This window comes from Triticum urartu, chromosome 3A (genome assembly GCF_056163025.1).
Source record: "Triticum urartu cultivar PI428250 chromosome 3A, HENAU_Tu73, whole genome shotgun sequence".
NCBI lineage: Eukaryota > Viridiplantae > Streptophyta > Magnoliopsida > Poales > Poaceae > Triticum > Triticum urartu.
The window spans coordinates 408,980,727-409,124,905 of NC_141875.1; positions in this window are offsets into that span (position 1 = coordinate 408,980,727).

Here is a 144,179-nt window from a genome sequence, read left to right on the forward strand (position 1 = left end):
AGTCTAATCACCCCCCCTCTAGACATACTTCCGATCCTACAAGTGGTATCAAAGCTTTGGTCTCCATTTGCTTTGATCTCCATAGCTTTTGGTGGTCATAGCCTTGGTTCACAACCTAGGAGAGTATGGCGTCTAGCAAGGGAAATTATCACCGTAGAGGTTCACAACAAATCAAGTGGTGCCTATAAAGCCTCATGTGAAGCCCCTACATCATCAAGTGAGAAACAAGACTTCAATGAAGAATTGAGCTTAATGGTGAAGAACTTCAACAAGTTCTACAAGAGTAGAAGCAAAGATAGAAGATTCAAGTCAAGGTCCTACAATGACAAAAGATCTTCTAGTCGAGAGCGAAACTGCTACACTTGTGGAAGACCCGGACACTATTCCAATGAGTGTACGGCTCCCTACAAGAGAAGAGAAGATTCTCCAAGAAGAAGAAGCAAAGAATCACCACCAAGAGAGAGAAGGAGTAGAGATGATCGTTATGAACGAAGATACTCACGGAGAAGCAAGGATTCGGAAAGGAAGGAAAAATCATCAAGGAGCTACACAAGAAGAAGACATCAAGCTCATGTTGGTGAATGGGTATCCGGCTCCGACTCCGACAGCCACTCCAAGAGAAGTTATCACTCCGACTCCGAAGATACTCAAGATGAAGGTGTTGCCGGTCTAGCACTTGTGTCAACCAACTCCTATGACATATTTGACTCACCAAATGAAGGAATTGGAAGATGCTTCATGGCCAAAGGTCCTAAGTAACACACCCCGAGTATGTTGATTTCAATAGTGATGAAGATGACTTGTTAGGTGATGATTTGCTTGTTGACAACTCTAGTGATGAATACTGTGATGAAACGTCAATTAATCATGCTAATCAAGATAAAACGAATGACAATGATAAGGAGAAGATTGAGGCTCTAACTAAAGAACTAAACACTCTTAAGTTAGCTCATGAAACTATCTTCGGAGATCATCGAGGACTTTTAAGAGCTCATGAGAAATTACGCTTTGAAAATCTCAATCTTGAGCAAGAGCATGAGTTCTTAAAAGCAATCAATGATGATCTCCGCAAGAAAGGTTCTTCTTACATTGCCAAGCGCTTACTCTTATCCACTTACATGCCTCAAGTCAAGTCTAGTAACAAGAACAAGAAAGATTCTTCCTCTAGCAGTAACAATGATCATGCTAAATCCAATATTGTTGCTTCTAGTAGTTCTCTTGATTCCACTAATGATTCTCTTAGCCAAGTTACAATTGAGCAAGAAAATAGCTTATTGAAGGGAATTATAGAGAAAGGAGTGTACAAAAGCCTTGCCGGGAGTAAGCAATTCGAGGAAATTGTGCGCAAGCAAGGAATGCACCGGAAGAATCAAGGTGTTGGTTTTGAACGAAAGTTCAATGCCAATGGAGTTGAGTGGGAAGAAGATCAATACCCCAAGACAAAGTTTGTTCCTCAACAAGAGAAGTATGATACTTCTTTCAAGGGAACACAAACTCAAGATGATCTTCCACCACAAGACTACAAGCAAAAAGGCAAGGACAAGCTTCAAGAGGAAATTGATGCATTTGAAGAAGCTCCTAAGACCTTAGTCAAGTGGATTCCCAAGACTACTTCAAGTTCCACTTCATCAAGTACGACTACAACTCCAAGGATTCCCATCAAGATGATGTGGATCCAAAAGAAGAAGAACTAGAGAGTTCTTGAGGGTGACTCCGCCAACATACTTCACTCTTATCATTTTGGCAAGAACAAGTGCAATCAACTTCCACATCTTGCACTAGTTCAAGGAGTCACAAACCCTCTTGTTGGTAAGACAAGGGACAAGGTAACCTAAAAGTTTTCATGGACATCATATTTTGTGTGCATCACTCTATGTCTATGGATATCCTTGTTTGTTCCTTGTGGGACTAACCCATGTAGGTATTGAAAGTGCAATTCACTCAAATGGATAGCTCCAAGTGATCTACATCAACATTGAGCATCCACATCTTCAACATCTACATGAAGTCATCATCGACAAAACCCGAGGTTAGTTCATCCCTCTAAGGGGGGATATCACATCTAGGGGGAGCTTTACTCTAAGACTTGAGCTAAAGCAACTCTAAAGATGTGAACACAACAATGCTTTATGTAAAAGTGGTAACCCCACTTGAGCTTAAACGATGAGTATGACCTATGATCAAGTGTTCTCACTTGACTCCTAAGTCAATATACTCATATATAGATGACCTTGTCATCGCAAATTGCTTGATAGATGCTAGAATTGGTTGTGCATGCCTTGCCACATATTTCATTTGCCATCTTATTGTGTGAGCATGCTGGTTGCATATTTTACTCATTCGAGGACATCCACTTGTTGTTTTGATTGTTCGGTTTTATTTCCTTTTGCCAAGTGAATGGACAAGAATGCCTAAGTACCTCCTCTAGCTATCTATGCTTTTCTCGTCTCAAACTCTATTCATGCTACATCACAAAATTTGATCAAGTCAGATTCGAACCACTCTGTGTGAGGAGCGTTTGGAGTCCCCGATTTGTCATAGACTTAAACTTCCAAAACCTCTTTATGATTCTCGGTCTAACCGATACCCCACTTTCGGTCCTACCGAGATCATTAAGTTGATCTAGGTTTTCGATCTCGGTGCAACCGATTTGAACCTTTCGGTCACACCGAGTTTCAGTAACTGCATGTAGTTATGAATCTCGGTGCCACTGAGTTGTTCCACTCGGTCACACCGACAGGGTCGGGCTATATATAGTCACGGGCAAAAATTTGGAAATTTCTCCGAACCCCTTCGCCCACGCAATAGCCTGCTCTACCAACGTGGTCTCCGGATCGTCTCCTCGCCGCCAGCCGCCTCCAGTTGCTGGTCTCCATCGCCGTCAACGGAATTCTACCCCGCCGTTGCCGCCGTAGCGAGTCTCCGCCGAACTAGGGTATGGACTCGATCTTTGTGCTATTCTTCAACCCGATTCTTAGCACATTGTGATCATCATGATTCTTGCCACGATTGAAACACTCCTATCCAGTCAATGCGCTCGTAGATTAGGTTTGATTCGAAAATTTTAGGGTTAGTTTTCCGCCAAAACCATCTCGGACCCACCGAGTTGAAAAACTCGGTCCCACCGATTTGGCTTATGCCATTGCACAAGTGAACTTGGTCTGACCGAGAATTACTTATTGGTGTGACCGATTTTGGAACTTTGTGAAACCCTAGCAGTCTCGGTGCCACCGAACTGTGACTCGGTCCAACCGAGTTCACTAGTTTAGGTTCCAAAACTGCTTCGGTATCACCGAGTTTAAAAATCGGTAGATCCGAGATGATTTCAGTGGGAAACTAAAACTAAGTTTTTGGATCATTCTTTTGCAAAAATCTCTGCATTTTGTGATGGTCATCTATTCTACCTCATCTATAAACTATTCACAGGGTCAGCAGACAGCTTGTTCATCATGTCAGATCAGAGTGACAGCCAGAATATGTCAGAACAGCAAGTGCAGATGAGTGAGGGCACTAGTCCCTCCAGTTCTTCTGATGAAGGCAGCAGGAGCACCCGAAGCAATTTGCCTAAAGCTGCCACCAGACAAAGAAAGAAGAGAACTTCAGATTCTGAGGATGAAGATTATGTGGCAGAGGAAGAGGAAGCCACATCAAAGAGAGTTGAGCCAGCACAGGGCACAAAGCCAGGGTTAAAGATCAAAAGGCCAGCAGGTAGGTAGCCTATGCCAAAGGCCAGAGCTTCAACTCAGATTCCTGAAAAGCCTGCACCCAAAGAGCCAGTTGCTGCTGAAGGCAAGAAGAGGAAGGAAAGGGTGAAGAAAACCGTAGCCAGAGTGCTTGGAAAGGCTTCCATCATGGAAGAAGAGGAAGAAGAAGAGGTTGCTGCACCAGCATCTAAGGCACCTAAGCTTATGGGTGATGCTATCAGGACAGGGGCTGCTGCATCCAAGCCCAAAGAAGCACCCAAAGCTGCCTCCAAGCCCAAGTCTGCACCAAAGAGAAATACAAGGAGCATACCTGCAACTGAGAAGAACAAGGCCCCTGTGCCTGAGACTGTTGTTGAAGAAGATGATGAAGAGCAAGTTCTCAGAAAACTCAAGCCCAAGATCCCAGACCACAACGATGCTCATCCTGTGGCTGAGGATATGAAGCTCAGGAGAGACTCAGGGCTGAGGAAGTGGAGAGAAGCAGACCCGTATGCTTCAAGGAGGAGGACTGCTGTTGACTACAGATTTCACACCAAGGAACAGCAGGACTTCTATGAGACTGTGCTGCTTGATAATAAGCCAATAGTCTGTGATATGAGATGGGTCGATTGGCAATACATCAAGGACAACAAAGAGTACTACCCTGGAGTGCAGGACAGCTTCAAGGCATGTGGAGTAGAGGACTTTGTTGGGCAGAAGCTCACAAAGTGGAACGAGGAGCTTATCATGCAGTTCTACTCCACAACACATTTTTATCCAGATGGTAGGATAACATGGATGTCTGAAGGTACGAGGTACCAATCTACTGTTGAAGAATGGGCTAAGTTGATCAATGCCCCAGAGGAAAATGAAGATGACTTGGATATCTATGCCAAGAAGAAGATGGACCACAACTCTATGTCCAATATGTACAAGGAAATTCCAAACGAGGCACTTGATACTTTCAAGTTTGGGTCTGTGCATTATCTTCTGTCAGGACTGCCAACTATTAATTGGATACTGAGGCACACCTTATTGCCCAAGTCAGGTGATCACAAGATGATCAGAGGCCATGCAATCAACTTGCTACATATCTTTGATGTGCCACAGAAGTTCAAGGTGATGAGCCTCATGGTAGAGACAATCAAGAGGACAACAGCAGACCAGAAGAGGAGTTGTGGGTATGCCCCACAAATTCAGGAGCTCATTAACTCCAAGATGGGCACGGGCATATACTTGTTGGACAAGGAACACTTGCCCATCCGTCCAGATTTTGAGGACAATCAAGTGGTCATGACTGAGAATGAACCATCATCTGCCCAAGCACAAGCAAAGAAGGAGAAGGCAAGGAAGGAGAAAGCTGCCAAGATGCCAACTCAAGAGGAGGCATCTGAGTATTTCTTGAAAACCAAACAAGAGCAGCTTGGTTACCTGATTGCATTCACCCTGCGGATTAAGCAAGGACTAGCCACCCTAACTCAAAACCAGGCAAGCTTAGAGAGGATCATGGAACAAAAGTTCTATGACTTGGATGTCAAGGTGATAGAAATTCAGATTGCAGTGGAGCAGCTCCAAGATGATATGCAGGAGAGGAAAGGGAAAACAACCACTGATGCCTTTGCCAGAGTGCCATGAGGTCCGAGGTCGTCTGCAGTGCCAGATAGACAAGAGCAACTGCCTCAGCTCCAGCCGTAGCACCAGCCCAACCAGCTCCAGCATCTACTTCAGCTCCAACTCCAGCGTCTACTTCAGCGTCTACAGAAGCCTTCGTCCTTGGAGTGCTCCGGACTCCACCACCACCAGAAGATCAAGCCTGAGCGTCGATCTAGCACTATGCATTTTCTAGGAACTTTTTGGTAACTTGTTTCCAAAGGGGGAGAAAAATGTATAGATCATAGGCTTCGAGAGAGAGAGTGTTGTTTTTTTTCTCTCTTGCTTTATTTGGTGGTTTTTCGAACTTTGTTTGCTTTTGAGTGCTTGAGATACTATGTCACTGCTCGTGAGACATTGATGATCATGTGTTTGATCATAAGCTACACTTAATGTTTGCTTAATGCTATTATCTTATCTATCTTATGTGATCATTCACTATTCTTGGTGATGAGTGCATGTATTTCATTATCATTTTAAGCGCTCCACCAAGATGTATGTGACATGGAAGAGTAACCCATGACTCTAACTCTTTGTGCATTTGCATTCCAAAGCAAATTTTAAATATGCACAAATTTAGGGGGAGCTCTTACTTATCACATACTTCTCAAAGCGACGATATATTTCATGCTTATTATCATTTGTCGAAGCTTTGATCTATATGTTGTCATCAATTACCAAAAAGGGGGAGATTGAAAGTGCAACTATCCCTAGGTGGTTTTGGTAATTCATAACAACATATAGCTCATTGAGCTAATGCTATTCCAAGATGATTATTTCAGGAAAGCTCAATGATTGGCATGGCATGGATGTGAAAGTGGAACCCTCAAAATGCTAAGGACAAAGGATTGGCTCAAGCTCAAAAGCTCAAGACTCTTCATTTTATATTTTAGTGATCCAAGATCACATTGAGTCTTTAGGAAAAGCCAATACTATCAAGGAGGGATGAGGTGTTGCTTAATGAGCCTCTTGCTTCATGTGCTTAGTGATATGCTCCAAAACCCTCAACTACTTTCCCATATCCACATATGACCTAAACCCTAAGCCAAACTCGGTCCTACCGATTCTTTCTATCCGGCGCCACCGAGTTTCACTTGCCATAAGCCACTGCCAAACCCTAGCAATTTGATTCTACCGATAGGGATCTCGGTCTCACCGAGATGGGATTGCAAACTCTCTGTTTCCCTTTGGTAACTTTTCGGTCTCACCGAAAGAGCGAATCGGTCCCACCGAGATTGCAATGTAAATTCAGTGTTTCCCTTTTGTAACTTTTCGGTCTCACCGAAAGAGCAAATCGGTCCCACCGAGTTTGCCTGACCAACTCTCTGGTTAGCTAATTACCAAATTCGGTCTCACCGAGTTTGTGTAATCGGTCTCACCGAGATTACGTTATGCCCAAACCCTAACCATATCGGTCCTACCGAGTTGCATGTCAGTCCCACCGAAAATCTCTAACGGTCACTAGGTTTACATTTTCGGTCCGGCCGAGTTTGTTGATTCGGTCCCACCGAGATTGGAAAACTGTGTGTAACGGTTGGATTTTGTGTGGAGGCTATATATACCCCTCCACCTCCTCTTCATTCGTAGAGAGAGCCATCAGAACACACACACACAATTCCAACTCATATGTTCTGAGAGAGAACCACCTACTCATGTGTTGAGACCAAGATATTCCATTCCTACCATATGAATCTTGATCTCTAGCCTTCCCCAAGTTGCTTTCCACTCAAATCTTCTTTCCACAAAATCCAAATCCTATGAGAGAGAGTTGAGTGTTGGGGAGACTATCATTTGAAGCACAAGAGCAAGGAGTTCATTACCTACACACCATTTGTTACTTCTTGGAGAGTGGTGTCTCCTAGATTGGCTAGGTGTCACTTGGGAGCCTCCGACAAGATTGTGGAGTTGAACCAAGGAGTTTGTAAGGGCAAGGAGATCGCCTACTTCGTGAAGATCTACCGCTAGTGAGGCATGTTCTGTGTGGGCGATGGCCATGGTGCGATAGACAAGGTTGCTTCTTCGTGGACCCTTTGTGGGTGGTTGCTTCTTCGTGGACCCTTTGTGGGTGGAGCCCTTTGTGGACTCGCGCAACCGTTACCCTTTGTGGGTGGAGCCCTTTGTGGACTCGCGCAACCGTTACCCTTTGTGGGTTGAAGTCTCCATCAACGTGGATGTAGGATAGCACCACCTATCCGAACCACGGGAAAAACATCCGTGTCTCCAATTGCGTTTGAATTCTCCAAACCCTTCCCTTTACATTCTTGCAAGTTGCATGCTTTACTTTCCGCTGCCAATATACTCTTTGCATGCTTGCTTGAATTGCGTGATGATTGCTTGACTTGTCCTACAATAGCTAAAATCTGCCAAGAACTAAAATTGGGAAAAGGTTAAGTTTTTATTTGGTCAAGTAGTCTAATCACCCCCCCTCTAGACATACTTCCGATCCTACAAGATATCACCTGGTTTGTGTGCCAAAGGAGTGTTGGGGCAGTTGAGGACATGTAGCGAAGAAGTTGCTCCTCACGAGCTGCCGAGACCCCGAGCCTCGGGAGGCTCTGGTGGCTCAGGTGGCCTCCGGAGGACCGTCTCCATCTCCGCCAGGACTGCGTGGTGCCTGGCCTCCTGACCTGTCAGGATGCTCCGCAGACTACGCTGGAAGGCGGCGGCCATGCTCAGCAGGCCGAACGGCATGCGAACGTAGCTGTGAGGCGGGCCCTTACACCGGCCAGCGCGTGAAGGCCAGAAGCGCTACTGAGATGCGACCCTGTTGAGTCCTGGGATGTCGATGCAAACGTGCAGCTCACCACCCTCGCCTGGGTGGGGAGCAACGCTAGGTGGGCGGCGGTCGCCGCATATTGCTCTTGCTTCCTGAAGCTCCTGAGATGCCTTGGTGATGAAGTCCTGAGCGTCGGGCGCTCCTCGTCCGATGTCCTCCCGAGGGAAACGTGCCGTGAAGCACGCCTCCACGTGGTGCCCGAGCGCCTCCCTCGTGATGTTGGCCAGGTCCGAGGCCCTCCAGAAGAGAGCCCCCGAGCCCTGCCCGAGGAGGGCACCGGGCGCGCCTCCCTATGCGAGGGAAGGAGGTGCCTCAGGCACTGGTGCGGATCCTGAAGTGGTGCCGCTGGAGGTACCGCTCCCCTGAGGTCCAGTGTGGAGTAGCTGCTTCTTCTTCTTCTTGGGGTTGGCCTCAGGAGGGTACTGCGCACCCACGCTGTCAGGGTCTTCAGTTGATGCAGCTTGGAAGGCGCGCTCGAGGGAGCACACCGCGTCTCTTTCTTCGCAGGGGACCGTGATGATTCCGCCACTTCCCGACATCTTGAGGACGTTGTAGCCATGGTGGGTGACTGCCATGAATTTGGCCAGTGCTGGGTACCCGAGGTTGGCGTTGTACGACAGGTGGATGTGGGCGACATCGAAGTCGGTGAGCTCGGTGTGGTAGTTGTCGCGCTGACCGAAGGTGACAAGGAGGCGAACTTGCCCTATCGGGGTGGTGGAGCCGTCTGTCACTCCTCAGAAAGGCTTGGTGGGCTGGAGTTGATCGTATGACACTTGAAGGCTGTCGAACATTTCGACGGACAGGACACTGAGTCCTGCACCGCCTTCGATGAGGGTCTTGGTGACTTGGACATTGCTGATGACGGGTGAACAAAGCATCAGGAGGACGCCAGCGGTTGCCGCGCATTTGAGCTGGTCCGTGATACGTCTCCAACGTATCTATAATTTTTGATTGCTCCATGCTATATTATCTTCTGTTTTGGACATTATTGGGCTTTATTATTCACTTTTATATTATTTTTGGGACTAACCTATTAACCGGAGGCCCAGCCCAGAATTGCTGTTTTTTTGCCTATTTCAGAGTTTCGCAGAAAAAGAATATCAAACGGAGTCCAAACGGAATGAAACCTTCAGGAACGTGATTTTCGGAACGAACATGATCCAGGAGACTTGGACCCTACGTCAAGCAACCAACAGGGAAGCCACGAGGTAGGGGGCGCGCCTACCCCCCAGATGCACCCTCCACCCTCGTGGGCACCCTGTTGCTCCACCGACGTACTCCTTCCTCCTATATATACCTACGTACCCCCAAACAATCAGAAATGGAGCCAAAACCCTAATTCCATCGCCGTAACTTTCTGTATCCACGAGATCCCATCATGGGGGCCTATTCCAGAGCTCCGCCGGAGGGGGCATCGATCACGGAGGGGTTCTACATCAACACCATAGCCTTGGAGATGTATGATTGGTTATCCCCCTCTCTCGTGGAGGGTCCATAGTTATTAGCTAGATGGCTTCTTCTCTCTTTTTTGATCTCAATACAAAGTTCTCCCCCTCTCTCATGGAGATCTATTCGATGTAATCTTCTTTTGCGGTGTGTTTGTTGAGACCGATGAATTGTGGGTTTATGATCAAGTTTATCTATGAACAATATTTGAATCTTCTCTGAATTCTTTTATGTATGATTGGTTATCTTTGCAAGTCTCTTCGAATTATCAGTTTGGTTTGGCCTACTAGATTGATCTTTCTTGCAATGGGAGAAGTGCTTAGCTTTGGGTTCAATCTTGCGGTGTCCTTTCCCAGTGATAGTAGGGGAAGCAAGGCACGTATTGTATTGTTGCCATCGAGGATAACAAGATGGTTTTTTTATCATATTGCATGAATTTATCCCTCTACATCATGTCATCTTGCTTAAAGCGTTACTCTGTTCTTATGAACTTAATACTCTAGATGCATGCTGGATAGCGGTCGATGTGTGGAGTAATAGTAGTAGATGTAGGCAGGAGTCGGTCTACTTGTGTCGGACGTGATACCTATATACATGATCATACCTAGATATTCTCATAACTATGCTCAATTCTGTGAATTGCTCAACAGTAATTTGTTCACCCACCGTAAAATACTTATGCTCTCGAGAGAAGCCACTAGTGAAACCTATGGCCCCCGGGTCTATCTTCCATCATATTAATCTTCCAACACTTAGTTATTTTCATTGCCTTTTATTTTACTTTGCATCTTTATCATAAAAATACCAAAAAAAATTATCTTATCATATCTATCAGATCTCACTCTCGTATGTGACTGTGCAGGGATTGACAACCCCTTATCGTGTTGGTTACGAGGATTTATTTGTTTTGCGTAGGTGCGAGGGACTCACGCGTAGCCTCCTACTGGATTGATACCTTGGTTCTCAAAAACTGAGGGAAATACTTACGCTACTTTGCTGCATCACCCTTTCCTCTTCAAGGGAAAACCAACGCAGTGCTCACGAGGTAGCAGTCCGCCGAGCTAAAGGTCATGTCGTACTTGGACCACCTGAGCGGGTGCGTAGCCTCGAGCTTGGGGAGGGCTGCACTCACTTCGCGGGAGAACTGCTTGAAGATGCGCCGGGAGGCTGGGGCCTGAGCGCCACCCAAGATGCAGGAGATGGCGCGCGGCTCCTGGAAGCCCCCAGCCCCTTCGTCCTGTTGATGGTCATCGTTCCTTCTTGGCGGCGGCGGAGGAGGGAGACCAGGGTTGCCTTGAGGATGATCCTCGCGAGGCTAGTCCCTCCAGGCGCTCTCGCAAGGCTGGTCCTGCCAACGATCCTCGCGAGGCTGGTCGCGCCACTCTTGGTGGGGCCAACAGTTGTCCCAACGTCCTCCACCTCATCCACCTCCTTGGCCGTAGCCCTGGTCGTTGCGCTCGGGGCATCGACCGAAGCGTCCATCTCGAATGACCCTGAGCTCTTGACAATCGTTGGTGTTGTGTGTGCGCATGTTGTGGAAGGCGCAGAAGGTACGGCTGCCCTTTGACGACTCGGGAAGATTTCTCCCGCGCTTGGTGTCCGGTTCTGCTGCGAGCACGGCCACCCCCTTGCACTTCACGTCCTTGACCTTGGCCTTCTTCTTCTCTGGATCCGCGGTGGCGAGCTCGAGGAGGAAGAGACGCCCCTCCTCAGCCCTCGCACACTTGGTTGCTATGTTGAACAACTTAAAGGTCATGCATAGCTTCTCATGGATGGCGATGAGGGAGTCCTGGATTAGGGGGTCTCTGGACAGCCGGACTATATCCTTTGGCCGGACTGTTGGACTATGAAGATACAAGATTGAAGACTTCGCCCCGTGTCCGAATGGGACTTTCCTTGACGTGGAAGGCAAGCTTGGCAATATGGATATGTAGATCTCCTCCCTTGTAACCGACTCTGTGTAACCCCTAGCCCCCTCCGGTGTCTATATAAACCGGAGGGTTTAGTCCGTAGGACAACAACAATCATACCATAGGCTAGCTTCTAGGGTTTAGCCTCTACGATCTCGTGGTAGATCAACTCTTGTAATACTCATATCATCAAGATCAATCAAGCAAGACGTAGGGTATTACCTCCATTGAGAGGGCCCAAACCTAGGTAAACATCGTGTCCCCTGCCTCCTGTTACCATCCACCTTAGACGCACAGTTCGGGACCCCCTACCCGAGATCCGCCGGTTTTGACACCGACAGGCGAGCTCCTCCTTCATCTTGATGTCACGGACGCCGTCGGAAAACACCGAGATGATGGCCTCATCCGTCACCTTGGGGATCTTGATACATGCACTGTTGAAGTGCTGGATGTACTTCTGCAGGGTTTCTCCTGGTTGTTACTTGATGCGGCGCAGGTCACCCGTGACCGTGGGGCGGTCGCGAGTGCCATGGAAGTTGGCGATGAAGTGGTTGCGCATCTCATCCCAGGAGGAAATCAAGCCTGGGGGCAGGTTCAGGAGCCATGAGCAGGCGTCGTCATTGAGAGCCATGGAAAACCAGTTCACCATGACCTTTTTGTCGTCGTTGGCCGCTTCGATGCTCAGCTCGTAGAGCTGCAGAAACTCCGTAGGGTCAGGGGTGCCGTCGTAGCGAGGAGGCAGATCCGGCTTGAACTTGCCCGGCCAGATGACGCTGCACAGCTCAGGAGTGAAGGCATGACAGCCCATCATGGCCACCGGGGCCCGTTGTGGAGGCGGGGCTTGACCTTGGCATCCCTGTGCCTCCATGGCAAGTGGCACGTGGCCCTGCCGTAGCAAGCGGTCCTGACGTGGTGGTGTCGGAAGTGGTGGAACATCTTCTTGTGGACGGGGAACCTCTTGGCAACTTCTTTCTTCGTGTGCGGGCACACAGCGCGGAGGATCACGCTGTTGGGCCGCACATCTTGGAGTGAGGACGTCGTCTTGACGCGGGGGAGGCTGAGGCGCTCCCTGAGCCGCGTGCCTCGGTGTGAGGGCGCCATCTTGGTGCTGAGGAGGTGGAGGCGCTTCGTGAGCCACATCCCCCGCAGCCGGGGGCGGGCGAGGTAGCAAGAGGGATGGTGCTGGAAGCCCCCGCGGTGCTGACGAGCTTGGCGATGGGGTCCAACTAGTCCTCATAGATGTCGTCGACCGGGCGGTAGCGCAGGAACTCACATGCCATGAGCAGCGCGGCCTGCGCATCCATGGGGGCGCAGCGAGCGTGAGAGGATGAGACGACCGGAGTCAGCGATGGGGTGGCGGTGCAACCATCTCGCCGCACAGAGGGGTGCAGTGAAGAGGCTTGCTGCTTGTTTGCCGCGCGGGCCGATGGCGGCGTTGGCGGCGGGTGACGGAGAACGACGGGGAGGTCCGCCGACAGGGGCGGTCTGAGCGACACGGGTGGCGAGAGCGGCCTGACGCTCAGCGCGGGCCCGACGAGCGTCGGCCATGAACTTGGCGAAGCGATGAAGCGCGGATCAACGAAGGGGAAAGCTTCAGCGCACCCCTACCTGGCGCGCCAAATGTCGGATTTCGGGTTCTGGCAAAACCCTTGAGGTTCGAACATTGGGGTGCGCACGAAGATCTCTCCCCCTCTCTAGCTCGCACACTCTATGATCTCATGGCCTAGCTCGACGAACCGAAAGAACATGACACACAAGATTTATACTGGTTCGGGCCACCGTTGTGGTGTAATACCCTACTCCAGTGTGGTGTGGTAGATTGCCTCTTGGGCTGAGAACGAACAATACAAGGGAAGAACAGCCTCGCGAGGAGAGGTGTTCTTGTGCTTGGTGTGCTTGTGTGGTTGAATATTGAATCCCCCTCCCATGGTGGTGGCTAGTCCTACTTATAGATGCCCTGGTCCTCTTCCCAAAAATTGAGCGAGAAGGGATCCCACAACGGACAAATTTGAAGGGGAGACAACTAGTACAAGCTATCCTGACAAAAGTGGTCTTCTCCTACCAAGGGCTCTGGTGGTGATGCCGTCCTGGGCTCCACGATGACCTCCATCTTGCCGTCCTGCTGGTCTTGGTCTTGTTGCACCGATATGGAAACCTTTGCCTGATGCCTCGGGACTCCTTGTCTGCGCTTGCCCCTTTAGCACCAAAGAGGAAACGAGGACACTGCGCGCGCTGGCGCCCGCCTGGTTCTAGTCGTCATGGCTTGCGTCACAGGAACCTCGCGAGGTGTCCCTTGCCTTGATCTCTCTGCCCCTCGTGAGCCAGCCCTAGTGAGGCCGCCCCTGAGGAGGTCTTGCGTCATCCGCCTCGCGAGGCTTGGTCCCTCGCGAGGGTATTGAATGTTTTGCTGGTGAAGATGGGCCGTACGGGGCCGCTGGTGGAGCCACGCTGCGGGCCGTAGGCAGGCAAGTCTGGGGACCCCCGTTCCCAGAACGCCGACAAGACCGGCCTTCCTCCAATCTTCAATCTCCTCTTGAATGTCATCTCTAAGCTGCAGTGGAGATCTCTGTCTCGACCTGTTGTTGAAGACACGAGCATTGCGTTGCTTCCAGAGCGCCCATGCAATGAGAATAACTATTGAGTCTATGCTTCTCTTGGTCCTCCCAGTGAATCGCCTCCTTTGATCCAGCCACCAATTTAAGAACATGATGTTTGTGTTTGGCGTGTGTATGTTGGTGTTCCATGCACTGAAACAGGAGTGGTTGACTCTTTTGATTTGAGTGCGAGTGGTCTGGTACTGTTTTGGGTTCTTTTTCTTCTTTGATGAGGGAATTTATAGGATTTCACATGACCCTGGGGCAACTTTAGCAAGGTAATCGTCATTTATATCTACAACCTCCCAAACGGTTTTGAATGATGCTTCATCTTCTATATCTAAATAGCTAGCCCCACTAATATATTTCTCTCAACGTGCAAGCATGTCACCTCATCATTCAACATGCATAGGAAAAGGCCCACCTCAACATGCAACTATGCATATTAAAAATCCACTTTAACATGCAAACATGCATGCATGTAAAATTCCACCCTATTATGCTATTTACATTTAATTCTTATATACTTTAAAAAAGTCTTATTTTGAATATTCATGTATCATATAACAAAATCCTCATTAAAATATTGCAGAACATTCCCGCAACAACGTGCGGGGCATCATCTAGTTTTTCTTAACGCTGCGGAGCCTGTGGGCAAACACGAAGTCACTATATCTCGTGATGTTTTTTCAGTTTTCTTCTATCTACCCTGCTAGTCTAATTTGGTATGGACGGAAACAACTATAAACTAGTACAAACAATTCATCCGAATACAACAAATCATCCAAATGAAACAAATTATTCAGGTAGAAAATATTGAATTAAAGAAATGTAACACACTGTCGCCCAACTAGCTGTGGTCAATGCTAAGTGAGATCTTCATGCCACTGATCACGGGAGGTTCGGTCTTCAATAGAGTACTCACTCAGTGATGCTTATCAATTACATGTCATCCTAGTATCCTTGTGGATCTTGAAGCCTCTTTCTCGTTTGAAGTTCTCTTGTGTTATCTAACCTTGTTTGCTCAAGCTTATTTCTTCAAGAACCAGCTCAAGGACCATAAGGTGAGTATATGCATCTCAATCATGTGCATAATGATATCTTGCTTTTGCACATATTGTTTGTAAGAGGGGATCATAAACATGATGGTACATTTTCATCTTTACTTTGCTCTGCTGCATATAGCCAAGATACATGTAACTCATTACTCATTCTACCATGTTGTGCATTCACATATCTTCAAATTCTATCAAATACATGACTGCGCACATGTAGGGGGAGCTTATGCTAGTTACATGCTTCCTCGAAGCTCTAACATTCTCTTCATCATATCATTACTTAAAATTTTGATGTATGTTTTCATCAATTACCAAAAAGGGGGAGATTAAAAGCACAAGTGCTCCCTTGGTGGTTTTGGTAATTAATGTCAACATATCTTTCCTTGGACTAATAGTTCTACCTAGTATATTTCAGACAAGTTCAACTCTGGCATGGCAAGGACAAGAGGATGTGGACCCTCCTTCAAAATGCCAAGGACATGGATTGGTAGAAGTTCAAGACTCTACATTTTTGGTTAAGTGATCCAAGATCACATTGAGTCCATAGGAAAGCCAATACTATTAAAAGGGGATGAGGTGGTGTTTAATGATCTATTTGCTCAAGTGCTTATTGATATTGCTCCAAAACCTTCAACCACTTTCTCTATCCAAATCTGTCCAAAACCTTACAGTCCAACTTGGCCCACCGAAACTTCCCCATCCAGACCCACCGAGTTCATCTGGACACTCCCGCAGCCAAACCCTAACAAATCAGATCCATCGATATGGTTCTCGGTCCCACCGGAATGGCTTGCCCAACTCTCTGTAACTTGTCGCAATTATTTGGTCTTACTAAGTTTTGCAATCAGTCCCGCCGAGATGGCCTGCCAAACCTTCCGTAACCAGTTGCAATTATTTCGGTCTCATCGAGTTTTGCGATCGGCCCCACCAAGATGGCTTCCCAACCTTTTGTTGCCTTATTGCTTCACTTTGGTCCTATCAAGTTGAAGCAATCGGTGCCACCGAAACAAGGGTTGCCTTTGACATTGCACATTGATCCCTCCGAGATGTTTCTGTCGGTCCCACCGAGACTCGTAACGTTCATATCTTTTACACACGTCGGTGCCACCGAGATTTCTGATCAGTGCCATCACGTTGAGTCAAAAATGTGTAATTATTGGATTTTGTGTGGAGGCTATATATACCCCTCCGTTGCCCCCCTCTTACTTAGTAAGAGAGTCATCAGAACATGCCTACACTTTCACTACTCATTTTCTGAGAGAGAACCACGTACTCATGTGTTGAGATCAAGAGATTCCATTCCTACCACTTGAACCTTGATCTCTAGCCTTTCCTAAGTTGCTTTCCACTCAAATCCTTCTTCCACCATAGGCAAATCTGTGAGGGGGAGTGGAGTGTTGGGGAGACTATCATTTGAAGCACAAGAGCAAGGAGTTCATCATCAACACACCGTCTATTCCCTTTTGGAGAGTGGTGTCTCCTAGATTGGTTAGGTGTCGCTTGGGAGCCTCCGACATGATGTGGAGTTGAACCAAGAAGTTTGTAAGGACAAGGAGATCGCCTACTTCGTGAAGATCTACCCAAGTGAGGCAAGTCCTTCGTGGGCGATGGCCATGGTGGGATAGACAAGATTGCATCTTCGTGGACCCTTCGTGGGTGGAGCCCTCCGTGGACTCGCGCAGTCGTTATCCTTCGTGGGTTGAAGTCTCCATCAACGTGGATGTACGATAGCACCACCTATTGGAACCACGCCAAAAATCTCCGCATCTTCATTGCATTTGCACTCTCCTGTGACGCTCCTCGATTCAATCATAAACTAATCATACACGCAAACATGTATGATCAAGATTAGGGACTCACGAGAAGATATCACAAAACAACTCTAAACACAAATTAAGTCATACAAGCTTCATATTACAAGCCAGGGGCCTCGAGGGCTTGAATACATAAGCTCGATACAAACGAGTCAGTGGAAGCAACAATATCTGAGTACAGACATAAGTTAAACAAGGTGCCATAAGATGGCTAGCACAAACATGCGTACAGATCAAAGAGGCGCGGGCCTCCTGCCTAGGATCCTCCTAAACTACTCCTGGTCGTTGGTGGCCTGCACGTAGTAGTAGGCTCCGTCGATGTAGTAGAAGTCGTCGTCGATGGCGTCTAGCTCCTGGGCTCCACCATATGGTTGCGGCATCCGAGAAGAATGGGAAAGGGTGAAAGGAGGGAGCAAAGCAACCGTGAGTACTCATCCAAAGTACTCGCAAGCAAGGATCGACACTACATATGCATCAGTATCAATGAAATGGGTAGTATATGTGGACTAAGCTGCAGAATCCCAGAAAAAGAGGGGGAGAATCTAGTCCTATCAAAGACTATGCTTCTGGCAGCCTCCATCTTGAAGCATATAGAAGAGAGTAGCTGGTATGTATCAAGTATCATCGTATAGCATAAATCCTACCCAGCGATCCTCTCTTCATCACCCTATGAGAGAGCGATCACCGGGTTGTGTCTAGCACTTATCTGGGTGTGTTTTAGTAAGTATCCGGTTCTAGTTGTCAGAGGTCGGAATACAACTCCAAGTCGTCCTGTTACCGTGGACACGGCTATTCGAATAGATCAATCTTCCCTGCTGGGGTGCACCATATTGCCCAACACGCTCGATCCCTTTGGTCGGGCACACTTTCCTTGGTCATACCCGCCCTCGAAAGATCAACAGGTCGTAGCCTGATACGTCTCTATCGTATCTACTTTTCCAAACACTTTTTCCCTTGTTTTGGACTCTAACTTGCATGATTTGAATGGAACTAACCCGGACTGACGCTATTTTCAGCAGAATTGCCATGGTGTTATTTATGTGCAGAAAAAAAGTTCTCAGAATGACCTGAAACTTCACGGAACATCTTTTCGGAAATAATAAAAAAATCCTTGCAAAAGATGAAGACCAGGGGGCCCACCACCTGTCCACGAGGGTGGGGGGCGCACCTGCCCCCCTAGGGCGCGCCCCTACCTCGTGGGCCCCCTGGAGCTCCTCCGACCTCAACTCCAACTCTATATATTTGCTTTCGGGTAGAAAAAAAATCAGAGAGAAGGATTCATCGCGTTTTACGATACGGAGCCACCGCCAAGCCCTAAAACCTCTCGGGAGGGCTGATCTGGAGTCCGTTCGGGGCTCCGGAGAGGGGAATCCGTCGCCATCTTCATCATCAACCTTCCTCCATCACCAATTTCATGATGCTCACCGCCGTGCATGAGTAATTCCATCGTAGGCTTGCTGGACGGTGATGGGTGGGATGAGATTTATCATGTAATCGAGTTAGTTTTGTTTGGGTTTGATCCCTAGTATCCACTATGTTCTGAGATTGATGTTGCTATGACTTTGCTATGCTTAATGCTTGTCACTAGGGCCCGAGTGCCATGATTTCAGATCTGAACCTATTATGTTTTCATCAACATATGAGAGTTCTTGATCCTATCTTGCAATTCTATAGTCACCTATTATGTGTTATGATCCGTTAACCCCGAAGTGACAATAATCGGGATACTTACCGGTGATAACCGTAGTTTGAGGAGTTCATGTATTCACTATGTGTTAATGCTTTGGTCTGGTACTCTATTAAAAGGAGGCCTTAATATCCCTTAGTTTCCACTAGGACCCCGCTGCCACGGGAGGGTAGGACAAAAGATGTCATGCAAGTTCTTTTCCATAAGCACGTATGACTATATTCGGAATACATGCCTACATTACATTGATGAATTGGAGCTAGTTCTGTGTCACCCTAGGTTATGACTGTTACATGATGAACCGCATCCGACATAATTCTCCATCACTGATCCATTGCCTACGAGCTTTCCATATATTGTTCTTCGCTTATTTATTTTTCCGTTGCTATTGATATCATCACTACAAAATACCAAAAACATTACTTTTGCTATCATTAATTACCTTTTGCTACCATTACCACTACTATCATATTACTTTGCTACTAAACACTTTGCTGGAGATATTAAGTTTCCAGGTGTGGTTGAATTGACAACTTAGTTGCTAATACTTGAGAATATTCTTTGGCTCCCCTTGTGTCGAATCAATAAATTTGGATTGAATACTCTACCCTCGAAAACTGTCGCAATCCCCTATACTTGTGGGTTATCAAGACTATTTTCTGCGCCGTTGTCGGGGAGCATAGCTCTATTCTTTGAGTCACTTGGGATTTATACCTGCTTATCATTATGAAGAACTTGAGAGATCCAAAAACCAAGATTTATTCCTCAACTACGAGGGGAGGTAAGGAACTGCCATCTAGCTCTGCACTTGATTCACCTTCTGTTTTGAGTAAGCTTGCGACACCTAAACCTGCTTCTGCAATTCGTTCTGATATGTCGCATGTTAAGAATTTACCTCCTATTGAAGAAATACACGGTCTTAATTTACCGCATGTTGAAGAAATATATGATCTTAATACTTCACCTATTGAAGAAACTCATGGTCCTCATAACCCGACACAGGTAGTGAAGGTAAATTCTCTTTATAGATATGATAAAGCTCAAATCCCATTTACTAAATTTGCTAGCCCATGCTTAGATGAGTTTGATAAATTTATGGCTAAGCAAGAAGACTTCAATGCTTATTTTGGTAGACAATTGAAATACAATTCAAATATGCTTGAACCCTTGGGTGATTATATGGCTAATGTCAAAGGTGAACTTAAACTTATTAGTAAACATGCTTCTATGGTTACCACTCAAGTAGAACAAGTACTTAAAGCTCAAAATGATTTTCTCAATGAATTGAATAGTAAGAAAAATGATAACGCTGTTAGAGTTATGACTAGAGATGGTAGAATGACTCAGGAACCTTTGTATCCTGAAGGCCACTGAGGGTGTCCTGGATTAGGGGGTGTCCGGATAGCCAGACTATACCTTCGGCCGGACTCCTAGACTATGAAGATACAAGATTGAAGACTTCATCCCGTGTCCGGAAGGACTTTCCTTGGCGTGGAAGGCAAGCTTGGCGATACGGATATGTAGATCTCCTACCATTGTAACCGACTCTGTGTAACCCTAGCCCTCTCCGGTGTCTATATAAACCGGAGGGTTTTAGTCCGTAGGAACATACAATCATACCATAGGCTAGCTTCTAGGGTTTAGCCTCTCTGATCTCATGGTAGATCTACTCTTGTAGTACCCATATCATTAATATTAATCGAGGAGGACGTAGGGTTTTACCTCCATCAAGAGGGCCCAAACCTGGGTAAAACATCGTGTCCCCTGCCTCCTGTTACCATCCGCCTAGATGCACAGTTCGGGACCCCCTACCCGAGATCCGCCGGTTTTGACACCGACATTGGTGCTTTCATTGAGAGTTCCTCTGTGTCGTCTCTTTTAGGCCCGATGGCTCCTCCGATCATCAACGATGATGCGATCCAGGGCGAGACTTTTTTCCCTGGACAGATCTTCGTATTTGGCGGCTTTGCACTGCGGGCCAATTCGCTTGGCCATTTGGAGCAGATCGAAAGCTCCCTGGCCATCAGGTCAGATTTGGAAGTTTGAGCTACACGGCCGACCTCCGCGGAGACTTGATCTTTGACGGATTCGAGCCACAGCCGAGCGCGCCGCACTGTCACGATGGGCATGATCTAGCTCTGCCGCCGAACAGTGCCCTGGAGGCCGCACCTGCATCAGCTCCGACCCTTAATTCAGAGCCAACTGCGCCAATCGAGGATGGGTGGTTGGACACCGCCTCGGGGGCTGCAATCTCTACGGCGATCGAGCCGAACACCAGCCCTATTCTCTACGAAGCCCGTGACTCCAAGGAGCCGGACTCCTCTCCGGACTCCAAGCCCTCCGCTCCCCTACCGATCGAATTCGATTGGGCGCCGATCATGGAGTTCACCGCCGCAGACATCTTTCAGCACTCGCCCTTCGGCGACATTCTGAATTCACTCAGGTCTCTCTCTTTGTCAGGAGAGTCCTGGCCAGACTATGACTGGCAGGATTGGGATGTGGACGACGAAGAAATTCGATGCCCACCCACCACCCACTTCGTAGCCACTGTCGATAATTTAAACGACGTGCTAGACTTCAACTCCGAAGACATCGACGGTATGGACGATGATGTAGGAGATGAACATGAACCAACGCCTATAAGGCACTGGACAACCACCTCATCTCATGATGTATACATGGTGGACACACCCAAAGGAAGCGACGACGAGGAACACAGGGATGCAACGAGGGATCGTTCACTCGAAAAGCAATCAAAGCGGCAACGTAAGCGCCGCTCCAAGCCCCGCCTCGACAGAGACAGCAGCCATACAGACCCAGCCATAGAGCAGGACGAGCCGGAGGACGACGAACATGCCTTCGAGAAACCGTCCGAACAGGGCAACTTGGATAAACAAACCGAACACCCCGTCCCCGGCGAAAACAACAGTCTGGACGACCTTAGCCGGATAGGCTCATGGAGCAGAAGAACCTCCACAAAAGGCTCGTTGCCACTGCGCGTAGCCTGAAAAAGCAGAAGCAGAAGCTCAAAACTGTGGAAGATGCACTCAGAATCAGATGGAGCAAAGTACTCAACACCACAGACAAATATGGCGGCAGTCGCCGCACAAAAGCTATCCAAAGCAAAAGCTACTGCCTAAATTTGACAAGGAGGCCTTAGAGCCCCCGCTGTCAAAAAATAGGAAAGCCACCCGGTCGGATAGACAACTGCATGGCCAGCATGCAGCAGCAAGCGGCGCCGCACACAAGCCGGCACACGATCCACCAAAGGATCCGCATCAAAAAGATGGCCCAGCCAGATCTATCTACGGGCCAAGAAAGCAAGCTCTAGTAAGCAATGCAACACAACAAATATCCGAACATCACGACACACCCAAATACAGGGGTGCCGCACACCCCCTATGTTTCACCGATGAGGTATTGGACCATGAATTTCCAGCGGGATTCAAGCCCGTAAACATAGAGGCGTACGACGGAACAACAGACCCTGGGGTCTGGATGGAGGATTATATCCTCCACATACACATGGCCAGAGGAGATGACCTCCATGCCATAAAATACTTACCCCTCAAGCTTAAAGGGCCAGCCCGGCATTGGCTCAAAGGCCTTCTCGAAAACACCATTGGAAGTTGGGAAGAGCTTGAGGATGCTTTCCGGGCAAATTTTCAAGGGACCTATGTCCGCCCTCCAGATGCAGACGATCTCAGTCACATAAGTCAACAGCCTGGAGAGTCAGCCCGGAAATTCTGGAATAAATTTCTTACTAAAAAGAATCAGATAGTCGACTGTCCAGACGCCGAAGCCCTAGCAGCTTTTAAGCATAACGTTCGAGACGAATGGCTCGCCAGACACCTCGGCCAAGAAAAGCCAAGAACAATGGCCGCATTAACAAGCCTCATGACCCGCTTTTGCGCAGGAGAGGACAGCTGGTTGGCAAGATGTAGCACCAGCGACCCAAGTACGTCCAAAGTTAGGGATGGAAACGGAAAACCCCGACGCAGCAAGGACCAGCGCCGGAATAAGGGAAACAGCCCAAAGAGCACGGCGGTCAACGCCGGATTCAAAAGCTCGCGGTAGAATCAGAGAAAGCCGCCCCTCAAGGATAACAGGGACGAGCTATCCAACTTAAACAAAATCTTGGACAAGATATGTCAAATACACAGTACTCCCGGGAAGCCTGTGAACCATACCCACAGAGATTGTTGGGTTTTCAAACAATCCGGCAAACTCAACGCCGAATACAAGGGGCTCGACACACCAAGTGAGGACGACGATGAACCCCACAAGCAGAGCACCAGGAAACAAAAGGATTTCCCACAAGAAGTCAAAACAGTAAACTTACTTCACGCGACGAACAGAATGGCGCCAACAGAGATACGCACCATATGACCTATCCCAAAGGAGTCTCGCCAATGGTTGTTAAAAACGATCACCTTCGACCATCAGGATTACTCTAAAAGTATCCGGAGCGCAGGCTGGACTGCCTTGGTATTAGATCCAATAATCGGCGGACTCCACTTTACAAATGTCCTGATGGACGGCGGCAGTGGTCTAAACCTGTTATACCAGGACACAATCCGCAACATGGGGATAGACCCAACAAAAATCCGCCATAGCAAAACCTCCTTTCAAGGGGTAATGCCAGGCCCGGATGCCCGTTGCATGGGTTCTCTCCGGCTAGAAGTTATGTTCGGCTCCCCCGATAACTTCCGTTGTGAATAGCTAACTTTCCACATCGCCCCATTCTCAAGTAGCTATCAAGCACTGCTGGGACGCGAAGCTTTCGCCCGCTTTAACGCAATACCGCATTATGCATCTCTTACGCTTAAGATGCCTGGTCCACGAGGCATCATCTCATTAAAGGGAAAACATTGAGTGTTCCACCCGCACGGAAGACAGTGCGGCTGCCTTGACAGCCCCACAATAAAGCGTCTCACTAGCCAAAGAACCTAAACAGGTCGTCAAGACCACGGACACGGCTAGACGAGTTCGGCATAAACATACAATTGATAAAGGCTTAATAGCCGTATACCCCTGTACTAGGGGCTCCGCGCATATAAAACAAGAGACAATAAAGCTCAATTTTACCCATTTCGATTTATACTTTGTTTATTTAGTATAACTCAGGTTCGGCACGATCTTTCCTAAACTAAGTTCCTCTCTTTTACAGATGAACACCGTGCTACGCCTGTCCAGGATACGGCACAACGGAGACACAGGCGCAGACATGTAGAAGGGACCCGTTCCAAGGATTCTTTTCTGATTAAGACCCTGCGTAAACCTTTTTTTACTGTCTCTTGTTGATACACATCCCCTGGTTTCTTGGTATAACCAAGGAGGAGGCTGGCATTTTGGCATGTGGCCATGTTAGAGTTTTGCGCGTACCTGGACACTAGGGGCTTATTACTAAGGGCGTTATCCCGCCCGCCCTCATAAAGACCGAAGACCTTAGGGAGTGTTCGACGTCGCGAGTTTGGCCTTATATGCATCAGCTCCGAATCATGTCTTTGGTCAAATGTTGGGTTTGCCCGGCTCCTGTGTTTTTCTACCTTATGTTCCGCTCTATCGGCTAAGGTGGCACCAGGAGAACTACTGCGATTGTGCCCCGATTCAGCCAGGCGAGCACCTCAGTAGAGAAAGCCGAAAACTGACTGTCATGATATAGCGTGAGACCGGTCAACCACTCGATGACTTACCGGAATCTTTCGGATTCCTACGCATTAACGAACGGCCGCTTCCCGGCCAGGCACATACGCGCCCCGAGTTCGGGCGAGCGCAGGCGCCACCAGGGGCTATATAAGTAGCCTCACTGTCAAACTCCTATGGCTAAGTGAAAGTGATAAAGCATCATAGTCCGATTGCCTAGTTCGCTACGCTATCACCTCCTTTGTAGGACCAAGACGTTGGATCAAGTGTGAAAATGCGCCTTCCGCGAACACCCCCGCATTATGTGCGTGGGGGCTGAAGCCAACGACTGCCATCTTTCAGATTATATATACATATATGTTAAACGGCCGCACATGAGGTATTATAATACTTGCATGCACAAGTATAAAAAGCTTCTACAATTTATCAAAATATTGTTTTACAATAATATATGCTATTCGAATATAGTATCCTTTGAGCATTGCATCTCTATTAAACGAGCGCCTTGCAGAACTTCCTGAAAATAGTGCTCGGCAGGTACTCGGCTTCCATCCGAGTCTGGGGATGCAACAGCGGTGGCCTCCATTTCCGCCTAGTATGTCTTGACACGGCCAAGAGCCATCCGCACACCCTCTATGCACGCTGACCTCTTCATCGCATTGATATGCGGCGCCGCACCAAGGAACTGCTGCACCAAGTTGAAATAACTTTTCGGCTCTAGCCTCTCTAGCCACAGATGACTCATGACATATTTCATGGCGAGTCCAGACAGCCTATTTAGCTCGGCCCATTCGGCCAAACGATCGGCTAATGAAAGTGAACGCTCCAGATTGTGGAACTGCGACCAAAAGAGCTTTTCCACTTTGCGATCTTCTTGATCTCGGAAGTGTTTGGCCGCATCTGCGGCACTCGCTGCCAAATCCAGATAGGTGTCCGCCGTACTCCACATCCGGTTTAACGGAGCATGTTTAGGATCACAGAACTTCCTCCGCAGCATAAAGGGCTTTCCAGCCGCGATCTCTCCGGCCTGACGCAGCTCCTCCTTCATAGCTCTCATCGCAGAGCGAGCATCCTTGGCATCGGCAACGGCCTTCTCTAGGTCTGTCTGTTTCGCCTGATCTTCTTTTTCAAGAAGCTTGCAATGGTCAGCAGCGCTCTTCAGCTTCACAGCCATCTCGGCCATTTCCTTCTTGCTTCGGCAGTGAGCAGCCTGTTCGGCTTTCAGCTCTTCAATTGCCTTTCCGGCAGCCGCATCACTTTTCCTGGCTTGCTCCTTGGCTCGGGCAAGTTCCGCCCGAAGATTCTCCATGGAAGCAGCACCATCTGCATCAAGCGCACACATTGTAAGATACTGGCATAAAGCTCCTCTTACCAGGTGCCGTCGGAGGAATTACATACCTTGTGCCTTGTCAAGCCGCTTGTTGACAAGCGCGATGTCGGCATCTGCCACGTCAAGTTGCCGCTTTAGCTCGGCAAATTCATCAGTCCGGCTGGCCACCGGACACTTCGCCACCTACGTACGAAGGCGGCATATTAGACCTGGGATTATGATCCTCTACGCGCCGTCACTTTTGACAACGCACAGAGTCTTAGGGGCTACTATCTACACAGGGCGCATCTTATTTATGCGCAACTGTCCAAAAAGGGTACATTATTTCGCGTACCTCAAAACCTGTCAGTAAACTCCTGACGGCCTCGTGCAATCCGCTCTCTGTGGATGAAATCCTCTCAATCACCGTACCCATCAATGCACGGTGTTCCTCTGAGATAGATGCTCGCCCTAGCAGATCCTTCAGCTCCTCCGACCGCGCACCAGACGGTGCCGGACTCGTCCGATGGCCCTTTTCGAAGGCTGGACGCGGAGGGCTTTGGGGGGCCATATGACTACCTTCCGGCCCTGCTGGATTCGGGGAAACCCTCCGCGACGATACCTCATGGTCGCCCGCCTCGCAAGGTGGTACGGCAGGGGGAGGCGTTCCGCTCTCCATCATCTCTGGAAGAAGATCCCCCGAAGACGAGCTCTGCTGAGAAGGGCTAAAGTCCGAGCTACAAGGTAAATTTTCGATTACTCTTCTCAGATATAACGCAAGGATTTCTCTCATTTCTTAAAAATAAAAACTCCTCTCTACTTACGGCTCGGTGGAGGGCTGATCCCCTTGAGGGCATAATTCGGCCGAAGTATCCCCCGGCGCAGGATCCTCTGACGAATATTTCTTCCCCCGCTTTGAGGCCATGGTCTCCGGGTCGTCAGAGGCGGTCCTCTTCTTCCCCTGAGGAGAGGAATTTTCGATTCCTCCCTTCCAAACGGCCTCCTTCGAGGAGGCCGTAGCTTCCTTGTCCCCTCCCTCGCTTTCCTCCGAAGGCACAACCTCCAACATCCTGACTAGCACGGGACCCGGCGTGGTCTCGGGAGGGGGGCCAGACACCTAATTAGCTTTGCTTTCGCTATCCACTCCTGTTTAAAGGACAACTCTTTTAAGGGCAATTTTATGATAAATATGCTGATTGCGAGTCCGGACATAGGGCTACTTACTTGAGTATCCGTGCGGTTGCAGCTCAGACCTGCGTCCTCGGTCAAGTTCGGACACATTGCTTGTGATCCGAAGAACAATTTGTACATCTCCACGGGCGTCGCGCCCATAAAATGTTGGAGAGCTTGTGGTCCCTCCAGATTGAACTCCCACAGGAGGAGGGGGCGACGTTTGCAGGGCAGAGCTCGGCGAATCAGCATAACCTGTGTCACCACGACCAGACTGATATCTCTTTCTAGGAGATCTCGAATCCGGCCCTGCAACAAGGGCACGTCCTTGGATGGCCCCCAGTCCAGTTCTTTATTGACCCATGACACTAGCTGTGGTGGGGGACCCGAGCAAAAGGCAGGTGGCGCCACCCACTTGGTGCCCTTGGGAACGGTGATGTAAAACCACTCTCGTTGCCATAAGCTGGACTCCTCTTGAAAAGAGCCCTCGGGCCATGGAGCACCAGCATTCTTGCTTATAAAAGCACCTCCGCACTCCGCGTGTCGTCCCTCGATCATCTTCGGCTCTACTTTGAAGGTCTTGAGCCATAGTCCGAAGTGAGGAGTAATACGGAGGAAGGCTTCACACACGACGATGAATGAGGAAATATGGAGGATGGACTCCGGAGCTAAGTCGTGAAATTCCAGCCCATAATAAAACATGAGCCCCCTCACGAAGGGATCCGTCGGGAAGCCTAGCCCCCGAAGGAAGTGAGACATGAACACCACACTCTCACCAGGCTTGGGAGTGGGAATGACCTGCCCTTGAGCAGGCAGCCTATGCCAGATTTCGCTGGTCAAGAACCTCACCTCTCTCAACTTCAGCATGTCCTCCTTCGTGACGGAGGAGGGCATCCATCGGCCTCTAAGGTCGGAACCGGACATTGTCGAAGGTCCGAAGCGCCTGAAATCTGGAGCCTTGGGTGTTGGAACTCGGGGCGAAGGGCGAATTCGTTTGAGATTGAAAGAAAGGAGTAAGGCCTTGGTCTCTTTATAAGAGGTTGAATACCAAGGGCCCTCCCCGTGACCGTTTGGGACTCGCCTTTGATCGAGAAAACATACCAATGGGTACGGTTGGGTTACCCACGCCCGTATTGATGAGAATCCCGGAATAAGGGGACACGATCTCTGCTTTGACAAGACGTGCCAAGGAAACCGCCTCGCTAAACACGCTGAGGTGGGACAGTAAAACGATTCGAATAAAGACTTGGCCGTGGTGTGATGTCACGCTATGGAATACGTCAGCAGATTAGATTTGTGTAAATATTATTCTCTCTATGGCAATATGTGGAAACTTATTTTGCAGAGCCGGACACTACCTTTGTGTTCAAAATCTTCTATGAAGTACTTGGAGGAGGAACCCGCCTTGCAATGCCGAAGACAATCTGCGCACCGGACTCATCGTCATTGAAGCCTGGTTCAGGGGCTACTGAGGGAGTCCTAGATTAGGGGGTGTCCGGATAGCCGGACTATACCTTCGGCCGGACTCCTGGACTATGAAGATACAAGATTGAAGACTTCATCCCGTGTCCGGAAGGGACTTTCCTTGGCGTGGAAGTCAAGCTTGGCGATACGGATATGTAGATCTCCTACCATTGTAACCGACTCTGTGTAACCCTAGCCCTCTCCGGTGTCTATATAAACCGGAGGGTTTTAGTCCGTAGGAACATACAATCATACCATAGGCTAGCTTCTAGGGTTTAGCCTCTCTGATCTTGTGGTAGATCTACTCTTGTACTACCCATATCATCAATATTAATCAAGCAGGACGTAGGGTTTTACCTCCATCAAGAGGGCCCGAACCTGGGTAAAACATCGTGTCCCCTGCCTCCTGTTACCATCCGCCTAGACGCATAGTTCGGGACCCCCTACCCGAGATCCGCCGGTTTTGACACCGACAGCCACCCTAAGAGAATTGAGCAAGATTCTCAGAGAAATAATATGGATGCACCTAGTCCTTCTAAAAGGAAGAAAAAGAAAAATGATAGGACTTTGCATGCTTCTAGTGAACCTATTACTGAAACACCTGAGAATCCAAATGATATTTCTATCTCTGATGCTGAAACACAATCTGGTAATGAACCTGGAACTAGTGATAATGTTAACGGTAATGTCCATGATGATGCTCAACCTAGTAATGATAATGATGTAGAAATTGAACCTGCTATTGATCTTGATAACCCACAATCAGAGAATCAACGTTATGATAAGAAATACTTTGTTGCTAGGAAACATGGTAAAGAAAGAGAGCCTTGGGTTCAGAAACCCATGCCTTTTCCTCCCAAACCATCCAAGAAAAAGGATGATGAGGATTTTGAGCACTTTGCTGAAATGATTAGACCTATCTTTTTGCGTATGCGATTAACTGATATGCTCAAAATGAATCCTTATGCTAAGTATATGAAAGATATTGTTACAAATAAAAGAAAGATACCGGAAGCTGAAATTTCCACCATACTTGCTAATTATACTTTTAAGGGTGGAATACCTAAGAAACTAGGAGATCCCGGTGTACCAACTATACCATGCTCCATTAAAAGAAACTATGTTAAAACTGCTTTATGTGATCTTGGAGCCGGTGTTAGTGTTATGCCTCTCTCTTTATATCGTAGACTTTATTTGAATAAGTTGACACCTACTGAAATATCTTTGCAAATGGCTGATAAATCAACTGCTATACCTGTCGGTATTTGTGAGGATGTGCCTGTTGTAGTTGCAAACGTTACTATTTTAATGGACTTTGTTATTCTTGATATTCCCGAGGACGATAGTATGTCTATTATTCTTGGAAGACCCTTTTGAATACTGCAGGGGCTGTTATTGATTGCACTAAAGGCAATGTCACTTTTCATGTTAATGGTAATGAGCATACGGTACACTTTTCGAGGAAACAACCTCAAGTTCATAGTATCAACTCTATTGGAAAAATTCCATCTATTATATTTGGAGGTTTTGAATTTCCTCTTCCTACTGTCAAGAAGAAATATGATATTCTTATTATTTGGGATGAGCATATCCCCGTTGAGGTAACATAGTGTTATTCGAAATTTCTCCAGTTCCATGTTATTCGGAATGAGTTCGTTAACAAGACTTGATCAACCTTGTTAGTGGATTCCTTTTGATGAGCATGAGATGGATGAAACTAGAAGGCACAACCTTTTGTACCCCACTTTTACTTTTTGTTATTTATTTTAAATAAAATAAAAATAGTATTTTTCTGTCTGTTATCTGAATTACCCATGCAATATAAAAATACCGCGAAAATAAAAGTTCTCCAAATGCCCTGAAATTTAAATATGATTTTTTCTGGAATATTTGAGAATATTTGGCACTGAGAACACATCAGGAGGAGCTGGCACCTGGCCACGAGGGTCAGGAGTGCGCCCTACCCCCTGGGCGCGCCCCCCTGCCTCGTGGGCCCACGGTGGCCCTCCTCCACTTATCCTTTCACCCACACACTCCTTCTTCCTCCCACAAACACGAATATCCAGCTCAAACCCGAGTCCAAGCTCGTTTTGCTGCCATTTTCGATCTCCTTGCTCAAAGCACCTCTCACAAAACTGCTTGGGGAGATTGTTCCTAGGTATGTGACTCCTCCATTGGTCCAATTAGTTTTTGTTCTAGTGCTTTATTCATTGCAAATTTGTGCTGCCTAGGTGACCATGTTCTTGAGCTTGCATGTCAAATTTATATGGTTCCAAGTAGTTTTGATGCATGATATAGGCTCTAGGAACTTGTAGGAGTAGTTGCTATCAATTTTGTTGAGTTTGGTTTACTTTTACTTTGAAGTTACTAAAAATTTCAGAAATTTTTCAGAGGAAGAAATATCCTTATGAAAATGCACCAAGGTGGTTCTTCAAGGAAGCAAGGACCCAGGCTTGCAATGCGCGATGCTGATGAAGAGCCACCAAGAGACGCTCCAGTACGTCCTTGTGAATGGCCTTCGAGAAACTTTATGGATTGAGCGGGAATTAAGGAAGAATTTAACGCATATTTGCGTAATGCCGATCTTGTGAGCTTCGAGGAAGAAAAGTGCCGCCAGTACCACTATCTCACTAGTACCTTTGTGAGGAGGTTTGAATTTTCATCTTCACGTAATTCTCCAACTGTCCTGTTTGATCTTTATGAAAATTCTTACACTATGGACTTAGAGGATTTTACCACTGCTTGCAAGCTTCCACAATGGGGTAGTATCAGGGAACCCTACAAACCTGAATTTAGAGATTTTCTTGCTAGCATAACTATGGGGGAATCTAGAGATATAACACAAGCTACCATAGGGAGTATTCATTTTCCTGCTATACATTATTTTTCTCTCTTCATAGGTAGATGCATTAATGGTAAAGATGAGGCATGCCACATGTGTGTCCCTGACCTGTATTCTTAGGAGTGCTGTGTTAGGAGATAAATCTTATAATTTGGGAGCCATTGTTGCACGTAGGTTGCATCTTAATAGATTTAATGGAGATTTCTTTGGTGGAATTTATGCAACCCGCTTAGCTGATTTTCTTGGTGTAACCATACGCGAGGATGATATTGAATTTCCTCCCGCTTACCTAGATTTTAATGCTATGGTTCATCACCCAGTTTGTTGAGAGGAGTGAATCACCTCTCCAGTATCGACTAATCTTTGACAGACGGCGTGCTATCCGTATTACTCTCCCTGCTCCTGCCTTCTTTGATTACCAGGCAAAAGGAAGATATGTTATTACCAGAGAGGAGGCATATGAGTATGAGAGGAGGGCTGAGGCCGCTCATCGCCACGCTGCAGCTCAGGAGGCGATAGCCGCTGCATCTCAGTACGACCCCAACTATTATTATGGATATCCGCCAGCCCAGCCGTGGCCATAGACCAACTTAGGCCAAAAGCCTAAGCTTGGGGGAGTACGTATTTCTCACCGACATTACATTCATGTTCACACACTCATTGCTAGATGTCGGTGCTCATACTTTTTCATTGTAGCATCCATGCTAGTTTATTTCCTTTTTAAGCTTTCTTCTTGTGTGTTTAATAAACCTTAAAAAAACCAAAAAATTAGTTGTAGCTTTTAGTTAGTTTACTTTCCATGCTTGTAGTAGTAATTAAAAAGAAAACCCCAAAACATTTCCTGTTCTTCTTTTACTTGTTGGGAGCTTTCCCGTGTAAATAGTTTTATTTCTTTTCTTTTCTTTGGTTGTCGATAGGAGAAGACCATAATTAAATTGTTGAAGTGGCTTTTCTATGCATAATTGTTGATCTGACAAAAGAGCCCATATTGCCTTGTCTTCTCCTGTTTATTGAATGCTCGCAGATTCCAACTTAGTCCAATGCACGTGCACTATTATTATTATTCACATCGTTCGGTTGTGCAAGTGAAAGGCAATTATGACGATATATGATGGACTGACTGAGATGAGAAAAGCTAGTATGAACTCGACCTCTTTTGTTTTTGTAAATGTGATTAGTTCATCATTCCTGATTCAGCCTATTATGAATAAACATGTCTGCAATGACAACTAGAGATCATAGTTTCTTGTGCCATGCTTGATTAGCTAGGAGCTTATAATGGTTTACCTTGCGTGCCAACAAGCTATTAAAATGGTTGTGATGTGGTATGATAGGGTGGTATCCTCCTCTGAATGATTTAAGTGACTTGACTTGGCACATGTTCACGCATGTAGTTGAAACAAAATCAACATAGCCTTCACGATATTTATGTTCATGGTGGATTATATCCTACTCATGCTTGCATTCAGTGTTGATTAATTTTAATGCATGTTCATGATTGTTGTCGCTCTCTAGCTGGTCGCTTCCCAGTCTTTTGCTAGCCTTCACCTGTACTAAGCGGGAATACCACTTGTGCATCCAACTCCATAAACCCCAAAGTTATTCCATATGAGTCCACCATACCTACCTATATACGGTATCTACCCGTCGTTCCAAGTAAATTTGTATGTGCCAAACTCTAAACCTTCAAATAAATATCCTGTTTTGTATGCTCGAATAGCTCATGTATCAACTAGGGTTTTCCGTATCTTCCATGTTAGGCGGGTTATTCTCAAGAGGAGTGGACTCCGCTCCTCACTCACGAGAAAGTGGCTGGTCACCGGGATGCCCAGTCACATGCTTTATGCAAATCAAATCAAAATAATTGCAAACAAAACTCCCCCTAGGACTCTTGTTAGTTGGAGGCACTCGTTGTTTCGAGCAAGCCATGGATTGATGCTTGTTGGTGGAGGGGGAGTATAAACTTTACCATTCTGTTTGGGAACCGCCTATAATGTGTGTAGAATGGAAGATATCGCCATCTCTTGGTTGTTATGTTGACAATGAAAGTATACCGCTCAAAATATTATTCATCTCTATTTCAAAACCGAGCTCTGGCACCTCTACAAATCCCTGCTTCCCTCTACGAAGGGCCTATCTATTTACTTTTATGTTGAGTCGTCATCCTCTTATTAAAAAGCACCAGTTGGAGAGCACTGCTGCCATTTGCATTCACTACTGTTAGTTTACATTGAGTATGACTTGACTGGATCTCTTTTACCATGAATTACAGTGTCTAGTTAGTCCTTGATCTTTAAAGGTGCTCTGCATTTATGTTTTGCAGTCTCAGAAAGGGCTAGCGAGATACCATCTTGTTATATCATATTATGATTGTTTTGAGAAAGTGTTGTCATCCGAGATTTATTATTATTGCTCGCTAGTTGATTATGCCATTGATATGAGTAAATTTGAGACCTAAGCGTTATTGTGAATGTGGTTAGTCATAATCTTTGCTGAAAACTTGAATGCTGGCTTTACATATTTACAACAACAAGAGCAAACCGAGTTTGTAAAAGTTTTTCTTTATCACTTTCAGTTTATCAACTGAATTACTTGAGGACAAGCAAAGGTTTAACCTTGGGGGAGTTGATACGTCTCCGTCGTATCTACTTTTCCAAACACTTTTGCCCTTGTTTTGGGCTCTAACTTACATGATTTGAATGGAACTAACCCGGACTGACGCTGTTTTCAGCAGAATTGCCATGGTGTTATTTATGTGCAGAAACAAAAGTTCTCGAAATGACCTGAAACTTCACGGAACATCTTTTCGGAAATAATAAAAAATCCTTGCAAAAGATGAAGACCAGGGGCCCACCACCTGTCCACGAGGGTGGGGGGCGCGCCTGCCCCCCTAGGGCACGCCCCCTACCCCGTGGGCCCCCTGGAGCTCCTCCGAACTCAACTCCAACTCTATATATTTGCTTTCGGGGAGAAAAAAAATCTGGAGTCCGTTCAGGGCTCTAGAGAGGGGAATCCGTCGCCATCGTCATCATCAACCATCCTCCATCACCAATTTCATGATGCTCACCGCCGTGCGTGAGTAATTCCATCGTAGGCTTGCTGGACGGTGATGAGTTGGATGAGATTTATCATGTAATCAAGTTAGTTTTGTTTGGGTTTGATCCCTAGTATCCACTATGTTCTGAGATTGATGTTGCTATGACTTTGCTATGCTTAATGCTTGTCACTAGGGCCCGAGTGCCATGATTTCAGATCTGAACCTATTATGTTTTCATCAATATATGAGAGTTCTTGATCCTATCTTGCAAGTCTATAGTCACCTATTATGTGTTATGATCCATTAACCCCGAAGTGATAATAATCGGGATACTTACCGGTGATAACCGTAGTTTGAGGAGTTCATGTATTCACTATGTGTTAATGCTTTGGTCCGGTACTCTATTAAAAGGAGGCCTTAATATCCCTTAGTTTCCACTAGGACCCCGCTGCCACGGGAGGGTAGGACAAAAGATGTCATCCAAGTTCTTTTCCATAAGCACGTATGACTATATTCGGAATACATGCCTACATTACATTGATGAATTGGAGCTAGTTCTGTGTCACCCTAGGTTATGACTGTTACATGATGAACCGCATCCGGCATAATTCTCCATCACTGGTCCATTGCCTACGAGCTTTCCATATATTGTTCTTCGCTTATTTATTTTTCCGTTGCTATTGATATCATCACTACAAAATACCAAAAACATTACTTTTGCTATCATTACCTTTTGCTACCATTACCACTACTATCATATTAATTTGCTACTAAACACTTTGCTGCAGATATTAAGTTTCCAGGTGTGGTTGAATTGACAACTCAGCTGCTAATACTTGATAATATTCTTTGGCTCCCCTTGTGTCGAATCAATAAATTTGGGTTGAATACTCTACCCTCGAAAACTGTTGCGATCCCCTATACTTGTGGGTTATCATAGCCCTACCTAGGCTCAACAGAGAGGCCAGCATGCCGGTCTACATCCTAAGCGCATAGGGGTCTTGGGTCCATCGCCCATTGCACTCATACACGTTGCTAGGGCGACCGTGATCAGTCCTGACAACTTACACTACAAGGCAGTTGCTTTACACGGACCACCTGGGCATTTGCTACTTCTTGAGCTTGCATTGTTTTTTCCATTGAAGAGGAAATGGTGATGCAGTAAAGTAGAGATAAGTATTTCCCTCAGTTAAGAACCAAGGTATCAATCCAGTAGGAGGTACAAGGAAGTCCCCAATAGATGCACCTGCACAAACTAACAAACTCTTGCACACAACGCGAAAAAGGGGTCGTCAATCCCTTCACGGTCACTTGCAAGAGTGAGATCTAATATATATATATATATATATAAATGATAAAAAAGGCAAAATAAAGTAAATATAAATAAATTGCAGCAATGTATTTTTGGATTTTTGGTTTTATAGATTTGAAAATATATGATGGAAATAGACCCGGGGGCCATAGGTTTCACTAGAGGCTTCTCTCTTGAAAGGAAACATATGGTGGGTAAACAAATTACTGTTGAGCAATTGATAGAAAAACGCATAGTTATGACGATAGCCAAGGCAATGATCATGAATATAGGCATCACGTCCGTGACACGTAGACCGAAATGATTTTGCATCTACTACTATTACTCCACACATCGACCAACTCCTGCCTGCATCTAGAGTATTAAGTTCAAAAGAACAGAGTAACACTTTAAGCGAGATGACATGATGTAGAGGGACAAACTCAAGCAATATGATATAAACCCCATCCTTTTATCCTTAGTGGCAACAATATAATATGTGCCTCGCCACCCCTGCTGTCACTGGGTGAGGACACCGCAAGATTGAACCCATCACAAAGCACCTCTCCCATTGCAAGATAGATCAATCTAGTTGGCCAAACCAAATCAATAAATCGGAGAGAAATACAAAGCTATCTTAATCATGCATAAAAGAGTTCAGAGAAGACTCAAATAATATTCATAGATAATCCGATCATAAACCCACAATTCATCGGATCTCAACAAACGCACCGCAAAAGAAGATTACATCGAATGGAACTCCAGGAACATCGAGGAGAACATTGTATTGAAGATCAAAGAGAGAGAGAGAATAAGCCATCTAGCTACTAGCTATGGACCCGTAGGTCTGTGGTAAACTACTCACACATCATTGGAAGGGAAGCCAGGTTGGTGTAGAGGCCCTCCGTGATCGAATCCCCCTCCGGCGGAGTGCCAAAAAAGGCCCCAAGATGGGATCTCATGAGAATAGAAGCTTGCGGTGGCAGAAAAGTATTTTTATGGATGCTTCTGGTGTAGAGGGAATATTTTGGTATTTATGGAGCAAGAATTAGGGTTAGACGGTCTATGGGGGGCCCACAAGCCTGGGGGCGCGCCCCCGTTGCCTCCTCGTAGGTCTTCTAGCCTCCTCTCCAAGTCTCTTGGGTTTCTTCTAGTCCAAGAAAAATCATTGTAAAGTTTATGCCATTTGGACTCTATTTGATATTGATTTTCTGTAGAAGGCAAAAACAAGGAAAAAACAACAACTGACACTAGGCACTAGGTTAATAGGTTAGTCACAAAAAATGATATAAATTAGTACCAAAATGCATATAAAACATCCAATATGGATAATATAATAGCATGGAACAATAAAAAATTATAGATATGTTGGAGACGTATCAGCGCATGCCGCTCAGTCGCTGACGTCGGAAGAGGTTCGGCTGATACTATGATGCCAAGCGCCCATAACTGTCCCCGCATAGTTGGTTAGTGCGTATAGGCCAAAAGACCAACTCGGATCAAATATCCAAATCTCGTTAAGCGTCTTATTTTGAAACAATCGTGGACAACGACTAGGGACCAGGCCACCTCTCTCCTGTGTGGTCTCAACCTGCCCTGTCGCTCCGTCACAAGGTATCACTCAGGGGGGCGCCGGGAACCCAAGTCAACCACTACCTGGATGGAAGCACCTGCCCCTTCAGCCCCCACATTCGTGAATAACTCATGGGTACTCTACGAGCCGACCCAACTTTAGTCACCACATGTATCAAGTATAGTATAGTATGTATGTATATACCCGTGATCACCTCCCGAGTGATCACGACCCGATATTATAGCATGGAAGACATACAAGAATGTAGGGCCATCGATGGAATACTAGCATCCTATACTAATCATTTAGGATTGCAGGTAAATGTATCGATAGTAGTAGCAAATACAGGCTATGCAACAGAATAGGATCATCCGAAAAGCATTAACAGCTACACTACTCTAATGCAAGCAGTAGAGGGAAATAATAGGCGGTATCAGAATGATCAAATGGGGTTTTCCTTGCCTGGAAGCTCTGCTGAGAAGGAGGGGTCGTCAACACCATAGTCGATCGGGGCAGCAGCGACGTCAGTCTCGAAGTCTACCGAGAGAAGAGGGGGGAGAAACAATGAATACAATGCAAACGGATGCACGATGATGCATGACATGGCAATAAGTGATGCTACCTAACACGGTGCTGGGTGATACCGGCAAAGGGGGAAAACATCCGGAAAAGTATTCCCGGTGTTAGGCATTTTTGGACAGATGAAATGGAGGGGTGCGGTTCCATTTTCGCTATGCTAGGGGCACGTGACAGATGAATGGAGTGCATATTAGGATTCCTTGCGTTTTTCTGATCGATTTTCATATACAAATTATTTTCATCTGAGTTGCAGATTATTTCATATTAATTTTCAAAGTTTTAGATATTTTCTAAATTTATTTATATTTAAATTAATTCAGAAATGAATTAATGCGTCAACATGACGTCAGTAGTCAACAGGGCTGTTGAATGGTCAAACTAACGCCTGGGATCCACCTGTCAATGACAGTGGGGCTAACAGCATTTTAAACTAATCCAAATTAGTTAACTAAGGATGGGGGCCCACATGTTAGTGCCTACTTAGTTTGGCTAATTAACTTTAATTAATTTAAATCATAATTAGGGGGGGCACCTATCGGGCGCTGACCGTGGTCAACTAGCCAGCCGGGCCCCTGGGCCCCACCAGGCAGTGACCCTAAGGGGTGGCCCCGACTGGCCACGTTGGCAGGGCGGCGATGGGAGCTCCGACGAGCCCTTTTCATGGTGGAGCGCCCCGGGCCTCGCCGGAAAACAGCCACGGGACACCTTTTGGCACGAGGCCGGCTATGTTCGAACATGCGGACGAAGCCGCATCCACCCATGGTGGTCTTGAAGGGAGGGGTGGCCGGAGTTGGGCGCAACGACGACTGGTACTATGCGAAAGTGGTGAAACGAGGCGCGAGCGAGCCATATGAGCAGCTGGGCAGCAACTACGAGGCTCCATGGGCGCGCTAGGGCAGACGGGCGATGCCGTAGTGGCTCTAGAGCATGATGCTCGCAGCCATGGCGACGGCCGGAGCACGGCTACAACGGGAGCCCACGCTACGACTACGAGAGAAATCACAGGGAGAGGGGGAGGGATGCTGTAGGATCAAAAGTATGTCTAGAGGGGGTGATTAGACTACTTGACCAAATAAAAATCTATCCTTTTCCCAATTTTAAGTCTTGGCAGATTTTAGCAACTTAGCACAAGTCAAGCAATCAGCCTACACATGCAAGTCTAAGAGTATAGCAGCGGAATGTAAAACATTTGCATATGAAGGTAAAAGGAGGAGTTTGGAGGGAGCAAATGCAACATAGACACGAAGATTTTTGGCGTGGTTCCGATAGGTGGTGCTATCGTACATCCACATTGATGGAGACTTCAACCCACGAAGGGTAATGGTTGTGCGAGTCCACGGAGGGCTCCACCCATGAAGGGTCCACGAAGAAGCAACCATGTCTATCCCACCATGGCCATCGCCCACGAAGGACTTGCCTCACTTGGGTAGATCTTCACGAAGTAGGCGATCTCCTTGCCCTTACAAGCTCCTTGGTTCCACTCCACAATCTTGTCGGAGGCTCCCAACTCCCAAGTGACACCTAACCAATCTAGGAGACACCACCCTCCAAAAGGTAATAGATGGTGTGTTGATGATGAAATCCTTGCTCTTATGCTTCAAATGATAGTCTCCCCAACACTCAACTCTCTCTCATAGATTTGGATTTGGTGGAAAGATGATTTGAGTGGAAAGAAACTCGGGGAAGGCTAGAGATCAAGATTCTTGTGGTTGGAATGGAATATCTTGGTCTTAACACATGAGTAGGTGGTTCTATCTCAGAAAATGTATACTAGAAGTGTAGGCATGTTCTGATGGCTCTCTCCACGAATGAAGAGTGGGTGGAGGGGTATATATAGCCTCCACACAAAATCTAATAGTTACACACAATCTACCAAACTCGGTGGGACCGAATCATGAAACTCGGTCAGACCGATTTAGTTCAAAATGTGAACGTTAGGCTTTTTGGTGGGACCGACATGTCAACTCGGTGGGACCGATTTTATTAGGGTTAGGGCATAACGTAATCTCGGTGAGACCGATCACATAAACTCGGTGAGACTGAATCGCTCATTTCGGTGAGACCGAAACGTTACGAAAGGGAAACAGAGAGTTTGCATGGCGAACTCAATGGGACCGATCGCTCATCTCGGTTAGACCAAAACATTGCGAAGGGAAACAGAGAGTTTGCAATCCCATCTCGGTGAGACCGAGATCCCTATCAGTGAGACCGAACTGATTAGGGTTTCTGGCAGTGGCTATGTCAAATGAACTCGATAGTGCCAGATAGATCAAATCGGTGGGGCCGAGTTTGACTTTTGGTTTGGGTCATATGTGGATATGAGAAAGTGGTTGAGGGCTTTTGGAGCATATCACTAAGAATTTTTGAGCAAGCAATCCATTAAGCAACACCTCATCCCCTTTTAATAGTATTGGCTTTTCTATGGACTCAATGTGATGTTGGATCAGTAAAATGAAAAATGTAGAGTCTTGAGCTTGAGCCAATATGTGTCCTTAGCATTTTGAGGGGTCCACATTCCTAGTCCATACCATGCCAATCATTGAACTTTCTGAAATGATCATCTTGAAAGAGCATTAGTTCAATGAGCTACATGTTGTTAGGAATTACCAAAACCACCCAGGGATAGTTGCACTTTCAATCTCCCCCTTTTTGGTAATTGATGACAACATATAGATCAAAGCTTCGGAAAATGATCATAAGATTGAAATTCATCGTCGCTTTGAGAAGTATGTGATAAGTAAGAGCTCCCCCTAAATTTGTGCATTATTTAAAATTTGCTTTTGAATGCAAATGCACAATCGATTAGGATCATGGGTTACTCTTCCATGTCACATACATCTTGGTGGAGCGCTCAAAATGATAGAAAGTAAAAACATGCACTCATCACCAAGGCAAAGTGAATGATCATACAAGATATATAAAAGATAACACCATTCAAGCATAAGCATTAACATAGAATATGATCAAACACATGATCATACAATTATCTCACACACATAGACATAAAGTATCAAGCAAGCACACAAAATTATCAACCAAACGACAAAGAAGGCAAAAGAAGCAAAGCTCTCTCTCTCTCGAATCCTGTGATCTATAACTTTCTCCCCCTTTCGCAACAAGTTACCAAAAAGTTTGAAAATGCATAGTGCTATGCGTCTCTCTAGGCTTGGTCTTCAAGAGAGGCGTTGAGAGGACTCCAAGGATGAATGCATCTATGGAAGTTGTTGGAGCTGGTGGAGTGGCAACTGGAGGTGGCACTGATGATGTGGCTGCAGGTGCTGATGTAGTAGCTCCAGTGTCAGTCACTGGCACTGCAGCATACCTATGACCTCTTGGCACTCTCTGAATGGCATCTGTGGTAGCTTGCCCTTTCCTCTCCTCAGCTTCTTCCTAGAGCTGCTCAACTGCTGTCTGCATCTCTGTCACTTTTAAATCAAGATCATAAAATTTGGTCTCAATGATCCTTTCCAGGCTCTCTTGGTTCTGAGTCAGGGTGGCCAAGCCCTTCTCAATCCTCATGGTGGCTTGAATCAGATATCCAAGTTGATCTTGTTTGGTCTTGAGAAACACTTGAGATGCCTCTTCAACACTTGGCATCTTCGCAGCTTTCTCAGCTTTGACTTTCTCTCTTTTCTCTTGTGCCTGTGCAAATGTAGGATCTTCTTCAGTCATGACAACAGTGTTGTCCTCAAAATCTGGTGTCAAGGGTAGATGCTCCTTATCTAAAAAGTAGGTGCATGTGCCCATCTTGGAGTTGACAAGCATCTGAATGCGTGGAGCATACCCACATGATCTCTTCTGATCTGCAGCTGTCCTCTTGATTGTTTCCACAATCAGGCTCATGACTTTGAATTTCTAGGGCACATCAAACAATTGCAGCAAGTTGATGGAATGGCCACTAATCATCTTGTGATCTCCAGATTTGGGCAACAAAGTATGCCTCAAGATAGTGTTAATTGTGGCCAAACCAGATAACAGATAATGAACAGAGCCTAGCCTATGAGTTTCCAGGGCTTTTTCAGGAATCTCCTTGTACATGTCGGCCATTGAGTTGTGGTCTTTCTTCTTCTTGGCATAGACATCCAAGTCATCCTCATGCTCTTCAGGGGCATTGATCAATTTTTCCCACTCAACAACTATTGATTGGTACCTTGTACCCTCAGACATCCAAACAATCCTACCAGCAGGATAGAAATGAGTTGTAGAGTAGAATTGCATAATGAGCTCATCATTTCACTTAGTGAGTTTCTGACCCACAAAGTCATCTACTCCACAAGATCTGAAACTTTCATGCACTCCTGGGGAGTGATCTTCATTCCCATCAATGTATTCCCAATCTGTCTACTTCATATCGCAAACAATTGGCTTCTTGTCAAGCAAGATGGTCTCATAGAAATCCTTCTACTCTTTGGTATGGAACCCATAGTCCACAGCAGTCCTTCTCCTTACAGCATATGGATCAGTTTGTCTCCAAAGTCCGACACCTGCATCCTTCCTGATGTTCATGTCTTCTTCCAGTGGATGACTGTCATCATGATCTGGAATCTTGGGTTTGAGCTTCCTAAGCACTTGGGCTTCAGCATCTTCTTCATCAATCTCAGGCACTGGGGCCTTGTTCTTCTCAGCAACAGAATATTCCTTGTGCTCTAATGACCCACAAGTATAGGGGATCTATCGTAGTCCTTTCGATAAGTAAGAGTGTCGAACCCAACGAGGAGCAGAAGGAAATGATAAGCGGTTTCCAACAAGGTATTCTCTGCAAGTACTGAAATAAGTGGTAACAGATAGTTTTGTGATAAGATAATTTGTAACGAGCAACAAGTAACAAAAGCAAATAAGGTGCAGCAAGGTGGCCCAATCCTTTTTGTAGCAAAGGACAATCCTGGACAAACTCTTATATGATGTAAAGCACTCCCGAGGACACATGGGAATATCGTCAAGCTAGTTTTCATCACGTTCATATGATTCGCGTTCGGTACTTTGATAATTTGGTATGTGGGTGGACCGGTGCTTGGGTGCTGCCCTTACTTGGAAAAGCATCCCACTTATGATTAACCTCTATTGCAAGCATCCACAACTACAACAAAAGTATTAAGGTAAACCTAACCATAGCATGAAACATATGGATCCAAATCATCCCCTTACGAAGCAACGCATAAAGTAAGGTTTAAGCTTCTGTCACTCTAGCAACCCATCATATACTTATTACTTCCCAATGCCTTCCTCTAGGCCCAAATAATGGTGAAGTGTCATGTAGTCGACATTCACATAACACCACTAGAGGAGAGACAACATACATCTCATCAAAATATCGAACGAATACCAAATTCACATGACTACTAATAGCAAGACTTCTCCCATGTCCTCAGGAACAAAAGTAACTACTCACAAAGCATAAACATGTTCATAATCAGAGGGGTATTAATATGCATATAGGATCTGAACATATGATCTTCCACCAATTAAACCAACTAGCATCAACTACAAGGAGTAATTAACACTACTAGCAACCTACTAGCACCAATCCCGGACTTGGAGACAAGAATTGGATACAAGAGACGAACTAGGGTTTTGAGATGAGATGGTGCTGATGAAGATGTTGATGGAGATTGCCCTCTCCCAATGAGAGGAGCGTTGGTGATGCTGATGTCGATGATTTCCCCCTCCTGGAGGGAAGTTTCCCCGGCAGAACAACTCCGCCAGAGCCCTAGATTGGTTCCGCCAAGGTTCCGCCTCATGGCGGCGGTGTTTCGTCCGAGAAGATGGCTTATGATTTTTTTCCATCGAAGACTCCATATAGAAGAAGATGGCCACCGGAGGGCCACCAGGGGGCCCACGAGGTAGGGGGGCGCGCCCAGGGGGGTAGGGCGCGCCCCCCACCCTCGTGGGCAGGGAATGGCCCCGCTGGTGAAGTTCTTGTTCTTAGTATTTTTTATATATTTGGAAAACATCTTCCGTGAAGTTTCAGGACTTTTGGAGCTGTGCAGAATAGGTCTCTAATATTTGCTCCTTTTCCAGCCCAGAATCCCAGCTGCCGGCATTCTCCCTCTTTATGTAAACCTTGTAAAATAAGAGAGAATAGGCATAAGTATTGTGAAATAATGTGTAATAACAGCCCATAATGCAATAAATATTGATATAAAGCATGATGCAAAATGGACGTATCAACTCCCCCAAGCTTAGACCTCGCTTGTCCTCAAGCGAAAAACCGAAATCAAAAAATATGTCCACATGTTTAGAGATAGAGGTGTCGATAAAAATAAAATACGGGCATGAGGGCATCATGATCATTCTTAGAACAGCAACTTATATAATTCTTGTCATATAATCTCTAATGCTAGAGTAATAATTCAATCACAATATCAAGTATGAATCTTAAACTTCATTGAAAACTAACAAACTACAATCTCAGTCATTGAAGCAATTGCAATTTATCATAACAGAGGAAAGAGTCAATGTATAAGAGCTTTTCAGCAAGTCCACATACTCAACTATCATATAATCTTTCACAATTTCTGACACTCACGCAATACTTATGGGTATGGAGTTTTAATCGGACACAGAAAAAGATAGGGGCTTATAGTTTTGCCTCCCAACGTTTTACCTCAAGGGTAATGTCAACAGTAATAGTTCATGAAAACTCACATCCAATTAGCCATATATACCAGGATCTTTCCAACATACTGTTCTTGCCAAAGGATAAAATGTAAAAAGGAAGGGTGAAGATCACCATGAATCTTATGCAATGTAGGAGATAAAAGTAAAAGATAGGCCCTTCGCAGAGGGAAGCAAAGGTTGTCATGCGCTTTTATGGTTGGATGCACAAAATCTTAATGTGAAATAACGTCACTTTATATTGCCACTTGTGATATGGACCCTCATTATGCAGTCTGTCGCTTTTATTACTTCCATATCACACGATCGTATAAAGCTTATTTCCTCCACACCAATCAATCATACATATTTAGAGAGCAATTTTTATTGCTTGCACCGATGGCAACTTACTTGATGGATCTCACTCAATCCATAGGTAGATATGGTGGACTCTTATGGCAAAACTGGTTTAAGGGTATTTGGAAGCACAAGTAGTATCTCTACTTGGTGCAATGAATTTGGCTAGCATGAGGGGGAAAGGCAAGCTCATCATGTTGGAAGATCCAAGACAATATAATTCATCTCAGATGTAAGAAAACATAACCCATTACATTGTCTTCCTTGTCCAATGTCAACTCTTTAGCATGTCATATTTTAATGAGTGCTCACAATCATAAAAGATGTCCAAGATAGTATATTTATATGTGAAGACCTCTCTTTCTTTATTACTTCCTATTCATTGCAATGATGACCAAAACTGTGTTTCTCAACCCTCAATAACTTTTATTCATCATACTCTTTCTATGTGAGCTCATTACTCTTACATGATCTCTTTGTTTCTTTTTTATTTCTTTCTCTTTTCTTTTATTCACTTAGGATCATGGCAAAATAATCAAGCCCTTGACTCAACACTAATCTTCATTATATAGCTCACGGACTCGATTACATAAAAGAAAAACTCACAACTAGATCACACTAAGAACTTTTATTCTACTATATAAAGATATTACCAAAAGGATCGAACTAAGAAAAACGGTAAAGATAAAGTGATGGTGATACGATACCGGGGCACTCCCCCATGCTTGGTAGTTGCCAAGTGGAGTGCCCATACCAGATACTCAATTATTCTTTGTTGGTGGGGACGGTGGAGATTTTGTTGATGGCGTATGCTTCTTCCTTAATTTGCGTTTGAGGACAGAATTTTGGTCCCTTAGGTCCTTGATCTCCTGTTCCAGGCTCAGTATCTTTTTGCATAGTTCCTGCTTGTTTTCCTGCAAGAGGCGAAAATGAATAAACTCGATCTTAGGTTTCTTTACTCTATCCAGGAGACTTGACTTTTTGAACTCCACATCCATGTCCCAGGTTGAGGTAGTGGGACTTCATCTTCATCTGAGCTCGTCTCCTCCTTTCCCTTGGGTTCATAGTCCTCTTCTTCTTCCATAGTCCAACCGCAATGCTCCACATCCCCATAGATCTTAGGATCTGCAAGGTAATCAGCCACGTAGCTTTCTCCCTCCGAATCATGGGACGACATGTTGCTCTGTCTGCAGCAGGACAGCTCAAAACAAATACAAGAGATTTTTGCGTGATACGGGACTCAAAACCCCCGGGAGATTATATAATGAATTTTTACCGAACAAAATACATGTCGTGTACGAAAACGGAGTCCGGAGAGCACACGAGGTGCCCACGAGGTAGGGGGGTGCGCCCAGTAGGGTAGGGCGCGCCCTCCACCCTCGTGTCCTTCCCAGACTGCTGCTTATTTTTCTATTTTTCTAAATATTCCAAAATGGAGAAATATTGCCTTAAAAACTGTTTTGGAGTCGGTTTACGTACCGTACCACATACCTATTCCTTTTCGGAGTCTGAAACATTTCGGAAAGTGTCCCTTGTGTATTCCTCCGGGGTTACGGTTTCGATAACATCGGTTTCAACATTTATGGGATTACCTGAGATATAGTGTTTGATTCTTTGACCGTTCACCACCTTCGGATTTGTGCCTTCGAAGTTGTTGATTTTTATGGCACCGGAACGGTAGACCTCCTCGATAACGTAAGGACCTTCCCATTTAGAGAGAAGTTTTCCTACAAAAAATCTTAAACGAGAGTTGTATAGCAATACATAATCACCTTCATTAAACTCACACTTTTGTATCCTTTTGTCATGCCATCTTTTAACTTTTTCTTTAAACAACTTGGCATTTTCGTAGGCTTGGGTTCTCCATTCATCAAGTGAGATAATATCAAATAACCTCTTCTCACCGGAAAGTTTAAAATCATAATTAAGTTCTTTAATATCCCAATAAGCCTTGTGTTCTAGCTCGAGAGGTAAGTGACATGCTTTTCCATAGACCATTTTATACGGAGACATGCCCATAGGATTTTTATATGCAGTTCTATAGGCCCATAATGCATCATCAAGTTTCTTGGACCAATTCTTTCTAGACCTATTAACAGTCTTTTGCAAAATTAATTTGAGTTCTCTATTACTCAATTCTACTTGACCACTAGACTGAGGGTGATAAGGAGATGCAATTCTATGATTAACATCATATTTAGCAAGCATTTTATGGAAAGCACCATGAATAAAATGTGAACCACCATCAGTCATTTAATATCTAGGGACTCCAAATCTTGGAAAAATAACTTCTTTAAGCATTTTAATAGAAGTGTTATGATCAGAACTACTAGTTGGAATAGCTTCTACCCACTTAGTAACGTAATCAACAACAACTAAAATATGTGTATAACCATTAGAGGAAGGAAAAGGTCCCGTATAGTCAAAGCCCCAAACATCAAATGGTTCAATGACAAGTGAATAATTCATAGGCATTTCTTGATGTCTACTAATATTACTAATTCTTTGACATTCATCACAAGATAAGACAAACTTACGGGCATCCTTGAAGAGAGTAGGCCAATAAAAACCAGATTGCAGTACCTTGTGTGCAGTTCTATCTCCAGCATGGTGTCCTCCATAAGCTTCGGAGTTACACTTGCGTAGGATCTGTTCCTGTTCATGCTCAGGTACACAACGTCTAATAACACCATCTACTCCTTCTTTATAAAGATGTGGGTCATCCCAAAAGTAATGCCTCAAATCATAGAAGAACTTTTTCTTTTGTTGGTATGTGAAACTAGGTGGTATAAACTTAACAACAATGTAATTAGCATAATCAGCATACCATGGAGCAGTATGAGAGGCATTTATGACATTTAATTGCTCATCAGGGAAGCTATCATCAATAGGTAGTGGGTCATCAAGCACATTTTCTAACCTAGACAAGTTGTCTGCAACGGGGTTCTCAGCTCCTTTTCTATCAACAATATGCAAATCAAATTCTTGTAGCAAGAGAACCCATCTAATAAGTCTAGGTTTAGCATCTTTCTTTTCCATAAGATATTTAATAGCAGCATGATCAGTGTGAATAGTTACTTTAGAATCAACAATATAAGGTCTAAACTTATCACAAGCAAATACAACTGCTAAGAATTCTTTTTCAGTGGTAGCATAATTTCTTTGAGCATTCTCTAGAGTTTTACTAGCATATTGAATAACATTTAGTTTCTTATCAACTCTTTATCCTAGAACAACACCTACAGCATAATCACTAGAATCACACATAATTTCAAAGGGTAAATTCCAATCAGGTGGCTGAACAATAGGTGCAGAGATCAATGCTTTCTTAAGTATTTGAAATTCTTCTACACAATAGTCATCAAAGACAAATGGTATATCTTTTTGTAATAAATTAGTCAGAGGCCGAGAAATTTTTGATAAGTCCTTAATGAACCTCCTATAAAAACCGGCATGACCAAGGAAACTTCTTATACCTTTGATGTCCTTGGGACATGGCATCTTTTCAATACCTCTTTCAGAAACTTTATGCCCCAGGACAATACCTTCATTAACCATAAAGTGGCACTTTTCCCAATTCAAGACAAGATTAGTTTCTTCACATCTCTGCAAAACTCGATCAAGGTTGCTCAAGCAATCATCAAAAGAAGATCTATAGACGGAAAAGTCGTCCATGAAAACCTCTCAAATCTTTTCACAAAAGTCAGAGAATATAGCCATCATGCATCTTTGAAAGGTAGTAGGTGCATTACATAAACCAAAAGGCATACGTCTATAAGAAAAAGTACCAAAAGGGCATGTAAAAGTAGTCTTTGTTTGATCTTTGGCTGACACAGGTATTTGAGAGAAACCAGAATAACCATCTAGAAAGCAAAAATGTGTATGTTTGGAAAATCTTTCTAGCATTTGATCAATAAAAGGTAAGGGGTAATGATCTTTTTAGTAGCCTTCTTTAATTTGCAGAAATCAATTACCATCCTATAACCTGCAATAATTCTTTGAGGAACCAATTCATCTTTATCATTAGGAACAACAGTAATACCTCCCTTCTTTGGGACACAATGGACATGTCTTACTCATTGACTATCAGCAACGGGATAAATTATACCTGCCTCAAGGAGCTTTAGTATCTCCTTTCATACCACTTCTTTCATTTTAGGATTCAGCCAGCGTTGATGATCACGAACTGGTTTAACATCTTCTTCCAAATTAATTTTATGTTGACATAGATTGGGACTAATGCCCTTAAGATCATCAAGAGTTTACCCAATAGCAGCGCGGTGCTTCTTCAGAGTTTTCAATAATCTCTCCTCCTCATGCTCTCAGAGGATAGCACTAATAATAATAGGATATATCTTTTTCTCATCAAGATAAGCATATTTAAGAGTATCAGGTAACGGTTTAAGCTCAAACATGGGATCACCCTTGGGTGGAGGAGGATCCCCTAGGATTTCAACAGGTATTTTTTTCAGAATAGGTTCCTGTTTAAAGAATACTTCATCTAATTCCCTTCTTTCATTCATAAACATATCATTTTCATGGTCTAGCAAGTATTGTTCTAAAGGATCACTAGGAGGTACGACAATAGAAGCAAGACCAATAATTTCATACTTACTAGGTAATTCTTCTTCACGGTGTTGTCTACTAAATTTAGAAAAATTAAATTCATGAGTCATATCATCTAAACCGATAGTAACAACATCTCTTTTGCAATCTATGGTAGCATTAACAGTATTTAAGAAGGGTCTACCAAATATAATGGGACAAAAGCTATCTTGTGGGGAACCAAGAACAAGAAAATTAGCAGGATATTTAGTTTTCCCACACAAGACTTCAACATCTCTAACAATTCCCATTGGTGAAATAGTATCTCTATTGGCAAGTTTAATTGTGACATCAATATCTTCCATCTCAGCAGGTGCAATATCATGCATAACTTATTTGTATAAGGAATAAGGTATTGCACTAGCACTAGCACCCATATCACATAAGCCATGATAACAATGATCTCCTATTTTAACAGAAATAATAGGCATGCCTACCATAGGTCTAGGTTTATCTTTATCACGGGGTTTAGCAATTCTAGCAGTTTCATTACAGGAATAAATAACATGCCCATCTATATTATCAGACAAGAGATCTTTAACAATGACAATATTAGGTTCAACTTTAACTAGCTCAGGAGGTGTATATGTTTTAATATTGCTTTTACGAACCACAGTTGAAGCTTTAGCATGATCCTTTATCCTAACAGGGAAAGGTGGTTTCTCAACATAAGAAGTAGGAACAATAGGATCATTATAAGTAATAGTCTTTTCTTCAACTTTAATAGGTGTAGCTACTTTTACTTCTATGGGAGGATGATATTTAAACCACTTCTCCTTGGGGAGATCAACATAAGCAGCAAAAGATTCACAGAAAGAAGCTACTATCTTAGAGTCAAGTCCATATTTAGTGCTAAATTTAAGAAAAATATCGGTAATCATAAAAGATTTAACACAATCAAAACTAGGTGTCATACCTGACTCCTTACCATTGTCGAGGTCCCAATCTTCAGAGTTGCGTTTAATTCTTTCCAATAAATCCCATTTGAATTCAATAGTATTCATCATAAAAGAGCCAGCGCAAGAAGTATCAAGCATGGTGCGATTGTTACCAGAAAGCCGAGCATAAATTTTTTGAACAATCATTTCTCTTGAGAGATCATTATTGGGGCATGAATATAACATTGATTTAAGCCTCCCCCAAGCTTGAGCGATGCTTTCTCCTTCGCGAGGCCAAAAATTATATATGTAATTGCGATCACGATGAACAAGGTGCATAGGATAAAACTTCTGATGAAATTCCAATTTCAATCGTTTGTAATTCCAAGACCTCATATCATCACATAGCCTATACCATGTCGATGCATCTCCCCTCAAAGATAAAGGGAAGACCTTCTTCTTAACAACATCTCCGGGTACACCTGCAAGCTTAAATAATCCACAAACTTCATCCACATATATCAGATGTTCATCAGGATGTTTTGTTCCATCTCCTAAAAAAGGATTAGCTAGTAGTTTTTCTATCATACCTGAAGGAACTTCAAAGCAAGCATTTTCATTTTCATTTTCCGTAGGTTCAGTAGGTTGAGGAGCAACTCTTTGCTCTACTGGTCGAGGTGAAGATACCCTGAACAAGACCCTCAGAGGATTACCTTCCATTGTGACAAGTGACAGTAAATTTCAGCACACTATAAATTTTTCCTTACCAAATTCCACCTACCAAAGGCGCTTCACTCCCCGGCAACGGCGCCAGAAAAGAGTCTTGATGACCCACAAGTATAGGGGATCTATCGTAGTCCTTTCGATAAGTAAGAGTGTCGAACCCAACGAGGAGCAGAAGGAAATGATAAGCGGTTTTCAGATAGGTATTCTCTGCAAGCACTGAAATTATAGGTAACAGTTAGTTTTGTGATAAGATAATTTGGAACGAGCAACAAGTAACAAAAGTAAATAAAGTGCAGCAAGGTGGCCCAATCCTTTTTGTAGCAAAGGACAAGCCTGGACAAATCCTTATATGATGTAAAGCGCTCCTGAGGACACATGGGAATATCGTCAAGCTAGTTTTCATCACGTTCATATGATTCGCGTTCGGTACTTTGATAATTTGGTATGTGGGTGGACCGGTGCTTGGGTGCTGCCCTTACTTGGACAAGCATCCCACTTATGATTAACCTCTATTGCAAGCATCCTCAACTACAACAAAAGTATTAAGGTAAACCTAACCATAGCATGAAACATATGGATCCAAATCAGCCCCTTACGAAGCAACGCATAAACTAGGGTTTAAGCTTATGTCACTCTAGCAACCCATCATCTACTTATTACTTCCCAATGCCTTCCTCTAGGCCCAAATAATGGTGAAGTGTCATGTAGTCGACGTTCACATAACACCACTAGAGGAGAGACAACATACATCTCATCAAAATATCGAACGAATACCAAATTCACATGACTACTAATAGCAAGACTTCTCCCATGTCCTCAGGAACAAAAGTAACTACTCACAAAGCATAAACATGTTCATAATCAGAGGGGTATTAATATGCATATAGGATCTAAACATATGATCTTCCACCAATTAAACCAACTAGCATGAACTACAAGGAGTAATTAACACTACTAGCAACCTACTAGCACCAATCCCGGACTTGGAGACAAGAATTGGATACAAGAGATGAACTAGGGTTTTGAGATGAGATGGTGCTGATGAAGATGTTGATGGAGATTGCCCTCTCCCAATGAGAGGAGCGTTGGTGATGATGATGGCGATGATTTTCCCCTCTGGGAGGGAAGTTTCCCTGGCAAAACAGCTTCGCCAGAGCCCTAGATTGGTTCCGCCAAGGTTCCGCCTTGTGGCGGCGGAGTTTCGTCCGAGAAGATGGCTTATGATTTTTTTCCATCGAAAGACTCCATATAGCAGAAGATGGCCACCGGAGGGCCACCAGGGGGCCCACGAGGTAGGGGGGCGCGCCCAGGGGGTAGGGCGCACCCCCTACCCTCGTGGGCAGGGTGTGGCCCCCCTGGTGAAGTTCTTGCTCTCAGTATTTTTTATATATTTGGAAAACATCTTCCGTGAAGTTTCAGGACTTTTGGAGCTGTGCAGAATAGGTCTCTAATATTTGCTCCTTTTCCAGCCCAGAATCCCAGTTGCCGGCATTCTCCCTCTTTATGTAAACCTTGTAAAATAAGAGAGAATAGGCATAAGTATTGTGACATAATGTGTAATAACAACCCATAATGCAATAAATATTGATATAAAAGCATGATGCAAAATGGACGTATCATGCTCCTCGTGGGTGTAGTCTTTGGAGCTGGAGCAGAAGCTTTGGGAGCTATCTTGGGCTTAGAAGGGGGCAGCCCCAGACTTGATGGCATCTCCCATCATGTCACATCCCTAGTTCTGGTAATGCTTAGTGCTAGCATCTTGTGTTGCATCATGTTTAAGTTTTAATTAAACTTAAAATGGGGAATGACCAAACCCTACACTACCGCAGGATGCTACTAACGCGACACTACAATAAGAGATTCGACGAAACTGTGTGCGATGCCATAATCGCAAACGGTGGTGTAAAAAACCGTCAAAAAGGTGCAAAACGTTTGCGATGGCGGAGCCATCAAACACGGTTCAGATTTTAGTTGCGTGTGCGATGTAGGGCATACAGTTCAGTTCAATTAATTGTTTTCGATGAGGAGGAACAAAAGAAACGGGCAGCCAGATGGAGGTGTGTGCGATATACATCATACGGTTTACTCGGATGAACTGTTTGTGGTTAGGCAACACAAAAAAACGGTCAGCCAGATCAAGGTGTGTGCGATATACGGCATGCGGTTCACTCGGTTGAACTGTTTGCGTTAAGACATGAGAACAGAAACGGTTCAACTTAACAAGATGTGTGTGATACGCGGCAAACAGGTATGTAATCAGAAATGTGTGTGAATACCGATAATAAGACAGACGGTTGCTGCTAATAAGATGTGTGTGTTGTGCTATGGGATTGCATATAGAACAACAACATACACACACACACACACACACTTAAGGACATGCTTGCATAACCAAATTAAACATCCACTTACATAGGTGGCTACTTCAACCATGGCATTTACACACACTAAAGTAAACTATTACATGCATAAGTACATAGCTGGCTACTACACACATGGCATTTTCACACACCAATAAAGTAAACTATATATTACATGCATGATTAACTAGCATAAATGATCATTTGATCATCATCTACTTCTTGTGACGCTTGCTCTGCTTGTGGCTCGATCCGGGCTCGTTGATTTGGGTAACGAGGCACTTCCTCATGTCAACGATCCACCTGTGTATCTCGTAGCATGTGTACACTCTCTTGGCCGCGAACCTGAGGTGAGGTTCATCCAGTTGCCGCATCTAGGCCCTATGCCAGGATTGGGGGCTTGTTCTCTGGGCATCCCGCTTCATCTTTTCGTAGTAGGGGTCGACGATGTCTGAGGCGAGTTCGAACAGGGAGTCCTTCTTCGTGCTGCCCCAGACCCTATAGTGGTCATGGATTTTGACAAGGTTCTTGCAGGCCAAGCCCGTAACACTGTGCGCATTTACATCGTTTTTGATTTCCACCGTGGCGAACTTGTAGTCGGTGCTGTTGACAAACCTGTTGAAATGGTCACAAGGCTCTCTAGCCATGTAGTAGTGGTAGATGAGTACATGATGGCACACGCACAACTGGGCGACGACAATCTTCTGATCTATGATGGGACGACCGGCGGTGTACTGGAGGTCGATGCCGACCACCTTGTACTTCCAGCAAGCAACTGCTCAACGCTGTTGATGTAGTCTTCCACCATGGCCGGGTCGATGGTGTGCACCACCGAGAGATCCGTCTCCCTCGCATGGGTCTCCACTCTATGCTCGCCGGACTCCATTGGAGCGCCGCTGGACATCCCCTCTCTATGTGTCGTCGTGGGTGTGCTTGTTGTGTTGTGGGACGCGATCGAAAGGTTGAAGATACTAAGGTTATAATGGCCGCGGGAATTAAAGGGGAAGCCGGACGGCCAGGAATATCGGCAGGCCCTGATGGCAGTTCTAATTTGTAGCACGTAACTTCATCATGCCACATGTAACTGCATCGCGTGGCAACGCGCGCGGTGCAACCGCATGCATATGGGGCCCTCGACGTGATCGTGTGCACGCCCAACTGCTGGCAGAGCGTGCGTGGAGGGACGTGAGCAGAGCGCTCCGTGGTCGCCTCAACGACGATCAACCATATATATGCATATAGCAGTTGAACGCCCAAGGAAAATCTGTCCACAAGCCGAGCGCGTGGACGGACGCGAGCAGAGCGCGCCGCGGCGCCTAACGGCGAGCACAGCGCGCTGCGGTGCCTAACGGCGAGCAGAGCTTGCCGAGGGACGCGAGTAGAGGACGACACAGTGATACGTGGCAAATAAGACGAACTATGCGAGCGATGTCGGAGACATCAAGCATGAATCAGATTAGAGTTGCATGTGTGATACGTGGCATACAGTTGGTCCATCCGAGCTATTTGTGATGGAATAAGCCGTGTGTGTTGCGCGTAAACGCTTGCTGGTATATAACCTTAAATTTAACCAAAAAGTGTTAATGCATGTTACAAAAATTGTATAGCTGGAAACTATGTTCAAATACGACTCCAACGATATAATCTTTGGCGACATGCATTCGTATTTTATTAGTTAAATCCTACTTATAAACCAGGACGGGGGTATAGTAGGTAATTAAATCGCAAACGTTTTTTATTAACTGTATGTGTACGTGTCCTCTCGTCCTCCTCTCGCACGTCTTGTCACCCCGCTGCCGCAGACGGCTTACAGCGCAAGCTTGCGCAGCGCGCGGGGGCGTTCTTTTGGCCAAACGGTGGCGCCAATGAATCATCGGTGAGCCCGTTCCCGCGCAACCTCGCAGGTTCTCGTGCAAGCTTCCCGCCCGACTTGGTGAAATACCCCAAAATCCCAATGCTTACCGGCCTGCTATGAAAACCCTCACGGCCGGTGAGTCCTGCGTCGCATTTTCCCCTCCCTCCCTGTAGCTTATATCGTCTGCTTCTCCCACAATTGCCAATGGCACCGGTCCGTCGTCGTCGCTCAGCCACACCGCCGTCATCAGAGGGCAACTCCAGCTAGGAGGCTACACCATGGCGGCGACGCAGTCCCCGGCGTAGTGTAGTGCGTGTGGCGTCCCTGTTGGGTGTGTGCAGAACACCCACCACACGCTTCGCCGCCGCTGTCCGTCGGCAGCTGTTGCCGACCAACGTTGCCGCCACACCACCGTCGAAAGCCAAGGCCATCTCCCGCTCCGCCGCTTCGGCCCGAAGGTGGGAGGTGGCCGTCATGGCCGCCACCCCACTGCTGGCCACCGTGGCCATCACTCGCTCCGCCACTACGGCCCGAAGGCGGGAGGTGGTGGTCGTGGCCGCCACCCCATCGTCGGCCGCCGTGGCCGCCAGCCCACCGTCGACCGCCGGGATTATCACCCACTCCGCCACCGCGGCCCGAAGGCGGGAGGCGGAGGTGGAGGACCGCACGTGCGTTAGTGACCTTGCGTGCTACATCAAGTTCCTGCGGGAGGAGGAGGAGCGCCTCGTCGAGCACACAAAGAGACTTACCGCAGCCGTGGCCGCAGCACATGCTGACGTAGAGGCGAGGAATCAGGAGATCTACGAGCAGTCCGGCCGCTTCGAGAGGGATCGTCTGGAGCGGCAGTGGGCGTTTAAGCTGGCGAGCGTCGCTGAACGTGCAGCAGTGGCAGGCACCATATTGCATTTGTCTAGCTCGTCGGTAGGCTCCTCCTCCTCCTTTACCTCTTATTGAGCGGGTGAGCGCGCTCGGCAGAGGAGAGGCTGTCGGAAGTAGCACAAAGCCCCTCCGTGGTAGTATTAGTATTTTGGGGTTATTTTGTTCAGTTCATCTGACTATAGATGTGTGGCCGAACTGTATAACATACTTAAAATTAGCTAGTATATATAGTTGGACTAGCTATTTCAGTACATGGTTGGCAACAATTGGGGAGAAGTTTGGTTGGTTCAACTGTTGAGTTGAACTGTTAGTATAAATTAAGAACGACTGCTTAATCTGTGAATGAAATCTATGCTTAATTACTGGATTTTAGTTGCAAAAATTAGATATGCTAACGATTTCTAGCTGCATATTTTGACACATCGCAGTGTTACAAGGATTGACAAATGGCAACGTTACTAGATCAACAAATGTAAATCTTTCTAGTTTGACAAAATGGCAACATACCCAATAATTGTTTGTACGTGGTTGCACACGGGTCATCCAAAACAACAGTTTGCGTTGAAGCGATGCACAAATCCCGCGCTGCTCTCACTTTGCATATAGGTGTTCTATCTAAAACGTTTGCGATCAAGAGCTGCACAAATCCTACTCGGCACATTTTCCCTTGGCTTCCTGGGGAAGCTGTCGGTTTGCATATGGGTATTCTAACTAAAACGTTTGCGATGAGTGTTTTATATTAAAAAACCAAATTAAACTGGGGAAACTGGACTAAACCTGGGGAAGCTGGCAAATTTTTTACCACAGCATGTTGATGCCGCTCCATGATAGCATGCCAAGTTTCATGAATTTCAGACGAGTTTTGGATTTACTAGAATTTAAAAACCAGGTATCTCAATGTTTGCGGCCCAGTGACGGTGGCAGGGTGTTTGAAATTCATTCCCATTTCTTGCATGGGACCTAAGCATGCACCCAAGGACACATATTTGATTTTTCAACCAGTTTATATGCACTGGAGAATGTGCATGTAGTTCAAATTTGAATTATACACATAAAATGCCTGGAAAACCCAGTTAATGTATAAAAATGTCCAAACGAACCCCGAAAAATTCCAAAATTGAACACAACACTCCTGTTGTTCTATGTTGACACTCTAAATTTTTTGAAAGCAATAAGAGGCAACGGATATCGTTTCGTCCCCAAAGGTGGCGCGTTCCCTACCGAATCCATCATGCTTGTTATGAGAAGCTCTAGTGTCGGGGGATGGACCCCAGGCAGGCAACGGAACCCGGATCCTTTTCAAAAACAACGGGGCCAACATTGCCCCTCAAACCGGCTCGCGCTTGCCGGGTCGCCCAACCCGGCCAAGCCTTGCGACCCGGCCGAGCTCTGCAACCCGGCCAGACTCCTCAACTCGGCCCCAACAACCAAGCTCAAGACTTCCCTAGCAAGCCAGCACCGCCCTTGGCATGTTCTCCGAACCCGGCCGAGGGTCATCGGCCGTCCCATCCCAGCCGTACGATGGGATGAGTCTCCACCAACTGATGACCGAAGCCACAGTACCCCGGCCATGCCTCTGGTCAGCTGGACGAAGCAACCGTGCCTCTCACCTACCCGCTGACCAAGGCTGGCGTAGCAACAATGCACCCGACCTGACCCATGACACCAACAAGCGGCGACCTGACGGAGCGCCACTATAGCCGACTCAACTCGGCCACGCCCTGACGATCGACAAGACGGTGCACAGTGCCCCCTAGGCGCATGGGGCCCGCACCCGGAGAACCCGGCGAGCCTTGGTACCCGGCGGGTCCCAGCACCGGGTTCCTAGACACTGACAACCCGGCCCTACGGCCTTGTAACATTACCCTTGTACCCCTGGGGGTTGACCTATAAAACCCCCAAGAGGCCCCATGCATGCGGGCAACCACTTCATTCACACAGGCGATCACACACACACACACACACACACACACACACACCTAGCAAACAACACCCAAGGAGAGCGAGCAGCGTAAGCCTTGGCCAGACCTCCTTCTTCCTCCATATAGCTCTAGGAGCAACTATGTACTGTAACACATAAACCACACTCGGCAGGACTAGGGGTGTTATCTCTCCGGAGAGCCCCGAACCTGGGTATGTCTTCCGTCCCGCGCTCGCTCATGCCGACCTCGCCTCTGGAGCCCACCAGTGCCCTCGAGCCTCCCCCTATCTTTAGCAATCCCTTGGCATCTACCATGCGCCCATCATGATAGTTGGCGCCCACCATGGGGCAGCTCGAGGTCCTGGCCGGGAGCATGCTTCAAACGGGGATCTTCTCCGACTTCGACGAGCCCGTCACGCTGGCGGACGATGTCATCGATGCGCTCGCCGGCTCCTTCGCCACGCTGCGCATCTTCGACGCGCCTACAGATGACGAGTACCCCCGCGAGGTACTTAGCTTTTCCGACTCCCCGCTCCCCATCAACGACGGCGCTCCCACCGGCGCAATGGACCTCTGCGTGGAGGTTTGTGTCACCGACATCGGTGCCTCCTCATCGTCGAGCGCGGAAAGGAAGGCCGCCGAGGCTAACGCCGCGGCGGATAGGGCCGGCTCGCCCAACCCGTTGCGCGCCACGATACAGAGCCTCCACGTCCCCATCGGCCCCGACATCGACGCCTCCAACATCGCCGAGGTCCGGACTCGCCTCAACGACGATCGCCAGTGCCTGCTAGACCTCACCGAGACACTCACCGCCATGCAGCGTCGCCTTGACTCCGCCCAGCTGGAGCGCAACGCCGCCTATGGCTTCACGCCTACCGCCCCCGAGCCAAGCCGGGTCGCCAATGTGCGAGCCCGGGGTGGCGCGATTGGGCGCGCTTTCGGCGCCTTTCCTCCCGTCTAGGAGACTCCAGTGAAGAACATGCGCGCCGCCCAGGCGGCCGCGGCCGGCATGGATCAGCTCGCGGGCGAGGAGCTGCAGGATCGCCTCAAGAGGGTGAACGACCTCCTCACCGCGGCCAACGCGCAGCAAGACCGCCTCAACCAGGTCGCCAAGCCGGTCGGCTCCGGCTCCGTCTAAGTCACCGGATTCGACGACAACCAGCACACGACGTCTTCGCCACCCGGGGAGGTGCACTTAGGCCGCACCCGGACCCGGCGCAAGCCCGCCCAACGGCTGCTGGCAGCTTGGCGAACGAGCCGTCCTTCAAGGCCCGGCGCCGCCTCGACCCCCTGCTCCAACCCGGCCGACGTTCGGTTGCAGGCGACCCGGCCCCCGGCGGCACGGTCACCGACCGGCTGGGCCCGCGTGACATCGACAACACCGACACTCATCACCGCCTCGACCAACTCGCCCTCTCCCAGGAGCTAGAGGGGACTGGCCCCATCGGACAGGCGTGCTTCGGGCCACGCATCCGGGGCGAGCCGTTCATCAAAGGGTTCACGCTCCCTCGCGACACCCCCAAGTACAACGGCACTGTGAAGCCGGAGGACTGGCTCACTGACTACACCACCGCCATCGGCATTACCGGCGGCAACCACCGCCTCGCCGTGTGCTACACGCCTCTCATGCTCCAGGGATCGGCCCGCACCTGGTTGCACAGTCTGCCGGCCGGCAGCATCAACACGTGGGTCGACTTCAAGCAGGCTTTCGTGCGCAACTTCACTAGCACCTACAAGTGACCCGCCCGCCCCAGTCAGCTCACCATGTGAGTGGAGGGGTCGGCGGAAACCGGCCGCGAGTACTTCGCACGCTGGACCAAGCTCTGGAACAGCTGCGAGGGCGTCCACGAAGTCCAAGCCATCTAGTACTTCGTCAACGGGTGCCGAGACGGCACCCTCCTCAAGCACAAGCTCTTGCGCTCCGAGCCGGCCACCATGGCCACACTCATGGTAACGGCTGACAAGTACGCCAACACCGACTCCGCCATGAAGATCCAGGTGGCACTGGATGAAGCCGGCAAGGCAAAGCCGGTGCCGCCTCCAAAGACGGCCGATGAGGGAAGCTGGCAGCAACACAACCAGCAGAACAACAAGCGCAAAGCCGATCAACCGGCTCAGTGCTACGACAACCGGCTCGTCGCGGGCACCGAGCAGGCGCCCGCGGCCGACCCGGCCGCCAAACGCCGGAACACCGACAAAATGGCATGGCAGCCCACCATGAGTTTCGAGGAGATGCTCGACGCTCCCTGCAAGCACCACAGCAGCGCGGGGCCGTCTACGCACACGCTTCGACAGTGTGCCATCACCAAGCGCATCACCAGGGGTGACATCCCACCGCCTCCGGCTCCGGGAGCAGGGCAGCCGCCTCTGCCTCTGCCACCACCTCCAGCCACCGGTGCGACGCACCACGACCCCTACCCGGCCCAGAACACGACCTACGTCATCTTCACCAGCCTCAGCAACGGCAAGCACAGTGAGCGCCTCCTTCGACAGGAGGTGAACACAGTCGTCCCAGCCAAGATGGAGTACATGCATTGGTCGGAGCGCCCGGTCACCTGGACCCGGGAAGACCACCCGGCCATCATGCCAAACCCAGGTGGTTACGCTCTCGTCCTCGACCCCACCATCGTCGTGCCCCGGGGCACGTGCAAGTTCTCCTGGGTTCTCATCGACGGCGGCAGCAACATCAACATTCTCTACTGCGACACCATGACCAAACTCGGCCTCGAGGCCAAGGACCTAGAGCCGACCCGGACGATCTTCCACGGCATAGTTCCCGGCCTCTCCTGCTCCCCAATCGGCTACATCCGGTTCGACGTCCTATTTGGCGACAGTAGCCACTTCCGACGCGAGCCGATCTGGTTCAAGGTGGTGGACCTGTCCAGCGCGTACCACGCGCTGCTGTGTAGGCCCGCACTCGCCAAGTGCATAGCGTTCCCCCACTATGCCTACCTGAAGATGAAGCTGTCGGGTCCAAAGGGCCTCATCACCATCATGGGCGACTACCGCAAGTCCCTGGACTGCGCCGGAGATGGCGCCAAGCTAGCCCAGTCGCTGGTCGTAGCCGAGGAGCGGCACCAACTCGACCGGATCGTCGCCTTGGCCCAGGAGGCATCGGCTACTCAGATCCCGACCGAGGAGCCGGCCGATGAGGCCGCGTTCAAGCCCTCCAAGGAGACCAAGAAGGTGAAGCTGAACCCAGAAGACCCCAGCTGCAGCAAGTACGTTGTCGTGGGCACCAGCCTCCACAGCAAATAGGAAGGCGAGCTCATCGACTTCCTCCGTGAGAATCGGGATATTTTTGCATGGACCCCCAAGGACATGCCGGACAAACTCCACGTCTGCAAGGATGCCAAGCCTGCCCGTCAACCCCTACGACGCTTTTCCAAAGAGAAGAGAAGGACCATCGGTGAAGAGGTCGCCAAGCTCTTGGCGGCCGGCTTCATCATGGAAGTATTTCACCCCGAGTGGCTGGCCAACCTAGTCCTCGTCCTAAAGAAGAACAAGACCTGGCACATGTGTATCGATTACACCGGCCTGAACAAGGCCTGCCCCAAAGACCCGTTCTCCCTCCCGCGGATCGACTAAGTCATCGACTCCACCGCCGGGTGCGAGCTCCTGTCCTTCCTGGATGCTTACTCCGGTTATCATCAGATCAAGCTGGACCCGGCCGACACCCTAAAGACGTCCTTCATCACGCCCTTCAGGGCGTATTGCTACATCACCATGTCGTTCGGCTTAAAGAATGCCAGCGCCACCTTCCGGCGCTACATGCAGAAATGCTTGCTCTCGCAACCCGGCCGCAACATCCATGTCTACGTGGACGACATCGTGGTGAAGACCAAGCAGCACCTCATGCTCCTCGACGATTTGAAGGAAACCTTTGCCAACCTGCACGAGTACAAGGTCAAGCTCAACCCGGAAAAATGCGTTTTCCGTGTCCCGGCCGGAAAGATACTCGGCTTCCTTGTCTCGGAGCACGACATTGAGGCGAACCCGGAGAAGATCAAGGCCATCGAGCGCATGCGCAAGCCGGCTCGGCTACGCAATGTCCAGAAGTTCATCGGCTGCTTAGCCTCGGTGAGCCAGTTTCTTAGTCGGCTGAGCGAGAGGGCCTTGCCCCTGTATCAGCTGATGAAGAAGACGACACCGTTCGAGTGGAATGACCAGGCGGACGAAGCCTTCTGGGATCTCAAACGCATGCTGTCCACTGCACCAGTCCTGGCCGCACCGGCCGAGAAGGAGCCGCTGTTGCTCTATGTCGCCGCGACCTCGCGGTCGGTTAGCTTGGTGATGGTGGTCGAGCGACTAGAGAAGGACAAGGTCCAAGCCGTCTGATACGTCTCCAACGTATCTATAATTTATGAAGTATTCATGCTATTCTATTATCTGTTTTGGATGTTTATGGGCTTTACTAAACACTTTTATATTATTTTTTGGACTAACCTATTAACTGGAGGCCCAGCCCAAATTGCTGTTTTCTTGCCTATTTCAGTGTTTCGAAGAAAAGGAATAGCAAACGTAGTCCAAACGGAATGAAACCTTCGGGAGAGTTATTTTTGGAACAGAAGCAATCCAGGAGACATGGAGTAGACATTAGGGAAGCATCGAGGAAGCCACGAGGCAGGGAGGCGTGCCCTACCCCCTGGGCGCGCCCCCACCCTCGTGGGCCCCTCGTGGCTCCCCTGACCGACTTATTTTGCCTATATATGTCCATATACCCTAAAAACATCGAGGAGCAGAATAGATCGGGAGCTCTATCGCGGCAAGCCTCTGTAGCCACCAAAACCAATCGGGGCCCTGTTCTGGCACCCTGCCGGTGGGGGAATCCCTCACCGGTGGCCATCTTCATCATCCGACGCTCTCCATGACGAGGAGGCAGTAGTTCACCCTCGGGGCTGAGGGTATGTACCAGTAGCTATGTGTTTGATCTCTCTCTCTCGTGTTCTTGAGATGGTATGATCTTGATGTATCGCGAGCTTTGCTATTATAGTTGGATCTTATGATGTTTCTGCCCCTCTACTCTCTTGTAATGGATTGAGTTTTCCCTTTGAAATGATCTTATCGGATTGATTCTTTAAGGATTTGAGAACACTTGATGTATGTCTTGCATGTGCTTATCTGTGGTGACATTGGGATATTCACGTGATCCACTTGATGTATGTTTTGGTGATCAACTTGCGGCTTCCGCTCGTGAACTTATGCATAGGGGTTGGCACACGTTTTCGTCTTGACTCTCCGGTAGAAACTTTGGGGCACTCTTTGAAGTACTTTGTGTTGGTTGAATAGATGAACCTGAGATTGTTTGATGCATATCGTATAATCATACCCACGGATACTTGAGGTGACATTGGAGTATCTAGGTGACATTAGGGTTTTGGTTGATATGTTTCTTAAGGTGTTATTCTAGTACGAACTCTTGAATAGATCGATCCGAAAGAATAACTTTGAGGTGGTTTCGTACCCTACAATAATCTCTTTGTTTGTTCTCCGCTATTAGTGACTTTGGAGTGACTCTTTGTTGCATGTTGAGGGATAGTTATATGATCCAATTATGTTATTATTATTGAGAGAACTTGCACTAGTGAAAGTATGAACCCTAGGCCTTGTTTCCTAGCATTGCAATATCGTTCACGCTCACTTTTATTACTTGTTACCATGCTGTTTTTATAATTTCAGATTACAAAAACCTATACCTACCATCCATATTGCACTTGTATCACCATCTCTTCGCCGAACTAGTGCACCTATACAATTTACCATTGTATTGGGTGTGTTGGGGACACAAGAGACTCTTTGTTATTTGGTTGCAGGGTTGTTTGAGAGAGACCATCTTCAACCTACGCCTCCCACGGATTGATAAACCTTAGGTCATCCACTTGAGGGAAATTTGCTACTGTCCTACAAACCTCTGCACTTGGAGGCCCAACAACGTCTACAACAAGAAGGTTGCGTAGTAGACATCAAGCTAGTTTCTGGCGCCGTTGCCGGGGAGGTGAGTGCTTGAAGGTATATCTTTAGATCTTGCAATCGAATCTTTTAGTTTCTTGTTTTATCACTAGTTTAGTTTATAAAAGAAAAATAAAAAAATGGAATTGAGTTTGCCTCATACGCTTCATCTTTTTAATATTTTTCGTGAGAATGATGGTAAGGAAAATTGTGCTCAAGTGCAAGAAGAAGAATTCTATAAAATGTTTGGCACTAAATCTTTGAATGATGAGCATGATTGCAATGTTGTTAGTATGAACTCCTTGAATATCCATAGTACTAATGATGAGTGCACTAGTCATAATGAAAATGTCTCTTATAAGCATGTCAATTTTTGTGGAGTGCATAGAGTTTGCAAGTACACACCAGATAGGGAAGATAGATTTTGCAAGAGGCATAAATATTTGGAAACTAAGTGGTTGCAAGAAAGGCTAGATGTTTGTGCTGAAAATTTAAACTTTCTTAGCCGTACTTGTCAACTTTGCAATGAACATGGTCATTTAAGTCTCCAATGCAAATTGTTTCATGATCGAATCGTGTCCAATAATTTTGATGACTTGATTTCCCTTGCATATCATAATGAACTTAGTTTGCTTTTGGGTTATGAAGAAATGAAACATATAACTAAGGATCTTACATAATTTGTCCTTGATAAAGTTCTTGATTTTGATCTAGCAGCAATTTTTATGTATTGTGCGGTGAATTGCATTGAAAATCCTTATATTGCCAATTACATAAAGACAAGAAAACAAATAGAAGATGAAGAGAATACTAACGAAAGAGAAGAGACTTCCGAATATCCTCCTATTATTTCTTATGATGAATCAGGCAACGAGGAGGAGCCTTCTATTCAACCAATCTCATTAATAAGGAGCTCAAAAAAGAGGGTTAAACCCACACATGATGTGAAGAAGAAAAAGAAAAGACGGAGAATCAAAGGTAGAAAGGTATCCCTCCCAAATGATGTTGCTCCTATTGCTCATTGTGATGATGATAATTGCTATACCATTGGTGCTATCCATTCTATTAATGATGAGAGTGATTATGCTTATGATATGAAAAGGCCTAAGCTTGGGGATGATATGTCTGATGAGAATGACATGTTTGAGAATATATTTGCTGCAACTAATGTTTGTCCCAAGCTTGGGGATGCTATGTTTAATGAAGATGATATCTTTAGCCTCCCAAGTTTTGATATGCAAATTTGTTATGATGATAGAATGCCCCCTACTTATGATGATTATATTGATGAAAGTGTATTTTGAGAGGTCAAGACTTTATTTAGTAATGATTCCACTATCTTGGAAGAGGTTTCAATCGATTATGACGAGAACAAAGTTGCTACTTATGATGATTATTGTGATGATACTTATGCTATAAAAAGTAGTGATGATTATATTTATAAAACTTGTCATGATTATGATTACCCTTTTGTGAACATTACTCCTTTAATGTGGAAACAATTTATAGTATTCGAGTTTCTTATGATACTCCCACTATTTCGAAAGAGAAGAATTTTGCTTATGTGGAGAGTAATAAAACTTCTATGCTTGTAGATAATGAAAAGAATGCTTTTTGTGATGGTTATATTTTTGAATTCATTCATGATTCTACTGAAAATTATTATGAGGGAGGAATATATGCTTGTAGGAATTGCAATAATACCAAGTTTCCTCTCTATGTGATTAAAGTTTTAAAGTTATGCTTGTTTTGCCTTCCTATGCTAGTTGATTATTGTTCCCATAAGTTGTTTGCTCACAAAATCCCTATGAATAGGAAGTGGGTTAGACTTAAATGTGCTAGTCATATTCTTCATGATGCTCTCTTTATGTTTCAATTCTTATCTTTTATGTGAGCATCATTGAAATCATCATGCCTAGCTAGGGGCGTTAAACGTTAGCGCTTGTTGGGAGGCAACCCAATTTTATTTTTGTTCCTTGCTTTTTGTTCCTGTTCAGTAATAAATAATCTATCTAGCCTCTGTTTAGATGTGGTTTTATGTTTTAATTAGTGTTTTTGCAAAGTAGAACCTTTGGGAAGACTTGGGGAAAGTCTTTGCGATGTTGCTGTAAAAAACAGAAACTTTAGCGCTCACAAGATTTGCTGCAATTTTTTACTGGAGAGTGATATTTAGTTAATTATTTTTGAATACGATTAATAGATAAATTACTCACGTCCAGCAATTTATTTTAGAAATTTTGGGGTTCCAGAAGTATTCGAAACCTACAGATTACTACAGACTGTTCTGTTTTTGACAGATTCTGTTTTTTTGTGTGTTGTTTGCTTATTTTGATGAATCTATGGCTAGTAATAGAGTTTATGAACCATAGAAAAGTTGGAATACAGTAGGTTAAACACCAATATAAATAAAGAATGAGTTAATTACAGTACCTTTAAGTGGTGGTTTGTTTTCTTTTACTAACGGAGCTCACGAGATTTTCTTTTAAGTTTTGTGTTGTGAAGTTTTCAAGTTTTGGGTAAGGATTTGATGGATTATGGAACAAGGAGTGGCAAGAGCCTAAGCTTGGGGATTCACAAGGAACCCAAAGGTAAAATCCAAGGACAACCAAAAGCCTAAGCTTGGGGATGCCCCGGAAGGCATCCCCTCTTTCGTCTTCATTCATCAGTAACTTTACTTGGAGCTATATTTTTATTCACCACATGATATGTGTTTTGCTTGGAGCGTCATTTTATTTTCTTTTGTTTTTCTTGCTGTTTGAATAAAATACCAAGATCTGAAATTATTAAATGTTAGAGAGTCTTCACATAGTTGCATAATTATTCGACTACTCATTGATCTTCACTTATATCTTTTGGAGTAGTTTATCATTTACTCGTGTGATTCACTTATATCCTCTAAGTAAATAATTGAATGATTTGAATATCATAAATCTGAAATTATATATGTTTCATATGCTTATCCCATGGGGAGTAATTACTTCACATATAAGAAGTAGAGGTGGTAAATTTATTGAAGGTTGGCAAACATTGTATTGGTCACTTGAACAATTCATGAAAGAATACTGAGGGAAGAGAGATTTCACATATAAATACACTATCTTGGACATCTTTTGTAATTGTGAGCACTCATTAAAATACGACATGCTAAAAGGTTGATGTTGGACAAGGAAGACAACGTAATGGGTTATGTTTCTTATATCCAAAATAAAGTATATTGTCATGGATCATCCAACATGTTGAGCTTGCCTTTCCCCCTCATGCTAGCCAAATTCTTTGCACCAAGTAGAGATACTACTTGTGCTTCCAAACATCCCTTAAACTAGTATTGCCATGAGAGTCCACCATACCTACCTATGGATTGAGTAAGATCCTTCAAGCAAGTTGTCATCGGTGCATGCAATAAAAATTGCTCTCTAAATATGTATGATCTATTAGTGTGGAGAAAATAAGATTTATACGATCTTGTGATGTGGAAGCAATAAAAGCGACGAACTGCATAATAAAGGTCCCTATCACAACTGGTAATATAAAGTGACGTTCTTTCGCATTAAGATTTTGTGCATCCAACTATAAAAGCGCATGACAACCTCCGCTTCCCTCTACGAGGGGCCTATATTTTATTCTTGTCTTATACCTTATGCAAGAGTCATGGTGATCTTCACCTTTCCTTTTTACATTTTATCCTTTGGCAAGCACATTGTGTTGGAAAGATCCTGATATATATATATATCCAATTGGATGCAAGGCATCATGAACTATTATTGTTGACATTATCCTTGAGGTAAAAGGTTGGGAGGCGAATCTATAAGCCCCTATCTTTCTCTGTGTCTGATTAAAACCTTGAACCCATAAATATCACGTGAGTGTTAGCAATTGTGAAAGACTAAATGATAGTTGAGTATGTGAAGTTTGCTGAATCAAAGCTCTGACATAGATCCTTCTTGAAAATAAGATGAATTGTAATTGTTTGATGACTAATAACATGGTTTGTTAGTTTTCAAGAAAGTTTATGATCTATACATTAACATGTGAATAGCTTGTTACTTTATCATGAGAAGTCCTATGAGTTGAGCTACTGTTATGATATATAATGATGCTAGAAAAGGTGATTGAAATTACCCTTGATCAAACTTGTGCACCTGCTAGCATTCACACTTCATATATTCTTTCTTTTATCATTTACCTACTCGAGGACGAGCAAGAATTAAGCTTGGGGATGCTGATACGTGTCCAACGTATCTATAATTTATGAAGTATTCATGCTATTATATTATCTGTTTTGGATGTTTATGGGCTTTACTAAACACTTTTATATTATTTTTGGGACTAACCTATTAACCGGAGGCCCAGCCCAAATTGTTGTTTTCTTGCCTATTTCAGTGTTTCGAAGAAAAGGAATATCAAACGGAGTCCAAACGGAATGAAACCTTTGGAAGAGTTATTTTTGGAACAGAAGCAATCTAGGAGACTTGGAGTAGACGTCAGGGAAGCTTCGAGGAAGCCACGCGGCAGGGAGGCGTGCCCTACTCCCTGTGCGCGCCCCCACCCTCGTGGGCCCCTCGTGGCTCCCCTGACCGACTTCTTTTGCATATATATGTCCATATACCCTAAAAACATCGGGGAGTAGAATAGATCGGGAGTTCCGTTGCCGCAAGCCTCTGTAGCCACCAAAAACCAATCGGGGCCCTATTCCGACACCCTGCCTGAGGGGGAATCCCTCACCGATGGCCATCTTCATCATCCCGGCGCTCTCCATGACGAGGAGGGAGTAGTTCACCCTCGGGGCTGAGGGTATGTACTAGTAGCTATGTGTTTGATCTCTCTCTCTCTCATGTTCTTGAGATGGTACGATCTTGATGTATCGCGAGCTTTGCTATTATAGTTGGATCTTATGATGTTTCTCCCCCTCTACTATCTTGTAATGGATTGAGTTTTCCCTTTGAAGTGATCTTATCAGATTGAGTCTTTAAGGATTTGAGAACACTTGATGTATGTCTTGCATGTGCTTATCTGTGGTGACATTGGGATATTCACGTGATCCACTTGATGTATGTTTTGGTGATCAACTTGAGGGTTCCGCTCATGAACTTATGCATAGGGGTTGGCACACGTTTTCGTCTTGACTCTCCGGTAGAAACTTTGGGGCACTCTTTGAAGTACTTTGTGTTGGTTGAATAGATGAATCTGAGATTGTTTGATGCATATCGTATAATCATACCCACGGATACTTGAGGTGACGTTGGAGTATCTAGGTGCAAATAGGGTTTTGGTTGATATGTGTCTTAAGGTGTTATTCTAGTACGAACTCTTGAATAGATCGATCCGAAAGAATAACTTTGAGGTGGTTTCATACCCTACAATAATCTCTTCGTTTGTTCTCCGCTATTAGTGACTTTGGAGTGACTCTTTGTTGCATGTTGAGGGATAGTTATATGATCCAATTATGTTATTATTGTTGAGAGAACTTGCACTAGTGAAAGTATGAACCCTAGGCCTTGTTTCCTAGCATTGCAATTCCGTTTACACTCACTTTTATTACTTGTTACCTTGCTGTTTTTATAATTTCAGATTACAAAAACCTATATCTACCATCCATATTGCACTTGTATCACCATCTCTTCACCGAACTAGTGCACCTATACAATTTACCATTGTATTGGGTGTGTTGGGGACACAAGAGACTCTTTGTTATTTGGTTGCAGGGTTGTTTGAGAGAGACCATCTTCAACCTACGCCTCCCAGGGATTGATAAACCTTAGGTCATCCACTTGAGGGAAATTTGCTACTGTCCTACAAACCTCTGCAATTGGAGGCCCAACAACGTCTACAAGAAGAAGGTTGCGTAGTAGACGTCACCGTCTAGCGCCCCGTCTACTACCTGAGCGAGGTGCTCTCCACCTCGAAGTAGAACTACCCGCACTACCAGAAAATGTGTTATGGCATGTACTTCAGCGCCAAGAAGCTGAAGCAGTACTTCCAAGAGCACGTCAATATCGTGGTTAGCACGGCCCCTCTCGGCGAGATCATCGGGTGCTGGGATGCCTCTGGCCGGGTCGCCAAGTGGGCGCTCGAGCTAGCCGGCCACACTATCTTCTACGAGCCCCGCACCACGATCAAGTCCCAGGCTTTGGCCGACTTCCTCGTCGACTGGACCGAGACCCAGTACTTGCCGCCGCCGCCGGACTCGACGCACTGGTGCATGCACTTTGGCGGCTTGAAGATGCGACTCGGCCTGGGGGCCGACATCGTGCTGTCCTCCCCCAAGGGCGACCGGCTCATGTACGCGCTCCATATCCACTTCGCCGCCTCCAATAACGTCGCCGAGTATGAAGCCCTTGTGCACGGCTCTGGCTTGCCAAGGAACTCGGCATCCGACGCATCCTGTGTTATGGCGACACGGACCTGGTGGTGCAACAGAGCTCTCGTGAGTGGGACGCCCACGAATCCAACATGGCGAGCTTCCGTTTCCTCATCCAAAAGCTGTCCGGATTCTTTGCGAGCTGCGAGTTCCTCCATGTCACGCGCACAGAGAATGAAGCGGCCGACACGCTGGCCAAAATCGCCTCGTCCGGGAAGTCCATCCCGTCCGGCGTCTCCCTCGAGCACCTGCACAAGCCGTCCGTCAAGCCGTCTCCGGACTTCGAGTCCATCCATCTCCCAGACGACCTGGCCGCGCCTCAACCCGGCCCCGGGACTGCTCCAACCGGCCCGGACGCGCCTGAACCCGGCCCAGGGACTGCTCCAACCGACCCGGCCGTGCCTCAACCCAGCCCGGGGACTGCTCCAACCGACCCGGCTGCGCCTCAACCCAGTCCGGGGACTGCTCCATCCGACCTGGCTGCACCCCAACCAGGCCCTGGGGCCGCTGAACCCGGCTCATGGGCTGTCACCCCGGAACCCATCGCGATGGCCACCCTCACCAGGGTCGCGGAACCATCCTGGGCCCTGCCCATTTCAGCGTTCCTGGAAAACGGGGTCCTCCCCATGGACGAGACCGAAGCTCGTCAAGTACAGCGCCGAGCGTCCGCCTACAACATCATCAACAACGAGCTCGTCAAGCGCATCTCCACCGGCGTGTTCCAACGCCGTGTCGAATAGGACCAGGGCATTGAGATCCTCCTCGACATACACCAGGGCGAGTGCGGGCACCATGCCGCCTCACGGTCCCTGGTGGTCAAGGCTTTCCGCCACAGTTTCTACTGGCCCACGGCCCTCGAAGACGCATAGTCACTCGTCCTCAAGTGCAAGGGATGCCAACGCTTCAGCAAGCGCAGCCACCAGCCATCGTCGGCACTCCGGACCATCCTGACTGCCTAGCCCTTCGCGGTCTAGGGACTAGACATGGTGGGACCCTTCAAGACCGCTCGAGGCGGCATGACGCACTTGCTGGTGGCGGTGGACAAATTCACCAAGTGGATCGAGGTGAGGCCAATCAAGAAGCTGGATGGCCCAACGGTCGTTCGATTTATCAAGGACATCGCGGTGCGCTATGGCATGCCGAACAACATCATCACGGACAACGGCACATACTTCACCAAGGGCGCGCTCGCACAGTACTGCTCCGTCTCCGGCATCCGCCTCGACCTGGCCTCCATTGCACATCCACAGTCCAATGGCCAGGTCGAGCGGGCCAACGGCCTCATCCTATCCGGCATCAAGCCGCGACTCGTCGAGCCACTCGTCCGTTCCCCCGGCAGCTGGCTCGATGAGTTCCCGGCCGTCCTCTGGAGTCTCCGCACCACGCCAAATAGGTTGACCGGGTTCACCCTGTTCTTCCTCGTCTACAGAGTAGAAGCCATCATCCCGACCGACGTCGAGTTCGACTCGTCGCATGTCACGATGTACATGGAAGCCGAAGCAAAGGAAGCCCGTGAAGACGGTGTCAACCTACTTGAAGAAGCACGTCTCCTAGCACTCAGTCGCTCAGCCATCTACCAGCAAGGTCTGAGGCACTACCACAGCAAGAAGATCAAGCCCCTCGCTTTCCGAGAGGGAGACCTCGTCCTCCGACTCGTCCAAGAGAAGACTGGCCAACACAAGCTGTCCTCCCCATGGGAGGGTCCCTTCATCGTCAACAAGGCCTTATGTGACCGCAACGCGTACTACCTCATCGACGCCCGCAAGACAAACAAGCGCAAGAGGGACACTGCCGTCGAAGAAACAACCCGGCCATGGAATGCAGAACTCCTCCGCCCATTTTATAGTTAGCCGAGTGCATGTTTGTATCACTGCCTTTTGTAACCATCTTAAACTATGGGGTCCCCGAACGATGCTCGGGGGCTGCCCTTTTGCGACCAAGCTATTGTGTCTCCTACATTTGTGCACTACTTTAAATCTCAAGCCGAACCTGGCCACCGGGTCGACTCACTCGACCCGGGGGCTCAGGGGCTGTCCGGCTTGGCCACTCGCCGTTTTTTCTTAGCGGTTCTCAACGCATTGGATCGCCATAGCTTCTCGCTTCGCCCTAAGCTGCAGATCCGGCTTCGGCTATGGGCTGGCAAGAGCATGAGAACAAAAGCACCAACGCGCCATGAACACTAAGTCAAGAACCGCCGGGTTGCCAAACTCGGCCCTGCCACTTTAAGTCGCCGCACGACCGGCTGCTCGCCAACCCGGCCCCGCTGAATGGCTGCCAACCAGCCCAGTGGGTGTTTCGCTCGCGCTCAACATTTTGAAAGTCTAAGTATTGAACGCTCCTCTCAAAAGCCGAACCCCTTGTCGCGGACCAAAGCCTTGGCCGTCAGACTCAGGGGGGGAGGCCCAAAAAGGGAGAGTTACAAGAAAATGGCTCTAAAAACGAAAAGCGAAAGCGCAGGCATCCATGAAGTTTCTGCATATCGCCGGATCGCTCGACCCGGCCCCACCACTTTAAGTTACCGCACGACCGGCTGCTCGCCAACCCGGCCCGCCGGATTGCCGCTAGCCATCCCAGTGGGTGTTTAGCTCACGCTCAACGTTTCAAAAGCCGAAGTACTGCGCGTCCCTCTCAAAGGTCGAACCCCTTGTCACGGACTAGAGCCCTGGCCGTCAGACTCGCGGGGTTGAAACCCAAAGGGAGGCAACCGCAAGAAAACGGCTCCAAAAACGAGAAGCAAAGGCGCAAGCATTCACACAACTCATACATCATAAATTTAAATAGGCCCAAGGCCAGAATTCATTACAGCCAGTCAACCCCTAGTGGGTGGGTGGACCTGCTACCTAACAGAGAATTTCTATAAAAGAAATCAGGCATCGCCTCCGCCAGAGCGCGCAGCCGCCGCCGGGTCCGTAGAGGTGCCGGTATCCTCCTCGGCGTCTGCGTCGCAGTAGACGCCCGTCTCCTCAGTGCTGCCCTCCGGGTCGTCTAGAAGAAGGCCGTAGTCCTCAGCAGGCACGACTCAGCTCGCTCCGGTTGGAACTCGTCGTGGAAGGCGAACCCGGCGATGTAGCTGGCCCGGGCGGCAATCCGTCCGGCCTCCGCCTGCAGCTGGCTCTCCGAGCCGGCCCGCTGGCCCATCAGTGCGTCCAGTGCCAGGTCTGGGTGCCAGGACAGCGCGAACCGAAGCGCCATCTCGGCACCAGCTCGGGCGGCGGAGACCCGCTGATACGTCTCCAACGTATCTATAATTTATGAAGTATTCATGCCATGTTTACAATATTTTTATATGATTTTGGTCTGATTTGATTAGAACTAACCCGGACTGACGCTGTTTTTAGCAGAACTACCGTGGTGTTGTTTTTGTGCAGAAATAAAAGTTCCCGGAATGCGATGAAAATCAACAGAGATTTTTTCTAGAAAATATGAAAAATACTGGAACAAAAATCCACCTGAGGGGAGTCACGGGGGCGCGCCCCCTGCCTCGTGGACTCCCCGAGGCCCCCCTGACGTGAAATCAACGCCAACTTCTCCTATAAATACAGAAACCTCCGAAAATTAACCTTGATCGGGAGTTCCGCCGCCAGAAGCCTCTGTAGCCACCGAAAACCAATCTAGGCCCTCTCCGGCACCCTGCCAGAGGGGGCCATCATCACTGGAGGGCATGGAGGAGGATCCCGGAGGGGCCATCATCACCATGAAGGCCAAGGACCAGAGGGGAAACTTCTCCCCATCCAGGGGGGAGGCCATGGAGGAGGAAGCACAAGGGGGAGAACCTCTCCTCCTCTCTCTTGGTGGCACCGGACAACCATCGAGAGGGGAATCATCGCCGCGGTAATCGTCTTCATCAACATCACCATCATCATCACCATCCTTGATACGTCTCCGTCGTATCTATAATTTTTGATTGTTCCATGCCAATATTCTACAACTTTCATATACTTTTGGCAACTTTTTATACTATTTTTGGGACTAACATATTGATCCAGTGCCCAGTGCCAGTTCCTGTTTGTTGCATGTTTTCTGTTTCGCAGAAAACCCATACCAAATGGAGTCCAAACGGAATAAAAACTAACGGATATTTATTTTGGAATATTTATGAATTTTGGTAAGTGGAATCATCGCGAGACGGTGCCCGAGGGGGGCACGAGGTCGGGGGGCACGCCCCAGGGTGTTAGGCGCGCCCCTGACCCTCGTGGCCACCCCGTAAGGCGGTTCGAGCTCTTATTTCGCCGCAAGAAATATAATATCCGAATAGAGATCGTGTTAAAATTTCAGCCCAATCGGAGTTACGGATCTCCAGGAATATAAGTAACGGTGAAAGGGAAGAATCTGAGAACGCAGAAACAGAGAGAGACAAAGAGACAGATCCAATCTCGGAGGGGCTCTCTCCCCTCCCGTGCCATGGAGGCCATGGAACAGAGGGGAAACCCTTCTCCCATCTAGGGAGAAGGTCAAGGAAGAAGAAGAAGAAGGAGGGGGGCTCTCTCCCCATCGCTTCCGGTGGCGCCGGAACGCCACCGGGGGCCATCATCATCACCGCGATCTACACCAACACCTCCGCCATCTTCACCAACATCTCCATCACCTTACCCCCTCTATCTACAACGGTCCACTCTCCTGCAACCCGTTGTACCCTCTACTTGAACATGGTGCTTTATGCTTCATATTATTATCCAATGATGTGTTGCCATCCTATGATGTCTGAGTAGATTTTTGTTGTCCTATCGGTGGTTGATGAATTGCTATGATTGATTTAATTTGCTTGTGGTTATGTTGCTGTCCTTTGGTGCCCATCATATGATTGCACGCGTGGATCACACCCTAGGGTTAGTTGTATGTTGATAGGACTATGTATTGGAGGGCAAGAGTGCAGAAGCATCAACCTAGCATAGAACTTGATGCATACGGGATTGAAGGGGGACCAATATATCTTAATGCTATGGTTGGGTTTTACCTTAATGAATGTTAGTAGTTGCGGATGCTTGCTAATAGTTCCAATCATAAGTGCATAGAATTCCAAGTAAGGGATGACATGCTAGCAGTGGCCTCTCCCACATAATACTTGCTATCGGTCTAGTAAAGTAGTCAATTGTTTAAGGGGCAATTTCGCAACTCCTACCACCACTTTTCCACACTCGCTATATTTACTTTATTGTTTCTTTATCTAAACAGCCCCTACTTTTTATTTACGTACTCTTTATTATCTTGCAAACCTATCCAACAACACCTACAAAGTACTTCTAGTTTCATACTTGTTCTAGGTAAAGCGAACGTCAAGCGTGCGTAGAGTTGTATCGGTGGTCGATAGAACTTGAGGGAATATTTGTTCTACCTTTAGCTCCTCGTTGGGTTTGACACTCTTACTTATCAAAAACTGTTGCGATCCCCTATACTTGTGGGTTATCAAGACCTTTTTCTGGCGCCGTTGCCGGGGAGCAATAGCGTGGGGTGAATATTCTCGTGTGTGCTTGTTTGCTTTATCACTAAGTAATTTTTATTTCCTGTTCTTAGTTGTTCTTTATCTTTAGTTATGGATATGGAACACGAAATACCAAAAAAATTAGGTGTACTTTCTGCTCATGGAGATGGGGAACCTCCTAAAACCCTCGATGCTAGTTATGTGAAAGATATTATGTACTACTTTAATAGTCCTGAGAAAACCCCATTCAATTATGTAATGGGAGTAACGTTGGATCAACGTGAATACTTTAGGGACTACCGCTTGACACAAAAAGGGAAACTAGTATGGGATTAAATTCATATATTGAATTGGTATGCTAGGAAACTATGCTTGAGATATGATTATACTTGTTGCTCTAAGGTGAAGGCTCCACACCTTCCCTTTTCATGTGAATTTAATGATAATGAGACCTTAGCTTCTTATGCTAATGGTATATATGATTACTATGATGTTGAACAAATAGAAGAATTTGTTGCTTTTAAGGGTGCTTATGAAATTGAATCTATGTTTAAAGAGTTTGAAGATTTTGATGATGCTGTTTATAGACCTGAAAATTTAGCTGTCCTGAAATATTGTTATGAGAATTATGAATACAATTACAAAATTAATGCGCTTATTAAGAAAGTCTCCGCTGTCCAAGAAGAGACTAATATTTTGCAGGAATCTATGGAAGAAGAAATTGATGAAACTGTGAGCTCATTGGATGAGAAAGATGAGGAGAAGAGCGAAGAACAAAAGGAGGAAGAGCGGATTGATCACCCGTTCCCACCTTCTGATGAGAGTAACTCTTCAACTCATACATTGTTTAATTTCCCTTCATGCTTACCAAAGTATGAATGCTATGATAATTGCTATGATCCCGTCGATTCTTTTGAAATATCCCTTTTTTATGATTCTTGCTATGCTTGTGGCCAAGATGCCAATATGAATTATGCTTATGGAGATGAACTTGCTATAGTTCCTTATGTTAAACATGAAATTGTTGCTATTGCACCCACACATGATAGTCCTATTATCTTTTGGAATTCTCCCGACTACACTATATCGGAGAAGTTTGCACTTATTAAGGATTATATTGATGGGTTGCCTTTTACCGTTGCACATGATGATTTTGATGAGTATAATATGCATGTGCTTGCTGCTCCTACTTGCAATTATTATGAGAGAGGAACTATATCTCCACCTCTCTATGTTTCCAATATGACAAAATTGCAAGAAACTGTTATACTATGCATTGGCCTTTACTATGTGTGCATGAATTGTTCTTTTATGACATGCCGATGCATAGAAAGAGAGTTAGACTTCGCCATTGCTTGACATATGTTGCTTTGTGCTCACTACTAAATGCCAAATCATTGCTAATTAAAATTGGCTTTGATATACCTTGGGATCCAGGTGGATTCACTACTTGAGTACTATATGCCTAGCTTAACGGCTTTAAAGAAAGCGCTGCCAGGGAGACAACCCGGAAGTTTTAGAGAGTCATTTATTTTTGTTGAGTGCTTTCATATAGTTTAAAAACAACAAAAATAAAGAGGGTAACCCAAAGCTTTTTGAAAAAGGAAAGTGAAAGTGATAGAGACAAGCATTGTTGAAGTGGGAGCTAGCCTTGAACTTTGTTCATGCTCACGGCAACTTTGTGAATCTTGATTACAGAAACTTTTCAACAAAAATAATTATCCCCTTGTACAATTCCATTGTATTATAAAAATAATGTGCCAAGGTTTGCCTTTAGGATGTTTACGATGCTTGTTGGTTTGTGCGGTGCAGGACAGAAACTTTGGCTGTAGTGTGTGAATTTAATTTTTTACTGGAACGACAAATGGTTCTGATTCTTTTTGCACTGTCTTGCCATAAAAATTGTTTATTTTTCCTAATTTTGGCAGAATTTTTCAAGTATCATAAGTATGGTGAATGTTCAGATTGTTACAGACTGTTCTGTTTTAGACAGATTCTGTTTTTGATGCATAGTTTGCTTGTTTTGATGAAACTATCAACTTATATTAGTGGATTAAGCCATGAAAAAGTTATACTACAGTAGACACAATGCAAAAACAAAATATGAATTTGTTTGCAACAGTACTTAGAGTAGTGATTTGCTTTATTATACTAACAGATCTTACCGAGTTTTCTGTTGAAGTTTTGTGTGGATGAAGTGTTCGATGATCGAGAAGGTCTCGATGTCAGAAGAAGGAAGAGAGGCAAGAGCTCAAGCTTGGGGATTCCCGAGGCACCCCAAGTAAATATTCAAGGAGACTCAAGCATCTAAGCTTGGGGATGCCCCGGAAGGCATCCCCTCTTTCTTCAACAAGTATCGGTATGTTTTCGGATTCGTTTCGTTCATGCAATATGTGAAATCTTAGAGCGTCTTTTGCATTCAGTTTTCATTTTTCTTTTATGCACCATGCTGGTATGAGATAGTACTTAGTTGATTTATAGAATGCTCTATGCACTTCACTTATATCTTTTGAGTATGGCTTTATAGAATGCTTCTTGTGCTTCACTTATATCATTTGAAGTTTGGATTGCTTGTTTCTCTTTACATAGACAACCGCCATTTGTAGAATGCTCTTTTGCTTCACTTATATTTGTTAGAGCGTGGGCGTATCTTTTGTAGAAAGAATTAAACCCTCTTGCTTCACTTATATCTATTTAGAGAGATGACAGGAATTGGTCATTCACATGGTTAGTCATAAAATCCTACATAAAACTTGTAGATCACTGAATGTGATATGTTTGATTCCTTGCAATACTTTTGCGATATAAAGATGGTGATATTAGAGTCATGCTAGTGGGTAGTTGTGGATTGTAGAAATACTTGTGTTGAGGTTTGTGATTCCCGTAGCATGCACGTATGGTGAACCGTTATGTAACGAAGTCGGAGCATGATTTATTTATTGATTGTCTTCCTTATGAGTGGCGGTCGGGGACGAGCGATGGTCTTTTCCTACCAATCTATCCCCCTAGGAGCATGCGCGTAGTACTTTGTTTTGATGACTAATAGATTTTTGCAATAAGTATGTGAGTTCTTTATGACTAATGCTGAGTCCATGGATTATACGCACTCTCACCCTTCCACCATTGCTAGCCTCTCTAGTACCGCACAACTTTCGCTGGTACCATAAACCCACCATATACCTTCCTCAAAACAGCCACCATACCTATCTATCATGGCATTTCCATAGCCATTCCGAGATATATTTCCATGCAACTTCCATCATCATATAAATGACTTGAGCATCATTGTCATATTGCTTTGCATGATCGTAAGATAGCTAGCATGATGTTTTCATGGCTTGTCCGTTTTTTGATGTCATTGCTACGCTAGATCATTGCACATCCCGGTACACCGCCGGAGGCATTCATATAGAGTCATATCTTTGTTCTATATATCGAGTTGTAATGTTGAGTTGTAAGTAAATAAAAGTGTGATGATCATCATTATTAGAGCATTGCCCCAGTGAGGAAAGGATGATGGAGACTATGATTCCCCCATAATTCGGGATGAGACTCCGGACTTTAAAAATAAATAAAAGAGGCCAAAGAAGCCCAAATAAAAAAAGAGAGGCCAAAGAAGCCCACCAAAAAAATATATAAAAAAACAAAAAAATATGAGAGAAAAAGAGAGAAGGGGCAATGCTACTATCCTTTTTTCCACACTTGTGCTTCAAAGTAGCACCATGTTCTTCATATAGAGAGTCTCTTGAGTTATCACTTTCATATACTAGTGGGAATTTTCATTATAGAACTTGGCTTGTATATTCCGATGATGGGCTTCCTCAAATGCCCGAGGTCTTCATGAGCAAGCAAGTTGGATACACACCCACTTAGTTTCAGTTGGAGCTTCCATACACTTATAGCTCTAGTGCATCCGTTGCATGGCAATCCCTACTCACTCACATTGATATCTATTGACGGGCATCTCCATAGCCCGTTGATACGCCTAGTTGATGTGAGACTATCTTCTCCTTTTTGTCTTCTCCACCATCATATTCTATTCCACCTATAGTGCTATGTCCACGGCTCACGCTCATGTATTGCGTGAAAGTTGAAAAGGTTTGAGAACTTCAAAAGTATGAAACAATCGGTTGGCTTGTCATCAGGGTTGTGCATGATGTGAATATTTTGTGTGGTGAAGATGGAGCATAGCCAGACTATATGATTTTTCAGGGCTAACTTTCTTTGGCCATGTTATTTTGAAAAGACATGATTGCTTTATTAGTGGGCTTGAAGTATTATTGTTTTTATGTCAAATGATAGACTATTGCTTTGAATCACTCGTATCTTAATATTCATGCCATGATTAGATTACATGATCAAGATTATGCTAGGTAGCATTCCACATCAAAAATTATCTTTTTTATCATTTACCTACTCGAGGACGAGCAGGAATTAAGCTTGGGGATGCTGATACGTCTCCGTCGTATCTATAATTTTTGATTGTTCCATGCCAATATTCTACAACTTTCATATACTTTTGGCAACTTTTTATACTATTTTTGGGACTAACATATTGATCCAGTGCCCAGTGCCAGTTCCTGTTTGTTGCATGTTTTTTGTTTCATAGAAAACCCATACCGAACAGAGTCCAAACGGAATAAAAACTGACGGAGATTTATTTTGGAATATTTATGAATTTTGGGAAGTGGAATCATCGTGGGACGGTGCCCGAGGGGGGAATGAGGTAGGGGGCGCGCCCCAGGGTGTCAGGCGCGCCCCTGACCCTCGTGGCCACCCCGTAAGGCGGTTGGAGCCCTTCTTTCGCCGCAAGAAAGCTAATATCCGGATAGAGATTGTGTTAAAATTTCAGCCCAATCGGAGTTACGGATCTCCGGGAATATAAGAAACGGTGAAAGGGAAGAATCTGAGAACACAGAAACAGAGAGAGACAAAGAGACAGATCCAATCTCGGAGGGGCTCTCGCCCCTCCCATGCCATGGAGGCCATGGACCAAAGGGGAAACCCTTCTCCCATCTAGGGAGAAGGTCAAGGAAGAAGAAGAAGGAGGGGGGCTCTCTCCCCCTCGCTTCCGGTGGCGCCGGAACGCCACTGGGGGCCATCATCATCACCGCGATCTACACCAACACCTCCGCCATCTTCACCAACATCTCCATCACCTTCCTTCCTCTATCTACAGCGGTCCACTCTCCCGCAACCCGCTGTACCCTCTACTTGAACATGGTGCTTTATGCTTCATATTATTATCCAATGATGTGTTGCCATCCTATGATGTCTGAGTAGATTTTCATTGTCCTATCGGTGGTTGATGAATTGCTATGATTGATTTAATTTTCTTGTGGTTATGTTGCTGTCCTTTGGTGCCCATCATATGATTGCACGCGTGGATCACACCCTAGGGTTAGTTGTATGTTGATAGGACTATGTATTGGAGGGCAAGAGTGACAGAAGCTTCGACCTAGCATAGAACTTGATGCATACGGGATTGAAGGGGGACCAATATATCCTAATGCTATGGTTGGGTTTTACCTTAATGAACTTTAGTAGTTGCGGATGCTTGCTAATAGTTTCAATCATAAGTGCATAGAATTGCAAGTAAGGGATGACATGCTAGCAGTGGCCTCTCCCACATAAAAGTTGCTATCGGTCTAGTAAAGCAGTCATTTGCTTAAGGGGCAATTTCGCAACTCCTACCACCACTTTTCCACACTCGCTATATTTACTTTATTGTTTCTTTATCTAAACAGCCCCTACTTTTTATTTATGTACTCTTTATTATCTTGCAAACCTATCCAACAACACCTACAAACTACTTCTAGTTTCATACTTGTTCTAGGTAAAGCGAACGTCAAGCGTGCGTAGAGTTGTATCGGTGGTCGATAGAACTTGAGGGAATATTTGTTCTACCTTTAGCTCCTCGTTGGGTTCGACACTCTTACTTATCGAAAACTGTTGCGATCCCCTATACTTGTGGGTTATCAATCCTCATCTCTTTTATGCAGTCTACTCTCCCGCACCCCGCTGTAATCCCTACTTGAACATGGTGCTTTATGCCACATATTATGATCCAATGATGTGTTGCCATCCTATGATGTTTTGAGTAGATATCCTTTTTCTTTGGGTTGATTGATGATCTAGATTGGTATGAGTTGTATGTTTTACTTTGGTGCTGTCCTATGGTGCCCTCCGTGTCACGCAAGCGTGAGGGATTCCCGCTGTAGGGTGTTGCAATATGTCCATGGTTTGCTTATTGTCCGCATTGCGTGAGTGACTGAAACACAAACACGGATAAGCGGGACATGGCGTATGGGAATAAAGAGGACTTGATACTTTAATGCTATGGTTGGGTTTTACCTTAATGATCTTTAGTAGTTGCGGATGCTTGATAGAGTTCCAATCATAAGTGCATATGATCCAAGAAGAGAAAGTATGTTAGCTTATGCCTCTCCCTCATATGAAACTGCAATAGTGATTACCGGTCTTGTTAACAATTGCCTAGGACAATTCCGCACACCGATTCACCATTATTCCACACTCGCTATTTATAATATCTAGTAATATATTCTAAATTTATGATAACAACACCTACTTTAGTATTTTAGCTCTCCGATATAATACAAAGTTATCCACTTCATACCCACAACGTAGTTTTATTTCTCGTTTCTAGTTGGAAGCAAACGTTTGGTGTACGTAGAGTCGTATCATTGGCAGATAGGGCTTGAGATAATATTGATCTTACCTTTAGCTCCTTGTGGGTTCGACACTCCATACTTATCACTTCCACCTTTGGAAATTGCTACGATGATTCCCTGCACGTGAGGATTATCACCCGCCACTCATGAAGGCGGTCCGGGCCCACCTCCAACCACCGTGCCAGCCACGTGAAGCTGGTCGGCGCGATGGCACCCGGCCAGAGGGTCGCCATCATCACTGCGCCGGCCTTAGAGAGCCGTCCCATTTGCTCTCTCAAGACTCACAGACGGGCCTCGGCAGCGGCAACGATCTCCGGGAAGGTCCAAGCCACCTGCGGGTCGGTCCCAAAGTCGACGATCCCTTGCGGGTCGCGCTGGAAGTGGACTGCCTCCTCCACCAGCGGGCGCGTCTCCGTAAAGGTCCCTGCCAAGAATAAAAGCAAGTCAGAAGAAAATTACTAAGGAAGAGAAGCCGGAGTCCCAACCCGGCAACAACAACAAAACCAAAGGAAAGCACTTACTGGAGAAGGACTCTTCCAGGTGTTGCGCTTCGAGCAACATACCGCGCCACTCCTGGGCGATGGTGCGGTCACGCTCCTCCAGGGCCTTCTCCAGGTCGGCGACCTTGGCAAGGGCTGCCTTCAGCTCAGCGTCCTTGTCCTCGGCCGCCTTCACGGCCTGCTAACGGAGCCGGGTCTCCCCCTGCCGGGTCTCCTCCGCCGTGGCCACCAGTGCCTTCAGGCGCTCCACCTTGGCCTGGAGCTGCCCCTTGTTGTCGGCTAGCTTGCCGCACTGCTGGTCCGCCTCGGCAAGGGCCTGCTGCGCCTCCATGACCTTGGCGGCCTCTGCCTTAAGGCGCTCCACGTCGGCCTTGAGGCGGCTCTTGTCGCCTGCCAGTTGCTCCCGCAGCCGGCTGGCTTCATCAAGCGCCTTCCGGGCTCCTATCGTCTCCGCCTTCGCCGTCGCCCCCGAGCCGGCCGACGTCTGTGATGAGCCGGTCATAGCGAGAACTGGCCCGAATCAGCCGGGTCCTCCAAGACAGCACCTCGGCTGCAGAAGAAAAAACTCAGCGACAAAGTATTGTTTTAAGATTCGACCCAGCTGCTACGCAGTTAGCCCGAATCTCGGGGGCTACACCCAGTGGGTGCGCTAGCGCGCCCCCACTAGAAAAGAGCATGAAGAAGAAATAACTGTCGTGACGCGGAGCTCCTCCTCCTTGGCGGCGAGCCTCTCCTTGAGACGCCGATGCGTCTCGAGGAGGCGGTTGAAGACGTTGACCCGGTAGGAGTCAAGTTGCTACAAGAGGAAACAATTAGCGCAAGACAACAAGATAAGATTCGACCCAACTGCCACGTAGTTGGCCCGAATCTCGGGGGCTACACCTAGTGGGTGCGCCGATGCGCCTCCACAAAGAAGAAAACGATGGAAAAAGAAAAGCAGAGCGCAAACGGAAACTTACGAAGACGACGCGCTCCAGCTCCTACGTCGCCTCGACCTCGGCCTGGGCGAAGGCCTGGATCCGGTCCGTCCGCCCTCGCAGGCGACGGGTCACGGCTATCGCCGCCTCCTCCCGGGTCAGAGGTCCCAAGGGGACCTCACTGGTCCCGCTCAGCGACATCCTCGGCTCGGCAACCCGGTGTCCTCTGGCCCTGATCGCCAGGGCGTGCCCTCTGCTGGCCGCCTCCCTGAAGCCGGCGCCTTCTCCAGCGCCCTCCCCGACACCGACGTCGACTTGGTGGGAAGAGCGGCTTGAGGCTCCACCACCAGCGGTGCCTCGGTCGCTGGCGTCCGGGTTGCCCCCTCCGGTGTCGCCCGCACCGCCTCCTCCAAGACGGCGTCACCGCCGCCTCCATTCGTCCTCTCCCGCTCGACCACGTCCGTCCGCGGTGGGGTACCGTCCTCGACAGCCATGACCTCCCGGTCGAGGTCCATTGCGTCCGCACGGCCGCCTTGGCGGTTTTCCCTTGCCGACGCCGGCACGAAGACCGTCGTCGCCACCACTGTCGCTGCCGGTATCTCCGGCCACGCCAGCTCCCCACCGGCTTGCGCCCATGCCATCGCAGCTCTGACCCAGGCCTGGGTTGACGCCGCCTCCAGCTCCGCCTGGGCTCGGTACCGATCCCGCCAGGCCAAGCCCTCGGCATCGGCCGGGTCCAGACCAAGGTCTGGATCCACAGTTTCCTTGTCCTTGTCCTCGTCCCGGTCGGCGGTGCCGGATCGACTCCTCCGGAATGCGGCGCCCAAAGTGGACGTGGCGTCCGCCGCCGCTAGCGCCAGCGAAATTGGTGACCTGAAGCACAAGACAAAAATAATTACGCCGAGTCGAGCGGGGCCGCTCGGTAACTCGGCTCGAACACAAAAAATCACTTACCCCGGCACCACCAGAACATCGGGCCTTGCCGCCCTCTCCTGCGGAGCGCCGCGCCTCCTCTTGGCAGGCGGCTTCGCCCCTCCGGCTGGGTCCGCCGCGCGCTTCACGGATGGGGCCCGCGACGGGACGATATCCTTCCCGTGCGAGCGCCGCGCCGTCCCCGCCCCCCGAGACGACCCGGCTCCATCGGCGCCGCCTCCTCCTCAACCCGACGCCGCTGCGACAACAGCTCGCATAAGCATTTCCAAAGCTGTCCCACAACCGGTGACTCAAGGAATGTAAACAAGACTACTCAGCGCCCTGCGCCCGTATCGGCGGCCGCCGCCTCCCCTCCATCATGGGCCTCGGGCTCCTCCGAGGCATCCCGCACCACCTGCGCCCGCGCCCGGTCATAAGGATGTCGGATGGCATTCAGAAGCACCTCTCGTGTTGCGTCGGGACAAACAAGAAGATAAGCAGCAGCGAAGTATGGAGACCAGGGACTCACCAACGGTGTCGGGTTCGCATGGCTGTACGGGGCCTCCCCGAACGCCCAGTGAACCCTCAAGTTGGCCTTGGAGATATCATTGACCCGGCGCGCGACTTGGTCCATCGCCAGCCGCGTGTTCGCCATGCAGTTGGGATCTTGGAGGCCGGATATCTGACTAATAAGACGGCTGTGCTGCTGTAGCGGCAGCACCCGCCGGACGATGAAGGCGGCGATGAGGTCGGTGCCGGTGAGCCCCTCCCGCTCCTTCATCACCGACACCTGCTCGCACAGGTTGAGCACCTCCTGCGACGGGTGCTTGGGGTAGTACCCCTAGTTCTGCTTCCCCCACGGCGGCGAGTTGATGAACGGCGGGCGGTTGATGCGGTTCTTGCCAAGACTGTGCAAATAGAATAAATAATTCCGTCATTTCTTGGCAGAATCCACTAGCGGAACCTTCGGGCAGTCAACGCCCGACCTCTTGGTGATGGCGGCCGCCCCGCACTCGGACATCTCTCCAACCTTCGGCCCCTGCTGCTTCAGAGAGAAGAAGCGCACCCAGAGGTTGATCGAAGGCTCGACCCTCAGGTACCCCTCGCAAAGGGTGACAAAGCCGGACAACTGCATGATCACGCTGGCGCCAAGATGATGGGGCTGGAGCCTGAAGAACTCCAGAAACTCGCGGAAGAAGCCGCTCATGGGCAGCCCGAACCCGCGCTTGAAGTGTGGCAGGAAGACCACCCGCTCCTAGCCCTTCGGCCGTGGCTCCCGCTCGCCTTGCGGGAGGCGCGCCTCGACCTCCTCTGCCCTCGGCAGGCGCCTGGTGTCGTGGAGGTAAGCGATGTCGTCAAGGGTGACGGTCGAGCCCATCCACGACCCTGACGGCAGCGCCATCAACCCCTGCACGAAGGAGAAGAAGGAGAGGGAAAAGAAGATGACAATAAAGCTCTGCTCGGGACGGCAGGCGTCGCAGCTAGCGGCACCCATCAGAAGCAGAGGGAGGATGAAGAGGCAAGGGAGCGCGAGAGTGAATGATCTCCGCTGCCCCCTCACACCCAATTTATAGGCCACGATTCGAAACATGGGGAAGTGGGATCGTTTGCGCTCGCCCCTCCCACTTTCCTGCAATAAGTGCGCACGTACACACACAGTAACTGCCTCGAGAATGGCAACCGACCCGCTGACGCCGCAATAAATCCGCGCGCGTGGGCCAAGGGTGCACGGCGGCGGACCCCAGGCCGTCGCCCTGTCCCATCACGCGCATGGCCTGTCAAGCCCTTCCGGCTCCCAGGCGCCACATGGTGGCCGCGTGAAGCCCGAAAGATTGCCCAAGATTCGTCGAACTCCTCAGTTTCCCGCCATGAGTGGGACACCGCGATCCGGCTTCCAGAAGCCGGCACACAATGGGTGTTGCCGAACTCGGCGGTCACCAAATCCGCCTCTGCAAAGGAGGAAACTGCGAAGGCCCACCCATCTGAAGACGGTGGACCTTCACAGCTTCGGGGACTACTGTCAGGGGGATGGACCCCAGGCAGGCAATGGAACCCGGATCCTTTTTGAAAACAACGGGGCCAGCATCGCCCCTCAACCCGGCTCGCGCTTGGCCGAGTCACTCAACCCGGCCAAGCCCTGCGACCCAGCCGAGCTTTGCAACCTAACTAGACTCCTCAACTCGGCCCCAACAACCAAGCTCAAGACTTTCCCAGCAAGCCAGCACCGCCCTTGGCATGTTCTCCAAACCTGACCGAGGGTCAGCGGCCATCCCATCCAGCCATATGATGGGACGAGTCTCCACCAACTGATGACCGAAGCCACAGTACCCCGCCCATGCCTCTGGTCAGCCGGACGAAGCAACAGTGCCTCTCACCTACTCGCTGACCAAGGCTAGTGTAGCAATAGTGCACCCGACCTGACCCATGACGCCAACAAGCGGTGACCTGACGGAGTGCCATTGTAGCCGACTCAACTCGGCCATGCCCTGATGATCGACAAGATGGTGCACAGTGCCCCCTAGGAGCATGGGGCTCACGCCCGGAGAACTCGGCAATCCCTGGTACCCGGCGAGTCCCAGCACCGGGTTCCTAGACACTGACAACCCAGCCCTACGACCTTGTAGCATTACCCTTGTACCCCTGGGGGGTTGACCTATAAAACCCCCAGGAGCCCCCATGCATGCGGGTAACCACTTCATTCGCACAGGGATCACACACACACACACACACCTTGCAAGAAACACCCGAGGAGAGGGAGCAGCCTAAGCCTTGGCCAGACCTCCTTCTTCCTCCATACAGCTCTAGGAGCAACTCTGTACTGTAACACATAAACCACACTTGGCAGGACTAGGGGTGTTATCTGTCCGGAGAGCCCCGAACCTAGGTATGTCTTGCGTCATGCGCTCGCTCATGCCGACCTCGCCTCTAGAGCCCACCAGTGCCCTCGAGCCTCCTCCTATCTTTAGCCATCCCTTAGCATCTACCGTGTGCCCACCACGACATCTGGTTTGTGAGAAGCTTATACCCAAACCTTCCTCAAATGGGATACATTTTTTACCATGGCATGTTGATGCCGCTCCATGATAGCATGCCAAGTTTCATGAATTTCAGACGAGATTTGGATTTACTAGAATTTAAAAACCAGGTATCTCAATGTTTACGCCCGAGTGACGGTGGCAGGGTGTTTCAAATTCATTCCCATTTCTTGCATGGGACCTAAGCATGCAACCAAGGACACATATTTGATTTTTCAACCAGTTTATATGCATTGGAGAATGTGCATGTAGTTCAAATTTGAATTATGCGCATAAATGCCTGGAAAACCCAGTTCATATATAGAAATGTCCAAACGAACCCCGGAAAATTCCAAAATTGAACACAACACTCTTGTTGTTCTATGTTGACACTCGAAATTTTTTGAAAGCAATAAGAGGCAACGGATATTGTTTCGTCCCCAAAGGTGGCACGTTCCCTACCGAAACCATCAAAATTGTTGTGAGAAGCTTATACCCAAACCTGCCCCAAATGGGACAAATTTTTTACCATGACATGTTCATGCCGCCCCATGATAGCATGCCAAGTTTCATGAATTTCAGATGAGTTTTGGATTTACTAGAATTTAAAAACCAGGAATCTCAATGTTTGCAGCTAAGTGACGGTGGCAGGGTGTTTGAAATTCATTCCCATTTCTTGCATGGGACCTAAGCATGCAACCAAGGACACGTATTTGATTTTTCAACCAGTTTATATGCACTCGAGAATGTGCATGTAGTTAAAATTTGAATTATGCACATAAAATGCCTGGAAAACCCAGTTAATGTGTACAAATGTCCAAACGAACCCCAAAAAATTCGAAAATTGAACAAAACACTCTTGTTGTTCTTTGTTGACACTCTAATTTTTTTGAAAGCAATAAGAGGCAAGGGAACCCTACCGAAACCATCACGCTTGTCGTAGAAGCTCTGGTTTGTGAGAAGCTTATACCCAAACCTGCCCCAAATGGGACAAATTTTTTACCAGGACATGTTGATGCCGCTCCATGATAGCATGCCATGTTTCATGAATTTCAAATGAGTTTTGGATTTACTAGAATTTAAAAACCAGGTATCTCAATGTTTGCAGCCGAGTGACGGTGGCAGGGTGTGTGACATTCATTCCCATTTCTTGCATGGGACCTAAGCATGCAAGCAAGGACACATATTTGATTTTTCAACCTGTTTATATGCACCGGAGCATGTGCATGTAGTTGAAATTAGAATTATGCACCAGAAATGCCTACAAAACCAAGTTAATATATAAAAACGTCCAAACGAACCCTAAATAATTCCAATTTTTTGACAACACACCTATAGTTGCATGTTCACTGCAGATAAAAGTTCTAACAATTCAAACACCATCATTTGTAGCTGTGACCCCATTATGTAATTAAAATCAAGACGATAAATCAAGTAGATCGCACATAGTTTATTATCACCAACCGTGTGAGATGCAGCACAAAATACCTTGGAGCACCGTAGGTGTATAGTACGCCTATGGCTTACGAGAGAAGGTGCGTCGCCTACAGTCCATAGCCTACTCACCGGTGACCCTCCTTCACAAATTGTACATAGTTATGAATAAGGGACCGTGTCTGACGACACTTTGCGCGCTAGGTTTTTCGCCGAAGCGATTCCAAATTTTCGGCTTTCGCGGAAATATCTACCTCCCCGCCCCCTCCCCCTTACCAAAAGCCACATTTCCCCTGTTTCCGCCTTCCTTTCCAAGTTGGAACCTTCACTCCTTGCCTGCAGCGCCGCCGCCTCCTCGCCAGCGACCCTCCTTCATGCTACTCAGCCTCGCCTATCCAGGCAGGTAATCCACACCCGACCCCTATCCTCCTCCTCCTTCCACATCCCACATGCCCTGACTGCCGGCGCGAGCGCGACACCTTCCACCCAAATCACTGACCCCTCCACCAAATAAGCACCGCCCTAAGCCATGTTGCACACAGTATAGCCAGGATCTCAAGGAGCATTTGGCAGTGGAGAAGCAAATCGCGGCCGCATGCGCGGATGAGGTCGCGATGGCTGCCATTCGTGCCGACCCCCAGATCTTGAAGGAGCACCTTGCCATTTGCTAGCTACGCTGGTTAAGCATGCTCGGTTTACCCGTTGCGTGTGCTGCTCCTGCCTTGCCTTCACAAATTCTAGTGAATTGTGCTATCTAATTTTTCCATGCAATCTGTTCCTCTAGTGTATATGTTCTTTATGTCGTGGAGTGTGGTGCTCACTTATTAACTGTTTTGTTAATTAGTTGTCATCTTCAGTTAACTGTTTGGTTCAATTCTGCAAATGTGATGTTCAATTCTTCAGGCTGCAATTTTGTATTATCTCCCAAGTGAGAAATAAATCGAATTTATCTTTAAAAAATACATGAGAAATGAATACAATTGCTATATTTCCAAGTTGTCAAGCATGCTTGGTTTGGTTATACATTGTGCAATGTGGTGCTCAGTTAACGTTTGCTTCATTTGTCTTGTGGTGATTAGTTAACTGTTTGGTTCAATTCTGCAATGCGATGTTCAATAGTCGTGGGTGCAATCTGTTATTGTATACCATGTGAGGAATAAATTGTATTTGGTATTATTAAATACTTAACCTGATGACTAACTACCTTATATGAGTTGCAGGGAAACAATGGGAAGCACTGAGGTTTACAATCGAGGTTAGCACGTGCATGGTCCGTTGTCTAATAGCACATTATTGTGCAATTGCAGGAACCATCCTAATATTTTGGTTTTTAACAATTTGGTCTTGCACATGTAGGTCCTGCCGTCATAGGTTTTGACCCACTGTTCGACCCTTTTTGCATATGGGGAAATGAGTTGTCCATGAATATCAGTCAAGTCAAGAAACTCAGAAAGATTGTTAGGATAAAGAAATTAGCGACAAAAAACAACAAGATCTTTGTCTGCACAATGAATAAGACATCAGTTCACTACAGGATGGTACTAACTATTATACCTTGCCTTTTTTATTCCTTTGCCCCATTTCCAATATGGAGAAGATATTTATGCACATCCTTGTTTTCAGGCCTTTCCAAAGTAGTTCACTGATGATTACCTATCAAACCACCTGTATGGTCAGGAGGCGAGGAAGGTATTCATACAACCCCCACGGTTCAATATTGAAGTGTTCCTGAAGAGAACGAAGGATGGACGGTCAATCATCCACAGGCACTGGTCTAAAGTTACAAAGACCTTCAACATCAATGAAGGCTCAATATTCGCCTTCTGCTTCAGCAGTTTTCCAGATGAGATACATTTTTCTATGTACCGTTTATGATGCTAATTTCGAAAGGTTATAGATGTTGCATGTGAAACTTAGTCCTGGTGTAGTTGTGTAATGGGGTAGCTGAGTGCTGAAGCTATATGATGTTGTACTCTTATGTATTTCAACTATGAAAATGAAATATATTGTGTGCTTAATATGAAATGTCAATTAGATTAATAAATGGATTATGAATAATCGGATAATTAGCCTGCTAATTGGGTTTTGCTATTACAAACGGCTGTTGAAAAAATACCATGGGCGATGACCTCAGGCAATGCACACAGTTTCTAGGAATAAACCGTGTTGGATCAATGAACAATCACACATGACTTTCTCTTGAAAACTGTTTGCGTTAGGCCACCTTGCACAAATGTTACCACATAAAAACTGTGTGTGATGGATGGCCTTTGCCACATAGTTTCTTCTACGGACCGTGTGTGATACATTCAATAACGCAAACGATTTAGTGGGAAAAATTGTGTGTGATGTACCTGTGAACGGAAACGTTTTCCTTGGAGTGACTGTGTGGGATGTTCATACGAACGAAAACGTTTAGCGGGGAGTGACTGTGTGGGATGTACTTGCGACCGGAAACAATTTCGCCATATAATTGTATTTTTTAGCTAGACTGTACGTATTTCCGTATTTGAGCGCTCGCTGGTCGCACACAACCTCATTTTGCCGAGCGTGTGTGCCAGGAGGGCATATCCCTGACGGTTTCTGGGTCATGTGGGAAGGACCCCCCTATCGCCCACACTCACTTGGCGACGGTTCCAAATGCCGTCGCGGAAAGGGGTTAAAAACCGTTTGTTTAGCAGCTCGCTGTACTAGTGCTAGCACCAAATGAATTCAAATAGGCTTAAATAAAATCATTTTCAATGAACCCAAAATGCCCTTTGAAAATGTTCATGATTTCCAATAAAGGTGAAAACCTCTGCCAAAAATGATGAAAATATTTCTAGGTCATTCCTGGATTGTTGAATTAAATCATATTGTATTTGACTTTGGGCATTTAAACAGTATAAATAATTTAAATGCTCAAATAATGTTGGAACTATTTGTGGCTACTGAAATAATTCAGAAAGTGCTCATGAATATTTTCAGGATTTATAAAATTGATTTGGTTTTTAAAACTGGATCAAAAACAAGCTGCAAATTACAAAACAGAAACAAAAATAGAAAAGGGTTAGAAACTCACGTGGCTTACCTGTCCAGCCCAGCCGGCGTGGCACTATGCCTGCCCAGTCCACTGGCTAGCGCCAGTCATCCTCAACCTCGTGCCAATGGGCATTAGGGCGTGTGCCCGTGGTGCGCTAGCACGCGCGCGGCCACCGACGGCCACCTCCTGCTTCTGCCGACGCACTTGACGACTCTAGATGACGCCACACACCCCCTGGCCTCTCTCTCCCTCACCCGTGGCCTGTCCCCTCCCCTGGCTCTCTCTCTCACCGGCCAAGCTGCACTGTCGCTGCCCTTCGTTGCCCTCGCAGCCACCGCTTCTCCCTCGCCTTACGGACGTGTCCTCGAGCTTCGTTGTGTCTCCCTCGACCTCGTCGCCCAGCTACGCAACGCCGAACGCCCCCGAATGCCACCGACGCCGTCGTCTTCAACCTTTGGCTCTCCAGATCGCCGGAGACGCTCCGACGCCGTACGGCCTTCCCCGAGCCCACCGACCAGCTCTTCGTGACCGCGGTGAGCCCCCAGTCATTTCCCCCTAACCCCTCCTCCGTTTGATCATCGTAGCCGTCGCCCCCTTGATGACCAAGACGCATCGCCGCCCGAGCTTGCCGTCGGGGATGCTCCGGTGACTAAATGGTCACCATAGAGTGTTCAACCTGCTCCCCGCAATGCATAGCGCCGGTCTAGCCTTTTGCCTCGCTCATTTACGCACCAAAACGCCAACCCCGTGCACACCCGAACACCGGCCGCCGCTGACCTCATCGCCGATGTTGATTCCAGCCACCCTAGGCTCGGCAACCACCGCCATCTAACGCGCCATCGCACGGGCTCTCCAGAGAGCCCAACGGCGCCTCAAGCCGTGCCTTGTGGACGTTCTCCGAGCGCCTCCGCCGTCTCTGGCCTCGCCGGCGATGAGCCGTGGGCCAAGTCCGGCGGGTTTGACCCCGCTGACCAGGGGTTTGACCTCCCCTGGCTGACTGACGTGTGGGCCCAAGCCCCTGTTTGATTAGTGTTAGGTTTAGTTAGTGTTAATTAACTTAGTTAATTAGATGAGCCACTAACATGTGGGCCCAGCCTTGCTGACATTTTAGTTAGGGCTAGTTTAGCACTAATTAACTCAGTTAATTAACTGAGTCACTGACCAGTGGGCCCCACTGGTCAGGTTTGACTTGGACCGCCCTGTTGACTTGCTGACGTCACCCCGATGTCATGTTGACGCTGTAAAAGAATTTCTGGATTAAAACTAATTCAGGAAGTTCCAGAAAATGACTTAAACTTCAAAAATTCATAGAAATTAATCTATAACTCCAAATGAAATAATTTATATATGAAAAATGATCAGAAAATCCCAATCTATCCATCTGTACAATTTTCGTGCATGTTATAACAACTTATGACTACTGTTTAGGGAAAATCAAATAAATGGCATTCGACTATCCACATATGGAGTTTGAATTTGAATCTTGTGTTCAAACCGACTCCATTTAAATTGCTGCTAGTTGCATTAGCTCAAATCACAGCATGTTGATATGTCATGATCATGCATCATATTGTTGCATTGCATTGATTGTGTTCCTTCTCTGTTGCCGGTATTGGTCCCCTCTTAGTAGACGTGGTTCCGACGATGAGATCGGTGACACCGATGAAGAACTATACTATCTTCAGAAGTACCAGGAAAGCAAACCCCCTTTATTCATTCTGATACAATCCTACTCTCTGCTCTTGCTCTTGCTCTCTTTTATTGCATTAGGACAATATCGTTTCAACTGTTACATGTTGCGGCAGTTGAACCCATTTCCTATGCATGAACTATCATTGCCACAGTAAATGATGAAACCCACTAGCATGAGTAGGAGTTGTTTGAGCCCTGATGTGCCTACTCATTCATGCTTGTTTGTCATGCCTGCTACTGCCTAGAGTTGAGTCAGGTCCGATTCATTGGGGATGAATTGGAATGGTGATGAACTTGTCCTACCGTGTGTGAGCTAAGTGTGTGAACATAATTTGGTAAAGGTATCGATGAGAGGCCATGTAGGAGTACATGGTGGGTTGTTTCATTGGAACCATCCTTAGGAACTGAGATCTGTGTATGTGATTTAAGATTAGCTACTACCACGCATTGGGCCCGAAACCAATGGACCCTCTTGACTTATTAACCGCCCCTGTCCTGTGTCCAGGAGTTGCAAGTAGTTTCTGGTGTTTGTAGTATGCTGGAGGCCATGCGCAACGCTGACCCGAGGGGTGGGCTGTGGTGCGGTAGGCACATGGACCGGTGTATTGGGACGCTCGTTTGGTCCCACAGGAACCCTGGACACATCGTTTGGGGCCGTTGAGGACACCCCGGCCAGATCTCCTTGCGGATGGAAACTGAATAGGCGATAAACCTGGACTAGGGACTTGTGTGGTTAGTCAGGTCATGGCCGACACCCTCGCCGGGCTTCCGCTTGAAGGTTGCCGAGTACATGTCGTGTAAACAACGATAAGTGGTGAGAGCTTGTGTGAAGTACCCCCCTGCAGGGTTATCAAACTATTCGAATACCCGCGTCCACGGTAATGGACTACTTGGTTGCTTATGCAGTTCATAGACAAGTGAAAGTGGATGATACGTCTCCAACGTATCTATAATTTTTGATTGTTCCATGCTATTATATTATCCATCTAGGATGTTTTATATGCTATTTATATGATTTTTGGGACTAACCTATTGACCTAGAGCCTAGTGCTAGTGCCAGTTTCTGTTTTTCCTTGTTTTTGAGTATCATAGAAAAGGAAAACCAAACATAGTCCAATTGACCTGAAACTTGACGGAGCTTATTTTTGGACCAGAAGAAGGCCATGGAGTAAAAGAGTTGGGCCAGAAGGGTCCCGAGCTGCCCACGAGGGTGGGGGGTGCGCCCACCCCCTAGGCGCACCTCCCTGCCTCGTGGACAACCCAGAGACGCCCTGACTTGTTCTCGACACCAAAACCTCTTATATATACAGAAACTTCCCGAAAGAAACCTAGATCAGGAGTTCCGCCGCCAGAAGCCTCCGTAGCCACCGAAAACCAATCTAGACACGTTCCGGCACCCTTCCGGAGGCGGGAATTCCTCTCTGGTGGCCAACTTCATCATCCCGGCGCTCTCCATGATGGGGAGGGAGTAGTTCACCCTTGGGGCTGAGGGTATGTACCAGTAGCTATGTGTTTGATCTCTCTCTCTCTCTCTCTTGTGTTCTGGAGTCAGCACGATCTTGATGTACTGCGAGCTTTGCTATTAGATTTGGATCTTATGATGTTTCTCCCCCTCTACTCTCTTGTGATGAATTGAGTTTTACCTTTGAAGTTATCTTATCAGATTGAGTCTCTAAGGATTTGTGAACAATTGATGTATGTCTTGCATGTGCTTATCTGTGGTGATAATGGGATATCACGTGATCCACTTGATGTATCTTTTGGTAATCAACTTGCGAGTTCCGTGACCTCGTGAACTTATGCATAGGGGTTGGCAAACGTTTTCGTCTTGACTCTCCGGTAGAAACTTTGGGGCACTCTTTGAAGTTCTTTGTGTTCGTTGAATAGATGAATCTGAGATTATGTGATGCATATCGTATAATCATACCCACGGGTACTTGAGGTGACACTGGAGTATCTAGGTGACATTAGGTTTTGGTTGATTTGTGTCTTAAGGTGTTATTCTAGTACGAACTCTATGATAGATCGAATGGAAAGAATAGCTTCGTGTTATTTTACTACGGACTCTTGAATAGATCGATCAAAAAGAATAACTTTGAGGTGGTTTCGTACCCTACAATAATCTCTTCCTTTGTTTTCCGCTATTAGTGACTTTGGACTGACTCTTTGTTGCATGTTGAGGGATAGTTATATGATCCAATTATGTTATTATTGTTGAGAGGACTTGCACTAGTGAAAGTATGAACCCTAGGCTTTGTTTCCTAGCATGGCAATACTGTTTACGCTCACTTTTACCATTAGTTACCTTGCTATTTTTATATTTTCAGATTACAAAAACCTATATCTACCATCGATATTACACTTATATCACCATCTCTTTGCCGAACTAGTGCACCTATACAATTTAACATTGTATTGGGTGTGTTGGGGACACAAGAGACTCTTTGTTATTTGCTTGCAGGGTTGTTTGATAGAGACCATCTTCATCCTACGCCTCCCACGGATTGATAAACCTTAGGTCATGCACTTGAGGGAAATTTGCTACTGTCCTACAAACCTCTGCACTTGGAGGCCCAACAACGTCTACAAGAAGAAGGTTGTGTGGTAGACATCAAGATCTTTTCTCACGCCGTTGCTAGTGAGGTTAGCACTTGAAGGTATATCTTTAGATCTTTCAATCGAATCTTTTAGTTTCTTGTTTTATCACTAGTCTAGTCTATAAAAGAAAACTACAAAAAATGGAATTAAGGGTACCTCATATGCTTCATCTTTTTAATATCTTTCATGAAAATAAGGATTCCGATAATTGTGCCGAAGTGTTAGAAGAAGAATGCATTATAATGTTTGGCACTAAATCTTTGGATGATGAGCATGATTGCAATGTTGTTAGTATGAATTCTTTGAATATCCATGATGATAATGATATGCAAAGCCACAAGCTTGGGGATGCTATGTTTGATGAAGATGATATTTTTTGTCCCCCAAGTTTGGATGAGCAAATTTATTTTGATGATAGAATGCTTACTATTTATGATGATTATTTTGATGAAAGTGGGTTTGGAAGAGTTTCAACTTTAGGAAGTAATGATCCCACTATTTTGGAGGGTGTTGAATCTTATTGTGATAATTATGAAAGTGGGTTTGGAGAGGTCATGACTTTAGTTAATGTTAATCCCACTATTTTGGAAGAGTGTCAACTTTGCATACTTGTAGATCATGAAAAAATGCTTTATGTGATGGTTATATTGTTGAATTCATTCATGACACTATAGAAAATTATTATGAGGGAGGAACATATGCTTGTAGGAATTGCGATAATATCAAGTTTCCTCTCTATGTGCTTAAAATCTTGAAGCTATGCTTGTTTTACCTTCCGATGCAAGTTGATTCTTGTTCCCACAAGTTGTTTGCTCACAAAATCCCTATGCATAGGAAGTGGGTTAGACTTAAATGTGCTAGTCATATTCTTCATGATGCTCTCTTTATGTTTCAATCCTTATCTTTTATGTGAGCATCATTGAAATCATCATGCCTAGCTAGGGGCGTTAAACGTAAGCGCTTGTTGGGAGGCAACCCAATTTTTTTTATTCTTTGCTTTTTCCTCCTGTTTAGTAATAAATAATTCATCTAGCTTTTGTTTAAATGTGGTTTTATGTTTTAATTAGTGTTTGTGCCAAGTAGAACCTTTGGGAAGACTTGGGAAAGTCTTTGCGATCTTGCTGTAAAAAACAGAAACTTTAGCGCTCACGAGATTTGCTGCTATGTTTTACTGGAGAGTGCTACTTAGTTGATTATTTTTGCAGATGATTAATAGATAAATTCCTCACGTCCAGATATTTATTTTAGAATTTTTGGGGTTCCATAAGTATACGTTTGATCCAGATTACTACAGACTGTTCTGTTTTTGACAGATTCTGTTTTCTATGTGTTGTTTGCTTATTTTGATGAATCTATGAGTAGTATCGGAGGGTATGAACCATATATAAGTTGGAATACAGTAGATATTACACCAATATGAATTTAGAATGAGTTCACAACAGTACCTAAGTGGTGATTTATTTTCTTATACTAACGGACCTTACGAGTTTTCTGTTAAGTTTTGTGTTGTGAAGTTTTCAAGTTTTGGGTGAAGATTCGATGGACTATGGAATAAGGAGTGGCAAGAGCCTAAGCTTGGGGATTCCCAAGGCACCCCAAGGTAATATTCAAGGACAACCAAAAGCCTAAGCTTGGGGATGCCCCGAAAGGCATCCTCTCTTTCGTCTTCGTTCATCGGTAACTTTACTTGGAGCTATATTTTTATTCACCACATGATATGTGTTTTGCTTGGAGTGTCATTTTATTTTATTTAGTTTTTCTTGCTGTTTTAATAATATACCAAGATCTGAAATTATTAAATCTTCACATAGTTGCATAATTATTCGACTACTCATTGATCTTCACTTATATCTTCTGGAGTAGTTTGTCATTTGCTCTAGTGCTTCACTTATATCTTTTTAGAGCACGATGGTAGTTTTATTTTGACTAAATAGATGAACTCTCTGTTGGAGATATGCCCTAGAGGCAATCATGTATGATGATATTTCCTATGTTTTTATGAATAAAGATAGTCCTTGGACATTATCAATGATGTGTATCAGCAAGTACATGCCTTGTTTGTGGGACTATGCATTGTATGATAACTGTCCTAAAAGGTCCCTAGTGGAAAGGGCTGTGTGGACACGCAACCAACTAGACTAGCATATGACACGGTTGATGGCCTGGTCTGACTAGCCATGGAGCATTGGATGCTAACCGGATAATATGGACTTGGAAAGGTCTGGTCGGATTCGACATAGTCGGATCCGAGTCGAGATAAGGTCCGAGTCGGACAGACCCAACTATGAGACGCAACGGTATGTCATCTTTGAGTCTCTAGTACAACATACGTTCTATGTCCTAAGACCTGAGCTGGCACATGTACTCAGGATGGTGACAGACTTGCTTTGGGCCGACCAAACGCTACTCCGTGACTGGGTAGTTACAAAGGTAGGTTTCAGGCTTGTCCAGACCCATGCTGCGAGACATGGTTGAGAAAGATGGGATTTGCCCCTCTGACTAGGAGAGATATACTCTGGGACCCTCGTGTGATCCGACCAGGATAAGCATGGCCATGTGACAAGGATTATGAGATAATCCGGATAGTGGTCGGCATCACTGGAACGAGAAAGAGGTCGGGCTAGCACAAGGATGACAGACTCGCCTTGAGCTCGACAACATATATCGTGTGGAAAAAGGAATGGAAGTATGATGTACAGGTTTGCCTAACCAGCTTCATAGTCTTCTTGGTGTTTGGCATGCCTTGCTAGAGGACGCTACCAACCGTGCAATTCGGAGGTGATCCGAACTGCGACCAAGCCGACTTGAACCTAACGGGTCGTGCGCTTAAGGGTAGGAACCTACGAGGTTGAATCCGAGGACACTGGTCGGATGTGATTCGAACTGTATTCGGATTGTGGCCGAGTAGACTTATGGGCTTTAGGGTCCGTGCGAGGCCCAAGTGTTGAGCCCGCGACAGACGCCTATATATAGTGGAGGTGCGGCACACTCATTGGGCTGATCGCTTCGGCACTGTCACTAGGGTTTGCATGTGTTGCAAATAGACACCTCCACTTGCTGCTGGTTGTGTGATCGGACCTACCAGTCCGCTGCATGATGTTCCTCCTACACGCACGGATACCGTTAGAGGAGGTGCACTTGTGCCGCTCTGGCAAACCTGTATGTGGGAAGCGACTACCGACTGTACGAGGGAGATCAGACGAGGAGGAGACGATCCACGCGGACGCGCTGCCCCAACTCTTCTTCCGCTGCACGGCACTGCGCGTCTAGTGGTAACGAACTGTGATCCATCTCCCGTAGCATGTTCTTGGTTGTTCTACGCGTAGGAAATTTTAATTTGCAGTCGACGCACCCTACCGTAGAACCCAACACTCTCATGCTTCACTTATATTATTTTGAGAGTCCTAAACAGTATGGTAATTTGCTTTGGTTATGGATCTAGTCCTAATATGATGGGCATCCAAGAGGGATATAATAAACACTTTCATATAGAGTGCATTGAATACTATGAGAAGTTTGTTACTTGATAATTGTTTTGAGATATAAATGTGGTAATATTAGAGTCTGGCTAGTTGAGTAATTGTGAAATTAAGAAATACTTGTGTTGAGGTTGGCATGTCCCGTAGCATGCACGTATGGTAAACGTTGTGTGACAAATTTGAAGCATGGGGTGTTCTTTGATGGCTTTCCTTATGAGTGGAGGTCGGGGACGAGCGATGGTCTTTTCCTACCAATCTATCCCCTAGGGGCATGAGTAGTAGTACTTTGCTTCGAGGGCTAATAAACTTTTGTAGTAAGTATATGAGTTCTTTATCACTAATGTGAGTCCATGGATATTACGCACTCTCACCCTTCCATCATTGCTAGCCTCTTCGGTACCGTGCATTGCCCTCTCTCGCCTTGAGAGTTGGTGCAAACTTCGCCGGTGCATCCAAACCCCGTGATACGATACGCTCTATCACATATAAACCTCCTTATATCTTCCTCAAAACAGCCACCATACCTACCTATTATGGCATTTCCATAGCCATTACGAGATATATTGCCATGCAACTTTCCACCGTTCCGTTTATTATGATACGCATCATCATTGTCATATTGTCTTGCATGATCATGTAGTTGACATCACTAGTAGAAAACATGGCTTTGGTCACGGGGCAATATTCACATTAGTCCCGGTTCAGTCACGAACCGGGACTAATGTGAGCATTGGTCCCGGTTCGTGCGGCTAAGGCTTTAGTCCCGGTTCACCTGAGCCCTTTAGTCCCGGTTTGAGACACGAACCGAGACTAAAGGGTGTGATGCCCTTTAGTCCTGGTTTGTGTCTCAAACCGGGACTAAAGATCAGACCTTTAGTCCCGGTTTGAGACACGAACCGGAACTAAAGGGTGCGATGCCCTTTAGTCCCAATTTGTGTCTCAAACCGGGACTAAAGGTCCCATTTTCAAACTCTACCCCCGGTGGATCGCCTTTTTTGTTTTGAAAAAATCAAAAGAAAATGATAAAAACATCAAAAAATAAAATCCTTCAAGAGGTAGTTATATTACTACATCTACTAGTTAGGAAAATTTAAAAACTTAAATTTGGACATGTTTTGCAAAAAATGTAGGGAAAATGTAAAACGGCTATAACTTTTGCATACGATGTCGGAAAAAATGTATAATATATCAAAATGTTCGGAACGAAAATCCGCATCCGATGGAGACCGCCTACGGCCTGTTTGCAAATTTTTAGAATCCTCAAATTCTAAAAGGAAAAAAAGTTATGCTCAAATTTTAGTTTTTTTTGAATTTTTGTTAAATCTGGTCAAACTATGGTCAAACTACTTATTCAAGAAGTATTAGTGTTACTAAATAATTATTCAAGAATATTAGTGTTACTAAATAATTATTTCAGTTTTTTTTGAATTTTGGTCAACTATGGTGAAACTATGGTCAAACTGTGGTCAAACTACTTATTCAAGAAATATTAGTGTTACTAAATAATTATTGATTTTTAGAACAATAGTTTCAAACTCAAACAGTGAAATGTGTGACTTCATGCTCAAGCTAAATTCCTGAGGGTTAATAGGATTGACATCTTACTATTGTCAGGAAAACAACAAGTGCAGACTTGGAAACGAGGGAGAATAGAACCCGGAAGTTAAGCGTGCTCAGGCTGGAGTAGTGAGAGGATGGGTGACCGTTCGGGAAGTTAGATGATTTGGAATGATGAGGGATGATTAGAGATTAAAGGTTAAATTGAGCAGTGATGAGGGGTGATTAGAGATTAGAGGTTAAAATAATTCAGAAATTTGAAATTCAAAAAAAGAATTCAAAAAAAATCATAAAATTTCCTTTAGTACCGGTTGGTGTTACCAACCGGGACTAAAGGTGGACCTCCAGGCAGCGGCCATGTGGAGGGCCTTTAGTCCCGGTTCCAGTTAGAACCGGGACTAAAGGGGGAGGCTTTAGTTCCGACCCTTTAGTCTCGGTTCTAGAACCGGGACTAAAGGCCCCTTATGAACCGGGACTAAAGGCCCTTTTTCTACTAGTGCATCGTATTTTGTGGCAAAGCCACCATGCTAATTTTTCATACATGTCACTCTTGATTCATTGCATATCCCGGTACACCGCTGGAGGCATTCACATAGGGTCATATTTTGTTCTAAGTATCGAGTTGTAATTCTTGAGTTGTAAGTAAATAGAAGTGTGATGATTTTCATTATTAGAGCATTGTCCCATGTGAGGAAAGGATGATGGAGACTATGATTCCCCCACAAGTCGGGATGAGACTCCAGACGAAAAAAAGGAAAAAAGAGAGGCCAAAGAAGCCCAAATAAAAAAGAGGCCAAGGAAGCCCCAAAAGAAAAAAATGAAAAAAGTAAGAAATAAAAAATTGAGAGAAAAATAGAGAAGTGACAATGTTACTATCCTTTTTCCACACTTGTGCTTCAGACTAGCACCATGATCTTCATGATAGAGAGTTTCTTATTTTGTCACTTCCATATACTAGTGGGAATTTTTCATTATAGAACTTGGCTTGTATATTCCAATGATGGGCTTCCTCAAAATGCCCTAGGTCTTCGTGAGCATGCAAGTTGGATGCACACCCACTTAGTTTCTTTTGATGAGCTTTCATACGTTTATAGCTCTAGTGCATCCGTTGCATGGCAATCCCTACTCCTCGCATTGACATCAATTGATGGGCATCTCCATAGCCCATTGATTAGCCGCATCAATGTGAGACTTTCTCCTTTTTGTCTTCTCACATAACCCCTATCATTATTCTATTCCACCCATAGTGCTATATCCATGGCTTGCACTCATGTATTGCGTGAGGGTTGAAAAAGCTGAAGCGCGTTAAAAAGTATGAACCAATTGCTCGGCTTGTCATCGGGGTTGTGCATGATGGGAGCATTTTGTGTGACGAAAATGAAGCATGGCCAAACTATATGATTTTGTATGGATGAACTTTCTTTGGCCATGTTATTTTGAGAAGACATAATTGCTTAGTTAGTATGCTTGAAGTATTATTGTTTTTATGTCAATATTAAACTTTTGTCTTGAATCTTATGGATCTGAATATTCTTGCCACAATAAAGAAGATTACATTGATAATTATGTTAGGTAGCATTTCACATCAAAAATTCTATTTTATCATTTACCTACTCGAGGACGAGCAGGAATTAAGCTTGGGGATGCTTGATACGTCTCCAACGTATCTATAATTTTTGATTGTTCCATGCTATTATATTATGCATCTAGGATGTTTTATATGCTATTTTATATGATTTTTGGGACTAACCTATTAACCTAGAGCCTAGTGTAAGTTTATGTTTTTTCGTTGTTTTTGAGTATCGTAGAAAAGGAAAACCAAACATAGTCCAATTGACCTGAAACTTGACGGAGCTTATTTTTGGACCATAAGAAGGCCAGGGAGTAAAAGAGTTGGGCCAGAAGGGTCCCGGGCTGCCCACGAGGGTGGGGGGCGCGCCCACCCCCTAGGCGTGCCTCCCTGCCTCGTGGACAGCCCGGATGCCCCCCTGACTAGTTCTCGACGCCAAAACCTCTTATATATACTGAAACTTCCAGAAAGAAACCTAGATCAGGAGTTCCGCCACCAGAAGCCTCAGTAGCCATCGAAAACCAATCTAGACCCATTCCGGCACCCTGCCGGAGAGGGGAATCCCTCTCCCGTGGCCATCTTCATCATCCCGGCGCTCTCCATGACGAGGAGGGAGTAGTTCACCCTCGGGGCTGAGGGTATGTACCAGTAGCTATGTGTTTGATCTCTCTCTCTCTCTCTCTATCGTGTTCTTGAGTGGGCACGATCTTGATGTATCGCGAGATTTGCTATTATATTTGGATCTTATGATGTTTCTCTCCCTCTACTCTCTTGTGATGAATTGAGTTTTCCTTTGAAGTTATCTTATCGGATTGAGTCTTTAAGGATTTGAGAACACTTGATGTATGTCTTACAAGTGCTTATCTGTGGTGACAATGGGATATCACGTGATCCACTTGATGTATGTTTTGGTGATCAACTTGCGAGTTCCGTGACCTCGTGAACTTATGCATAGGGGTTGGCACACGTTTTCGTCTTCACTCTCCGATAGAAACTTTGGGGCACTCTTTGAAGTTCTTTGTGTTGGTTGAATAGATGAATCTGAGATTGTGGGATGCATATCGTATAATCACAGCCACGGATACTTGAGGTGACACTGGAGTATCTAGGTGACATTAGGGTTTTGGTTGATTTGTGTCTTATGGTGTTTTTCTAGTACGAACTCTATGATAGATCGAACGGAAAGAATAGCTTCGTGTTATTTTACTACGGACTCTTGAATAGATCGATCAGAAAGAATAACTTTGAGGTGGTTTCGTACCCTACAATAATCTCTTCCTTTGTTCTCCGCTATTAGTGACTTTGGAGTGACTCTTTGTTGCATGTTGAGGGATAGTTATATGATCCAATTATGTTATTATTGTTGAGAGGACTTGCACTAGTGAAAGTATGAACCCTAGGCCTTGTTTCCTAGCATTGCAATACCATTTACGCTCACTTTTACCATTAGTTACCTTGCTGTTTTTATATTTTTAGATTACAAAAACCTACATCTACCATCCATATTGCACTTGTATCACCATCTCTTCGCCGAACTAGTGCACCTATACAATGTACCATTGTATTGGGTGTGTTGGGGACTCAAGAGACTCTTTGTTATTTTCTTGCAGGGTTGTTTGAGAGAGACCATCTTCATCCTATGCCTCCCACGGATTGATAAACCTTAGGTCATCCACTTGAGGGAAATTTGCTACTATCCTACAAACCTCTGCACTTGGAGGCCCAACGACGTCTACAAGAAGAAGGTTGTGTAGTAGACATCAAGCTCTTTTCTGGCGCCGTTGTTGGGGAGGTTAGCGCTCGTGTGCGCCACCTCAAAAGAGTTACTTGTAGTCGTAGTTCAGGATAGCCACTAAGTCAAAGCTGGCTTGCTATAGTTAAACTCCACCACCCCTTTGTTGATACTGATGCATATATAGCCAGTTCTGATGTAAGTCTTGCTGGGTACATTTGTACTCACGTTTGCTTAATTTATGTTTTTGTAGAGAGATTTCAGTCTCACTAGTAGTTCCGCATGGACTTCGACGTTTAGCTTGTTACCTCAGCGACGATCTTGTGCCCTCGGCAGGGTCTTGTAGATAGTCAGGCTTCTCAGCCTTTTTCATTTGTAGTTGTCTCTACTCAGACAAGTTAAGCTTCCACATGTGCTTTCTTGTATGCGTTGTATGTTGGGTCATGAGACCCATGTTTGTAATATCTGGCTCCTCGGAGCCTATAGAATAAATACTTTTGTGTCGTAGAGTCTTGTTGTGATGCCATGTTGTATTTGCACATATCGAGCATATTGTGTGTATGTTATTGAAATGCTTGGTATGTGTGGGATCGGACAACCTAGTTGTTTATTCTTGGTAGCCTATCTTATGGGAAAATGTCTCCTAGTGCTTCCACAGAGCCATGGTAGCTTGCTACTACTCCGGAACACTTAGGCTGGTCGGCATGTGTCCTTTGTTCTTGTGTCTGTCCCTTCGGGCACTACAAAAAAATACACTTCCGTGATGATACGTGTTTGTCACAGTAGGTCACGTTTTCTGTCATGCATGTACATCCATGACAATTTTATGATAGAATCAAGACAGTCATACCTGTGCTGTCGTAGAAGTGTTACATGACATTACCAAAATTATCATCATGGAAGTGTCCACTTCCATGACGATAAATCGCGCGTCACAGAAGTGCTTTCGTCAAGGGTGACCGACACATGGCATCCACCATAACGGAACGCCGTTAAGCTATCGGGTCTGGTTTTGGATCCGATAACCCGTTAACAGCCCGGACCAATGGGGATTTTCCATGTGTAAAATCATCATTGGCCGGAGGAAACACGTGTTGCCTCATCGTTGGGACAGATGTCATCCACTCATTGGACAGGAGGCGCCTATGATAGGTCGACACGTGGCACGACCCAACAGTGGCCCACTCCGATGAAAAAGGCCGGCCCAGTAAAAATAGCAGACCGACCCATATAAGGCCTACTTGTGTCAGGTCCATTTAAGCCCACGGCCCATACGAGATGTGCCAATTCGGCCCGTCAACGGCCCGTTAAAGATTTGACACCATTGCAGCCCATCGTCAGTTCAAGCCCGTTAACAGCCCGCTATATATTTGGGCTCAATATCGGCCTGATGAGATTTCGGCCTGTTAACGGCCCATTCAGTGGATGCCCCATGTCGGTGTCAAAACCGATGGATCTCGGGTAGGGGGTCCCGAACTGTGTGTCTAAGGCGGATGATAACAGGAGGCAGGAAACATGATGTTTTACCCAGGTTCGGGCCCTCTTGATGGAGGTAAAACCCTACGTCCTGCTTGATTAATATTGATGATATGGGTAGTACAAGAGTGGATCTACCACGCGATCAGAGAGGCTAAACCCTAGAAGCTAGCCTATGGTATGATTGTATGTTGTCCTACGGACTAAAACCTCCGGTTTATATAGACACCGGAGGGGGATAGGGTTACACAAGGTCGGTTACAAAGGAGGAGATCTACATATCCGTATTTCCTAGCTTGCCTTCCACGCCAAGTAGAGTCCCATCTGGACACGAGACGAAGTCTTCAATCTTGTATCTTCATAGTCCAACAGTCCGCCAAAGGATATAGTCCGGCTGTCTAGAGACCCCCTAATCCAGGACTCCCTCAGTAGCCCCCAAACCAGGCTTCAATGACGATGAGTCCGGCACGTAGTATTGTCTTCGGCATTGCAAGGCGGGTTCTTCTCCAATTTCCATGTGTTTGTAAGCAGTGCCCGGTCCCATAAATGTTCAGACCTCTTGGCTTATGTGCCCAATAAGGGCTATCTCCCACGCGTCGAATGAATACGAGGCGCCAGGGCGTTTTTACATTCGCCCCCTAGCCAGATAAATAAATTGTCTATTAAAGGGACATGGATTCTTAGATCCAATCCATACCATCCTCCCCCAGCGAGAATCCATCAGAGCGCGTTTCGGAAAGATCCATTCCAGCATAGCCGACCTCCGCAGCTCCTCCTCCCGCCCCCGTAGCCCTAAGGCTGGTGATTGGGAGAGGTGTTCAGTCCCGCATAGTCGATTAGTCAAACTGCAGACTAAGGGATTTCTCCCTCCGGCGTATATGGTGCCCGTTCGAGCCGGGCTTGCCACCTACAATGGCGGGGAGCAAGCGGAGAGCCTTCCCTATCCCTCCATGGGGGAACGGGTTTGCCTTGTTCCTTATTTACTAAGGGGACTCGGATTTCCAATCGATCCGTTTCTCCGCGGGCTCCTAGAGTTCTAAGGTCTCCAATTACACAATCTCACCCTTGCCTCCATTCTACACATCGCCGGCTACGTCGCTCTCTGTGAGTTGTTCCTGGGCTGTGGGGCTCACTTCGAGCTGTGGAAAAGGCTATTTTGCCCCATCCCTCACACATAGAGGGAATCACTTTATCAAGTGGGCGGAGCCGATACCGGATACCTGTCCGGTACCCCGAAGAAGCCGTCCGAAGACTGGCCTTCAGAATGGTTTTATATGGAGGACGTTCCCCTTCCGGACCCTGTCCGGCGGGGTCTTCCTGAGTTCAACAATGCTCCTCTGAAGAAGCACCGAAGTTGGCACCCACGGAGCCCCCAGGTGGAAGACAACAGAGAAGTCCTCTATCTGATGAACCGGATCAAAGCACTGGCTCAATCAGGATTGAAAATAACCGAAGTTATGTCAATTTGCATAATGCGGGGAGTGCAGCCACTTCAATATCGTGGGCACCCCTTGTGGTGTTATAACGGGGCGGATGACGCCGCCCGCTGCGGGCGTAAGGGTCCGGACAATGCTGCCGCTCTAGCAAAAATTCTGTTCGAACTGTTCAAGGGTGAGGAAGAGGAGTTCACCCGCATCAAGCCACGGGATGGATTCTCCATGTATAATCCTCCAAGCTGGGTAAGTTATATTTCCCTGCTCCCATTTTTCCCTCATTCTCTGTTGTAAGTATTCACCTTGCCACTTTGCGTCAGGAACTGCGAAAAGCCATAAAGGAGGTCTGCAGCCGTTCTCCACAACTAGAGGACCCTGACCGGGCCCTCGACTCCGGACTTGAAGAAGATTCGGTTATCTCCGTGGAGCTGATAGACCGACAGTTCTATGAGTTAAGATGCAACGATGCCATGGTGGCCATTATGGCCGACTACCCCGGACTGCTCCCTGCATCGCAAGTAAGAAAAACCAAAAAATCCTAACTCCAAAAACTAGGATCCCCTTTTAAACACTTCACCCACCATATACACATGGCATTTTTTACAGGGAAGGCATTTGGGACGCCCTGCCGAACCCGCAGCAACTCGCCAACCAGAGGCGCCGAGGCTGGGTAGGCCAAAAAGGAAGATGGTTAGGACGGAGACGCCGACGCAAAGGTATAAAAACCCCGCTCCTTGGTTGTCATCTTTCTCAAAATGTAATGACACCCGTGTTTCTTTAATAGAAAAAACGCTCGCCCGAATATGTCCGACGATGTTGCCGATCACGCCTCCACCAGTCGGGCGCCAGGACCGGACATAGAGGCGGAAGCCAATATGGGCCAGGTGCCGGATAATCCCCCTACAGAGGATGCGGATAGATTATCCGCTACTAACTCAGAAGTGGAAAGCACCATGAATCATAGGCGCCGCCGGGCCGTACTCCATGACGCTTGTTTCTCACCAGAGGCATTTGATGCCTTCAATTCTGGAGAGGCGTACCTCCGTGCCGCTCAAGATGGTCTAGCCAGAGCCACGGATCAGTATGTGAAGGATGTACGGGTGAGTGAATCTGGTGATTTATATGTATCAGTAGCCCCTGAGACTTGAAACAGTTTGCAGAACTGATTTAAGGATCATCTTTATTGTGCAGGTTCTTACAGAGAAGAATACTAGGCTGTCCTAGGAGGTGGAGGAATGCAAGACCCAACTGCGGGCCGCTGTTGCCACATTGCAGGAACAGAAAAAGCCTCCCGCTGGTAACATTTACTTTAAAGAATGATGGTTACCATATAGTGTGCGGCGTGGCTGCAGATCTAACAACAGATGATGCAGATGAATCCGAAGAGAATCCAGAGGTCCAGCATGTTATGCGACAGCTAGAGGCTGGCAAACGCGTGCTGACTGAAGCTAGGCGGGAGAAAAACAATCTCCAAGATGTCAATATTAAGCTAAGTGTGGAACTAAAAGACGTTCGTGGCCAGCTTGCAGACTCCGAGAAGGAGAATAAGCGGCTTCGGCGCGGCATTTTCAGTAAGTGCTTGAACGAATCCTTTTAAAGGAGTTCGGCGAAGAAGTCGACTAACAACGTTATGTCTGTAGGTATGCTGACGGGTCGTCCCGCGGAGGAAATGCCCGGGTCTGCGGGTGATCTTCTGTCCAAGCTGTCACATCTGCACGAATAAGTTCGGCTGGTGATGCAGGGTGTTGCCCAAGCCTTGTGGCCGTCCGTCTCCCAGCCAGAGGGCGTTGCCGAGCTTGCGGAGAAGCTCAATGGAGCACGGCGGCGCTTCCAATTATGGAAGATATCAGCCTGCCGATAGGGTGCCAGAGAAGCCTGGGCCATGGTGAAGACGCGGTATACCAAGGCAAACCCAAATCACATGGCCGAAGTCGGACCTGTGGGGCCCGACGGAAAAGAGATCCCCGTAAGCTTAGTTTATGGGCAAGTAGAATTAGCCGCAAAGTATTCTCAATAGGATTGTAAGCTAGACCGCCTGTTGGATGGTATAGAAGAGGAATTTAGTCAGTCTGCATGACTATGTAATTAAAGTGACATGTATACTGCGTTCTAGCCGGATTGTAGATCATTTGTCATTGCAGACCTTTTCGCTTCAACCTCCGGGCCCAATAGTCCAGAGTGTATCCCAATACCCGCTCAGTTATATAAGAACCGGGGTATGCATGGAGACCAGGCGTAGGGGCCATTAGTGCTTTATCAGACAAGTGCCCAACTAGTTATGATATATTACATGGGTAGTAAGAAACACCTTCCAGGGAGAATAGTTCCGTTAAGGGTTCCTTTCCCTGGGTAAGCGTGCCCTAAAGTGCATGTCCGGACTGTGATAGGAAACGCAGGAAAAACATCTGGGGGCAGATATGGACAATAAATAAAAATCATCTTTTGTTCACCGACCGAATATTCCCTTAAGAACGCTAGCTTTCGGCTTCACCCAGTCTGAGGTACACATCCGGCTGACCTGGCAGTAACAATCGTAGAGGTGCTCCCCTTATGCCCTAGCCGAATTAACGGGAACGTAGGGTATAAATACAAGAGCCAGGCAACTTAGCTTGGCCAAAACTTAAGTCATATCGATGCATATAATGGTGAAAAAAGGTACATGCGGAAGTAAAACACATGTGTGGGACATGAGGCCCACATAAATAATTTAAGCTTCTGTGAAAGAAGCCCCCAGGTATGAAGAGTGCGGCTAGCCCATCTGTAATGTGCAGGCGAGGCACAAGGTGACCCTTGAAGGCCTAGAGAAATAATAAAAGAAAGAAAGAAAAACAAGACAGATAATGCATATGCGAAAAATGGACAAAGGGAGGGGACTAACTTAGAGTCCGGTGCTAGGCGTAGAATGGAGCCTGGCCGCGTTCCATGGGTTCGGCTCGGGTCGACTAGTCGATGCATCCCGCAGTCGGTACGCTCCACCGGTCAGAACTTGGTCAATAATGAAGGGACCTTCCCATTTGGGCTCGAGCTTGTTCTTTTTCTTATCCGGCAGGCGTAGAACTAGTTCGCCAACGTTATAAGTTTTGGCCCGTACTTCTCTGCTTTGGTATCTGTGAGCCTGTTGTTGATAAAATGCAGAATGGGCTTTGGCTACGTCGCGCTCCTCCTCCAGGGTGTCCAGACTGTCCTGCCGATCGAGCTCGGCTTCTCTTTCTTCGTACATGCGCACTCGAGGTGAGTCATGAATTATGTCACAGGGCAAGACTGCCTCTGCGTCGTACACCATAAAGAAGGGTGTATATCTGGTACTACATTCGGCATGGTCCGCAGCCCCCAGAGTACGGAGTCGAGCTCCTCTACCCAGTGCGTGTTAGACTCTGTTAAGGAATGCACTAATCTGGGTTTAATGCCGCTCATTATAAGACCGTTTGCTCGCTCGACTTGGCCGTTGGTTTGTGGGTGATAGACTGAAGCATAATCGAGCTTGATGCCCATTTGCTGCACCAGAGTTTTACCTCGTCGGCCGTGAAGTTCGTGCCATTATCAGTGATGATGCTGTGGGGGATGCCATAACGGTGTACAACCCCGGATATGAAGTCTATCACCGGTCCGGATTCGGCTGTTTTAACCGGTTTGGCCTCTATCCATTTGGTGAATTTATCCACCATGACCAATAAGTATTTTTTCTTGTGGGTTCCCCCTTTGAGGGGTCCAACCATGTCCAGCCCCCAGACCGCAAGGGGCCATGTAATGGGGATTGTTTGTAGGGCGGTGGGTGGCATGTGGCTTTGATTTTCAAAGAGCTGGCAACCGGCGCAGCGTTGGACCAAGTCATGTGCATCTGCCCGGGCAATTGGCCAATAGAATCATGTACGGAAGGCCTTGCTTACAAGAGCTTGGGCTGCAGCGTGATGACCGCCGAGTCCGGCGTGCATTTCTGCCAAAAGATTCTGCCCTTCCTCTTCGGAGATGCACCTTTGAAGGACTCCGGTAGTGCTTTTTTTGTACAATTCTCCCTCATGGACCCTGTAGGCCTTGGATCGCCGCACTATGCAGCGTGCCTCATTTTGGTCCTCCGGAAGTTCCTGTCTAGTTAGGTAGGCCAGGAATGGTTCTGTCCATGCGGCAATAATGGCCATTATTTCGTGGGCTGAAGGTGTTATTTCGGTGGCGGAGCCTCCGATTGTGTCAGAGAGTTCGGTATCGGGTATTTTGGCTGGGTCCGGACTGTTTTTACCGGTGTCCCCCTCCCATGCTACGGATGGCTTGAACAGCCTTTCCAAAAATATGTTGGAGGGGGACCGCATCATGTTTTGCACCGATGCGGGCGAGGATATCCGCCGCCTGATTGTTTTCCCGAGACACATGGTGAAATTTGAGCCCCTCGAACCGAGTTGACATTTTTTAGGACGGCGTTTCGATAGGCCGCCATTTTCGGATCCTTGGCGTCAAAGTCTCCATTTATTTGGGACATTGCGAGGTTTGAATCCCCGCGCACCTCCAGGCGTTGAATGCCCATGGAGACTGCCATCCGAAGACCATGCAACAGAGCTTCGTATTCGGCTGCATTGTTGGAGTCTGTATACAATATTTGCAATACCTACTGAACGGTATCTCTGGTTGGGGACGTCAGGACGACGCCAGCCCCTAGACCAGCCAGCACTTTAGAACCGTTGAAGTGCATGATCCAATTGGAGTATGCGCCGTACTCTTTAGGGAGTTCGGCCTCCGTCCATTCGGTGACGAAGTCGGCCAATACTTGTGACTTAATGGCTCGTCGAGGTTTGTATGTTATGTCGAACGGGAGGAGCTCAATGGCCCATTTGGCAATCCGGCCCGTAGCGTCACGGTTGTTTATAATATCATTAAGTGGCACTTCCGAGGCTACTGTAATCGAACACTCTTGAAAGTAGTGTCGCAGCTTCCGCGATGCCATGAATACCGCATATGCTATCTTTTGGTAATGCGGGTATCGTGATTTGCATGGAGTGAGGACAGTGGATACATAGTATACCGGCTTCTGCAGAGGGAATTTATGTCCGTCCGCTTCTCGTTCGACAATGAGCACCGCGCTTACAACTTGATGAGTTGCCGCGATGTACAACAGCATTGGTTCGCTGATGTTTGGCGCAGCTAGGATTGGGTTGGTTGCCAAGATGACCTTTATTTCTTCCAATCCGGCTGTGCCCGCGTCCGTTCACTCGAAGTGTTCAGTGTGCCGAAGGAGCCGATAAAGGGGTAAAGCCTTTTCTCCTAAGCGGGAGATAAAGCGGCTTAGAGCCGCCACACATCTAGTTAACTTCTGGATTTGTTTGAGGTCTGTTGGGGTAGCCAACTATGACAAAGCTCGGATTTTGGCCGAATTAGCTTCAATACCTCTACTGGAGACAATGAAACCCAGGAGCTTTCCGGCTGGTACGCCGAAAACGCATTTTTCTGGATTGAGCTTGATGTCGTATGTTCGGAGGTTGTCGAATGTGAGCCTCAAGTCGTCTATCAAAGATTCGACGTGTTTGGTTTTGACGACCACATCGTCTATGTATGCCTCTGCTGTTTTGCCGATTTGTTTCTCCAGACATGTCTGAATCATGCGCTGATATGTTGCGCCGGCGTTTTTGAGCTCAAAAGGCATTGTGTTAAAATAGAAGGGACCGTGTGGTGTGATGAATGCCGTTGCGGATTGGTCGGACTCCGCCATCTTGATTTGGTGGTAGCCGGAGTATGCGTCGAGGAAACACAATGACTCGTGTCCTGCGGTAGCATCAATGATTTGATCGATGCATGGGAGGGGGAAGGGATCCTTTGGGAAAGCTTTATTGAGGTCTTTGAAATCGACACAAAGGCGCCAGGATTTGTCCTTCTTTGGTACCATCACCAGGTTTGCTAGCCAGTCCGGGTGTTTTATTTCTCTGATGAATCCGGCCTCCAATAACTTGGCTAGTTCTTCTCCCATGGCCTTTCTCTTAGGTTCGGAGAAACGCTGAAGAGCTTGTTTGACCGGCTTGAATCCCTTTAGGATATTGAGGCTATGCTCGGCCAGACTGCATGGGATCCCTAGAATGTCTGAGGGATGCCAGGCGAATATGTCCTAGTTCTCGCATAGGAACTCTCATAGTGCGGTGTCCACAGCGGGGTTTAATTGTGCCCCGATGGAGGCTGTTTTTGTAGGGTCCATTGGGTGGACTTGGAATTTTACTAATTCATCCGCTGGTTTAAAAGAGGTGGACTTGGATCTTTTGTCGAGTATCACGTCATCCTTGTCCACTGTGGAGTGTAGCGTGGCTAATTCCTCGGCCGAGAGGGCTTCGGATAATGCCTCGAGGGCCAATATAGCTGTTTTGTTTTCAGCACGGAGTGCTGTGTCCGGATCACTGGCGAGAGTGATGATTCTATTAGTCCCGGGCATTTTGAGCTTCATGTACCCGTAATGGGGTACGGCTTGGAAGATTGTGAACGCCTCCCGTCGTAGAAGAGCGTGGTAACCACTGCTGAACGGGGCCACTTGGAATGTAATTTCTTCGGACCTGTAATTATCCTGCGTGCCGAATACCACATCTAGTGTGATTTTCCCAGCACAGCGTGCTTCCCGACTGGGGATGATTCCTCTAAAGGTTGTGCTACTTTGCTCAATGCGGTTCCAGTCTATTTCCATCTTTTGAAGAGTTTCCTCATAGATGAGATTTAATCCGCTACCGCCGTCCATGAGTACTTTGGTGAGTCGAAAGCCGTCCACGATTGGACTGAGCACTAGTGCGGCTGGTGCTCGGGCTGTTCGGAATTTAGGTTCTTCACTGGCATTGAAGGTAATAGCCGTGTCACTCCATGGATTTATTGCTGCTACGCGGCAGATTTCGGCCATGCTACGGAGTGTTCGCTTGCGCCTATTATTTGACGCGAAGGTCTCGAAGACTGTTAACACCATATTGTTATCCACAAGATGGTGCTCTGTGGTATTTGGGATAAGAAGATCCACACCACTTTTGGCCACTTGCCGGAGTATCCAACATGCTCTAAGGCTGTGCGTTGGTATTGTATCCGCTATACTATGAATTTTGCAGGGTCCGTTGAGCCATCCCTCCAGTACGGTTCCATGCCCTGTAGAGGGTTTTTGCTTTTTGGTAGTTGACCCGGGTGTATTGTGATAACGCACCCTTTTATTGCGGACTAGGTTTCTATTCAGGGCCGGATTATCCCAAAAGCTTGCTTTGGTTTTCCAGGCACTTTCCATCACACAGTACTTTCATACTATGGACGCCAAGTCAGCGAAGCGTGTTATCTGACATCGATTTATGGCGTTAAGGATTCCCTTGTCTGTGCAATTATTACAGAAAAATAGGATTGCGTCTTCCTCACGACAGTCCTTAACCTTGTTCATCACAAGGAGGAATCTGGCCCCAATAGTGATGTACTGTTTCCTGGGGCTCTTTCCTGATGTGGGAAAGATCGCTTATGTTTGGGTGGGTGGTGGAATTGAATCCAAACCCTTACCTGATCTGGGATCCAGGGGCCGAGGAGTTTCCAATTTTGGAAGTTCCGGTTCCGGGGTGTTGCCTGATAATCCTGGCCCGCTGCCTGACTCTAAGTTCAGGGATTGGATGTTGTCCTCCCGCGAACGGGCGTCTGGCTTGGAGAGCTCAGGAATCCGGACATAGTTGGTCCTCAGGATAGAGGAAAGGTCGCCGCATTGTTCCTCCACCACTGCAATATGGTGGGTGACCGGTGGAGAGCTAATCTCCCTTTGATCAGGTTTAAGCCCAATCTGATCATAGTCCGTAGCGACTCCCAAGGCGGCGATGCAGTCCAGGAGCTCATTTAAGGAGGCGAGCTCCATTGGATCCATCTATTCGGCGAATGCCGATTTGACGTGGAGGTTGTTTTCGATGACCCGAGAAGTCATCGTCGGCGCGGCAGCCAAACAGCAGACAGCCAAAGCTCCCCCAACAGTAGTACCGTCTTTAAAGATGAGACGAGACATCATTCCTTCTGGCGACGGCACAGAGGAACTCTCAATGAAAGCACCAATGTCGGTGTCAAAACCGACGGATCTCGGGTAGGGGGTCCCGAACTGTGCGTCTAAGGCGGATGATAACAGGAGGCAGGGAACACGATGTTTTACCCAGGTTCGGGCCCTCTTGATGGAGGTAAAACCCTATGTCCTGCTTGATTAATATTGATGATATGGGTAGTACAAGAGTGGATCTACCACGAGATCAGAGAGGCTAAACCCTAGAAGCTAGCCTATGGTATGATTGTATGTTGTCCTACGGACTAAAACCCTCCGGTTTATATAGTCACCGGAGGGGGCTAGGGTTACACAAGGTCGGTTACAAAGGAGGAGATCTACATGTCCGTATTTCCTAGCTTGCCTTCCACGCCAAGTAGAGTCCCATGTGGACACGAGACGAAGTCTTCAATCTTGTATCTTCATAGTCCAACAGTCCGCCAAAGGATATAGTCCGGCTGTCCAGAGACCCCCTAATACAGGACTCCCTTAGGCCAATTTTCACAATGTACATCTTTCGGCCTTTTAGCAACCCATTTAAATATTGGGCTAATTTCCAGCCCGATGTGTCTTTCAGCCTATTGACGGCCCATAAATCAGTTGGGCCATTTGTAGTCGGACCTGAGTTTCGGCCTTTTAGCGACCCATTTAAGTGTTGGGACAATTTCTGGCCCGGTGTGTCTTTCAGCCTGATGACGGCCCATATATCTGTTGGGCCATTTGTAGTCGGACCTGAGTTTTGGCCTTTTAGCGACCCATTTAATTGTTGGGCCAATTCCCGGCCCTGTGTGCCTTTCAGCCTGTTAACGGACCATAAATGAGTTGGGCCATTTGTAGTCGGACCTGAGTTTTGTCCTTTTAACGGCCCATGCCCTTCATGGTCAAATACATCCCGGTTTCTCTTTTGGCCTGCTAAAGGCCCACAACACAGTTGGGCCATTTACAATACGACCTGACTTTCGGCCTCTTTGCGGTCCATGCTCTTCATGGTCCAGTACAAGCCCGCTGTCTCTTTCGGCGTGCTAAAGGCCCACACTATAGTTGGGCCATATGTAGCCCGAACATAGTAACGGCCTGTTAACGGCCCATGAAATCAATTGGGCCCACCTGTTGCCCCTTCGATGTCAGCCTGTTAACGACCCGGGAGTTAAGAGGGCTGACCATTAACTTTCGGCCTGGTAACAGCCCATTAACTTAATGGCGCCACTAAAGTTCATACATGTCTTTAGGCCAAATTGGATAATTTGAGCCCATTACGACGAGCAATTATGCACAGGACCAAAACCGATCAAGCAAAGGTACGACATACAGGGAAAAACATTGTACATCCAGCATATATTACAGGAAATTACATCCACTAGGCAATCAAAGATTGATGCCAGTGCAAATAAATGAACAGAACCTAACGATCTACTATGTCACAATCTGCAACCTCAGCACGGATGACGTCCATAAGCATGTGGGCAAGTTCTTGCTGCTTTGCTACATTGTCTCTGAAAACATTGATCAGTTGTTGTGTCACACGACTCTGCACCTCTGATTCCTCCACCATTTCCATCATTCCTTCAGCCATTAATTGGTTCACAAAATACATTTTTTCCATTGCATTCAAGACAGAGGATACTAAAAAGATTTAGATGGCGATTTTGGCAGGCTTGTATTATTGATAGTGGAGAGTGTCTCGACCACTACATCATAACATAAATTAGGAGGGGAACCAAACAGATTAATCATGAGTTATTGGCATATTACCTGGCCTAGATTTTATTGGAAAGAAACAATGGGGTTGCCTTGCTGTTTTCGGAGTTTTTCTTCTTATCTTCAACAGCCTGCACCAAATTAAGACATTAGCATTACTATCATTGGCCAAGTCAGATAATAGGAAAGCAACATTGGCACAACGAATGTTTGGGCAACTAGCCAACACCAAATTAACACAATATGGCACATCTATCATCAGCCAGGTAAGGTAATACGAAAGCAACATTGACACAATGAATGAATGGGCAACCAGAGCAGCACTACAATTCAGTAATGTGCATGATATGAGATAGTACACTCATGCAGCTCAGTATGCGAAACTACCAGGCAGTTTTCTTTACAAAAATCAACATTGGCGCCTTTAACATTTTGCTACAACTAATTTTAGATCATACAAATGTTGGATTCACGCCGATTAACAAAATACATGCTGCTGTAAAAATATAGTGATATACAACAGGTACTTGCATCTGCATTGGAGTATAGAGAATTCCTGCAAGAATCTTTCCTCACAGACGATACCAGTGCAGAAATTCTTCTATCTGTTAAGCTTATTTTCTAAAAGAGAGATGGGTAAGAAACTTGTAGAAAATATGATCATCATGCTATAAAATTTCATGATGCAAGGATATGCACACGCTTCTTAGAATGGAGTTGACATATTTTTGCTGGACTGGAGCGTACTAGTTCTTTGGCCACTGGAATCAGCTTATTATTAGTAGGAGTTGGGGTTCTCTGTGCTGGAGCAGTATCTACAAAAACTGGAGTTGGTTTATTATGTCCTGGCATTTGGATCTTTTGCAAAGACCTGGTTTGTAACCCTTCAGATTCTAACATGGTCGTCTTCCCCTTGCATGCCTTGTATAGAAGAATGGTTCTTCAGTTATAAAACTTGCTACAACAGAGAGATGGACTAGGTACTGAAGAATAGAAAGGCATGACATATTGACATGTATTCCCTCCATCCGGAAAAAATGGATGGGTCTAGGCGTATTTCAGTTCTAGATACATTCTTTTTATCAATTTCAGCAACATGTAATCCGGACGGAGGGAGTATGGTGTAAGAGCTAGGGATACGACAGGACAACACAGTAAAAAAACACTAGTTGAATGTAAAACTGTATGCTAGCGGAATACATACAGAAAAAACTAAGGCAACATACACGTGTATGATTGGGAAACTAAGATGGCATTGCAACAGAGCACTAGAACATCACTTCAATGTAAAAAACATGGTATGTAGACAGATGAAGTACGTACTAATGAATAACAATGCATAAGACATTCAGAAGCATGATGTCCAAATTAAGCAGATGGCATTGCGATAGAGTAGAATGACAGTACTTGAATTTGAAAACATGTTATCATGAATGGAATAGGTACTGAAAAGCAGGAAGGCATGACATATTTACATGCATGATCAGCATGCTAAGCACATGGCATTGCAACAGAGTAGATACACTCCAGGACATTATATGCATGTTGTACCCATATCACGGGCCAAGTTAGAGCAAGGACCTTGTGGGGTGAAGAGGATTCAACATCTTTCTGCAAGTCTTCTAAAGAACTGCCTTTACATGTTCCATCATATTGGGTATCATTGACATCTAGTTTATTGGCCTTTACATTGCCCCGTGAGGTTCTTGTGGGTATATCAGTGTGTGCAATTATATCTGACATGCATGGAAGACAACTAGTAGTTAGATTTATGTAATGAGTGCCTGTAGGAGACAACATAAATAGTAGGACTGGGGTTAACTAGCAGCAATAGGTCTCAAAAACTAAAGGGAGAACACAGATGAGAGCTACAGAATATGTATCGTTTGTACTCGAGATTAACTAGATGGCACACAAAAGTATTAAAGAACAACATAGGTAATACTAGAAGTGGTATAATACTATAATCACCAGCCCGTGGGATAGCATTGGCTGATGGATGATAACTATGGAACAGTGTTACCTAAAGAACGAGTATCTTAGTTGAACTATGGAACATCATTAACTCCTGAACAAGACCCGTAAGAGATCAGCATGAATATACAGTGAAATGTGATAATCTATTTTCCATGCTTAGATGAATAACAAAGCCATAAATGTTACACACAAGTAAGATGAGGGTACAACCTATCTGGCCGCCATCCATAGGAGTGAGCATCATGTGCTGACTTGTCGATGGCCCTGCAGTTGTTGTGGCTGTCCATGTCGGGCATGCGCATTCGATGTAGGGAACTATTGTGTGGGGACTATAACTCCCTTCTGGTGTATGCTTCCCTTGTTGGAGCAGCTGCGGTGAGTCAGAAGACGGTGTGGCTGAAGATGCAGATAACACATAATGTTAAGAACGACACATCTCTTTGATTTGAAGAAATACACTAAGAGATCAACAGCAAGGTACGAGAGTGGTCACACGTCTGTTGACTGAGACTAAATTGGAGTCACACGATTTTATTTTATTTTGGTACTATCCGATCTACGCCGGATGGCTTGATGGCTGTCTTGTGCCTCCCGGTTGACACTGTTGGGAATCTTCCCCGAAGAGCCAGCGACCAACGACAGAGCAGCTTGCCTCCGCCGTCCGTGGCCCCGGCCAAAACCCCGCTCCCCGCCCCACCGCACTGCGGTGGTTGCGCCGCCCCTGGGCCAATCCACAAAGACTCCCCGTCATCCAGATCCAGCGGCGGCAGTACCTTGAACCCATGCAACTCTAAGATAGCCATCTAAGCGCTGCTACCACAGAGAACTTGTGGCCCCGCACCCTTACGTTAGACACCAGCCAACCGGCAGCCTAGGAGCTCCGCCGCCTCGAGGGGTGCTGCTTCCCATGGGGAATCAATTGGCCCAGAATAAAAATTCAGACAACTGACGCCTAAATAAAGTGATTTGAGATGAGGGTGCGACCTATCTGGCGGCATGGTGAAGTAGGCAGGTCCAGCTGCCGAGTCGGTGAGGCCGGCGCGGTTGCGGTGGCCACCGGAGGCAGGGAATCAACGATGTTGTGACGGTCGACGGCTACGGGGAAGCAGCGTTGGGACTCTGGACAGATTCAAAGTTGGAGCCGCTCCGGTGCCATGAACAATAGCGGGGGTGAATCGGCTCCGGTACGGTTCACGCGGCCGTCATCGAGGCAGCTCCAGCAGCACGGAGTAAGAGGCACACGGCCCAGTGCACGACGGCAAATGGACAACGTCTTCGGCATTAGGGAGGAGGGCGGCTATGAAATTGGTGCGGTCGGGGGCGCCATGGAGGAGGGGATGAGGTTTCGCGGCTCGGGAGAAGGGAGCTTCCGGGGAGAAGGTGATTTGGCGCCCATGAGGTATGAATGGGGGGGATTGGGAGGGGAGTGGAACCATGTTTTACGGACGCATTTGTCTGAGATGTGAGGGGGAGTTACATCTCTACCCCTGCCTTTAGGCTTCTTGGCTTGGGTATGTGTACTGAGGGTCAGGGATAGTAGAGTAACTTTGCTTCTCCCCAAACAGTGGGCAGGAGCGATTTCGGGTGAGGAGGGTGTGTTTTGAAATATAGTGGGCGCGAGTGATTTTGGGCGAGGAGAGCGTGTTTTGAAAAAGTGGGCGCGAGCTATTTCAGGCAAGGAGAGCGTGTTTTGCCGACCATGGTTTATGAATTATTCGGCACATGTCATTTCGACCTACCCTCGATGCACAACGGGCCAATTAATGCATCTCCCACATAGGACGGTAATTTCGCATCTCCCATTTATTTGCTCGGGCGAATTCCATCGAGCAGAGGATGTTTAACGGTTCGTTCAAAATTTGGGAGAACGAGCATCCACATCTACCTTACCAAGTCGATTCGAATCAAATTTAGAAATATTAGCTTGCCACTTCTTTTTTTAGATGGAGAGATGATGCTCGGGAGTAATGTGTTTTTACATGCTCGTTGCTAGCGATTTACTATATGACAAATAGTCGACCCACTCAAAAACGGGAATCAAACACAAAATGAAATATCTCGATTCAATGAAATAGCTCGTTCACCAGGTCAAAATAGTGAACTAAATCCAAAATTGAACACCTCAATCGAATAGCATGTTGTACAGTATTATAGTACGCCATGAACATGTTGAAAGTCAAATTAATGAACTTGTTTGATATACACATATATCCGTTCATGTGTGGATTGCATAGAACATGTTCTCCAATTTAAATATTTGAATGCAAGTTTATATTGAAACATGGTTTATATCAGTCTTTGATGCATAAAATGCGAGCTCCCCCTCTCCCGGACTCCTGCTCTCTCTCTCTCTCCCTCTCTCGCCGACAATCTTCAATTCTGTCGCACACATCCAACACACAAACCTTGTTGGTCCTCTCTCTCTCTCTCTCTCTCTCTCTCTCTCTCTCTCTTTGTGTGTGTGCGTGGGGGGGGGGGTCTTTCTAGTTCGCATGCATATATCCTCCATCTATAGGTCTCTCTCGCACACTATGTATGATTCTCTAGTCCAAGATATATATCTTGGGTGCACTCATCGTACGCACACAAATTGCTTGGCTTGTTGCCCATAACTCTCTCACACACCACTCTGTCGTCTCGGAGCACTTCCCCCCTCTCTCAAACTCTCCATCTACGTGGGTCACACATACACATGCATATCTCACTCGATAGGCCCATCTAAAACTCTATCTCTCTCCCTCGTTCTCTCTCCATCTCACACGCACACACACACAATCTCATGCCTAGCTAGCCAAGTATGATGGTCTCTCACTCAATTGTAGGCACACACAGTCCCCCCTATATGTATATGACTAGCTAATCTTAGTCTCCATCACAAACATGTGCATGGTCTATCTCGATTTCTCTCGGGACATCTTTCTATCGCACACGCACCTCCCTCGATCTCCCACCCATATAGTCCCCTCACGATCTCAAGGGGGTCTCTCTATCACAAACACACCCTCTCGCCCTCCCCATGTGTCCATGTTCTCCATGTGTCCCTCTCGACCTTTGTTCCTTGTTGGCCATACCTCTATTGGACATGTGCTATAGGGGTGTCTCTCTCCGTTACAAACAATCACACACTAGCTATCTTCGTGTATCTCCTCGCCTCGCTTTTCTATCCCGGAGATGCATGCGTGATATGTTCACCTAAGAAACGAAAAAACACACACTCTCTCTAATTTATCATTTGTTGTCACTTTCTCTTTCACACACATACTCTCTTTGCACACTTACTCATTCTCCTTCACACGCACTTGATCCCTTTCGACTTAGGCACTCTCCTCAGTCCATAGCATATTGATTTATTGAAAAGTCAAACATCACAAAGTTTGACCATGTACATGGAGAAAAACAATTACATCTGGAACGGCAAACATATACCATTAGATTCACCATGAGATGTAGTTTCGTATGATGTATCTTTGGTATTGAAGATATAAATAACATTTGTGTAAACCTGATCAAAGTTTCCAAAGTTTGACTTCTAAGAAAATTACATGCACTACATTATCGAGCGGAATATCTCTTTCCCCCACTCAGCTATCTGACGCACCACTCAGCCTTATCGGGGCTCCTCAATCTCTCTCAAACTTTATATCTCCCTGGTTCACACATACACATGTCTTGCTCGCGCTATACATATAGACCCATCCAACACTCTCCGCCCTTGTTTTCTCTTTATGTGACACGCACCCCCTAATAAGTACCATAATCCCTCACTCCATCATAGGCGCAAGTACTCCCCCCCTAAGTATGATTATCTCTCACTAGCCATCAGGAACACACGTATTGTCTCCTTCCATCCACACGTCTATCTCGATATCTCTCGTGGTATCTTCTATCACGCACACACCTTGTCACTCGATCTCCCACCCATGTAGTCCCACCACGATCTCCAGGGGATCTCTCTATGACAAACATACACTCTCTCCTCTCCATGTCTGCATTTTCTTCGTACGTCTCTCTCGACCTCTCTCCCTTGTTTGTCAGACCCCTCTTGGCCACGTGCTAGGGGTCTTGCTCTCTCGGTTGCAAACAACCACACACTATCTCCTCATCTTGGTTCCGTTGTTGAAGATGCATGTGTGATATGTTTGCATAAGACACACACGTTTTTTCTCGACTTTTATCGAGTGTTGTCCATGTCTCTTTCACACACGCACACACACTTTTTTCACTCACTCTTTCTATTTCACTCTCTCTCTCTCTAGTTAGGGACTCTCTCACGCCCATAAGCATATGTGTTGGCGTTCTGGGAACGGGGGTCCCCAGACTTGCCTCCCTGCGGCCCGTGGCGTGGCTACGCCAGCAGGCTGTACGGCCCACCTTCACCAACAAGGCACCCAAGACCCTCGCGAGGGGCCAAGCCTCGCGAGGCGGACAACGCAAGACCTCCTCTGGAGTGGCCTAGCCAAGCAGGCTCGCGAGGAGCGGAGATATCAAGGCGAGGCAAACCTCGCGAGGCTCTCATGACATGAGGCGGGCGCCAGGCGGGCGCCAGCGAGCGCAGCGTCCTTGTTTCCTCTTTGGTGCAAAGGGGGCAACCACAGCCGCGGGGTACCGAGGCCTCAGGCAAAGGTTGCCATTTCGGTGCAACAAGACCAAGACCATGGACCACAAGACGGAGGTCATTGTGGAGCCCAAGACGGCGTCACCACCAGAGCCTTTCGCAGGCGTGGACTACCTTTTGTCAGGATAGCTTGTACTAGCTACCCCCCTTCAAATTAGCCCGCCATTGTTGGCTCCCTTCCCGCTCGATATTTGGGAGGAGGACCAGGGCCTCTATAAATAGGACTAGCCACCATAGTAAGAGGGGGGGGGGACGAGAGACACACAAGTTCATACGCACAAGAACACCTCAACCTCAGGAGGTAGTTCTTCCCTTGTACTATTCCTCATCAGCCCAAGAGGCAATCCACCACCACCACACTGGAGTAGGGTATTACACCACAACGGTGGCCCGAACCAGTATAAACCCTGTGTCTCTCTGTGTTACAAGTTTGTCAAGTTCGTCCGCAAGATCCTAGCAAGTTAGAGCGTAGATTGGTAGGAGGGAAAGACTTCGCATGCACCCCAGTGTTCGAACCTTAAGGGTTAGCCGGAACCCCACATCCGACATTTGGCATGCCAGGTAGGGGTGCACTGATGCTTCTCTCCCCCGAGCAGCGCCCCGCACCTCCACACTTCGCTCCCATGGCAGGCGCCCCGCTGCCAACCTCTGCGGCCAACACCAGCAGCGGGGAGTATGGGTACCGAGCCCTGGCCCCCGCTCCGCGGCAGGTGCAGTGGCCGGCCAAGTTCAGGCCGAAGATGCCGCCGCGTTACAATGGCGCGGCAGACTCGATGCTGTTCCTGCTAGCATACGAGGAGGCCGTCCTCGAAGCTGGAGGCGACAACAAGATCATGGCAAACTTGTTCCCCCTGGCGCTCGCCAGCGAGCCGCGCGCCTGGCTGCTCAACCTCCCGGGATCCACGGTGACGTCCTGGGGGGAACTCCGCGACCTCTTCGCTGCGCGTTACGCGGCGCTGGCACACCACGCAGTCACGGCACTGCTGGGTGGCTCCCACACACCTCCTTTGGATCGCTACGTCAAGCCTTTCTTCCGTCAGATTGGGGCAGCCTACAAGCGCCCGGGGGATCCGCCGGGTTGGGCTGCGCCGGAGGCCGACCTCACTTTGACTCGGATGACCACCCTGGCTCCACCGCTGGCTCCGAGATGCTCCTGATGCTCTGCACGCCCACCATCTGCAACGTGGCTGTCACCAAGACCCTCATCGACGGCGGCACCGGCCTCAACTTGCTCTCCGTGGAAGCCTTCAGCCTTCTTCATGTGCCGCTCGAACGGCTCGGCCTCAGCAAACCCTTCACCGGAGTGGGTGGGGGAGCTGCTCACCCTCTGGGGAAGATCCGCCTCCCTGTCACCTTTGGCATGCGAGACAACTATCGCACCAAGCTAGTGGACTTTGACATCGCCCGCATCGGTCTCCCGTACAACGCCATCCTCGGGTACCTGGCTCTCGCTCAGTTCATGGCGGCGACTCACCCGTCCTACAACCTCATGAAGATGCTAGGGAGCAAGGGCGTCCTCACCATCAAGGGGGACACTAAGGAGGCCGTGACGGCGCTCAGGCTCTCCTTCAAGACCGCGGTAGCGCAACAGCCAGCAGCCGCCGGTGCGCCCAAGGCCAAGGAGACCGCGCCCACCAAGAAGAGGCAGCTGTTCACCCAAGACAAGGCGGAGACCAAGCGCGTGCCGGTCAACGAGGATAAGTCTTCAGGAGCCGCCTTCACCATAGGAACTGGCCTTGGCCCGGGACAAGAAGAAGCTTTGGTGAGGTTTTTGCGCGCGAACAAAGAGATATTCGCGTGGGAACCCAATCAGCTGGTAGGGGTCCCGAGAGAGGTAATCTAGCATCATCTAAGGGTATGCCCCAATGTACGCCCTGTGAAGCAGCGTGCAAGACGGCAGTCCACTGAGAAGCAGGCCTTCATCGTCCAAGAGACACGCAAACTAGAGGCGGCAGGCACCATCCGAGAAATTCGATACCCCGAATGGCTGGTGAATCCCGTCGTAGTACCGAAGAAAAGTGGGAAGGAACGGATGTGCGTCGACTTCACCAACCTTAACAAAGCCTGCCCCCAAGATCCGTTTCCCCTTCTGCGCATCGATCAAATCATCGACTCCACTGCCGAGTGCGATTTGTTATGTTTCCTGGATGCGTTCTCTGGATACCATCAGATCAAGATGGCGGTGGAGGATGTGGAGAAGACGACCTTCTTGACACCATGTGGGGTGTACTGCTACACCTGCATGCCTTTCGGCCTTCGCAATGTGGGCGCAACCTTTCAGCGGCTGAAGCACATCGCCTTGGGGCGGCAGCTCGGCAGGAACATAGAGGCCTACGTTGATGACATAGTGGTCAAATCCCGCGAGGCGAGGACGTTGATTCAAGACTTGGAGGAGACCTTTGACAGTTTGCGCCGGGTGAACTTGAGGCTTAACCCGGAGAAGTGCGTGTTTGGCGTCCCCTCTGGCAAGCTGCCGGGGTTTCTCGTATCCTGCAGAGGGATCGAGGCGAACCTGGAGAAGATCAAGGCCATCGAAGACATGAGCCCACCACAGACCCCCAAGGAGATGCAAAAGCTAGCAGGATGGGTGAGCGCGTTAGGGCGCTTCATCTCTAAGATAGGCGAGCGCGCCTTACCCTTCTTCAAGCTCATGAAGAAGAAAGGCCCCTTCGGGTGGACCTCGGAGGCCGACCGGGCCTTCCAAGATCTCAAGAAATACCTCACTAGCCCCCCGGTGATGGTGGCACCACGGCCCCTTGAGCCTCTGGTACTCTACCTCGCCGCCACCCCATACTCCGCCAGTGCGGCGCTGGTGGTGGTTCGGGAGGAGCGTAGAGATAAAGGTGTGCTGCGCCGAGCCAGAACTGATGCAGCGTAGGGTCAGGAAGGCACACCAGAGCCATCAGCGGCGGAAGATCAGGCTCGGTAGGGAAGCGTCGCGGATACTCCTGAGGATGGCCAAGTCTCAGGAAACCCTCCACCTCAGGATACGCCACAATCTTCGCAAGACCCGAGCCTCAACAGTGTGCCAGCCCTCGTCGAACACCCGGTGTACTTCATCAGCACCATACTGCGAGACGCAAGGGCAGGCTACCCCATGCCGCAAAAGCTCCTGCTCGCACTCTTGGTGGCTTCGCGCAAGCTGCAGCATTACTTTCAGGGACACTCCATCAAGGTCGTCTCATCTTACCCATTGGAGAGGGTACTCAGGAGCCCAAACTCAGCCGGAAGGGTCACTGAATGGAACATCGAGCTGCAAGCATTCTAGCTGGAGTTCAGCACCACCAGGGTCATCAAGGGAGCTGCGCTTGCCGATTTTGTGGCGGAATGGACAGATGCCCCGGCTCCTGAGGAAGGAGAAGACCGGTCCACCTCCCCAGGGAGTGAGGCACTAGACGGCTGGGTCATGTACTTTCATGGCGCCTTTGCGCACCAAAGCACGGGGGCTGGAGCAGTGCTCATCTCGCCCGGGATAAGCTTTACTACGCCGTGCAACTCTGCTTCCAACACGGTGAGAAAGTCTCCAACAATATCGCAGAATACGAAGGACTCATAGCCGGCCTGAAGGCTGCAGTGGCTCTGGGGGTGAGGCACCTTACCGTCAAGGGCGACTCACAGCTCCTCGTCAACTTCTCCAACAAAGTGTACGAGCCAAAGGATGAGCACATGGAGGCCTACCTTGCGGAGGTGCGCAAGATGGAAAAGCATTTCTCAGGATTGGAGCTGCAGCACGTGCCCCGGGGCACCAACAAGGAAGCCGACGACATCGCCAAGAGAGCATCCAAGCGGCAATCGCAAGAGCCAAGCGTCTTCGAAGAGCGACTCTTCAAGCCGTCAGCTACGCCACCTCTCTCAAGCATGACTCAGCCTCGGGAGGAGCTTCCGCAGCCCCCGGCCACGGGAGCACCAGCTTGCAGTCCAACCTCAGGAGCTCGGCTACTCTTGGCGCTCGAGCGTCAGGAGGAGTGCTAGACCAAGGAGTTTAAGGAGTACCTAATGCACGGGACACTGCCGGAGAAGGAAGAGGACGTGGAGCGCGTGGCCCGACAGGCTACTGCATACTGCATTCAAGACGGCAAGTTGTACAAGAAACGGTCGAACAATGTCATGCTGCGCTGCATCTCCAGCGACCAAGGGAGGGAGCTGCTGACTGACATACACAGCGGGGACTATGGACATCACTCATCATCGCGGACCCTCGTCGCAAGGCCTTCCGCAGCGGTTCTACTGGCCCACAACACTCAACGATGCGGCCGAGCTAGTGAATTCCTGCGAAGCTTGCCAATTCCACGCCAAGCAAATCCATCAGCCTGCTCAGGGCCTCCAAACCATCCCGCTCACATGGCCGTTCACGGTCTGGGGGCTAGACATCCTAGGCCCATTCCCACGAGCGGCAGGGGGCTACCGATATCTCTACATCGCCATCGACAAGTTCACCAAGTGGGCAGAAGTGGAAGCCGTCCGTACCATTCCAGCCGGCTCAGCTGTCAAGTTCATCAAGGGCCTCGTGAGCTGCTTCGGGGTCCCCAACCGCATCATCATAGATAACGGCTCACAGTTTACTAGTAACCTCTTTAAGACCTACTATGCTAACCTTGGAACGCAGATCTGCTACGCTTAGGCGGCCCACCCAAGAAGCAATGGTCAGGCTGAGCGCACCAACGCTGAGGTCCTGAGGGGCCTCAAGACCAGGACCTTCAAGAAGAAGATGGAGGCCTGCGGCAGGGGCTGGAACAATGAGCTCCAGTCCGTGCTGTGGTCCATCCGCACCACTGCTACCAAGCCAACGGGCGAGACTCCGTTCTTCCTCGTCTACGGAGCCGAATCAGTCCTCCCTCACGAGGTCAAGCATCGCTCCACGAGGGTTCTGGCGTTCAACGAAATGCAGCAGGATGCCATGCAGGGGATGGACCTCGTGCTGTGGGAGGAACATCGTCACAAAGCTGCGTTAAGGGTGGCAAGATACCAGCAAGCGTTGCGGTGTTACCACTGCCGCAACATTCGTTCCAGGACGCTCAAGATGGGTGACCTGGTCCTGAGGCGGGTCCTCTCTAGGGAAGGGCTGCACAAGCTTTCACCCATGTGGGATGACCCGTTCAGGGTCGTCCACATCTCCAGGCCTGGCGCCGTGCGCCTGGAGACGCAAGAAGGGACACCGATCCAAAATGCCTGGAACGTCCAGCACCTCCGGAAGTTCTACCCATGAAGCATGGCCCAGAGCCTGAGAAGCAAGGCCCAGCGCCTCAGAAGCAAGACCCAGAGCCTATGAAGCAAGGCCCAGAGCCTGAGAAGCAAGGCCCAGAGCCTGTGAAGCAAGGCCCAGAGCCTGAGAAGCAAGGCCCGGTGCCTGTGAAGAATCGCCGCCCGTGACACTCTCACGTAATAATGAGTTGTGGCTGTACACGCCCCGGAGTCTCAGGAGCGCCGGCCTCAGGCCCTGGGGCTCCCTCCCACGCCTAGTGGACAGCACTTAGCTCTGCGCTGGTGAGAAGACTTGAAGACTAGATTAGGTGTCGGACGCGGCTTTTTCATTTGCTTTCCGCAGTTGGCTCGCTTCTCCTTAATCAAAGTTTGCCTTTGGTGTTCCTTGCTGATTTGATTCCTTCGCCTTTTCTAACGCATTTTCAGACTCTGGTTCGCTCATGATCTCTCTCTCACATACCTCGCGAGGGGGCTAGGCAGGTGCCCTCGCGAGCATTTTTCTTCTCTCTCCCTTCTCGCGAGCCACCCTCGTTCGAGCCTAAAAGCTGGCATATGTCTCCTAATCCGTGCCCCTCGGGTACCGCGATTCGAAGCGCCAAGTAAAGGTTTGGGTGAACGGCAAAACCTTTAGCACACCCGCTAACAATTTTTTTGCATTTTCTGAGCAGATGCAGGCACCTCGTGAAGGAAAAGGCGTCCTAAACATACCAGGATAAGTTATCTTTGCGCAGAACAATAACACGGCATGGGAATAACACGTACGTTGCATTAACCAATAACCATAGTTCGATACACGCCCCTCTGGGCCCATACTGATTTCATCTTCTAACACAGGAAAAAAGGGGAAAGATAAACAAAGCGGCGTTTCAGCAAAGGCAGGCCCTTGGCGACGCCCAGAGGCTAGCCAGACCCCTCCTCGCACTTCACGGAGGCGCGACGATGAGATGACCCACTCCCTCCTTGGAAGCGGGCGCGGCGGCACGGTGGCTGGTCGTAGCCATCACTGCTGGAGCTGTCGCTGGAGGATGAGCCGCCGTAGCTGGAAGAGACGCGGTCACCGCCGAGGGCAGGCTCGCCCTCATCCTCGTCACGACCGTCACCAAGGCTGAGCACCTCCTCACCGTCATTCATCTCGGGGCAGCACCCGGCGCGACGACCATCTTCCCCGAACACCCTCATGTAGAGGGTTGATCCACCGTCATACTTGAAGTGGAGCGTGCACCGGTTGCCCAGGCCGCACGCGCGGGCAAACGTCTGCCAGCCGTGGGCCAGGGCAATGTTGCCCGCTGCGGAAGTCTCGACCGCGACCCAGGAGGCCTTGCTGCAGCAACCATCCGCCTGCAACCAGAGCCCGCCTGGACCAGGGGCCGGCAGTTCGTCAACAAAGAAGCGCGGAAGCTAGAGCCAGTTGCCGGCCGGGTTATCCAACCAGACAACGAACTCCGGCGACACCTCTGCCGAATGGAAGCGTGGGCAGGGAGGCCGCACCACCACCGTGCGCCTCCCCTCGTCAGCTGGACCGCCATGGCTGGGATGGTCCCCTCCGCGTGCCGCCGCGGCGCCTTGGCGGTGGGCCATGGTGGGGGTCGCAGCGTGCTTGCGGGGACGGCCGCGACCATGCTTGGGCGCCGGGGAACCGGGGCCCTCGCGAGGCGTTTCAAGCAATGAAGCAAGGAGGAAGCGAGCAAGCGAGGAAGAGATGGGCAACGGGGGATCCGCCCTCCCTCATTTATAGCAAGAGGAGGCCAACAGGCACCTCCCATGATCGCAGGTAATGATGGATTCCCTTGCATGTCGCAAGGACTTGTCAAGTCGTGCAGTCGCCGAGGCAGCGTGGGGAAGTGGAGACGCCCACGTCCAATCAACCGCCATGCGTCAACCAAGGCCGCATGCTTTGGGGGCCCGCCGTGCTCCAAACTTGACCCTTGGATTCGCCGCGAAGCCAAGCCCGCGCGCACCTTGGGCCCGGGGGCTACTGTTGCTGTTCTGGGAACGGGGATCCCCTGACTTGCTTTCCTGCGGCCTGTGGCGTGTCTAAGCCAGCAGGCCGTACGGCCCACCTTCACCAACGAGGCACCCAAGACCCTTGCGAGGGGCCAAGCCTCGCGAGGTGGAGGACGCAAGACCTCCTCTGGAGCGGCCTAGCCAAGCAGGCTCACGAGGAGCGTAGATATCAAGGCGGGGCAAACCTCGCGAGGCTCTCGTGACGTGATCCATGACGATCGACACCAGGCGGGCGCTAGGCGGGCACCAGCGAGCGCAGCATCCTTGTTTCCTCTTTGGTGCAAAGGGGGCAAGCGCAACCGCGGGGTACCGAGGCCTCAGGCAAAGGTTTCCATTTTGGTGCAACAAGACCAAGACCATGGACTGCAAGACGGAGGTCATTGTGGAGCCCAAGACGGCGTCACCACCAGAGCCTTTTGCAGGCGCGGACTACCTTTTGTCAGGATAGCTTGTACTAGCTGCCCCCCTTCAAATTAGCCCGCCATTGCTGGCTTCCTTCCCGCTCGATATTTGGGAGGAGGACCAAGGCCTCTATAAATAGGACTAGCCACCATAGTAGAGAGGGGGGACGAGAGACACACAAGTTCATACGCACAAGAACACCTCAACCTCAGGAGGCAGTTCTTCCCTTGTACTGTTCATCATCACCCCAAGAGGCAATCCACCACCACCACACTAGAGTAGGGTATTACACCACAATGGTGGCCCGAACCAGTATAAACCATGTGTCTCTCTGTGTTGCAAGTTCGTCGAGTTCGTTCGCAAGATCCTAGCGAGTTAGAGCGTAGATTGATAGGAGGGAAAGACTTCGCGTGCACCCAAGTGTTCGAACCTTAAGGGTTACCCGGAACCCCACATCCTACAATATGGATGTTTTGAAAAGTCAAACCTTAGAAAAGTTTGACCAGGTATATGTGGAGAAAAACATTTACATATGGAAAGATCATTAGATTCATCACGACATGTACTTACTTCATACTATCATTTATCTTTGGTATTGTAGATATAAGTAATTTCTTTATAAACTTGGTCAAAGTTTCAAAAGTTTGACTTTAAAAAAATGTTAGAACTACATTATCGAACGGAGGGAGTAGCTCTTTCTCTCTCTCTCTCTGCTATCTCTCACGGGCCTCCCGTCTCACACGAACACTCTATACCGATGGATTATACGCTCACTGTGTCAGCGTATAGCTCCGTATATTGTTTAGTTGACCGGTCAACCAGTCCACATGCTGCTTTGTCAGCTCGTGTTTTGTATCTTCGTGTACTGGCCCATGTGGAAGTGGGTGAAAATAAGTAAAGTAGAGGCCCATCTGACACGCGGTGAATTAAACAAAGTTGAACCACTCGGGGTAGCACCCCGCATGCTAGTAAATTGAGGGCGCATTGAGGACACACTTCTTCCGTGTGGAGGACGCACTCACGCACAATTCACCACTGCGCGGCGGCATGCACAGAAGGACGCACTCGCACACACCCAGCACACAACACACACCAGCACACGTGTACACCGGCATCGCTGCCGTTTGAGATGGACGTGAGGCAGCCAACAAGCGGAGGCGGCTCGAGCCAAAACCGCATCCGGCGAGCCTGGACTTCATCAGCAGCCTCCCCGACGACATGCTGCTCGTCATCATCGGCCTCCTCCCCACCAAATCTGCCATGCGGACCGCCCTGCTCTCCCGGCGGTGGCGCCCCCTCTGGCGCCACATCCCCCTCAACCTCACCGTCAATAGTTGCCTCTGCGATGGGGATTGCAAACGCATGGCTGCAGTCTCCAAGATCCTTTCATCGCACCCTGGGCCAGCAAGACGCCTTGACATCCGCATGTTCAGTACCAACTGCAAGGTCCAACCCAAGTTCGACGAGTGGTTCTTATCCCCTCCCCTAGATCAGCTCGAGGAGCTCAGCTTTGAAGCTCGACGATGTCGCTCTTTGCCACCGTCCGCGCTCCGCCTCGCGCCAATGCTGCGCCGTGCCAGCTTCAGCTCATGCTATCTTCCCCAGATTAATGCCGCGCCCGCCCTTCTTCTCCCTCAACTCAAGTAGCGTGACCTCTTTGACGTTGTCATCTCGAAGAAGGCTATGGAGCACCTGCTCCGCAGATGTACTGCGCTCGAGTACCTTTGTCTTGAGTAGATCCACGGGTTTATTACCCTCCACATCACCTCGACGAATATCCGATGGATTTATGTGTCTTGCTGGCCCCGCAACAAGACATCAATTGGGAAGAGATCACTCCAGCTGTTCCACGTTTTGGTCATTGAGAATGCGCCTTTCCTTGAGAGATTGCTTGTATCGGATCTAGAAGGTCCAAAAAAATCAGGGTCATTGACGCGCTGAAATTGACAGCGTTGCTGCACTTGTCTGCCAAATTCTCCGAACTCTTTATTGGATCCGTAATCATTCAGGTACATCACTCATCTTCTTCTCCGTCTTCTTGAAATTCACATTTCTAAATTTCTTCTTGATGTATTTACGACCGTCTTCCAGAAAATGATTCCCACAAGCTTGACCCAGTCTATGCGCACAGTGAAGATCTTGGCAATAAAATCTATCGGCCCCAATCTGGATCAAGTTGTTGGATTCCTTACATGCTTTCCGTGCACGGAGAAGCTACTCATCGAGGTGAAACTTCTTTCCTATTAGTAAACAGTAATCACAACGTAGCTCAAATTTTTCGTAATTTTCCCAAATTACGATGACAAGTGTAGTGTTCAAAACTGCATCTACGCACTGCACCGAAAGAAATGTTTTTAGTATTTTTTCTCACACGATCACCTGCATCGTTTTTTTGTTGTACTACTATAGTAGCCTAGGCTAGTCATAGTGGAAAGTAACTTAGACTACTCTAGTAACTCTATGGTTACCCTAAGAGCAAGTACTACCTCCGTCCTGGTTTACTCTTCCTATTTTGTAGTATCAAAATTTTACCATGGATTTAACTTACAAAATGTTAATGCATGTCACTAAGAACTATATTTTTGGATTTGTATTTGAACATAATTTCAAATGGTATAATTTTTAGTGACATGCATTGGCATTTTCTTACATAAATATATGGTCAAAATTTTATACTAAATAAGAGTTAGTACAAAAGTGGGCTATAACGACCCTCCACTATGTAGGCCAAAACACATGCCAAATTCACTTGTGATGCATTTGGCATCGATGCCCCTCCATTGCTCACCTGGCGCCCCAATCTGGATCACCTACTTTGCTCCGGTGCCAAATTAACTCACGCAATGAAAAAACACTTGCGTGGGAGAGAGAGAGGACCGAGGCAATAAAAAAACACTTGTTTGGGAGAGTGAGAGGCTGGTGTAGTTGGTTTGATTGATTTGTTTATACATGTGGGTCTGTGTGCACAGCGGTGCCAACTCTCTCACATCGCGAGAGCTATGCGAAAATCTTTTGAATTGACATCGATGCGTATTATGGCATCGACCACATAGTGGAAGGCAACAAATGCCCAAGCTCTTCACGTACTCCTAGGTAAATGAGAGGAAAGAGAAAGAGAGAGAGAGAGAGGGAGAGAGAAAAAATATCACTAGCCAGCCAACCCTATCGTATGAGAGAATGATATTGGTGCCTCTTGATGACACGACAATCTTATACAACCAGCTGCTCTAATATATTCTCTTCTTTTGCAGATAAAAAAGACCCGAAAGTGAAAAATGTGCTCCACTGTAACAATCTCATCAAATGCCTTGATCTCCATCTTACAGAAATTGATTTGATCGACTACCGAGGCAGCACATCTGAGATTAAATTGGTCAGGTTCTTTGTTCTGGAGGAAAGTGTGCTCAAGGTAATGAGGTTTGGCGTTCTCTGGCGCAACAATGAACGGTGTGTTGATCACCGCAAGCGTCTAAGCCTAAATGACAAAGTCTCCGCAGAAGCTGAATTTGTTTTTGAAACATCAAGTGGCCAGAGACTCGAAAACTTATTTGCCCATTAGTGACTTGTAAGGGCGGTGGATTTTAGTTTGTATGATAATGCTGCATCTACCTAAAGTAATGAAAGTTCTTACATAAACTTTCTAGTAGTTCCCTCTTCGTAGGTGCGGCATTACTCCTAACATTTGTAATATCAGTTTGAAACTTGTAATATTGCCGTGTCCTATTCCTGCGTTTTTAAAATCCTACGAATCGTCCTGAGTTGGTGATGATGTTGAGCCTGCCATCTTTCACCAATAGCCGTCGGATATAGATCTGACGCATACAAACCAAACTTCTCCAGTTTTGCAAAAAGATGCCCAAACTTGTTCCGTATTTACAAACAACTCCTTCTCTCTCACAATCAGCCTTATCTCCTCCCCACCACATCTAGAAGGCCATGGAAAAATCTGGCGTGATGGCCGCTGCCGGCGCCGTCCACCCCCCAATCTTGGTGTTCCGTGCAATGCACAGGCATCTACGCACGGGAAATTATGTCGAACACGGCTAGTTGTAAGCAGACTAGGTCTACAACCATGATGATAGTGACTGCAGATGGTGATGCTAACTATGGTATGCCGAACACGGCGCCTATACTCAGGTGTCATCTTCGGCATAGGGTCTTGTCACTTCACTGTGAGGAGCAACACGTAATAATTTGACCAACAGGTAGTACGGTGCTACTACATTGGTACCACTACTACTACTAGTACTAGCACCACCGTCTAGATTTAGTAGTACTACCACGTCCATCTGGATTTAGTATTTGACTAGCAATATCTAGTAATGCATGTTACAAAAAAATGTACTACTCCCTCTGTAAATAAATACATGGTGTATTGTTTTATTCCTATCGGCGAGGTAACTTAATATCCTTTTGCTACTTAATAGGATTACATGCAATGAACTAACCACGGCATGTGATGTTTGGTAGTCTCAAGTCATTGAAAGCATGCACGGGCACAGATGGGGATGCAGCTTCATTGACTTACTGCACCTGCCTTTGGGTGTATGACACATGGGCCCAACGGGTGGCTGGCCAACCTGTCATATAGCCAAAGGTAGGTGCAATAGAGGGGCGAGGAGTAGATGGCCAACACGCACGTGAATTCAATGCCGTCTGCACTTCTCATATAAAGGCTCCCGCCAGTCCAATCTACGAAATCCTATGCACCTACGCACCCAAGGGCAAGAGTGATAACTCCAATCGCAAGATCAGTTGACTAGAAGCTAGACCCATGGAGGCGATGAGCGCGAGCATCAGTCGACTGTGCCAGATGGTCCACGACGCCGCCCTGCGGCCCGGCACCGAGGAACGTCTCCAGGTAGTGCTTGAGGCTGCCAGGGCAAGGAGCCGCTTCAATAACAACTTTGTATCCTTGTTCGACGAGGTCCTCGTCGGCTTCCTCGACAAGTTCACCGTCGTGAAGAAGCTCATGGACGACCTTGACGTATGCCTCCAGCCCACGCGCCCAGGCTCCGCGATGCCTGCCACCCTCAACGGCCTCTATGGTGACAACCTCTTCGACGCACTGGTGGCCCTGCGATTGCCCGCCGTCGCGCCGGAGAATGTCCAGCTCGAGGTTGCGCTCGCCGCGCAGCGCCTAGCGCAGCAAGACACCATCGACATAATCACCCACCTCTACGCGCAAATCGTCCAGAAGGACTACTACATGCAAGAGGAGGATGATAGGACGCTGGCCTTCTTGGACCGTTGGGTAACCTTGGACGGCATTGTTCAGAAGCACGTTGAGCTTGCCACCAACGCCGCTGCTCCTCACACATCGGTTGGTGACCTGGTGCACTAGGGCGTGAGGATGTCGTTGATGGATCTGTATGTATCTTTATCTTTCCGTCAAATCCATGTAGTAGTATATGGTACTACTAGTAATTACCTTACCTTTCGCATTAACTTCATAATTTTCCTACGTACTCCATGCATGAACCGCGCCAGAACCAAACTTCTCATTACTCTAGGGAAAATCATTATTTGTATCTATCGGTCGCCCCATGGAGCAGAATCAAATTTTACAAGTTACAAGTTCAAAAGGAAAAGCCTTCCATTTTCGCGTCGCACCCCCACACGGTTTGTCTGGCACGCCGCTCAAGGGGGAATGCGTGCTGTGTTACATTTTCACTTACAAGTGGGACCACAGTCGAGCAAACCAACTATAGGCAAACCCCCACCCGCCCACCGTGCGATGGCTGAGAAAACAGGAGGGAGAAGAGATGGCTGTAGCTAGCACGGAAATTGGTGTCGGATGGGACTCGTGTGGGTGGCATGTGCCGTACTGCTAGACATGAATGCTAGTTATGGCCCATGCCACCCCACTATATCGAGGTGCTGGTTACGTAGAACAAATTTCCTGGAGTCCGTGCTCAGCCCTCCTCTATCTCTCTTCTCAGCCAGCTAGCAGACACACGGAGCCCATCGTCTGTTTGCTCATATGCGGTCCCACATGTCAGTGAAAATGCAAGAGGACCCACTGAACCTGCACATCTTTCACCTCGACGTGCTGGTGATGAAAAACAAATCCAATAAAGATCTTCGGTGGCCGCTTTTGGAGTTACTCAAGAGTAGTAAGATTCTATTTACAGTTTAACCCAAGATGCACATCACGTGGCTTCAGCTACCACTCTATTTTCTTGCATGGCACGACCTGGATGCTGGATGTCCCACGTGTCGGCAAAAGGAGGAAGAACTCAACCAAATCTTCGGTTGTGCTCTCAGATTAGACTAGTTGTGCTAACTTAAAATTTTATTGTGTAGAATGGATGCAAGTTTTGGTATTGGGAAGAAGAGTGCAACGATATATTGATAGAGCGCAATTTAGTAGATGTTCTAGCACTTTTAGCTAGCATAGAGGCTTAGAGATGAGACTAGTGCACTTGTTGATAGAATAGAGGCTAGACACGTCTACTTCTTTACACTCGAAGAAGAAAGAAGCACGCAGGATCGAGCCTCCGCAGATCAACAATAAATGCATCAAGAAGGCACTAATCCAACTTAGAAGAGCAGTTATGGAAGTTGGATATCTTCTAAAATGTATTCTTGTGGTTCTTGTTTTTCTAGTCAAAATTTTGGTGATGTATTTCCATGTACCAAAAAATCAATGATGAAAAAAGATATGTGTTATGGAAAGAAAAATGTACGCGGCCGGGATGCGTCCGCGCGTTCGGCGCACGGCCACCGCATCCGAGAAATGGCCCGGACACGACCCCATTGCCCTACCCAAATGGACAGAATCCGGGCAAAATGGAGGTCTGTTTGGGGTCTTGCGTTGGAGTTGGCCTTACAAGTGGGACCACAGTTGAGGAAACCGACTATCGGCAAACCCCCACCTCGCCCGCCGCGCGATGGCTGAGTTAGAGAAACGACGAGGTTGAAGAGATTGCTGTAGCACGGACTCCAACAAATATGGTGTCAGATGGAAGTCGTGCTGGTGGCGTGTGCCGTACTCCTGGACGTGAATGCTTGTTTTGGCCCATGCCACCCTACTACTTATAGTAGTAGTATCGAGGATTCGAGGTGCTGGTTACGTACAACGAACACATTATCATATGGCCCACCTCACACTGTGGCCAAATTTCCTGGAGTTTGTGCTAGGCTAAAAAGTGTTCTTTGCGAGGATGGGTGGCTGGTCTTAAGTTTAAAACTTGTTGTATTATGTACGTAGACGTAGAGATAGTGTAGCATGTGAAGCTAGTACAAATAGTGTACTATTGTTGATTGGCCTCATCCGATAACCTGTTGCAATGCACGTACAATTATGCATTTGGAAAATATTTTTTTGCCTCGTCGCAGCTCCCACTCAGAGAAGTGACTCGAAAGCCATTCATAAATTTAGTAAGTTTATCACAGGCATATCATTTTATTACATACAATAGGTCATCAACCCACAACGACAACAAGGATACATTATAAATACTAAAGTTTTCATCACACAACAAATAACAAGCAATGAAATGAACTTCAACTCAACCGATCCTCGGCGTTGGAAATGCTTGCTTTGAACCACAAGTGATTCTCTCGGAATGGCCAGCTACTGTCAATCTCGAGACCAACACAGGACTGATCATCCAGGCTGAAGCGACCTACTATATCACAACCAGGGTAGGGAACCACCGCAATGTCCTACGTATAGATACAATTTGTTCTCATAAATGGTAGTAACATTGTGTCAACAACAGTTGGATCGCCTTTCACCATCATTGGATAGTTTTGACCAAGGAAGAGCGAGTTTTCTCCAAGACTATCAATACGGTACCAGGGAGAAGGTGTTGGCGCTAGCACAGTTGTATCCATCCCGAATACCATACAACGCGTGTTGGAATAGGTCCGGAGAGTGCGACCATGGGAGACAACACCTTCTTCCTTAGTAGTAACATAAGCAGTGGGCTGTATACAAACAAGGAGTGATGCATCGGAAGTTGCTAGGCGCCACTGAGTATATCGGCCCTCCTCGTCCTCATCTCCCCCTTGGTTATAAATTTTTTCATGTATAGGTGGTGTAATGTCCAAATGACCTTGGAAACACAAGAATAAGGTTAATTAGTAGAGAAGGGAAACTTGCTAATTCGCATGCATGTGGATGAAACAATTATAATTATGGTGGAAGACAAACGTACCGAAACTACGAGGATCCCATGCAAAAACAGTGCCACGAGTGGTGGCAGCAAACACAAGACCCTCATATTCAATTGCATCACAGTACACATCCGTGTATAGAAACTGATTTTTGAGCAATATCCATCCAATCGAACCACGACGGACGGCAACAAACTTGTCGAAGATAGCAACAACTTTATAGTTCTTGTAATTCCAAGAGTGGTTGGGAACTCGAGAAATTGCTATTTTCCGTAGATGACAGTCACCATGATCATATTTGAACGTATGTAGATCATCTGTGTGCTCAACCTCAGGGCACTCGGAGATTTTTGGAAGTGGAATCCGCTGACGAGTGTACACATTCACAAGTTCCCACTCACAATTATACCCAATATAAACAACCCAATCTCCATTTGCGCCTGCCCAAGCCTTGCCCTCAAGCGATGGCATCTTAACATCATACGTATCATTATCAAGCGGCATCAACTTGCACAAGGCGAGGCTTCCCTTGTCCCCGCCCCAGTCAGCAGGGTCACGACAAAGAAGATAGGGGAGATCAAACCGCTCCTAGACCCTTGGTTTCCTTGTAATGATGTTATTAGTTGAGTCGAGAATGTTCTTGAACGAACCTACCATGCTAGTCGAGGTGATGACGTCGCACTGATCAATGAGTTCCCCCACCACGTCATCTTTCAGATCGGGGCAAGTATAAAGGGGTCTTTTCCAGCTTGTTCCCTCCATGGAGAAGATGATCGAACAATGGCAGAAGGAAGGGTGAAGGCAAATGGAGGAGGGAGGAAGAGCATGCGACAATAGTTCCAAATCAAGAGGGAAAGGCGAAGAGTCAGTGGACGGTTCCCAGTTTGCCACGGTACACGAAGAGGTGCCTCGGCCTACACGTCCTTTCGGAAATTGTACAAAAGGACTCGCTGTCGTCTCACTGACATGTTGGAACGGGACCACATGCCAACGAAACATGGTGTGTAATTTCTTGTGCAAAATGCGATCTGGCCGTGTTGGCCTGAGGTGCCGCATTAGTTATCGACCTTTATTTGTTTAACATACAATCTGAGTGGATAGCTCCTGTGGTCATCACACATGAGCAGATATATAGGTGGGCTAGGTGGGCAGGCGACGACAATCTAATTGCTAAAAGAGTCTATCTCAAAAAAAGAGTTGATCCAATGCTTGGTTTTGTTTGGATTTTCCAACTATGACCATTGGATAGAGTGAATCAATGGCTTATGTTCAAAGTCATTCTCATAGTACTATAGAATGGTATAGGAACGTGGAGAGATTTGGTTGATTTTATATCGCTGAATAATATAAAATATTATGAGTGCAGGCGCTCCACCCCGAGGTTTGTAGCTCCTTCTCGGTCATCGGGAATCTATGTTTTTCCACTCTTTCGTTTAAGACATGAGCCTTGTTCATCTTGCTGCCGGCACGCGGGACATCTATATGCCTCCATTTTACAAAATCATACTATATGCCTCCATGACACGCGGGACATCTAGCATCAAGGTGGCATGTCATGTAAGAAAATGGAGATATGTAGTGCGTAAGTGAGTCGTGCACTTCGATGGCACCTAGTACTATGCAATATTTTTTCTCCTAGATGGCACATGAATAGTGCATGTACTCAATGACAGAGCTCGGGATGGTAGCCATGGACATGGTCAACCCTTTTTGAAGAGAGTACTAATAAATAACTTTGATGTGTCCCGTCAACTCACAGAATGATGAGAAGCTTGCATACTACGCCTTCTCCCTCGCCAACGCGTGCGCGGTGGCTCGCAGCACAAGGAGAAACTTTTGCTTACAAGCGGTGGACGTGCAACAGTTCATTTGGTGTCAGATTGCCAGAAGTACTACTGTAGTACCATCATTATTGTTCGACTTCCGGAAGAGGAGAAGAGCCAAGCGCAAGGTCACCTACTAACCTAGTACAGTACTACTATAGCCAAAGCTGGTCCACCTTTTTAGAGCATGGTTAATTAATATAGGCGGCTCTTGCAGCGACACATCATTTAGAGCAAGTACTCTCTTCGTAGGAACAAAGGAAGTGAAACAAAAGTTGGAGTGGATTCTAGATTGCCAAATTAAACATGACTACATAGGGAAAAAATCCTATAGCATTCTATCCTATGAATCAAACGACCAATGTAGGAAAATTATGAGGGGGTCTCTCCAAGAGTGTTCCTTGGCTCGCACCTAGAATCACGGTGGTCGAACTTTGAGTCATTCATCTGGTACATGTGGCATCTTAGATCTGGACACAAGATGACGCGACCTCTCACTTCCTCCGCCATTTGAAGCGGCGCGCCCGTGGAGGGCTAGCATACTCCAATATTAGGTTGGCTCTATGTGATGTGGCAACTTCATATACTAACCGGATGTTGGCTATACTACTACGGTACTCACACTCCAAGAAGTGACTCGAAAACCATTCATAAATTGAGTCTATGACATGCATTTGCAACTGAAATGTACCATTCATTAAATACAACAAGTCATCAACACACAATGACAATGAGGATACATATTGGATTATAGATTATTTCCAACAAAACATTCTAGCAAATCCTATAGTTTTCATCACACATCAAATAACAAGCAATGAAATGAACTTCAACTCAACTAATCCTCGGCGTTGGAAACGCTTGCTTTGAACCATAGGTGCTCTGGGAAGGGAAAGCTATTGTCAATATCGAGAGAAACGCAGGACTGATCATCCAGGCTGAAGCGGCATGTATCAGGACCAGGGTAGGGAACCACCGAAATGTCCGAGGTATAGATACAGCTACTTCTCATAAATGGTAGTAATGTTGTGTCAACAGCAGCTGGATCACCTTTCACCATCATTGGATAGTTTGGTCCAAGGAAGAGCGAGTTTGCTCCAAGACTATCAATACTGAACTAGGGAGAAGGTGTTGGTGCGAGCACACTAGTATCCGTCCTGAATACCATGCAACGGGGTTGTAATAGGTCAGGAGAGGGCGACCATGGGAGACAACACCTGCTTCCTCAATATTAACAGCCTGAGTGCACTGTTTACAGACAAGAAGAGGTGATCCATCGGAATTAGTTGCCAGGCGCCACTGAGTATATAAGTTCTGCTCCTCCTCATGCTCGTGATCATCACCATCGTCATCTCCACCTTGCTTATAATTTTTTTCAAGTATAGGTGGTGGAATGTTCATAGGACCTTGGAAACACAAGAAGAAGGTTAATTAGTAAAGGGAAACTTGCTATTCCGCATGCATGTGGATGAAACAATTATAATTATGGTGGAAGACAAACATATCGAAACTACGAGGATCCCATGTAAAAACAGTGCCACAAGTGGTGGCAGCAAACACAAGATCCTCGTATTCAATTGCATCACAGTACACATCCGTGTATAGAAACTGATTTTTGAGCAATATCCATCCAGTCGAACCACGAAGGACGACAACAAGCTTGTCGAATATAGCAACAACTTGATAGTTCTTGTAATTCCAAGATCGGTTGGGAACTCGACAAATTGCTATCTTCAGTAGACGACAGTCACCATGATCGTATTTGAACGCACGTAGATCATCTGTGTGCTCAACCTCAGGGCACTCTGAGATTTTTGGAAGTGGAATCCGCTGACGAGTGTACACATTAACAAGTCCCCACTCGCAATTGTACCCAATATAAACAACCCAATCTCCATTTGCGCCAGCCCAGGACATACCCTTAAGCGATGGCATCTTGACATCACACGTATCATTATCAAGCGGCATCAACTTGCACAAGGCGAGGCCTCCGTCGTCCGCGCCCATGCAAACAGGCTTATAGCGAAGAAGATAAGGGAGATCAAACCGCTCCTGGACCCTTGGGTTCCTTGTAATGATGTTATTAGTTGAGTCGAGAATGGGCTTGAACGAACCTGCCACACTAGCCGAGGTGATGACGTCGCACTGATCAATGAGTTCCCCCACCACGTCATCTTTTAGATCAGGGCAAGAATAACAGGGTCGTTTCCGGCTTGTTCCCTCCATGGAGAAGACGATCGAACAAGGGCAGAAGGAAGGGTGAAGGCAAATGGAGGAGGGAGGAAGAGCGTGCGACAGCAGTTCCAAATCGAGAGGGAAAGGCGAAGAGTCGGTGGACGGTTGCCAGTTTGCCACGGTACACGAAGAGGCGCCCTGGCCTACATGTCCTTTCGGATATTGTACAAAAGGACTCGCCGTCGTCTCACTGACATGTTGGAACGGGACCACATGTCAATGAAACATGGTGTGTAATTTCTCGTGCAAAATGTGATCTGGCCGCGTTGGCCCGAGGTGCCGCATTATTTCTCGACTTTATTTTTTTAATGGCGTGCCGTTCAGTTTTGAAGCACGACTAACTGGTACTGTTTGCAGAGAAAATATAAACTACTCTACCACTACTCCACCTCTAGTACTAGTAGTATAAAAAAGATCTATAGGCTGGAGCTTCAGAGCTTTCTTTCTAAGGGCTGCCCACTTGCTTTTCACACTATCACCCTCTCTCCAGATCTAAAAAAGACAACCTCTCTCTCCCTCCTCACCAGTGGTCACAGATCCGCCGGGAAAGAAAAGGACATGCAGTGTTGACGCACTCGTCGTCGGCGAGCGAGGTCACGCACTGACGACAAGGCCATCCTCTCAGACCTAGCGCCCCCGCGG